The sequence below is a fragment of the Lampetra planeri genome, chromosome 11, assembly GCF_965212315.1.
Source record: "Lampetra planeri chromosome 11, kcLamPlan1.2.h2, whole genome shotgun sequence".
NCBI classification, from domain to species: domain Eukaryota; kingdom Metazoa; phylum Chordata; class Hyperoartia; order Petromyzontiformes; family Petromyzontidae; genus Lampetra; species Lampetra planeri.
The window spans coordinates 1,780,574-1,908,071 of record NC_136117.1 but is presented as its reverse complement, the minus strand read 5'-3'; the positions used below and the strand labels follow the sequence as shown (position 1 = coordinate 1,908,071).

Here is a 127,498-nt window from a genome sequence, read left to right as displayed (position 1 = left end):
GCACGCGCCCCGCACGCTTTCCCGTTAGTCGCTCCGCTCCTCCCCGCTCCGCACACCGCTGGCCGACGGTGTGCCGAAGCCCCATAAACCACGTGGCTAATGGCGCGGCGGCCACCCAACGTGGTCCCGCTTTTTCACTCCATCAACTGGCCCCGATCTCGTCCGGGCTCCCCTCTATATCGTCTTTCCCACGTGACCCTGACTCCTCCCCTTCCGGATCGTCAGATCCGGCCTTCCCATACTGCCCTGCTGGCTCCACCTCCATTTACCTCGCTTCCCATTGGAGCCGAGGTTAACGGCGGCCCCTCCCACACGCCCCCCATACCGGGCCGTGTGATTGGGCCAGAGCCCAGCAGCAACCCCATTTACGCTCGCATTACAATTGTACCAGTCCCCAAGAGCTCTAGAACTGGTCTCACTATTGACTTAGGTAGATGCTTATTTCGCCATGCTTCATTTATAACACTGGCTTGAGCTCCTGTGTCCCAGAGGGCAGATGTTGATACGTGGTCCAGTGAACACTTCACCATGCATCTTTTCCCAAATAACTTTAACAGTCTGTTGTTGCATTTATGCCTGAGAAAGCTAACCTTGCCCATATTTGGGTTCCTCCACTCTGGTGTCTTTTGACATTATGTTTTCTTCTGTAATGTGTTGATTGCTCTGCAGAGTACCTTGTGCTCTTGCCAGTGTTGTTTTTGGTAGGTATTCGAGCAGTACAGTACTGCGTGACAACCCTGGCACTTCTGCCGTCTTACAACATCATTCTTTTCACATAAACAGTAATGACACCCTTGGGACCCTGGCTTATAGGTTACTGCTGGTCCCCCTGCAGCAACCCTCTTCAGTTTCCCTGCTACTGTCGAGAGGCTCGACATCCACGGGCCAGGTGCCCCAGCTGGCCACATTTGAAACAATGGTTACATGTACCACCTGCTCCAGCCTCTTGCCACATCCTACAGCCTCTTGGTCGTATTTCTCTGTCTTGGGCTGGTTGTTTCCAGTGTCCTCGCTTGGTGTCTGGGGTGACATCATCCTGCCACCTCTTCTTGATCTCTGCAACTTCAACCCTTAACTCGCTTACCATCTTTTCAATCCCATCTCGAGATGGCCTTTCAGTTGCTGATGTTTTGTTGCCCTCTGTTTTGGTCCTGGCATTTCCGTTGTTGGATGGTGGTATTGGTGATGTAACCACTTTAAATGGTCCCTGTGAGTCCTGCTGACAGCCTTCCATACTCCCTTTCAACTCGGCTTGCAGTTCATTCATCCGAGTTATTTTGGGAGCCAAATTCTGTTTGAGCTTGTTTTGTCTCTCAAGTTCCAAGCTGGCTGCTTCATTTACTTTTTCTGTCAGCATCTCATCAGTAACAGTGATGTCATCCAGATGGGGCTTTATTTGGAATTTTATAGAGTCACTGAGCAATCCTGTACAAATCGATCTCAGGAACTTCCTGCGTACCATATCTGCATTGTACTGGTCATCAGCTCCCTCTTCTTTAGATGCAAATAATAGTCTGACCTTTAATTCGATAGCTCAGTACAGAAAGTTTTGTGCAGTTTCTCTTGGCTCATGAGATATGTTCATCAACTTCTGATAGAGATCAGATGTGCTTACTTCTCTATAGTGTCCCTTCAAAATGGTTTTTAACTTGTAAATAGTCAAATCAGTTATTATTTCTAGCATGTCCCTCATATTTAGACCAGGACTGCTCTGACAACTGCCTCAATGATGTCGGACTCAGCATATACCTTACGGGTTCATGTGTCGATCTGGTGCATCCGATTGGTGTAAGATAACTTGTCTTTCTGCCCTCTTTCACCAATCTGCCCGCAGATCCTGAATTCTTTCCGTATTGTGACTTCCGGCACATTTCCTAGTCTGGCCATTCGTACGGGATTCAATGCTGCTGTGGTTTTTGTTCCACCTTCACTTGAGGTTTTCTTTTCCTCAAGTGTTTTTTTGGATTTTTCTTGTGACTCTTGTATTTCACAATCCATATCTTCAGAAAGTTTTGATGGTGGCAGTGTTTGACCTTTTCCATTGCTGTCTGTCTTTCTGCTGTATTGTTTCAATGAAAGACAGCAGGTTTTGAACATATGCACAGGCCTCATCATCTTCTTCTTGGTATTCAACTTCATCAAGTACTCTTTCTGCCATACGAATCAAAGCCCGTCTGCTTTTATCTTCACCAGTCTCATCATCAATTAAACACTTCAAATATCTGCATGTTTCCATGAGCTGGGCTTTCTGCAGCTGATTCAAAGCAGTACTGGCCTTGTCCTGCAGCTTTTCCAGTGCCATGATGTGAAGACCGTCTTTAAAATTGCTTGCTCCGTCTCATTGGAAGAGTTGATCCCCATCAGTGAACTCTGGGAACTCTCCTGCCAGGCTCGCCAAAATATGTTGCACACTCGAAATGAAGGACGTGGGCAGGTGCTCCAAATCGAGGGCAAGCACATTTATTGTGGTTAATCTGTAATTTTGTGAAGAACAGCACCGTCACTCTGTAAAATGCAACAGCACGTGTGTCACAAACAGCATTTCTCCCGAGTCGCCATTAACCATGTGACTGGTATCCACGTCTGTTTAATCATTAACAGTTTTGTTTTAAACCCAATTCTACTACTGATAAACTATCTTTGTCTTTGACAATCACATTTGCACATCACTATTCGAATATTCCTTTATTCTTAAGCTGTAAGTCTATCTATACCATCCACTTATATCGGTATCTTACACCCATTATATGTACTGTATGTGTACAATATACGTACTATATATCACAATTGTACAGCTTACTACTTTACATGTGTTCTATTCTCAATAGCATTGCAAGTAGTCACACTCTGGGTACATGGGCATGGTTATAGACTAAACAGTATTAGAGTTAGAGAATTACAATGACAGTAGGTAATTACAGTGTGTCATCCTGACAATGCACAGTGCTAAAACGCCTCTAATTGCATATATCACAAACGAACAATTCAAAGCCAAGCTTAAAGTCTAGAACAAGTCTAGAACATGTCTAGAACATTTATATAACAATCAAAAACAACCTTTCGGTCCTTTCAGGGGCGGTTTCTTCATTAGGGCGATTGGGCGACGCACCACCAATGTCATTCAACCACAGAGTCACACTAGCCGTCACTGTCAGCCTCTGGATATAGTCCAATCAGCGTCATGTCACGTTCTGTGGAGTACCGCCTCTTTTTGGGCGATTTCACTACGGCTGAGAATCGCCCCGAGTGGCCCCATAGACTTACATTCAAAGATGTTTTTTTCGAACGGGGGCGCTGCAATGCATTCTCTATGGCTTCCGGGAGGGCATGCACTAACGTGCTTACGTCATCATACGTGCTAACGTCATCATACGTAAGCACGTTTCATCCAACAATATAATTTATCGCCACCTAGTGGAATCTTTAATAAAAAAAACTTGAGTGGTTTGTTTTAATAGTGAGTATATAAACAAACAAGATGTATTGTAAGAGTCACTTTATTTTTCATTAATATTAAAGAAGTGAAGTTGCCTTTACATGCTTAAGCTGTTAATTTATTCATTGCATGGGTGGACCTTATCCTTATCAATCATCCAGACATTTGCCCCCCCTGAGAGATTTTGCAGGAGCCGCCACTGGGTCCTTTACCTGTAAAATGCACCAGCACGTGTGTTACAGCAATTCTCCCGAGTCGCCATTAACCAAGTGACTGGTGTCCAAGTCCGGTTAATCATTAACCCTGCCAGCCACCTACAGGCTCAACTCAGTCATCACATGCTGCTGTACACACATGCATTGATGTACTGCACAGCACATCAGGACTTTCACAGAACCACACTTTACTCCCTTGCTGAACAAGGACATCTTTAAATGAGTGGTCTCTTCCTAACGTGCCACATTCAGCCCCACTTTCCTATATAACTTTTCCATTGGAAGTTATCTTGCCCGCATCATTTATCACGCACTGCCTTGGCGTCGTATCGTCTCTGCTGTTTGCTTTTCTTCTCTAACCTATAAAAGGCATGTTTTGTCTGTCTGTGTTCACGCTCTTGCTCGGGATTTGGCTCTCAAACGGTGGGGTTTCTGTTAAAACAAATTTGCCAGGTACCACACCGTAAGCCCCGTGCTTGCAAGCGCTATTCCTTTTTCACGTTCATCACCTTTAAATTTGTTAAATTAGCGATTCTGTGAGATTTTGATTTATTTATTTTTTCCACGACATCGATCGTACCAACTCACGCGCATTCTGTGATACGCATTCGTTAGGGCTGAGGGGGACATTTTCTTTTACGCGTTTAACATGCAATAAATATACACATAACGCTGTGGGTATGTCTTCACAGTGTGATGTCCTCTTCGCCCCCCCCCCCAACACGATGCGTGCAGTTAATACTACAGAATCCGCAGATAATTAACTTATAGTTCTTAGATAGCATTATTGTTGCACGGGCGGGGGGATGGTGGGGGGAGTGCGGGGGTAGCGACCCAGCCCCCAGCCTGGCAACATGCCACCTCCGCCGGCTCGGCAATTTAGGCCAGGACGGGGGCTCCGCACGGGACTAGGCCTCACCACGGCTATGGTCAGTACAATATCCTTGCTTCTTACGCTACAATCACCTACGTACAAAACTGTTATTTTATTCATCACCTTGGAAATATTCTATTTTTGTTTGTGTGCTCACAACTAATATTTTTTGTTTCTAATTTGCATTTACTTTCATCTTTATTATTGTGTTAACTCATGTTCAAATACACCTATTTTTGGAAATATCACCTTCCTATTACTACATTACTTATCTTCACTTACAGCTTTCCTGACTGCAGGATTTTATAATCTTTGCCTCTTTCTGTTACGTCACGTACCTACCAACATTTCAATAAAACTTGTATTCATCACAATGCCATACACCATACAAATCGCACAATACCATACACACAATACCATACACACCATGCTATTCACACAGTACCATACACAATACCATACACACCATGCAAAATACAATACCATACACACAATACCCGAGACACCATGCTAGACACAACATACCATATACAGAATACCATACACACCTAGCTATACACACACTACCATGCACAATACCACTAACACCATGCTAAATACAATACCATACACAATACCAGACACCATGCTATACACAACATACCATATACACAATACCATACACAAGATCTTATACACACGATGCTACCATCCTTCTCCACTTCCATGGTGAATTTGATGGATGGGTGTATGGAATTGATGTGGTTGAGAAATTGGTTCAATGCTGGAGAAGGATGGTAAGCTGCCATTCCTGGATGTTTTGCTTGAGAAGAGACCTGACGGCTCGTTGGGACACTCTGTCTACAGGAAAGCCACCCACACAGATTACTATCTGAAACCTGATTTCCACCACCATCCGGCACAGAAAAATTCCCTCATCAAAACACTACATCATAGGGCCCACTGCATTTTCGACCAACACCACCTCGCCAGTGAATTGGAACACGTACACCAGGCCCTCAAGATTAATGGGTACTCGGACCGCATTATTCTCAAAACTGTTTCTCCAACCATGGAGAAACAACCCCCTGAAAATCCGATCAAAACCATCACTTTACCATACATAGCAGGTGTTACTAAAAATATTTCCAAAATCTTAAACAAACACAAAATCCAGGTCCAATTGAATACAGTAGACAAAATCCGTGATCTAATCCCATCTGTGAAGGATGTCATTCTTGACATGCACTATCCTGGAGTCTACAAACTGAGTTGTACCTGCGGTGGCAGTTACATTGGGGAAACGAAACGACATGTTTCGGACCGTGTTTGCGAACACAAGGCAGATCTGAAACACAGCAGAACCAATACCTCTGTCGTGGCTGACCATTGTTATAACTCTGTGGGCTCGCATGATATTGTTTTTCCGAGACCAAGGTACAGTAAAACCTTGGATTGCGAGCATAATTCGTTCCAGAAACGTGTTTGTAATCAAAAGCACTCGCATATCAAAGCGAATTTCCCCATAAGAAATAATGGTAACTCAGATGATTCGTTCCACAACCTAAAAATATTCATATAAAAATGATTAATACAAAATACCTTTTTCTATTTTTATTATTTAAATTTAATATAAAGTAATCAAATTTATTAATTAAATTTAATCATGGCTGGTGTGAGGGAGGAGAGGAGGAGGAGGGTTATTGTGTAGGACGACTTTCACTGTCACTAACGGAATCACTTCCATCTGTTTGCTCACTGGAATCGTTTTCTTTTGTGCGACTTTAACAAGAAACCTATCCAATGACACTTGCTTTTGCCTCCTTTTCAACCTTTTTCTTCATGGGGGCCATTGTTGCAGTACAGTTACTAAAGAACAGTCACTACACTTTGACACAAAATTATTTACGCACACACACGTGGTCACAACACTATAGTAAACAGTATATGCTGGCACGGATATTGACTATACGAGTGAGGCACGCCGACTGAGACCGAGCATGGGAGATGATTACCCACAAGAGAGAGAAGAACCATCGGCTCAGTTGTGATCACGTGACGCTCGGCAGACAAAGCGGATACGTACTACTCGTATTGCAAGACCTCGCTCGTTTATCAAGTTACAATTTATTAACAAAAATGTGCCCGTCTTGCAAAACACTCGCAGACCAAGTTACTCGCAATCCAAGGTTTTACTGTTGTTAGAAATAAAATAAAATAAATCACGACGTTTCAATCGCAACACAAGCAGTCGTCATCAGGCAAAGGAGTCAGCCTCTATAGGCAAACTGTTTATAAGGGTTTGGGGATGGGAGTAGCCCAAGTGTAACAACACCAGAAGGCACGGGCGGTGCACGAGTGCCAATGCAGCAACAATGGCAATGCAGAAATAATGCCAAGGAAGCAACAATGCCAATGCAGCAACAATACCAAACGCTGGGGATGCGGGGGTAATTTACTCGGAAAAATAGACGAGTACCCGGCAGATATGATGGAACAACCATAAACAGTTAAGGTTGTACCTGGTTAATAACATCCTTCCAATGACTGCTCAATTTGTATCCATCTTCTCGATTGAAGTTATATCTATGTTTATATATCTGGATGGCTTCATGAACAAACCTTTCATAGTAGCCCAAAGGCTTGCAGAGTACAGTATGTGACTTTACCGAAAGAACCAAAGTGTACGGATTCCTGCAGCCACGAACGCTTCAAATCAACATGTTATGTATGCCGATGATCTGGTAATTGCTGCTCACTCAGACGAGGAGTTGGAGGTGCTGCTGCTGAACCTGGAGCTTGCCACTTAGAGGTGGGACCTTGTCATCAGCCCCACCAAAACTAAGCACCTGCCTGGGTATTTTGTACCATCGGACACTCCACCCCCACAAATCCCAATTGCTGATGGGGCGGTTGTGGAGAGAGTGGAGAGTTGCCCATACCTGTGCAGTGTGCTCATGACCGGCTCCGGTTTAACAGCAGAGGTCTCGCTCCGAATCAGTCGAGCGGCATTGTCTTTTCATCAGTTGCGTAACGCTGTGTGGAAGCTACCTGGTCTGTCGCTCCGCAGGAAGCTTCAGGTCTTCTCGGCCACAGTCATTCCCTCCCTTCTCTACGCTTGTGAACCGTGGACCCCCCTAATGGAACATCTTCGCCGGTTAGAAACATTTAGGCTGGCCTGCCTACGATCCATCCAGCAGGCTTGGCTGCGCCCTGCAGCCCGCATGCCCAGCCACCGCATGCCTTAACAGCTTTTGTTCGGCTGGATCGTGGAGGCTAAACGGGCGCGGCATGGGCTAGAGAAGAGATGGAGTGATATGGTACAGGATGATGTGGAGCTGAATGGACTTGCCGATAACTGCTACCAGTGCTGTCAAGATTGGCCTCTGTGGAGGAGGCTCGTGAAGGACGCTACTGGCCAGTTGGAGGTAGTCGTCCAACAACAACAGAGGGCGGAGGAGCGACACTCACAACAACAAGCGGAGCACCCGGTGGCTAAAGCACAGTAAGTTGGCACAGTAGGGGGCACATGTGGTGCATCAGCCAGTTGTCTGTCGACCTGTCGCATCTGAGTCTGCCCTGTCACCTGCCAGCGGGCGTTCGACACTTCACGTGGCCTCAAGGTGCGCATAGCCTGGCATAGCCTGGCACAAGCGTCGTGGTGACGTCACCGCCACTTAGTGCCGAATGACGGTTGTTATATGGTATTGTGATATTTTTTACACTTTTCTATCTACGTTACTTTACCGAAAGACACAATGAATGTAGATAACGAATGTTTGTTTACAGACAACTAATTTTTCTATTCCTTGCTTCTTTTGCTTAACTCATGTACACAGAAACCTGGTATTTAAAAATCACCTTGAAAATATTCACATTTTCGTTTGTGTGCTCACAACTAATAATTTATTTATACCTTGCTCTGCGTTGATATATTTGTTATTGTGTCAAATCACGTTGATAGAAACCTAGTTTTTAAATAATCACCTGGCAAATATTACAATCATTGTTTGTGTGCGGGCAAATAATATTTCTGTTCCTTGCTTCTTCCGCTAAACTCATGTACATTGAAAGTGTGTGTAAGTCGATGCGTGTCTGGTTTTTTTCACCCGGGCAACGCCGGGTACTTACCGCTAGTCTTATATAAAAAATGTTTTAGTGTTTTACCAAAACCAGCAAACTGGTTATTGCTTTAATAGACCTCTTTATTGCTTAAACGTTTGTAAATGGAATATTTTTCAGTGCAGTAAAACTCTGGCTGGCCGCACTAAAAGTGGGGAGCCCTCGTCCAGCGAGGTCAGCATTCCGGCTGGCCGAGATATCAATAAAATCTACATGGAAAAAAAACAATACGCAAAGATGTAAGTGAATTACATACATATATGCATATTTGCGCACCCGCTCGCTCACACCCGCCCGCTCGCTCGCACTCGCCCGCTCGCACCCGCCCGCTCGCACCCGCCCGGTCAAGAAATTTGAATTTCCACGCTTGTAGGACAGACCAGGGGGTACAAATGCACATCGATAAATTGCCTCAGACAATTTTTCTTTTTAATTGCAGGTATTTTATTTATAAAATAATGTTAAACAGTATTCTCATACACTAACCACACCCAATATTCTGCAAGATAAAAAAAAAGTATTAAAATAATTTTATTTCAATTCAATGCAAAAAAAAAATCTAATTTACCTTTTACATTGATGGAAATTCCAATGCAAGTGCATGAAGTTTGATTTGTAAGCTCTTAACAGCACCTGAATGACACCAGCTAGGAAGACATGGACATTTACAACCATTCAAAGAACTGCATAGTGCCTGTATTATACTCATGACTCGTGGGCTGGAAAACCACTGTGAATACACCGGGCATTCACATGACTCCAGTATCGTCTGAAGGTTAGGTGCTCAATGTATGATTGCATAATAGCTTCAATGGCAAAGCAAAGGAAGGCAATACATTCCATAGATATGGTCGATGGTGGTTGAAGGCCGAGGACCAAATCCATCACTAATCTCTAAAGCCGCCCGTGGTGGCTGAACACACCGGGTAAATCGCTCCTCTTCCGATTCCCACTCGTGGCCACGGCTGGTGCGTTAAACGCTGGAGATCATACACAGTTTCATCATTGACTTGGACTGTTTGTTATTTCAGCTGCCTTAACTACAGAACAATTAGACATCACCATGGCACTGCGCAGCTTGACCTAAGAGACGTTTGCAGAACGCTTTGTCGATGCACTGCGATATGATGCAGGTCTCCCCAAGCCTTTCGGTCACTAGATGATGGTCTCCCCAAGCCTTTCGGTCATGGGGGTTGTTTGATCACATGGACGTTAATATCCACTGGGGAGGCATGAATTTGTAATAGATGCGACTGGTTTATTAATTGCAACTTCTACTTTCCGATCACAAACAATACCTAACACGACGTGCACGTGGACATTAAAGTGCACAATCTTCACGATAGTTAGTCCAACAATTAGTCCCAGGAGGGGAAGATTATTCCAACACTCTAAACACTAATACATTTAACAAGACACTTAAATACAGTGATCTGAATATGTATATTTTTGCTGTGTGTCAAATTTACATAAAAGTTGACACTACTGTACACGCATTAATGCGTACATTCTACTCGCACTGAGAACACATTTTTACCAGGCTTACCAAAACGTCTCTCTGTATAGAACCACTCGCCCATTTTTGCCAAGTTCGAGCAGTGTCCCTTATGCGAATGATGTGAACAAATCCCACTAACGCACCCACATAAAACCATAATTCTCTAACAACAAACACATTTGCAACATTGCAATGTCACGTTTACATGTTAAAATATTCATGTTTAAGTGCAGGGATCCTCCTGTTTTGGCACCTTTTTCCTGTCATCTCTTTAATTCCCAAAAAGACTCAACACACATTCGTCATTAACACTGGCCTTGAAAGGAAGAATACATACCTATCAACGCCTTATTAGTGCCTACCTTATTACAGACCAATTCAGACCTTATTGGTCACCCGGTGCCTTTATAATTCTCAAGGTTCATCTTACAACGTCCCATCACAAGGGAGAAATACAAACAGACAAAAAAATGCCCATATTGAAATGGCTGTACACCATTTTGAACCTGAAAACTCAATTTTCCTGTACAAGAATACGGGTAAACTGTATGGATTGACAGGTATGATAATATACAATATTTGGCCCTTCATCATAGCACGGGCACCAATGTCCAAAACTAAGCCTGTGATATATTTGTTTTTACATTGTTATTAACGAATGTGTTGAGTTTTTTCTATTTTGCTTGTGAACCACTGCAAACACAGCAGAAGCAGCAGCAGCATCACCAAATAATTTCTCAACATTACCAGACACTTCTTCCGCCTTGCTGAACAGGTCAACAGAGCAGTCTGTACTGGGCAGACGTTCAAACGTTCACCCCTTTAGGCAGCGATTTAGGGACGAATGCTGCCAAGGCTGGGCACAAGGTAGAGTAGCTAAAAATATTCCAATCAATGAAGAATATTCCACGACAGTCTTTAAAATCATGATGCAATTGTATGCAAATATACTAAAATGTCAGGTGAAATACTGAGGCTGAATTAATAAGCTGCATGTTATTGCAATGGAAATCTCTACGATGATAACTACGACTCGAGTCTTTAATCAATCACGCTAAAAAAGGTACTAAACTGCTTTGAGTCCGTGAGCCCAGACCAGGTATTTCACTCGTCGGTGCCAACTAAGGTGGCATCGATTAAGTGGTTCCCATTTCTCTAGGTGGCCAATGGCAGTGAATTACGCGATGACCATTTTATATGAATGTGATTATGAATAAATGCACCTCTCGTATTGGCCATATAAACAAATGGGTACAATATACATTTTTTTTTCTACCTCGTGGAACCGATTTCTGCTCTGGCCCATGGGCTACATTTGCACACACAGCCTATTTGCGGAAAGTATGATGTTAAATTCAAGGAGTAAATATCACTCCCTTGGGAGGGTTGCCTATTAAGTTGGAAACACAACCGCAGAGATTGAGAAGTGTGTGCACATCGTCTCGGCAGATCATCATGTTTCCTATTGACCAACAACATTCCCATAATTATATATAAAAGCGTTCAATCCCATACAACATGAAAACAGTGTGTAGCCAATTACATTAAAATGGCAAATAATATCGACTTTGGAAGAAAATCCACAGTTTTTAAGTGCAAAACTTACGATGTGCGGGAGGCGGCAGTGGTACGTTTTAAATGATCAATAACCTACTAAAGGTCATCGGCACTCGCTGAACGTAATCGTGGGTGGCTATAGACTTGGCAAACACGAACCTCATGGAGTACCTGACTGGGAAGTCCCAGCCTTCTCTCTCCCACGACAACTACGGATATCGACACAACAGAGCTTGAGCGCAGCGTGGGTGATGCGAGTCCACCTTCTACAAACGGGCGATCACAGAATTGCTGTACTGTGACTGCGGTGAAGGCCAAACCGTCAAACACATCACCGACTAATGCGCCATCCACGTGCACCTGACCGTGGTCACTGCAATCCATGCAGCGTCTCACACCTCCTTAGATTGGTTGAAAAAAATTAGCATGCAACTATAATGTTTAAAAACGGTTCCTTTTCCCTCCTGCCATAGGAAATATAGAGAGACCTATTAAAAGTTTAGCATGAAGGTGCTAAAGAATTGAAGAGTCAGTGCTGCCAAAGTTTTGATAATACGATGAGGTAAGAGTCGGCATAACTTGGTTATGTGACTCGTGGCAGGTTAGTCAGTGGGTACGGGGGTAGATTGTGGACGATTGTCGAGTTTTATAATGTCCTGAGTTATAAATCAGGCGTTGTCACCCTCAGATACAAAATGTATTTCATTTTTAAAGAATACAACTTTTATGAAAACCAAAGGATTATTCTTACAGTTCCCATGACGTAGCTTCAGCTACTTTTCAAATGTAGCATCTGGGATGACATTGGTATTATAAGAGGCCAGCATTTGCATAGTAACAGTGCAGGAATCCAACTGTGGTTGTTGTAAGTGGACCAGTGGTTAGTGCACCATGCGTCAGGTTAATACACATTGCCTCTTGTAGACACTGGCTAGTGTGGGGTAGGTGTAGAAGGCGAGGACAGCGATACGGCGTATGTTCAGGTGGCGACGCGAACCCAGCTATAGCGCGTTGCTACACGTCCGCTGTTTCACGGTAGACGTTAAAGCTCCCCTGGTGTCATCGAGACGAGTAGGCATGGCGTCAAGGTCCAAATTTGGCCAATTCAAAATAATCGCCCCCTCCCCCCAAACACTAAAATGGGATATACAGAGAGATCATCACCACCCACCGGCACCGCAGACTAATTCTCGATTGGCAGGCCAGGTATGCGTAAAGCACTGTGAAATGGCCCCAGCATAAACGGCGGTCTACCAAAAAAAGGAATCGCGATCCTTGTCATTGTGTTGTGGGTGGTACAAACTGGTTGGTGTGATGCTAGTTAGAGTCGTGAGAACTGTCATCCTGCACGGCCATGGACGTCTCCTCCATGATGAGCCGGTTCTGCACATCCACATGGTTCGTGCACTTGAGATATTTTTCCGGGACGCCCTGCAGCTGGAAGTCCCTATACCCCATCTGTGCAGAAACAAATTTCACGAGCGACGTTGCATGAAAGTGTCTGCGAGCTCTTCATTGAAACTCCCATATCTTTTATTAAAATGGCTTGCTCTCTTTAGTATTTTCAAACATCTCACTTTTTATTGGTTGTTCCGCCTTTTCATGCATAGTGCCTTCAGAACGATTGTTTAAGGGTGCTTTATAAATTTAAATTATTATTAGATGGCTTTTCCTGTAGTTATTAGATATTTACTGACACTGTGAGTGTATTATCATTGTATTGTTATCGTAGTGTGTTCTTCATTCTATCTTGCAAATAAAGTCATGGCTGTTATCTTCAGCTTTTAATGTATTTCTGTTGTTTTTTATTTATACTTGTTAGTAGTTTATTTAATTCTTTATTTTTATATACAGTGCTTTGATATATTTTGATGCGAAAGAGGCGCTTTATAAAATAAAGTTCATAATTATTATTGTTGTAGAAACAAATTTACATAATAGTAATTCAATGGCATGTGTTTCATGATGGATTGATGCCGAATTCGCTGGACAGACACAAACCCCACAGTTAACGTGACCAAATGTACCACTTAAACAGGACATGTACCAACTTAAACAACGGCATTTACAAAAAATATATAATCTGCCAATTCTGAGTGGATATTTTACCCTATAATGCGGCAAACAGCTTTGTGCCAAGTGTTTTGGTAGAGCAGGCATAAGGTTGGGAGGTGAGCGGCAGTGGGGGGTCGCACAGATTTGTAAAACACTAAAAAGTCCGTGAGGTAGTCTGCAGATCGCAGTAGAGCAAGTGGATTCATCTATCGGTACCGACCTTTGTGTGTTATCCCCTCTATTGCAAGGGTTTTCTCTCGGTACTCTGGTTTTTATAACGTGAACATTTCCCTTATAAAAGGAATTATCTAAACATCTAAATGCAGTACCATTCCAAAAAACCTCATTGAGGCATCCTGGACGAGTCAATTACATTATTTATAGATTATTGTACACAAAACCTTGATATCACATTGAGTTAAATGGCCAACACACACCTGTGCCCGTTTGCCTGACGAACTTGTTTAGTACGCGTTACAGTGTAGAATAGAAGATGTATTTTAAAACTATTAGAATATGACAAAGTCTGAAATAACTTAGACGACACCTGATGCCTGAAAATGACGTTGACTTGGCTGCGAGTGGCCGAGTGGCCTATTTCCCCAACCCTGACTACTCTTCAGTACTATAATGGGCTTTCAGACTCATAACAAAGAGTGTAAATAGCACAAATAAATGATTCATACTTGACATTTAGGTTTGATACACGTCACGATCTTGCCAATTTTTGTGGGAAGACCCTCCACAACCTAACACGGCCAAACAAATTCAACCGTCGTGTTTAACAACGTGCCGATTATTATTATTTTTAGCTCAATTCTCACTGCCTCTGAGTCGAAGGACGTTATTAACCCGGTAAAGTCTTAACTGACTGTGATGTTTCCATCCTACCTGCCTATGTCAGCTGTTATTTCCGACTCTCTGTGTGCCTTTATATCTCTCTCTGTGCATCTCTCTCCGATCTCTACTCCAGTGACCCGGGTGCTGCTGCAGGGTCCGCTTCCTGCCCCACCTCCTCCCCCCTTCTCTCTCCCCCCCTACTGCTGAGGCCGATATAACCTCGTTCCACGACAGATCTCTCGACTACTTCAGCAGTTTTTTCTTGCTGTGGTTGTCCCACCTGATGACGATTTCTTGTGTTGCGATCGAAACGTCGTGATCTATTATTTTTCTACCTACGTGACTTTACCAAAAGAACCAAAGAGTATGGATTCCTGTAGTCACGAAAGCTTCAAATCAAGATTGAACGAGATTGCTAATTAGGGATGACTTTCTGCTTGAACCAGCATGAAGCATCTTCAGGTATTCATATTTTGGACATCTATATTTTGAGACGTTAGGAAATGTAGGTTTCACCATATCACTGCCTGCATACGCTTTTATTGCTATCTTTCAGACGGAGCGCTGTGGCGTTCGTGGAAATGTGAAGATTAGAGTACAAGCAGTAGCATCAGATTACAGGTAGAAGCAGTAGCATCAGATTATGGGTACAAACAATAGCATCAGATTACAGATAGAAGCAGTAGCATCAGATTATGGGTACAAACAGTGCATCAGATTACAGGTAGAAGCAGTAGCATCAGATTATGGGTAAAAACAGTGGCATCAGATTACAGGTAGAAGCAGTAGCATCAGATTATGGGTACAAACAGTGGCATCAGATTACAGGTAGAAGCAGAAGCATCAGATTACGGGTACAAACAGTGGCATGAGCAATGACCAGGCCCCCACCCCCCACCTCCTAATCTCCCCCCCCCCAACCCCCGTGGTGGGGAATATGGAGTAGACGAGTCATCACTCACCCTTGTCATGCTGTTCAGGATCTTTAGTTGATGAGGGTGGAGTTGCATGTCTTTTCTCTCCTTCAGCCACTGGTCTATTGCTCGAACATTGCTGATATACCAGTCCTGGCAATGGGCAAAACGAAACGTGCTTTCATTACTCTTTCACGCTGAAATGAAGCATTTTAGCGACTGTTTACATTCACGGTCAAGTTTCGTTTGTTTACCCAGGTTCGACCTTCAAGAGACCAGGATGAGTGACATAGCATTATGTACGCTTTGTTATCTGGACATGAAATATCAACAATTTAGAGTTAGGATAGTTTATCAAGTAAAGTGGTATGTTTACCCATTGTTTTGGCTTTTCAACAAACCGGTTACGTTGAAAAGGAAGCACAATTTTGGACAATTCTTCGACGTTGCACTGAAGATTACACCTGGCATCATCAGGTGTTAACAAGAGCTCAGCTCTCAACATTATACCTCCACGATCCAACCCCAAATAAACGATAAAGCTGAAACTGTACTTTGTTCTTTGTAGCAAGAATAAGTCGCAGATTTGTTGTCACACTTACCGTACATATCTGTTGAATGTAATCGTCTTCTATAAGCTTTTCACGAAAGATCTCCTGGTTCTGACGCACGAACGTGACGTAGGAGTCTGCCAAATCCATTCCCGGTTTCTGAAAATCATAAAAGGGACCGATTTTAAAGTTGAATGTCACACGGCTCGCTGTGAAGCAAGCAATGTAAGGTGTGCTGCACAGAATACTAAAGCATCTGCACCCGTTCGGGCTGGACATGACCACTGGGATGCGGATGTATGCCGGGAAATGCATTGTACGCCAGTGTGAAATTGATTACGCTGCTCTCGCGATGCAGTCAACCAAACTTGACGTTTTTTTACGTCAGTATAGTTGGTACGGAAATAATGATGAGTTTTTCGCGACCAATATTATCCATAAGAGCTTTTTGGGTTGGATCTCGTAAATTTATCATTAAACCCGCCACCACCCGACACAGCCAATTAGTAAGGAATTGTCACGTAAAGAAAACATGCCACATGTATACGTGACAAACCTTTTAATTCTTCACCTTGTAATGCGCACAATGGTTTTCACTCACTCTCCACAAGTGGAGGAACGCAGAGGCACAAGGAACCAGCAGACAAGGGGGAAGGCAGCGGCCAGGCAGTGAGCCGATGGTAGCAACTGCCCAAGCTCTGCCGTCCCATGGAAATCAAGATGTCAGCTTATTAATGATGAGTGTTTACATCAGAATCTTTATTTAGACTGTGGGAGGAATCCGATGAGCTATGAAGCTCTTTTTCACAGATGTCCAGTAGGGACATGGGGTCCGAAAGTTACAACAACCGGAGAAAATACAACAGGAGTGCAAAGTATAGGAAAGGTAAGCAAATTACTACAAAAACGTTTTCTTTTAAAAGGCAAGGCCCACTGAGCTATTAGCTGATTTTTCAGAAGCAACCTGGCCACAAATGATCACTAAACGAGCGATCATTCATTTCTAAACATTTTGAGCCACTTACATATTTTCAGCCAATAAACAAGTCTTTTTCACCTAATTAAAATCCATGCGAGCAAGGGTGCAACACTCTATCCCAATCAGACCGAACATGGTGAAGTTCACATTGTTGCTGTACTGCCTTCTCTTGGCGAGTCATAATATGAGCACCTCCTCGACGCCCACAATAAAGGAGTCTCACACTGTCTCTGCTCAATCCACCAACTCTTCCATCCACAGTGCTGAAAATGTCACTGATAACTCAATATAAACACGATGGGATAACAATAATAATGGTGATGTGGCACACACTGGGAAACCGCCAGGAAAAAAGGCTCAGTAATTTAGCAGATTTATTACAAATATGTAATGAGCGACTTCCGCGGCACGTCGTGTAGAGGGTACTTCATTTATTCTTACACGGGCACAACACAGGCCAACCTTATCTTTGTCACTCTGAGTACAACACTTAGATATTAGCATCTCTCCTGGCTACACACACATGGTGCGGTTCCACCGTCCAAACTCGGCTACACCACTGGCTGGCAGTGTGACGAGGATGATGGAATCCCACAGGAGATCTTCCATGTGGCCGGACGACGGAGAGAGATGACGGCGAGCAGCGACGCAGTCCGGACCCAAGAATCCACACACGGACCCCGAGCCCTGGTCCACCCCCGCTGCTTGTATCTCCCCAGGCGCGGCTAGGCTCCGCCTCTGGCCATACCCTATCGTGGAACCTTTGAGCAGCTTCCCGGAGCATCTCGGCCAACCCGCCTATTACCTTTACCCCAGATACCTCTCCTTTTCAGATTTAATGTTGTCTTAGCCGTGCCCGTACCCGTGCTTCCCTTTTCCAGCAAGCAGGTGTCATCATGTCATTACAAATATATAAGCTCCTTTTCACTGAGTTGATGGTTATGCTGTCTACCATGGCTACTGTTCCCATGAACTTCACTCATTGATTCATTCAGCCGTGTTGCAAGTCTACCAGACTGTTTCTTCTCATCAATGTTGTAATCAACCAACACACTCACTCCCTTACCTACTTACCCACCCACTCACCACACTGCAGATCACAATACGCTCACTCCCTTACCGACTCACTCAACCACCCACCCACTCACCACACTGTAGGTCACAGCAACACAACAACAACCGCCATTCGCCACCAAGTGGCGGTGACGTCACCACGACGCTTGTGCCAGGCCAAGTGCACCTTGAGGCCATGTGAAGTGTCGAACACCCGCTGACTGGAGGTCACGGGGCAGACCCAGGTGCCACGGGTCGACTGACCGAGATGACCGAGATGACTGGCTGATGCACCACCTGTGCCCCCTACTGTACCAACTTGCTGTGCTTTAGCCACCCGGCGCTCCGCTCGTTGTTGTGAGCGTCGCTCCTCCGCCCTCCGTTGTTGTTGGAGGGCGACTGCCTCCAACTGCCCAGTAGCGTCCTTCACGAGCCTCCTCCACAGAGGCCAATCTTGACACCGCTGGCACCAGTCATCGGCAAGTCCTCTCAGCTCCACGTCCTCCTGTACCACATCACTCCATCTCTTCTCTAGCCCGTGCCGCGCCCGTTTAGCCCCCTCGATCCGGCCGAACAAAAGCTGTTTAGGCATGCGGTGGCTGGGCATGCGGGCTACATGACCCAGCCAACGCAGCCTTGCCTGCCGGAGGAGCTCACCGATGGGACTTTGCCCAGATCTTTCAAGGATTTGTGAGCTCCTCACACAATCCAGCCTGGTTAAACCCAGGATGGATCGTAGGCAGGCCAACCTAAATGTTTCCAACCGGCGAAGATGCTCCATTAGGGGGGTCCACGTTTCGCAAGCGTAGAGAAGGGAGGGAATGACCGTGGCCGAGAAGACCTGAAGCTTCGTGCGGCGCGACAGACCAGGTAGCTTCCACACAGCGTTACGCAACCGATGAAAATATATTGCCGCTCGACTGATTCGGAGTGAGACCTCTGCTGATAAACTGGAGCCGGTTATAAGCACACTTCCCAGGTATGGGAAACTCTCCACTCTCTCCACAACTGCCCCATCACCGATTGGGAGTTGTGGGGGTGGAGTGTCGCACCCGGGCGTCGATCAGCCTCCCATTATATCTGTACCAAATGGAAATTCCCCCGGTACAGCTATTGAAGGCTTCACGAACTACGCAGTCGAAATAGATGTTAAATAATGTGGTAGCCAGAGGACATCCCTGTCGCACCCCAAGGTGTACAGGGTGTTGTATGTGTTGGGTTATGAAATTTTGATGAAAATAATAAAAATTAATAATTTTCCGAAAAATGTGCAAATCACATTAATTATGTTAATATGTGTATTAATATGCATAAATTATGATAATGTATGTAATTATATGCATAAATTATGATAATCACGGAGATAATCGTAGTAATTTATGCGAATGCTTGCGATTATGTTAATGTGAGCAGTTATGATAATTAGGCTTAGTGTCGTTTATCCAGAGTTGTATCAATCAGGATAACACGATTATCATTGATTAAACATTTACCGATTATCCTAGTGTGTGTTATGTTATTTGAGGTCTCCAGTTTCATATCTCATCACAGGCTACAGTTCTTATGAATAAGACAGTTTTGCATGGACTTGGAAAGAAGCACTCGAGACTTGGTGTTAAGCAATTTTAATTCTAAACAAACACATGACACTCTAGTATGCAAAAGCAAGTATACGTCAATAAATTCATGGGCAAGATTATGCAATTAACGAAAATGAATGACTAAAACATTCCTTATTCAAGTAACTCGACGGCAGCAACTGCTTTGCACGATCAGTTGATATTGAACGCACCACCTTGAATTGGCAACCCTTTTTGAAACGCACAGATAACTCTTTTTGAAAGTCTTATTCGTGTGCGTGCTGTGTGTGCGTTGTCCCCTCGTAATATTAATTAAATTTCTTAGAGCCGGGAGTTGTGTCGTTAGCTTGTGTGGTGTGGGAGGATACAACCCGCCGCCAGCGAAGTTCCCCTCTGGGTTGGGCGTGGCCGCAGCGAGCCGTGCTGCTCCCTCGCTCGGGCGTGTCTCTGCTTGTGCGCTCTCTCTCTCTCCACTGCTGGACGACGAGTTGGCATGACGCTCGCCGGCGTGGTGCGCGATGATTCCGTCGTCGCTGCGACGTCTTGTCTGTTCTCACTGGGTGTTGGTCGGTGTGGGTATCAAGCACACTGCGCATTCGATGGCGCTTTCTGTCTCTTGGTGGCAGCTCCAGGCTTCTCCACTGCTGGATGATTGTTGGGTCGGCACGACGCTCGGTGACGCCCGGGTCGTGCTGCAGCTGTCGCTCTCTTCTTGATCGCTGCCAACTTCACACGGACACTCGCCCTTACTTCAGGCTGTGTTGGCTTAGGCTCTGGACGATGCAGCTGTGCGCGCTCACCGGCTTGGAGCGCTCTGGCGATGAACGATGTCTTTTGTTGCTCATCCGCTGCTGCTCGTCCTTTTCGATGCTCGGTTGGTCGACGCTTGGCGATTTCCGCCCTTTTACAGGTTGATTGCTTGTCGTCACTCGTCACTCTCTTTTCTCCGTGCTTCCTTTGTTCGCGCAGCTGCCAGCATCACTCGCACTAAACTTCGTTCTGCGAGAAGCGACACCTGCTATCGGCATCGGTGTTTGCTCCCTCACGACGCTCCGCCAGCCGGAGCACGGCTGAAACCCAGCCTCGACCCAGGTTGAACTCAGACTTCTGCGACTCGAACGACCCCTCCTCGTTCCATCTCTCCTCGAGGCACGATCTGCCCCAGCTCTCTTGCGAGCCCCGTTGCAACGCTGCGTCGCAAGCCGAGTTGCGAGACTGAGCGCGACTCGAACCAGACTGCACTCAGGCTGTCACCTTAACGATGTCTCGTCGTCCCATCTCTCCTCGAGGCACGACTGCCACAGCTCCCTTGCGAGCCCCGTCGCAACGCCGCGTCGCAAGCCGAGTTGCAAGACTGAGCACGACTCAAACCAGACTGCTCTCAGGCTGTCACCTTAACGATGTCTCGTCGTCCCATCTCTCTTCGAGGCACGATCTGCCCCAGCTCCCTTGCGAGCCCCGTCGCAACGCCGCGTCGCAAGCCGAGTTGCGAGCCTGAGCGCAACTTGGACAGACTGCTCATTCGCTATGTGTGCTTGTGCTTAAACTAAAAAACGTGACTCCCCTCTCTGCGCATCCCTTGCGAGAGGGAAACAAAACACAAACAGAGCGAGAAGAACCAGACACCCCCGCGACCCCTCCTCGCGACCTTTCCTAACCCCCCAAGCATACATGGGCCATCTGATTGTGCCAGACTGTTGGAGACAAAGGTGGCTGAGGAGATTTTTGCAATACATTTATGTGGTCCTGTGTGTTACATTTATTCTTGAGTTATATTTTAATGTCCTGAGGTTAAGTGCAACTAAGTTTCCACTTACGCTTCCTTAACTGTTGGAATTCGTAATTATTTTTTTTTTGGTCAGGTAGATAGAAACATACAATACAAAATAATATATATATACGGTGAATACGAGTAATACAAGGGAATTACTAATTAAAAGCCCCTATTGTTTGTTGGTTAATTCTTTTTGTTAAGTTTCTACTTTTCGGTACGGAAAACGTTTAAGGAAAACGCGAGTTGCAAAAGTTGTTTTTCTCTGCTCTGCACCCCCTCCGTGCATCTCAAGATGTCTTGGGAGGTCAGGCCATCGATCTTTGTCCATCTGGATGTCTCTGACCTCTCTATGACCGAATTCTTATCGTTTTAATGGCCCTCCATGTTTCATAGATTCCTGGTATAGCCGGTGGAGAAGTGGGTTGTTTTCATTATTTAATTAAAAAATATGTATATATATAATAAAAAAAATATATATAATTTTTTTTTTATTGTTCTTAATAAAAAAAAGGGTATAGACACAACAAGGGAAAGGCTCCGACTCCCGGCCACGTAGTTTTACCCGGGCCCGCTCACCATTATGAAGGTCCTTAATGATCGTGAGCAGAGGGTCAGGGACTCCGAAAGCACTAAGAACAACCCAGAGCCCAGGCCTACTGATGGTATCATAGGCCTTGACCAGGTCAATAAAGCAGAAATGTAGGTCTTGTTACCCACACTCACTCACTGACCCACCCACTCACCACATTGGACTTCTTCTCTCACACTTTGGAATTCCCTCCCATCATCCATTTTCCCAAACTCTCATAACATTGCTCAATCAAAGAAATGTGTTAACCGTTATTTATTACAACGTTGATAGTGCTGTTTGACGCTGGATATTAGCTCACTAGACTAAACTCTGTTAGTAACAATGTTTATGACATAAATACAGAGAACTGTTCACAGGTGATCTGCCAGTGTAGGCTTCACACGTTTACTGACTGAAGCTGATCCATGCAGCTGGGTCACATACACAAACATATTTAAATGGCTGAAACACTGTCCGTGAAAAAAAACACGCTGAGGCGCACGCTTGGAATTATAGTGAGAGACAGAAAGAGGAACACATGGATACAAAATTAATAAACACAAAGCAGAGATGTGGAATTGGCTATGAAGGACAGTTCGTAGACTCATGGGGCAGGGCTCATCATCACGAGAAGGGACGATGATGGATGGATGACACTGGCGGCGAAAAGGCAGCCAAAGGAGAGAATGTAGCTATCGGGACAACGACGGTGAAGGTGGAGCGACGGGAGAAAGTTCACGTGCAAGACTGAGATGGATGGTGGCTTTGCGGGACCATCCGAGATGGTGATAGCATGCAGAACGCCTTCGTCCTGCAGCGGATAGCACTGGAGTTGCTCCCTACCGTGAGTGAGAGGAGCGTGCTCAGGAATGTCCCCTCGTCAAATCGCGCCAGCTTCTTCAGAACGCCTTTCAGAACGGCCACAAACTAGGAGCGGAAACAAAGACAAAGATCCCCCATATAGCATTAGCAGACTGTTGGGGAAAGTACTGTTTAGCGAGCTCCTATGATGGCAGGCACGGTACACGAGGGGGTGGGGTGGCCAGCACCATACCGGACCGCTATTTTCTCCCCATAGGCGATGATTTTACACACCGTACCAGATACTCATTTGAGGCTGAGTCAACCTAGCAGAGGCCCAGGACTGGTTCAGATAATCATCACTGGTGTTGGCTGTGAGTGGGAATCAAACTCAGATCGCCAGGTTCACAGCACAGCGCGTTAACTGCTTACACTACCGCGGAAACACACACGCTACACACAGACATACGCTACACACACATGCTACACATACACACAGCCGCTGTGGTGCCGCCATCACCACTGGGTAACGGCTCACGACTCTCACAGCCATGCGTCTGTAAACTACCATCCAAGTGCACCGCGTGACATCAGATAATTATTTTTCATTTCGCAGCTATATGCAAATGAAATGAACAGATCGACAATTTTATATGGTGTCAACGTTCGGTCACATACGCATGCCATAGCTCTCATAAAACTACGCATGAACAGCCTAGACAGGAAGCACTCGACCATGATAATAAACTGCTTGCTCAGAGGCTGAAGTGGTTGGTGAAACGCTGGAGGATACACCAGTGTCTGTACTTGAGCCATGAGGATTGTATTTAGATTGTAATTAACGGTCCCATCTCGCATTATTAATGATCCCATGTGACGTAATTCCATTGGAATGATTACCTGGATTTAAAGCAGTGTACACGTTCTTTTTAAATCAAAGTTTAATTAAGCACGTTTTCAAATTTGTTACTGATAATTATAAACACATACCTGTAAACCCATACGGTTTATCCATAATCGTGTACAGGGAAATTGAGTTTTCAGGTCCATACGGCGTACAGCCGTTTTAATACGGGCAACATTTTTTCGTCTATTTGTTTGTTTATCCTTTGTGATGAGACTTTGTAGGATGAACGTTGCGAATTATAAGGGCACGGGGTGACCAATAAGGTCTGTAATAATGTAGGCCCTGATTAGGGGTTGAAACGTCTACAATAATCACTATTCACAGGGGCATGTGGCTCGTCGGTCGAGCAAGTGGAGACTCCCGAGTCCACACCGTTCCTCTTGGGTCGGTGTAATAAGTACCAGAGGTCAACAGCTGCGTGTGCTGTCTCGTCTCGCCCCTGCCATAGCGACGTGGGGATTTTGTCAAAACTGACTCGGTGCTTCTTCTTGGTTCTTTCGGTAAAGTCACGTAGAAGGGAAGTAATAAAATAATAAAAATAAAACATAATAAAACAATTCTCACGACGTTTCGGCTACAACGCAAGCAGCCGTCTTCAGGTGAAGAATGAGACACTGCCAAGCTAGGAGCTTATATATAAGCTGAGTTGGAGGTGGAAGAAGAAGAGAGCCTTAACAAAAGAATGTGCATATCAATAGGAATTTAGCATATTCATGGGAAATGCGTAGGAGGTGGGCGGGGGGGTTTCAAAGTCATATTATGCCCATGCATTATGCAGGATCAGCAGCACCAAAGGGAGGGGGGGTAGCATTAACAAAGGGAGGGCATGTTAATAGTATGTAGAAGCAATGAACATGTGAATGGAAAAACGGTGGCAGGAGATCCGCAGCGGAGCAAATAATGCATTCCCTGTGGAGAACACAAGATACACAGTTAATGCCAGTGAGTGGACTGCAGTCTGAAAGTCACCATAAACGTGAACAACAATCAGTTAAGATCCGAAGTGGTTTATTACGTCCTTCCAATGATTGCTGAGCCAGAATCCATCTTCTCGGTTGAAATTGTCTGGCTACCATGAGAGATTCGTTCATGAGGCGATCCACATATACAAACACAGAGACAATTTCAACTGAGAAGATGGATTCTGGCTCAGCAATCATTGGAAGGACGTAATAAACCACTTCGGATCTTAACTGATTGTTGTTCACGTTTATGGTGACTTTCAGACCGCAGTCCACTCACTGGCATTAACTGTGTATCTTGTGTTCTCCACAGGGAATGCATTATTTGCTCCGCTGCGGATCTCCTGCCACCGTTTTCCCATTCACATGTGTCATTGCTTCTACATACTATTAACATGCCCTCCCTTTGTTAATGCTACCCCCCCCTCCCTTTGGTGCTGCTGATCCTGCATAATGCATGGGCATAATATGACTTTGAAACCCCCCCGCCCACCTCCTACGCATTTCCCATGAATATGCTAAATTCCTCTTGATATGCACATTCTTTTGTTAAGGCTCTCTTCTTCTTCCACCTCCAACTCAGCTTATATATAAGCTCCTAGCTTGGCAGTGTCTCATTCTTCACCTGAAGACGGCTGCTTGCGTTGTAGCCGAAACGTCGTGAGAATTGTTTTATTATGTTTTATTTTTATTATTTTATTACTTCCCTTCTACGTGACTTTACCGAAAGAACCAAGAAGATGAATCCCTGCAGTCACGAAAGCTTTACATCGAAATTTGACTCGGTGCTGTACATGTGCAATGAGTCCACCAAACGAAGATTGAGAAGACACAACTCCTCGTTATTTTCCGCACGAGCTCACGCCACGTGCAAACACTCCACTCCGAATCCCACCAGGAAGCGCCACAATCGCCCCGCCTCATCCGGTGATGTCACCACTTTCTACCTGGGCATTCTTTTTTCTTTCCTGACATCATCTTAACAGTAACCTGGGATCCAGTGGGTATTTCTACCCCCGAATTCCGTGAGTATTAACACTAAACATATGTAGTGACAGAGAAAGGTCACTACTGTGTCGGCCCGTACGAAGGCTGGGGGCCCCAAGGGGGTGCCTGGGGGGTCGCGTGGTGGAGGGATCCGGACCCTCCCAGAGGTGGGGGAAGTGAGGCGTGTCCTGGGAAGGGAGGCGTGGCCTGAAGAGAGCCAGCCACGCCGGGGCGGAGCCAGCCACGCGAAACCAAATATAAGCGTGGTGTGAACGCAGAGCGAGGCTGCTGTTGTACTGTACTCCAAAGTGAAGACATCATTGGTCGTCAAGTCCCGAGTCGTCGTCCTGGGCCAGGCAGGCCGTTGCCTGCCTGGTCCAGTCTGTGTTGTGTTCCAGAGTGTTAGTGAGTTGAGGAAGGTGGTCACCACCTTATGTACAGTGTTATATTACTTACCGTTTAATAAATAGTGTTGCCTCCAAGTTGCGTGTGTGTGCACCTAATTTGAACCTACTACATTTGGCGTCAGAAGTTGTGGAAATATAAATATTGCTAGGTGTTATCCTAGGGAAGTAAAATGGGCACACGAAAAACAAAGACAAAACTCATCTGGACGCCTTCGTACGACGGGGATGGTGTGACGACCATCCTTCGGACAGCCCCGGGGATGGCAGCCCCGGTGACAGAGGGAGAGAGATGGCGCTGCACGCGGAGCGGCGGGACTGTCATCGCACCGCTGCTTCGCCGCCATCGGGAACGGAGCGATGGAGCCGCGGGGAGAGGACACCGTCGTCTCTGCGGGGGCTGGCGGGGGGAGGCCCAGGCATGCGGGCCACGCGGTGGGGCCGCCAACTCGGTGGCTGATCGTGGCGCGGTTCCCGCCAAAACGCCGCTCCCGCCAACTCGAGGGCTGGTCGGGGCGCGGTTCCCGCCAAAACGCCGCTCCCGCCAACTCGAGGGCTGGTCGGGGCGCGGTTCCCGCCAACTCGAGGGCTGGTCGGGGCGCGGTTCCCGCCAACTCGAGGGCTGGTCGGGGCGCGGTTCCCGCCAAAACGCCGCTCCTGCTGCCGAAATGCCGCTCCCGCCGACATCAACGCCTGCAGAGGGGGAGTTCCAGCCTTCTGCTCGAGCGCGAGAGGTGGATGGGTTCGCAAGAGCAGGCCGTGTTCACCATGAAAGATTCTTCGGGCCGTTCCAGTGCTCCACCTTGCCGCCCTCCGCTATTCACAGTTTGCCAGGCGAGTCGTGACATGACAAGCACCCGGCCCCAAGAAAAATAATAATAATCTTCACCCATCTTACGTGCGCCGGGTTGCGATAGCGTGTGTTTTTTTAACTCGCTGGTTTGCGGAGCGTGTTCGTCCGGTTGTGTGCGTGATTAAGTGACGCGGCGACCATGCGGGTTTCTGCTTGTAACAAGTGTTGTTGTTAAATACGGCGTCGAGATCGGTATCTTCTGGGTGTAGTTAATGATTAATTCGTGTTGGTGTCCCGAGCTCCGTTGATATCCTGTATGTTGCCGTGTTAATGACTCGTGTTGTTACATCGTTTTGTTGCGAAATCGCCGTTGTTATTGTGTATACTGTATGGAGTTTCGCTCGTGATTGCCACGTGTAACTGTAAGAAACTTTGATCGTCATTGTTGCCAAGGTACAGACCGTATGGAGCTTTGCTTGGAATTGTTAACTGTATGGAATGTTGGGTACTTGCTTGTGATTATTTACTATGTACGGATTGTCTGGAGTATTGATTGTGTGTGTTGCCATGTGGGGACTGGATGGAGCATTGCGCCAAATGATTCACTGTACGAATTTCATATACTGCATATACTGTATTAATCAATTTGGCGATTCTTGGGGTTTGTGTATAGTTTTTTTGCTCTCAAAATTCGAATGCCCTGAGTCCCATGGTTAATGTTGAAGGGGATTTAGAAATGACAGGTTCGGTTTGTTTCAAACTCGCTGGTTGGTTCCTGTCCGTTGTTGCACAGATGATGTCTTTTGTGCGGGAATGCTCCTTGTGTTCTGTATGGATCGGGGGTGCGTTTCCGTTAATTGCCGTCAAATTGCGTTGCTCTCCACTCGGTTGGTACAGCTGCATGCTGCAATGCGAGTCTCGGAGATGATGTGTACGGATACGGGATGTGAGGTGTATTGTTGTGACCATTGAATATTCGGGATCGTCACAAATTGTGCGTACCTGTTCGGCATTGGATCAGTTCTGTGGGGGATCATTCAAATTGTATGTGTTGTGATGGTGTTAAATTGCGATGGTGACATGCTGCCAGGGATTTGGAATTGTGCTGCTGGTTGTCACCTATCTTGGGGCGCAGGTCCTGGACAGGATGGCCCAGTGAGTGTTGCGTGTCTAACATGAACGTTGTGGTCCCGTCATGCAATGGCTGACGGCTTGACCTGACAGCCCGGAGATTGAAACACTCCGTGGCATGTCTAGCCTAGTGGGCTGTGCGCTCACAGGGCTCGGAGAGTGTGGTCCCGTCATGCAATGGCTGACGGCTTGACCTGACAGCCCGGAGATTGAAACACTCCGTGGCATGTCTAGCCTAGTGGGCTGTGCGCTCACAGGGCTCGGAGAGTGTGGTCCCGTCATGCAATGGCTGACGGCTTGACCTGACAGCCCGGAGATTGAAACACTCCGTGGTATGTCTAGCCTAGTGGGCTGTGCGCTCACATGGCTCTGAGAGTGTGGTCCCGTCATGCAATGGCTGACGGCTTGACCTGACAGCCCGGAGATCGAGACACTCCGTGGCTTGTCTAGCCTAGTGGGCTGTGCGCTCACATGGCTCAGAGAGTGTGGTCCCGTCATGCTGTCTGACAGCTTGACCTGACAGCCCGGAGATCGAGACACTCCGTGGCTTGTCTAGCCAAGTGGGCTGTGCGCTCACATGGCTCAGAGAGTGTGGTCCCATCATGCTGTGTCTGATGGCTTGACCTGACGGCCCGGAGAGTGAGACACTCCGAGGTGCGTTGAAACAGTGGGCTGGAGATTCGTAAGGTTCAGGTGGAGTTGTCCTGTTACGTTGAGACTGTATCCCTCAGTTGTTAGGGTGCATGTTGTGCAGTGAGTGAACGATGGGTCGTCTCGGCTTGGTCGGTACAGCTATATGCTGCGATGCGAGTCTTGGAGAGAGACTGGGTTAAAATCCCACCGATATGGCCGACGCGTGCTGCTGGTTGTGACGCCGCGTCGGAAAGGCGGTGGGGTGGTAACATGGAAATTCCCCCCCCGATATGGCCGACGTGTGCTACTGGTTGTGACGCCGCGTCGGAAAGGCGGTGGGGTGGTAACATGGAAATTCCCCCCCCGATATGGCCGACGCGTGCTACTGGTTGTGACGCCGCGTCGGAAAGGCGGTGGGGTGGTAACATGGAAATTCCCCCCCCCGATATGGCCGACGTGTGCTACTGGTTGTGACGCCGCGTCGGAAAGGCGGTGGGGTGGTAACATGGAAATTCCCCCCCCCCGATATGGCCGACGCGTGCTACTGGTTGTGACGCCACGTCGGAAAGGCGGGGGGTGCTAACGGATGACTGTCATTGCATGCGTGATTCTAACGGGGGGGGGGCTGTGCTGGAGCGTAAGTGGGTTAGCCAGTTTTCATGTATATTTGTTGTTAATTCCCCGTTTTCTATGCAGTTCCCTTTTACCCTCGTTGATTCTGTATATATTACGTGATTGTATTTCTTATCGGTCGCCGGTCATTTATTGATGTTGTTGGTTCGGAGGCACACCTTTTCGATGTTTCACAGTTGTGTTACAGCCGGGGACGGCTGTGTGTTTATACAGGAGGGGGTGATGTAGTGACAGAGAAAGGTCACTACTGTGTCGGCCCGTACGAAGGCTGGGGGCCCCAAGGGGGTGCCTGGGGGGTCGCGTGGTGGAGGGATCCGGACCCTCCCAGAGGTGGGGGAAGTGAGGCGTGTCCTGGGAAGGGAGGCGTGGCCTGAAGAGAGCCAGCCACGCCGGGGCGGAGCCAGCCACGCGAAACCAAATATAAGCGTGGTGTGAACGCAGAGCGAGGCTGCTGTTGTACTGTACTCCAAAGTGAAGACATCATTGGTCGTCAAGTCCCGAGTCGTCGTCCTGGGCCAGGCAGGCCGTTGCCTGCCTGGTCCAGTCTGTGTTGTGTTCCAGAGTGTTAGTGAGTTGAGGAAGGTGGTCACCACCTTATGTACAGTGTTATATTACTTACCGTTTAATAAATAGTGTTGCCTCCAAGTTGCGTGTGTGTGCACCTAATTTGAACCTACTACACATATAAGATGAGCAGTGCCACGTGCTCATCTGAGCAGGGAATCGCTTTGGAAGGTCTTATTTGATTGCAGTACCTTATCAATGAGCAGGGCGCTGACTTCCTTCCGCGTTTTCCGAATCTCGATCTCAGCTTTGGAGTGGCCAGGCAGCTCCTGTTTGAGAAATGAGGGAACTCACCCATGGGCTCATCGCTCACAACAGACTGTAAGATACCAATACACCGCGTCACGCAGCTTATCAAAACCCAATGCACAATTTGACATTGTATGAATATGAAGCTAAAATGGAAAAAAAACCTCTCGCGACGTCACTCTTGTGATGTCACTCTCACTAGCGTGGAGTCAATCTCACTAGCATGGAGTCAATCTCACTAGCATGGAGTCACTCTCACTAGTGTGGAGTCACCCTCACTGGTGTGGAGTCACCCTCACTGGTGTAGGAGTCTCAGACACGACGTTACTCTAGAGACGTTACTCTAAAGGCGTCACTCTCGCGGACGCGGCGTCGCTCTAGGTGCCTCACCGTCGCGACACATTGATGCTCTCACGAACGCCACGTCACGTTCCCAAACCGTACGCGCAAAACTTTGTGAATGTCGCGGCCCCGCACTCGGGGGAAGCGGTGACACAGCCCCTGGTGCGTGGCCGAACCTCGACGTGGCAGCACAGCTTGGAGCTCTGCTGCGTCGTGTCGATGAGCACGTTGAGCATCGTGCAGAGCGCGTCGTTCACCCTGAGGTCCGTGGACGCGTTCAGTTTCTTCACGCGCACCTGAAACGCCTTGCTCGTTCTGATTCGGGGGGGAGAGGCGCAAGGACAATGGGGGGGGGGGGGACTCTGCTTAGAGCGCTCACGCGCTTCACAATCACTGAAGTTTCCAAACTTTCTGCAAGTGATGAGGAAACATAATGATACATAAAATCCATAATAAACCACATCCTCAATTTGTACAAATTGTAAATGTTGCAGCGGATTTACTCTCCACCACAGAGATGTGCCGAAATAGTAACTAACTGGCACGTTTTGTTCACGTGACAAACCTTCCTAATTGGATGTCAGGTGAGGACGGGTTAACAACTCATATTTACGCAATCTAACCCAAAACACCTTTATTATGGATAATATTGGTTGCGAAAGCCTACTACTACATGCAGGAAGGTATGACCCCCATTATGCCTTGCATGCCATGTGACCACCACATTGCAAAATGCTCTCAGCCTTGTCCAGACCTCCAACCCCAAGAGAGGTGAACATGCAGCCGTTTGATTGTGAAGACCACCAACTCAAAGTATTATTTTTTGGTTCTTTCGGTAAAGTCAAGTAGATAGGAAAATGATAACAAAAAAATAATAATAATACTTTAAAAAAACACGAATGTAAACTGTAGCCTGGTTCTTAATTAGAGTGAGTGTACTGGCAATCTATAATGTGGACTGTAGCCTGGTTATTAAGTTTGGTGTGTGTACTGGCAGCCTATAATGTAGACTGTAGCAATGGTTACAAAACTGAGCTCACTCAGCAATGGTTATTAAACTGAGCTCACTCAGTTTAATAATCATTGCTACAGTCTACATTATAGACTGTCAATATGCTCACCAGCTTAAAAACCAGGCTACAGTCTACATTATAGATTGCCAGTACACTCACTAAGGTTAAGAACCATGCTACAGTCTACATTATAGACTGCCAGTATGCTCACCGAGGTTAAGAACTAGGCTACAGTCTACATTATAGACTGCCAGTACACTCACCAAACTTAATAACCAGGCTACAGTCTACATTATAGACTGCCAGTACACTCAGTCCGATTAAGAACCAGGCTACAGTCTACATTTGTGTTTTTTTTGTTTTTTTATTTCAATTTGTATTCACTTTATTTGTTTCCTATCTACGTGACTTTACCGAAATAACCAAAGAACATAAATTCCTGCAGTCACGAAAGTTTTAGGTCAAAACCAACTCAAAGGGTTGATAATGTGTCTGTCCCATCAGGCAGCAGTGAAACAGGGGACAACTGTACACCAGTCTTGACCTCAGCACCCATTAGTAGAGTATAGCCGGCAACGTCCACTGCTGCCTTGTGCCTCTGGGAGCCCATAGATGGAGAGGGCTTTACCTTTACACCATGGGGGCCACCATTCGTACTCACCTACAGGCAACAGTCACTCTAAACTTAACGATTTTTATGTTATTTTCATTTTGCCAGGTAAGGCCCACTGAGCTATATAGCTCTCTTCAGAAGTGAGCTGGCAACAAATGATAGCCCCATGAAGTGGCTTATCATGTGGAAATTTATAGCAGCCAAATACATTCAACGCATGTTGATTCTAAATGTGGAGGGGAAAACTGGAGGACCCGGAGAAAAATCCACGAGACCATGGGGAGAACATGCAAACTAGAAATATACAGGCGTAAGTGTCGGGATCGAACCCACGACCTCCTGTATACCAACGAGATGTTTAGCATCTTGCCACCGCGGCACACTCAAATCCACCACTCTGTGTAAACGATGACATTGATTACTGTACTGTTTAGTACGTTTATTTTAACAAGGAGGAACCAGGAGACAGTGGGGTGATTTGCTACATGTACCATGCACCAGATCGAACCCACGACCTCCTGTATACCAACGAGATGTTTAGCATCTTGCCACCGCGGCACACTCAAATCCACCACTCTGTGTAAACGATGACATTGATTACTGTACTGTTTAGTACGTTTATTTTAACAAGGAGGAACCAGGAGACAGTGGGGTGATTTGCTACATGTACCATGCACCAGATATTTTGATGCGCGTTTAAAGGTATTTGATAATAAAGTAGCTCAGGTGCAAAGCTCACCAATTTGCACATCCCATGCCACCTCAAGCATGTTATTCGCAAACTAATGTTGGTTGCTGTTGACCTTCTCAGCACAATGAAATGTGATATATTTATTTTTAGAATGCAGACGATGTGGCGTTTGCTCATTTTATAGCATGACCGATGGACTCACCGACTGACACAGCAGCCAATCATTTCGTTAGCCATGAGCTTCAGCCGCTGGTCCATCTGGTAGGAGAACTGCACCTCTGGCCACTTCAGGTCCTGGATGAAGGCCTGCAGAGCATTCAGCTTCCACAGGAGTTCGTTGGAAGTTGCCGAGCCACCCCTGCAATGACACAAAACAACATTCACCAATGTAAAATTCCGTGGTAGTATCTAACAACATTTTGGTAACTTACTTTAAGACAATCTAGATTTGAAGATTTCGTGACTGCAGAAATCCATACTCTTTGGTTCTTTTGGTAAAGTCATGTAGGAATTGAGACAGATGCCATCCAGACATCCACCCTACGTCCTTCCTTGTGGACTAGATATGTGGATGACACGTTCGTCATCTGGCCACATTGGCCTACCAGCACTGAACCGATTTCTCGACCACATAAATTCCATACATCCGTCTATAAAATTCACCATGGAAGTGGAAAAGGATGTCAAGCTACTATTCCTCGATGTTTTGATCGAGAAGAGACCTGATGGCTCAGTAGGACATTCGGTCTACAGGAAAGCCACCCACAAAGATGCCTATCTAAAGCCTGACTCCCACCACCATCCAGCCCAGAATAATTCCTTCATAAAAACACTACACCATAGGGCCCGTTGCATCTCCGACCAGCACCACCTAGCCAGTGAGTTGGAGCACGTACACCAAGCCCTCAGGATGAACGGTACAATCCGCAAAACTATCTCCCCAGCCATGCAGAGATAACCTTCTGAAGATCCAACCAAAACCATCACTTTACCGTACATAGCAGGGGTTACCAAAAAGATTTCCAATATCTTAAACAAACACAAGATCCAGGTTCGTTTCAACACAGTACACAAAATCCGTGATTTAATCCCATTTGTAAAGGATGTGATTCCTGACATGCAATACCCCAGTGTCTACAAACTAAGCTATGTCTGCGGCAGTAGTTACATTAGGGAAACTAAGCGACATGTCTCGGACCGCGTTCATGAACACAAGGCAGATCTGAAACACGGTAGGACCAATACATCTGCCGTTGCTGATCACTGTTTTAATGTTGTGGGCTCACACGAAATAGATTTTTCCAAGACAGAGGTACTCTGCAAACCTACCGGGTAACTTCAGAGATTTGTTCCTTAAGCCATCCAGATATATAAACACAGACACAACTTCAACCGAGAGGATGGGTACAAACTGAGCAATCATTGGAAGGACGTTACTAACCAGGTAAAGTCTTAACTGACTGTGATGTTTCCATCCTACCTGCCTATGTCAGTTGTTATTTCTGACTCTCTGTGTGTCTCTCTCTCTCTATGTCTCTCATGCTCACATGTCCTTTGCATTGCACTCTCATGCCTTTGGATTGCACTCTCATGCTCACATGTCCTTTGGTTTGCACTCTCATACTCACATGCCCTTTGGATTGCACCCGTTGGGTTGCACTCATGCCTTTGGATTGCACCACTCTTCGATTTTACATTAACATGCTAATATCTCACATTAACATAGCCACTTCCGTGCCCTTATCTATGAGGCCACTTTGGATTGCACCACTCTTCCATTTCACATTAACATGCTAATCTCGCACATTAAAATAACCACTTCCATGCCATCATTGAGGAGGCCGCTCTCCCATCTTACAGTTCCATGCTAATTTCCCACATTAACATCATGCTAATCTCTCACATTAACATAGCCACTTCCGTGCACTCGTCGGTGGAGGCCGCTCTCCTCCTATCTTACAGTTAAATCGAAAGTTACATGCTAATTTCTCACATTAACATCACCAGCCCCGGCCACTTCTTTATGATCCTTGGGCTACACCCATTTCAAACCTTTTAAAACAGTCTGCCTCAGCAGCAGACAAAGCTTTCACACCTGATGACGGACGCTTGTGTTGCGCCCGAAACGTCGTGATTTATTTTATTTTATACCTACATGACTTTACCGAAAGAACCAAAGAGCATGGTTTACTTTAGTACAGTATACGGATATTTTATAAAAGTAATAACAACAATAGGTATGCTTGAATAATAATATATATAGCCTCTCCCCACCAAAGCAGTATAAATGGGTACACCTCAATTAATCAATCAGTAAGTTGTGTGAGGTGGGGTAAAGCGTGGCTACTCCAACCTCTCCCAAGACATCAGACCACCATGTAAAAGGAGGCCAAATACCCTCTAGTGTAGCTCTATAGAACTCCCTCTAGTGGAGGCCCTTCTGCCAGCAATTGCACCAGTAATAAATGGCAACCCTGCACTTTTATCTCCGGTCTTGAGAACCCTACGCACATTACTGTTGGCCCACTATCAAGCTTCGTCTGCAGAAGTGCAAATATCCCGATGATCGCTATCCCTTGGTCAGGAACGTCATGCCCATCATCCAGAGGCAGTGTCCTGAAGGACTGGGCGTCGTGTATTTTGACTGGAAGGACCACGGTCCTGGAACTCAAGGACTTTCTGTTCCCTCAAGCTTTTGGTGAAATGACGTGTGTCTAAAAAAGTAAAAATTGTATTACATAACTTATAAATACCACCTTGAGTCCACAAAACAAGAAACACCACAACAATGCTTTAGCAAACGCTGTAATGGTGTCATGATATAATGTTTGGTCAGCAACACAAATATAAAAGGCAGACAATACATCTCCTTCAATATCTGCCACTCCACATAAAAATGATATTTTACACATCCCCTCAACCACACGGCTTTCTGGGAGTGCATAATTTCAGCTGTATAGGTTCAATGCAATAAAACTTTGGACCGGTTTTGATTATTCAGCCATACAAACTTCATGAGCACTGGAGCATGGCACACCAGCTTGGTTGCCCTATGTGTCGGAGTTGCCGAGGTTGTGAGGAATGTGTTTTGGATACTTGTATAACCTGCGCAAACTGCTCTGCGCACAGATGTATATAGATTCGTGTCTCATGATTTTGCAAGCCTATCACAAGCCTATTTCCTGCACCTCTGATTAGCACGGTTGGCTACGTACGGTGCGAAAGATGTTCAACATACATTCACGGTGCATTGCATGAGTGGCTCGTCTAATGTACTGAGTATGTGCAAAGACAAAACAGAGATAAACAAAGACTATGAGGAAGAAACATAGAAAATGAGAGAGAGGGGTAATCAATCAACTTAAAAGAACATTGATTTATGGGTCAGATTGTATAAGTAATATGTGTGTCGTAAACCCTCCTACACCTGAACAATGTGGCAATGTATTACTGCTTCACGCGACAACTTTATTGACCTCATTAATTGGCTGTCGGGTGAAGGAGGGTTAACGACACACATTTTACTTACGGCGATCCGACCCAGAAATCAACTTGTGAATCATAACATTGGACGTCAAAAAAACCCTGCTACGTCTTAAATGACGAAGACAGATGAGATGTGCTCACTCGATGAAAAAAGCTCGAGGGGTGTAAAAGATAAACAGAATAAAGGGACGAATGGTGTGAGGTTGAGACACACAGAGCAGCGCAAGAGGTTTTCAAAAAAGCAGCAACACAGATGCACGGAGGTGGGGGGGCACTGGAAAGGGGAAGGGAGGCTCCCTCACTGGACGAGCGCCCACGTTTCCTGGGCGAAGCCGCTGTGCACGGACTGCGCGATGGAGGCCTCCATGAGGTCCACGTAGCGCACCACCATGGGGGAGAACTTGGCCTGCACATCCTCGTGGAACTTGCCGTTGTTGAGCGACGCTGCGGCACAACGCGTCAGTGTTCACGAGTCAGCGAGTTCCCCCAACAGCGCTGAGGGGGCCGATCCTCAATAACACTGCTAGAGGTGTGGATAGAAAACGTTTAGCGACATGTCTCTGAACGTCAAAAGAGCAAGGAGCATCCTAATAAGACTAGTTGTAATTACCGGTGAAACGTTGTTCTCGAATTGTAAATGCTGTGGGTTTACTCTCCAACACACACCGGTGTGCTGAATGAGTAACTAATTGGCACGTGCTGTTTACGCGACAAACCTTATTAATTGGCTGTGTCGGGTGGTGGCGTGTTTAACGACACATTTCTATTTACGCAATCTATTGGTCGCGAAAGCCTCCTCCTTCTACTACTACTCTGTGTTAAACAGAGCATGGAGCAGCAGGGTGCGGAGTTCACAGAAACGTCCACGATGGCTGCGAGGCGCGTCAAGCGATTTACGTGAATGTTGTCTCTCTCTATCTCACTACGTGCCACGTCCTTTCAGAACGACATCGGCGAATGTGGCCTCCTTACATTTTGCTCTCTCCAAGATTCTACACCAAGAACTTTGCATTAGACACCCCCAGTTGCATCCAATTGCTCAAATTGCTTATGTAACCTAATTCGAGGTCTTCCCCGGCTTGTGGTACCGATAATTATCCAAGTTAAAAACATTTATATTCAGTCTCTTGTTTTCTTATTACATGTCCAAGAAATGTAACTTGCCTTTCTCTAATTATTCTTATGAATGTTCTTGTTGTACCTGCTACCAATTATGTACGTTAAACTTCTTTTGCACCATGCTAATGTTTTAATGATGACCAAACACGGCAAAGTGAACCACATGGCTGGCTCATCAAATAGTCAATGTGTAGCTGCTGTGAGCGAAGAAGCGATGAGGTACATTGCATGACGACATGGCCAGGCAACACAGCGGCTCTGGCTGTGGAGACGCCCTCCTGGGCTGTCGTGAGTTTTTTTATTTTATTATGTTTTATTATTATTTTATTATTTCCCTTCTACGTGACTTTACCGAAAGAACCAAGAAGATAGATAAAAAACTTTCGAGTCTCTTTCAGGAGGAGTGAGTACTCAATTCAGAGAGCACAGCAACTACTAGAGCACCACGGCAGCGTGCCTGAAAGGCAATTTTAAGCCTTTTTAATTATCAATGACAAAGGTTAAAACTCAAATCGTACAACCATGAATGTGTCTACCAGATGAGTGTTCATGTCTCTGCTTTACATACGGGTTTGCCTGAGGTAGTCGTTAAGAAGCTGGAAGAGCAGCAGGGCATCCCAGTTGTCTTCTGGCTGCTTATCCAGCACATCATCCATGTCCACGGAAAACAGCTTCCAGAACATCTCGGCGTGTTCCTCAAACAGTTCACTCGCCAACGCAAAAGCCTGCACAGCAAGAGGGGAGTGAGTAACACTGAATGACCAAGTTAACTTCATGAGCATATTCCCCGCATCGCTATCCGCAAACCACAAACAGTTTTTTAAATCTGTAAATGAGAAAATCCCATTGCAACAGAAATTAGAGTGCAGGCTCGGAAATAAACCGTACGTTTCAAACAACATGCAAACGTGTAAAAAGCACACGTCCTTTGTGAATTATGCAAAAAACATCAGAGTTTCCTGAATAACTGCATTGTGGTCCTCTCATATTAGGGCACCATCCAAATAAATTTGAGCAAATGTGACCGACTGACGGGCATGTGGAAGTGGGGAGAAATTTGAGTGTGGATGTAGTAGAGACTGGGCGTGTGTGGTTCTCAGAAGCAGACTATGCAGCAGTGAGCATTGGTAATGATACTCAACTGGCAACCAGCCCACAGTTGTTTGACACTGCATTACTGCTGCTGTCAGTCGGTCACATTGGCTCACGTTTATTTTGATGGTGACCTAAGACAAGAGGACCACAACGCTGATGGCTTTTTCAATAATGTGCGTAATTGACAAAGGCTTTCTTTACAACCAGTTTATATTTCTGGAAAAACTTGTTCATGAAAGTCGTCGTCGTCATCGTCGTACCCCCCCCCCCAGTGCTGCTAGTTCTGTCCTTTTCGGTCATCCTCATCCTCGCAGCGGCTTTACGATACCCATCGAACAAAGACAGTCACTGCATCGCACACTTTCAGATGCGCTTATGTGGCCATCTGGAACACTCTAGGAAGTCACTGGAGCTATGCATTTTAAAATCTATATTAAAAACTAATTTCTTCCAAATGGCCTTTTGTGTTTAGTTTGTTGTCCTTCCCCCGCACCTCTGATTGACTACATACGGTGATGTGAAATAAGTTCAACATACATACATGCATGTGGAGTCGTCTCTTTGCTGAATGATGAGTCACATGGGCAGCTGCACCCAAGACATCCTTCCTTAAAAGCTCATCTCAAGTGTGGCATTTATATATCTATTCATCCCAGAGTAATTGAGTCAAAGTCAATATGGCCATCGTTAACAGTGAGATTAAACAACATCTGCAAGCCCCTTCAATTTGGTTAATTGTCTTTCTGTTATGACGCAGGAACACAGAATGGGCCAACATTTATCTGTTTACAATCGAGAGTTAGGGTAGCTACAAGTGTACAGATTTTTTGTTTGTTTGTGGGAGTACGGGTGCGGTGGGCAGGCTGTGGTTCCCACCTCCGCGTGGTAATCGTCGTTCTGCTGCAGCACGTCGATGCACAGCTCGGCCAGGTTGATGAGCCCCTCCAGCTTCTTGCTCGGAGTGTTTTCCTCCTCCCCTTCCTTCCCCTCCAGGGAGTCGACTGCAAGAGGCAAGACGCACGTTGCATTTTACAGCTTTGCTGGGTGAACCCAATGTTGCCCATGTCCAGTAAGGGGTAAAGGTGGAGCCCTGCGATTGTTTGCTCACGCCACTGCTGGCGGAAGAGCGGCCTGATAAGCAACGTTTATGATCCCCCATTCGGCCCTATGAACCGCAGGGGTGGTCAGTACTGTCACTGGGCCCATTGGTAGCGCGTTTGCCACATATTATTGCAGAGGTTCACCGTTACAATCAGACGGCCACCCTGGTTTTTTTTACTGCGGGTGTAATAATAACCATGAGACTACTACGCACCCAAGATTCCCCTGATGTAATTCGCAAGAGTAGGCTATCGTGTGCCGGCGTTAGGGTCCACATTTGCCAAATTCAAGGATTACACTGAAATTTTCTCAAGGAGTATACATGGCAACCGCCCTCTGCTGGCAGACTACGGCTCCAGGCCACTCTTGCAAATGAGGCTCATCCTGGTCTCCCGAGTTCCCACCTGGTTAAACAAAATAAATTTAACTAACTTAACCTATTGTATGTATGTTGAACTTCTTTCGCACTGTACGTAGTGAACTGTGCTAATTGGAGGTGTGGGGGAAGGACAATATACTAAACACAAAAAGCCGTTCGAAAGAAATGTGGTTTCAATCTAGATTTTAAATTGCCTACCTCCAGTGGCTTACTAATATCAGAAGGAAGAGAGTTCCAGACGGCCGCAGAAGAGCACACAAGGAAAATTGGTTTCGCTAGAACACAATTCACATTTGACTTTGTCTATCCAGTGCTGATAATCACACACAGCACCAGGTGATAAATTAAGGTTAGATAGGCCTAGGGGGATCAGCGAAAAGGTTTGGAATTTATTTGTCATGAATGCTATGCTTGGCCTGGACTCGCACTGAGTGAGCTGAGAATGTTCGATTATAAGTTAAACATTGCACCACCACCCTGCGCATACACACACAGGGTCAATTCGATAACACAGATCGTCTACATCCTCACTTGAAGACTGCATGACACGCACATCACTACAAACTAATGGTACTGGAGTTGTGGTCACAGACAGCTCAGGAGCATGGAAGAAGTTTTGTAGTTGGGGTGGGAGGCCACGTTGAGTAGCCTGGAAGGCCTAGGAAGGATACTAATTGAGGAAGGCACAACAATATGATTTCCCAGGCCAAAAATCTGTGACAGGGGGTGGGGCACCGCCCTTCTGAGCCCTATGGCCCCACACCCATATGAGAGCCGATCTGCCCAATGCTGTAACCGTCACGTACCCTTAGTTACATGACCCACGATCACGGAAAACAAAAACTAGTGATTCGTAGATGATTCTTGAGTTAGGCCACATAACAATCTCGCCACATTCGTATTCACCCTTTCCCTGTTATAAACACTTTCCCATTCCGATGACATACGTGTACATCAATATTTCTACCGACCCCGTTCCGATGACGTACACACGTACGTAGAATCGTAAGTAAAAGGCCATGCGGGAGGGCATGTGGCACAATTTGTTGCCAGCTATCACAGAGTGTGGTCGTGTCGCGACAGTTCTCTGCAGTGAGTACAATGTCTTTTAAAAACAGCAACGCCATGCCTCTGTAAATAACATAAACGCTAACCACTTGTATGTTCAGCAGTGAACGGGACCCCACCCTGTGACTTGCAGTCGTCTCAAAATGGGAAAGGGTGAAAACCCTCTACCACCCGACGAAGAAAAAAAATTGCCACCTGTAGAAGTGGCTAACCATCGAACAAAGAAGGTCACTGCATCGGGTGCTTTCAGACGAGCTTCTGTGGCCATCTGGAATGCTCTTCCCTCCAATATCTTGAAGCCACTAAAGCTATGCACTTTCAAATTTAGATTGAAGACTCGTTTATTTATAACTGATATTTCTGTTAAGTTTGTTGTCGTTCCCCCGCACCTCTGATTAGCACAATTGGCTACGTACTGTTGTATCCTAAGCCTTCTTCCAAACTTGATATTTTTATATATTATCTTTTTACTTGATATATAATGAATGAAAACACCCCAAAAAGCAGCAGGCTGCAAAAACCAGGTGTTGTTAAGTAATGAACTGGAGGAGGGCTAGGATGACAGAATTTGCAACCTTGCTTCAAGGAAGGAGGGGGCCTGATGAACGGGCATATGTCACCCGTGCAGGCGGCAGAGACAGTGGGAGAGTCAGCCAGACATAATTAAGGCAAAAAGCCAACCATCCTGCATGGTTTTAAGGAATTAAATTATTAAATCCAGGGTGAGTGGTCAAATGAAGTGGGTCAGCAACGCTGTGTGCACAGGGGAGGGAGCTGATTAACAACCCTGCGCGTCTGAACGTGAGGGGGCCTTTGACCTGAAATTAAGAATAACACTCCCAGAGCAGAAGGTTGGATGACCACAGTGAGACGAATAAGAGCGTTGTATATCAAGGATGCAGACTCAGCTGAATAACAAGGCTGCGGAGGTTACCAGGAGTTCGCGTTCGCCTAGTTAAGTCGAAAAGCTCAATTATTCTGTATTGCTCTTAAAGTAACATTAAAGTCAGAATTTAACAACAGGGTAGGCTAAAGTTATCGATATTCACACCCACTCCAATTAAACCAGGCCACAAGTTACGCCATCATTAAGTCAATATGAAATGTTATTTCCATACTTTAAAATACAACTCGACCCAAAGCATATGACAATCAGAACCTTCCTAAGTCAAAATTGAATCGCACCCAGACAGGAGCGAATAGTCGATATAAGATTGAAGAGGGAAGGAAATTAAGAGCACGGCGAACTGCAAACGTAAGCAAAAAGCCGGGAACAACACACCAAGCCCAGCAACAGCGAGTCGGGCTTCGACAGGCCATAAAAGTAGGAATGATAACTCCCGGGGTCAGGGGACATCAGAAAAAGCAAGCAGACAAAAACCAGAACTGACTCCAAGGTTCAACCGCCCTCACCTACAAGGAGTGACGGAAATTAATGAGGCCTTGAGTTAACGGCGTCAGCTGGACAGCAACAACAACGGCGAGCAGAGACAGAGTGAGGCAAAAACCTGCGAGGCTATGAAATGCAACTTCATGTCAGTGAAGCCTGACCAACAAGTTAAGTTAATGACATCACAATACATAATATCGTACATAACATCAATGTTAACGCTATTCACCGTCAACTATATTCCGCTTATATAACCATGCAGACACCAAGGAATACGAATTCCTAGGATCAAGAAACTTACCCCTTAACCTAAGATATCGGAAATAAATTAATAATAATAAGCCTATGCATGAAAGACAAAAGTAAAACTTATGAGAAGCCAGGATAGCGGGATAAATCACCACTAGGTCGAAATAAAATACATAATAAAAGAGCGATGTTAAACCCAGGGTCGGAGAGAAAGGGAGATCCCGGCCGTCTTTGTATCCCCGCAGCGCGGGATGGGAGTGTGTATGTGCTCGGGGAGGCACCTCCACTTGGGTCAAGCACCACGATGGGAAACGACACACCTTAGGCTACATACAGAATCATAACTGGGAAATGGTAAGGGACAAATGTTAATTTAAAACTTTTTAACCATGTCTGTGTGCGTCTGTGAGGGTCGGAGGGAGTGTGCCCCTCCCTCCAGGTCGTGCAACACGGACAGACCCGCCTGTGAGACGATTTGTAACGTCTGTGTTTTGGTTCATGAAGGAGGCCAGACAAGAGATAATATTGCACCCAGACAGAGAGACGACTTCGAGGCAATTTGTAACATCTGATTGTTTGCTCATGGATTTTATGGAGGGAGTATGACAACGGAAAATACCATGGGTGATGCACACAAGGACACACGGACGTACGGACACACACATGAACACACCTACACACGGACAGATCCTGACACAGTAAATCAAAAGAAAACCCCGCCTTGTGGGCAGGACCCAAAGGGATTTTTCGGCATAAAAGAAAGGACCCTGAGCATTGGAAACCAGTTGGACCAGGAGAGTCAACTCATCACGAGGGCGACCAACGGGTCGACTCATGAGCGAGCTCGACCGGAAGGGTCGGCTCGACTCATCAGCCGAGTTCGACCAGGAGTCAACTCATCACGAGTGCGACCAACAGGGTCGGCTCATGAGCGAGCTCGACCGGAAGGGTCGGCTCGACTCATCAGCCGAGTTCGACCAGGAGTCAACTCATCACGAGTGCGACCAACAGGGTCGGCTCATGAGCGAGCTCGACCGGAAGGGTCGGCTCGACTCATCTTGAGTTCGACCGAGCGGGTCGACTCAAGGGCGAGCTGTGACTAACGGGTCGGCTCGACTCTTCAGCTTCTGGGACTCAGCCGAGTTCAGCCGGCTCTCGGGGCTCGACTCGAGCGGCTCCCCGTCTCCTCTGCAGGCGGGCAAGACCCGCTTGACAGCTCAACCTGCCGCGTCAGAGGCCCCTGCTGGCAGCCAGGGTCGCGGTCTGGCGACGAGAGGACGACGGTGCGCTGCGAGCGAGCTGCGGGCACCACCTACCGACCGGGTTCCGAACTACGACAGCGTATCAACAGGCATCCAACCAATTCCCCACGGCGACAGAGGAGCGACTAATACGTATGACGCGCACCGCCCCCTCACCACACGACCACCAGGCGTTTGTTTGACATAAAGAACCGACTCCGAACACTGACTATTGAAGACAACTCTTACCACTCAAACCCACTCGAACCCATAAGCCATCCGTGGCTGTGAAGAAAAACTCGAGACCGAGTGATGGCCATCCGTCATTTATAAGAGTATTATCTTTAATATTTAGTGGACTGTACTCTTAATCGCATAAATTCCCAACAGATCCATCAATACGAATTGATTCTTGGCACCTCCTTCCGCCGAGCCACTCTGTTGTCAGATAACCTGCGATGTATCTGTTGAGATTGGTGCCTTTAAGAATAATAACTGTTTTGATTGTGTTTTATCGCCGTATAATCTTTCAAGCATCTTTCATTCATTAACGTTAAGGTTTTCTTAGCATAGTATTTGCATGTTTTAACGACTCTCTCTCTCACTAACAACCATCGCGTTACGCGGGATCCATGTGCCGTTGTCAAGTGAAATCAGACAATCATTGATGATACTGTATTGATGCCGTGTTGACGTTCCGGGATTGAGAGTTCGCATACTATATCATAGTTGAGGTTGAATTAGTAATAAATTGATTAATACAGAAGTGGTTGTGTGATTCTTTCCTGAAGTCTATGCATAAGATCTGCTTCTGCGTTGAGATCTGAACTTGGTGACCTTAATAAACACACTAACACATACTCAATAAATGTTAAAGCGATAACGGGGCGAACCGGGGACCTAAATAAGCGAGAATGAGACGAACCTAGACAACGAGGCCGAGTTAATCTAAGTTAATCTTGTATACTTACACCACACCTGCATAACTGCATACGATTAATTGCCTTATTCCGATCGATAACCCACCCTCGTCACCGAGGCGGGGTCTGGTTATCATAACGACTTGCATTATCATAATTACACCCACTCGCATAATTACTACAATTACCTCTCGAATTGGCATAATTAAATGTGCGTAATTACATGGATTAAAGTATTTCCGGATAATTACACATTTGGCCAAATTTCAATTGATTATTATTATTTTTCACTGAATATTCATAACCCACATATACAACATAATAATTTCACCCACGCACGCATACAACACATCAAAATTTTCACACCCAACATATACAACAGTACGGTGCAATTGAAGTTCATAATATGTACAAACCTAAGTTAAACAGTTGCCCTATGTTGGTAACCAAGACATTTCTGCTCATTGCTGTGCTCGGGCAGGTTAGAGGGTGACGGTTTGGGCACGTTACCAGTCGGGTCAGCTTGCTTATCCTCGATCTGCGCATACTCCGACAGGCGGGTGTAATTGACGAACGCCGCATTCTCCAGGCAGCTTCTCAGGGCGGCCTCCATCTCGGCAGGAGGAACCGTGGTGGCCATGTCCTTCATCAACACCTGCACGGAGCCGCAAGCACACCACATGCACACGCGCCCGCGGGGCATGCAGCTTCCAAAGGTAATAGCGCAACGCACGTGGCTGTAATTGGTTAATTCGGGCGGTGAACTCATAACCCTCGCATTACAATCATTTATAGTAATTGTATTACCTAACTTTCTTTCATTTATTTAAAGATGGCATCTTGTGACTGAAACTTGATGAGTCTCAAGGAGCCCACCTGTATTATCGCGCTGTGGAGAAAAGGACGGGCGCATCACTTACATTTTTGAACCTGTGAGGTGGTCAGGATATGGTAGTACAGCAAGTGGGTTCACGAGTCTGACTACCTTTCAAGGGTATTTCCCCCTTCACACAAGTGTGTTTTTGTCTGGGTACCCTGGTTTCTTCTCACACAGTAAACACTCCTTAGAAAATAATTGTCTACACAACCCAATGCAGGAACCTTCTGAAAATGAATCTCAAATCCAGGAGAGGTTTTCTTCAAACGAGATATAAAGGCTTTCACAACAAATATCATCCATAATATAGGTTTTTTGGGTTAGATCGCGTAAATATGTGTCGTTAAACCCACAACCACCCAAATTAGTAAGATTTGTCACGTACAGAACAAGCCAATTCGTTACTAGTACAGCACACTGGTGTGTTGAAAACTATTGTAAATGTTGTGGATTTGCTCTCCAACACACCGGTGTGCTGTACTAGTAACGAATTGGCTTGTTCTGTACATGACAAATCTGACTAATTTGCTATCGGGTGTTTGTGGGTTTAACGACACATTTATATTTACGCGATCTAACCCAAAATAACTATATTATGGAAATATAAAGGGTTATCATTGTAATTGTAACGGATGGACATTGATTGTCGTGATGGTTCGAACACCGTATTTGCAATGCAGAGGTCGCCTGTTCATTTCAATTTCCCGGCGCGGCAGTTGGATCAGTGGTGAGAGACTCCTAAATCCTTCAGCCTCTGTCCACCCAGCAATATAAATTGGTGCACCACCAGGGCTACCTGATTGGCAGGTCACGTGGTGGGGTTAATGGTGGGTACCCTTACCTCTTCCAACACTTCTGGTCAAATGCGCTTTAGAGGGGCTCGCTGTCAAGCACCCTCTCGTGAATTATAATGAGAAAAAAGTAATGGGAAAAAATAAGAGGTTTTACCATTTCTGGCACTAAGAGAGGTCCCATGGATATAAGGAGGTAATTGTAAGACTGCACCCTAATCTTTTACATTTGAACAATAAACATTCATCTCAGCCATTTAAGAATGAATATACAACTATCCTGTGCCACTTATATTGCCATTTTAATGTTGTACGTTTACTCTTGTAAGTTTGCAACGAGGGCTCACAGGCTTCTGGGGGACATATGACCATACTTCACCGCGCTGGTCACTGCGGATTGGTGAAGGCGGGATGCCTAAACAATGGAGCGTGGGACAGTACAACAACGGCATTTGATGCAATGCCCTCTCGGGACAACATAACACCCACAGCGCCCTTACTGTGCATGGTGGTAGCTACCCAGGCTCAAAAATACTTAGCTTCCGAAATGTGACAACAAAAGCGAGTACATTGCGGGTGACTCACAGAGTCAAATGACGTAACATTGCACTCGTCACAGCCCCGGCAATTACAATTCTTGCGGTCGCCTTGCCCACGATAGGCGGCAAACGAGTGAAGGAGATTTATCTGCGAGTGAGGAGCACGGCTTCAATAGTGGTCGCCCGAGACAAACACGTTGGCTGGCTGTGTGCTCCCGTGCACGAGCAGAGCGCAGTGCCCAACGTTGCTCCGATGGGTTCACGCTCTCACCCGCTCCAGCAGGGAGATGGTCGCCTTCAGAGCACCCTCCGGTCTTCCAAATGGGAAGCAGTACCTGTGTGCACAGCAGGAGTGCGCCCTAGAGACTGTCATCGCCGCTCCTTCTGAAAACATTTCGCCGGCCCAAAGTGTTCAAGCAGTGGTTCTGACTCCACTCGCAATGACTCCCCCAAAGTCCAGATTTCAACATCAACAAAATCATTCGTGGTAAGCAGCCCACGTTGGGGGGAAGCGGTGATGCGGTTGTCACCACGCAGCGCTATCAATCCGGTGACGAGTTGGATTGTAATCCCAGCGACCTGTGAAATCTGATCCGATCCTGGGCCCCTCGACCTTCACCACCCCACCACACTGAGAAGCATGGTGACATATGGTCAAACATCCGAACGTCATTGCAACAGATTGACAAAGTGTAAATATATACTTTTAGTTTGTTGTCCTTCCCCACACCTCCGATTAGCACAGGTGGCTATGTACGGTGCGAAAGAAGTAAAAAATACATACATAGCAGACTGTCCAACTGAACAATCCGATTTATCAACTGTACAGAGCCAAAACACAATCAAATACTACCTTGAGGACAATATGCAGTAGTAATTGGGCAGACTGGTGCCTGCCATAGAAATGTGGAATTTAGATAATTGGTTTAGGATTGCCAACAGAGCTTGACCAGGGTGTTTAAAGCTTATGTGAGCATGAACACAGCAACTCTTGTTAATACACTTGTACACGCCTATTAAACAACATCCACGAGGTAAAATGTATTTTACAATGTGTTTATGCATGAGTAATTCATATTATGATAATTGGGTTTTTACCCTTTTATCTGGCAACAAAACTGACACCTTTTTTTTACAAGGAGTCATGTTTGCATTGACCACAATACCTGCGGTCCGAATGCAAACAGAAACACAACTCTGATAATGTATGCACTGTCCTTGAAATTGATTGGTCCACACCCGAGACAGCTTTTCTTAGAGCCTAGTCTCACATGGTGTTGGACCAGATGACGCCAAAAGGCGCACAACTCAAAGACAATGCACCATCAGAGTATGAGAGCTCGGGGTAAGCATTTACACCATTGGAACCTCCTTTGCCAGTAGCTGTCTCGGGTGTGGACCAATCAATTTCAAGGACAGTGCATACATGATCAGAGTTGTGTTTTTTGTTTGCATTACGACCTCAGGTATTGTGGCCAATGCAAACATGACTCCTTGTTTAAAAAAAAAGGTGTCAGTTTTGTTGCCAGATAAAAGGGTCAAAAAACAATTATCATATTTTGCTACTGACAAAGGAGGTTCCAATGGTGTAAATGCTTACCCCGAGCACGTGCAGGAGCTGGCGCCTCCTGCGCGTGATCTCTCTCTTATTATCTCCATCTCCCGCCTCTCCGACGTCTACCCCGTGTTCCCACGCTCGCACCTGCCTGTGCCCAAATGCACCCACTTAATTACTGCTTCTCCCCCTAATTGCTGGCGCCTCTCTGGCGGCTACTCCATGTTTTGACGCTTGCACCTGCTCACCCTCAAATGCACCCGCTGTTTGCAACCCCCGTGCGTTACGCCACTACAGTTGTATTTGGGAGTATTTAATATTCCTTTGGTTTTCTTTTAGTCTCGTGCTGATCATTCGTCCTTTTTGTCCGACATAGTATTTGTCACAAGTGAAATTAATCCAGTACACACCTGTTGATAGCTTCGGTAATACATCTTCTGTACCAGATATTAATTTCTGTATTTTATGTACCGTGCCAAATCTGACTCGGGTGTTTGTTTTTCCAAACATATGGCTAGTTTATCAGTTACTCACGCAAAGTACGGTATTAGTTGCGCCCAGTTGCACTATATTTTGCGCGCAGTTGCAATTTACTTTGCTCAGATGGTGTTAGTTGCTAAGGTCGTGACGCTTTTCTTTTCTCATTCTTCTTGCTCCTTGCCCCCTGTACCATTCCCGTTCTGCTGTAATGTGTGCGGATGCCGAATTTATTGAGGGTGATATTGCCATGTAATATAAAGATCAATCGGTTGATTCGTATCGAGCAGCATTAAGAACATCACAGGGCTGCATAGTGGGAGTGTAGACCGTGTGTCAGGCGGTGCGAACCTGAAGTGAGCGATCTGGTTCTCCAGCAGACTTCTCAGCCGGTCTCTCAGTTCATTGTAACGCTCCATCTCATCCACAGTCACAGAAGAAAACCCGTCTGGCCTGCGGCACAACATATAAATGTATTATCAGCTTTACAAGTAACATCGTTTTTTCTAATATAAATCTTCCTCGATGTTATCCCAGTTGTGTTATCAGCATCATGTCGTGAGATGCAGCATCAATTTGAACAGTTCGCAGAGTAGGTAAACCCTTCCGTGGTATGATGGAGCAACATCCCTTCAAGCGGCCCCCTGTTCGACGCAGTAAGGGGGCAGCACTTTCCAGCACTTTCCTGTCCTGATACTAAAGGTCGTCGCACGGCAGTCCAACCTATATTTAAATTTTCAGAGCTGAAATTTATCAGAACCAAAGTTAATGTGATCGTCTTTTTGATTAGTCATTGGTGATAGGGCTGAGACCATCAACTTACTACACTTGAAAACACGGTTTAATCACAGGCAGTGGTTGAAGCCTTGATTCGAACCCAGGATTCAGAGGTGCCGGCTCAGTGTTCTGACCTCTAAGAAGCCCGGCCACATCTTGCAGCGATCGTTTTTCAATGACTAAATATTTTGTCCTGAAGTGCAAAACATATTTTTGTGCCATTTATATGAATCATCATTCACAAAATGCTTCAAGCTAAATGATTATTTTTTATACATCTGCATGTAAGTAGAAGAGTATTACACATCTTACACAGGATTGCATGGCACTGCATGTTCTTCCACGCTCATTGGCAAGAGTGTCAGTCATAGGTACAGCTGTGTTGGACTGAATCACCACCAGGGGTATCGTATTATATCGCATTGTCCTGTTTTACAATAACTTTTTCCACAATTGCCGTTTCACTATAATATATGGATTGATATTAGAATTCCGATTTGTAGTTTCCAGTCTCATTTGAAAACGTTTCATCTCGAGAAGCTTCACCTGGTTACAACAGACTATATGACTGGAAATCATATTTCTAGACGAACACAGATTTTCAAACATCTATTCTTTTGCCCTTTCGAGTATATTTCTCCTCCGGATATCAATTTTAAAATGCCTGCTATACTGTACACGCACGCAAAACCTGGGAAATTGTGCAGCCCTGCAATTGCCCAGTCGTGCCACTGCTGGCAGAAGGGCCTCCACCAGTGTGTGCTCTATAGGGCCTATATAGAGTATGTTGGCCTACTCTTCCACGCTGAACACACAGTCTAGGAAGAGGTGGGAGTAACCACACATTACCCCACCACACGTGACCTGCTGCATTAAACCCATTTGTACTGCTGGGGTGAACAGGGGGAAGAGTTCAGAAAACTTTCCCATTTGCTTCAAGTGTCACGCCGGGGGGTTCGGAGCGGCGACCTCTGTCTGGACTCACCATCACACCGCGTAACCTACTCAATTAACGAGAGCAATTCACTGAGCTGAGCTCAGGGGCTGATCTAGAAACTTCCCAACGGTGGGTGGGGGGCGGTTCTCAAAATATCAAGCTTTGTTATATAGGGCCCCGCATTAATAAACAAACATTCAGCATGTTTTCTACGGTCAATATCGATAAAACACCAAATTTTCAGATCCACCAGCTGCTGCTGACCGGACCTGTTGCCGAACACGTGAGAAGCACAGAAGGCGAAGCTGTAGTGAAGCAGCGTGGGGTCGATCATGGTGCCACTCTCGGCCTTCTCCAGCAGGTCGTTGAGGAAGCACAGGTGCCGGTGGCAGCCACGCACGCCGTAGCGGGCGCAGTACTCGTCCAGCACGAACACCTGCCCTGGGCTCAACCAGCCCTGCCATTCAACACGCACCTCCGATTTAGCACGGTGGGCTACGTACGGTGTGAAAGAAGTTCAATATACACATATACAACCACACACACCCTGCGTAGTGCATACACAGAGTCATTAATCAGACAAGTGACTACACAAGGGCAGCAGGGTGGCACAGTGGTAACACTCGTGTCTCACTACAGAATCTCCTGGGTTCGATTCCCGACTCAGGCGCCTTTCTGTGCGGAGTGTCCGCACCTTCAATTATCACAGTTGACTACGTATGGTGCGAAAGAAGTTGAACATACATACGCACATATACGAGAGTTAATGTCCTCTCCCTGTTCTGCATGGCTTTCCTCAGGGTTTTCGTTTCCTTCCATAGCTTTTAACAAAACATACAATATAAACGGTTTCGGCTAAACATCCTCCCCATAAAATGCACTTGCAAATTACTCAATTGAGATTACACCGAGCAATTCTCGCCCCTGACTGCAAAATACTTCACAGGACCCTCCTGTGAAGTTTTCATCCAGTGAAGTCTGTACTGAAGGGTTACATGTATATGTATGTTGAACTTCTTTTGCACCATACGTAGCCAACCACACTAATCGGAGGTGCGGGGGAAGGACAACAAGTGGAATAATAATGACAGAATTACACTGCACGATATACACTTAATAGACCTTTTGCCCCCCCAAAATGCCGGGGCAAATCAGAGTGCCTTACATATGATAAATTATTTAGGTCTCATGTTTTTAAACATTCGAATGGGCACCCCCAGTGGCAGCTGTCCCTGCTACGTGTATGAAGTTTTAAAACCTACCACTTGTAGCACAAGGTATCTCGGCACCTGGCCTGCAATCAGACAATAGTCTGCCAGTAGGGGGGCGACGCTGCTGTGTCGAATCCCAATTCAGTAATCTGCAGGTAATTTGCGAGTAATTTATAGAATTTGGCAAATTTCGACTGTGACGCTGGCCCACAATGCAAGACTCATTTCGAATATCATGGGATTTTAACAGCCACTGTGAAGCAGACGGCGCATAGTATTTTCTTATTTATACACTCGCAGGATTAACCAGGGCCTTCTGCCAAATTCGAAACCGCCAACCTCTGCAACAAGCAACCAACGTGCGACTGCTGGGCTGCTGCGTCACCGCCCCCCCAATTCACGCGCGCTTCACGCATTGCGACTTGCTAGGCAGGAGATGGAGTCGCTGAGCCGGTGTTCGAGGGTGCTTCGCTGGAGCTGCTCAAAGAAGGAGTCGTGGTCAAAGTCGCTGGGGTTGGCCCAGATCAGCTCTTCGATGCCGTACTTGGAGGCTCGATCAGCTGTGGGTGTACCAACACAAACCATCTGCATTTCAGTTTGGGTATCTGTGGGTGTGTGTGTACGGAAAAGTGCCAATGCACTGGGTTTATTTCTAGTCAGCATATAGCTCAGCTGGTAAACCGGCAAGCTCCCAATGATGAATTACTCACCTATGCCCAAATGTGCCAGAACTTGTCAGATCTAAACCGAGAGTGCCGAGTGTCATAGGGATTGGCTTTGAGGTGGGGAAGAGATGGCAGTAAAGTCATTATTTTACGAATCTATTTGTGCAGGTTTTTGTGTGTTGCCTCCTTATATGTGTTTGATTTGTCCAGGTACTCGGGTTTCCTTCAACATAGCATAATAAACCAAAACATGGAATTGGCCAATACTTCCCATTGAGGAATTCCTGAAATAAAAACAAGTCTTGATGCATAGTGAGGCTTCTCTGGGTACGTGGAGGGCAATATGTTGGGTTTAGCAGTTGCAATCAGAGTGTGTATGGCCTGGCAGCGGCCACAACACGAATGATCAGCTGTTTTCCCCGAGTTCCAGCCATGCAGGGACGCATCCTCACCGGCTGGTTCCACCTCCTCACGAATTACTCCTGATTAAGTTTTAAAAGCTACTACTTGTATCTAGACATGTTTTGCAATTTTGAAACAATATATCTCCCACCATTTAGAATGCATAGCAGTATATAATATATTATTGAATAGCACTCAAATCAAGTTCACGTAATTATTAGATTCCAGACAATTTAAACTCCTAAAGAGCACACCACAGTAATGACAGGACTCACTGACAGGGTGGGGCACCACAAGATTTTCAGCAAAGCAATAACATCCACTCATCCATTACGAGCCAATCACTGCAGTGCAAGGACTCTGTGTGATGAGAGATCTCTGTCAAAGCTTCACTGCACATGTGTCTATATACCGAGGCACAGTGCTGGTGAAGGACAATATTTGTACATCAGAGGCCACAGGCCCTCATCATAGAGAAGGAGCTCACTAGGATCAGTCCCACACTCCAGGTATTCCCAGGAATCCACAACAATGGACCTAGTCAGTGCCATGGTTCCCTGGAATTGGGCCAAAGGTACAATAAACTGAAATTTCAACACCAAGTCTAATTTCTGCATTGATCTTTCATTACGTTTGCGTGGAACAGCCCACATGAACCTATGTATATAATTCCTAATACCTATTACGATCAAGTAACTACGGTCTACACGTTTCCATTTACTGTAGAAGCACGTTGTGGTCGTTGCCCTATGGAGAGGGGGCACAACCACGGCCCCCCGAGACATCCCCACACCGGCTGGGGATTGTCCATGGCCCGTGCTCATTCGAGCAGCAAGAGACACTGGCTTCAACGTTTTATATCATGCCCATTATTTACAGCTAATTTGTGGAATATTAAACCTGTACTACAGTTAAATGGTCGAAGAGAAATTACCATGTCACTGCTTGGCTGCGTAGTTCCCACAGGGAACACGGGGGTACAAAGGGGGAACAATGGGGAAACAGGTATGTATCTGTCCACAAATATTTAAGTTCAAGTTTATTTTGTTTAAGCAGGTGAGAACTCAAGAGACGAGGACAGTCTCGCTTTTGAGAGTGGCCAGGGTGAGCTGGGCATCGCGTGGATTTTTATCCAGGTCCTCCGGTCTTTCCCCCTCCATATTTAAGAATCAACATGTGTTTCAAGTATTTGGCTGCTATGAATTACCACGTGATGATACGTCATTTCGTAGAGTTATCATTTGTAATGGCCAGGTCACTTCTGAAAAATAACTACATAGCTCATTGGGCCTTACCTGGTAACATAATTAAAATAGTTTATAGTTTATTCTACAGCGGGCGTGGTGACGGCGAGCGCCGTGTTAAGTTCACGTGCATTCTGACGGCAGCAGCGTCCCTCCGGGTGCGCTCAGCTTGCCGCCCTGGGATGGGTGTAGGGGCTTGTGAGACTGTCCGGTGGCACGGCAGAGCGCCTGCACCCACAGCACGCAGTCCTGATCGTCGTCACTCGCCAGGTGCAGGGAGTCACCCTCCTTCACGGCGCGGAAGAACGCACGCCCTCCAGTCACGTCTGCGGTGAACGTAAGGCGCGACGTACAAATTAAAATAAAATAAACACAGCAAGGTACTCAATAGGGATTGCACAACAGCAATCATTGCCCAGCTGACAGGCTGCTGGCTGCTGGCCGATAGCTACTGGCTGCTGGCTCCTGACTGATGGCTGCTGGCTCCTGGCCGCTGGCTCCTTGCTGCTGGCTGCTGACTGCTGGCTGCTGGCTACTGGCTCCTGACTGCTGGCTGCTGGCTGATGGCCGCTGGCTGCTGGCCGCTGGCTGCTGGCCGCTGGCTGCTGGCTGCTGCTACTCGGTGCAATGTGGTCGTGATTCCCCATGGCAGCCGTGGGGCTCCTCCACGGGGGCCGCACCGCAGTGGCGTTACCTGCAGGGGGCTCCGTGTAGTCCACGGTGAAGCCGTCCGTTAGCATCAGCTCCTGTGGCTCCGCCTTGCGCTCACGGTAGCTGCAGATGGCGAACGTGCATTGGCTGACCTGGAAGCAGTCAAAACGATGGAATGATGCACTTTCTCCCCTCTAGGGCTCATGGTGGCAGTCTTACGAAATCATTTCAAATACTGTGATTGTTACTTTTCTCGGGTCTCGTATCAAACCGCCTTATATCGCCAGCACACATCACTTGTGCATACGGCCCAGTTATCCAGATTGCCTTGTATCAGGCTTCATAGACTGGAATGTGGCTATGAGCACACTGCTTTGGCACCAGTTTTGGAACCAATTTTCGCACCAGTTTTGGAACCAATTCTGCCATCGGTTTTGGCACCAGTTTTGGCACCAGTTTTGGCATGGGTGCCACCCCTCCTGCGCACGACCGCGGAGCTGCACAACAATCGACCATGCGCATAATCGACGACTGCCCCTCAACGGCGGCGACAAGGGGCAGAAAGAGAGAGCGAGAGTTGATTCAAGTCCATGACATGAAAATCGAGCATTTGAGAGATGCTGATATTAAGAGTTTGAGAGATGCTGATAGTGAGCGTTTGAGAGATGCTGACAGCGAGAGTTTGAGAGATGCTGATTGCGAGCATTTGAGAGATGCTGATATTGATTATTTGAGAGATGCCGATATCGATCATTTGAGAGATGCTGATATTAAGAGTTTTAGAGATTCTGATATCGATCATTTGAAAGATGCTGATAGTGAGTACTTGAGAGATGCTAATATTGAGTGATTGAGAGATGCTGATATTGAGCATTTGAGAGATGCTGATATTAAGAGTTTTAGAGATTCTGATATCGAGCGTTTGAGAGATGCTGATATCGACCATTTGGGAGATGATGATATTGAGTGATTGAGAGATGCTGATATTGAGCATTTGAGAGATGCTGGTATTGAGTGATTGAGAGATACTGATATCCAGAGTTTGAGAGATACTGATATTGAGCGTTTGAGAGATTATGATATTGCGCGTTAGAGAGATGCTTTTTCGAGCGTTTGAGAAATATTGATATGCAGCCGTGATAGCGAACTCAAAAGGAAGACGAGTATGGAAAGAAACACTTCACCGCAGATGCTCCATCGGTATGAGGAACACAGCTTGCTACAGCGGGTAAGAGGGTTCTCTGCTGCATGCCGGCACGCTGAGCTGCTTGCATTGTCTCGACGAGGAACCCATTCATTTAGGTCAAACACAGTTAAGGAAATTCGCGTAAGTTCAGTACAAACTTAGCATCAACATGGATAGACATTCAAAATGCAGATGCACTGAGGCAAAAATAAACGGGAGAGCAGTCAGGTTTAACCTTAATACATCTCCGTTGTAAAAAAACAAAAACATTCACATGACCCTGTGTGCATTTACACGATCCTTACCTGCACCAGGACAAAATATCTTTTCTTCCATTTTTTCCAAACATTTTTCCCTTGGGCCCATAAATATCTACAAGCAGGAAAGCACAACAACAATTAGGCGCAATACAATGTGCAAAGTCCAACCTTACGGTAATCGTACACCCATGCGTGCATAAATGGTTAAGGACGACGGTAGCCATCAAACTGCATGCAATTGTAACTTTTGAGAACTATTTTATTGAATATCAACAATTTTTTAAATCCAGGAATATTAAATCACGCGGCATAAGTTTAGGAAAGAGACTACACTTGCGATAAGCATACTACAACTCACACTACCACACAGCAGCGTCCTTACAGTGTGCTCTGCGGGAGGTGCATGGAGCACAATAATAATAATACATCACACGCACAAAACACACGTGCAGTGCATATAAAGTCGGAAGAATGAATGATGAATGCATGACACTGAGTCGTTCAATTTCACCTGATCATGAGTACATGGAACAAAATACAGAAGCAGACAATACACCTTCAAATATCTGACTCTCCACGTTAAACAGCAAAGTATTTTCTTGACACATCCCACGAGTCACACATGGCCTTCTAGGAGTGAATAATATCAGCGTTGGTTCAACACAAGCACCACTGGACCAATTTCGATACACACAGTGTCTCATCAGCAGAATCAGGATTGCTAACACCAATTTCGGTGAACAGAAAGATGTTTATCGGCAACAGCCTCTCCGTTAGATATGGGTCCTAATTCGCCGGAAAATTACATTTATAACACAGAATAATCACTCACGTCATTGACTGCTTATTATTTTGTTACTTATATTCTCCATAATGATGCTAATTATTAAGTACGTGGAGTTGTCAATGTATTATAAGTTTTACGAGTGATTGGGATGGCTAATGAATATGTAGCTGGGAACACAGTGCCTTGTGGTCAGTCGTGAGGAGGGCTCATGCATGAGTGTGAATGTGAATGGGGATCGATTAATAAGTCCATTCCTACTCTTAACCCTGCCCTCTGATTGGCTTATCAGGAAGTTTCTACATTCCATGCGTTCCTACCTGAACCTTGAGAACAGCACGGTGACGAGATGTTAACTACCTCACCTGGCATACAGGAGTGTGTAGGTACAATCCCTACCTTGCCGCCTCTATATTTGGAGTTTGCATGTTCTCCTTGTGGTCACGTGGATTTGATCTCTGTCCTCCGGTTTTTCCCTCCACATTTAGAAACATCCCTTTAAGAGTATTTAGCTGCTATAGATTTCCACAATATTTTTTCCTGCCTCAACAGTCCACCTGCTGTATTTTTTCACCTGAAGACGATTGCTTGTGTTGCGATCGAAATGACGTGATTTTTATTTTTATTTTTATATCTACATGACTTTACCGAAAGACCCAAAGAGTATGAATTCCTGCATTCACGAAAGCTTTAAGTCAAGATTTATTTCCAGAAGATAAGCCACTTTATTGGGCTATCATTTGTAACTAGCTCAGTGGGCCTTACCTGGTAAAAATAAAAGTTTAGTCTTCATAGAAATAGGTCGCACATTGTACAATAGGGGATCAGTGTTGTACAATGTTTCAACAATTGCAATCACTGTGCAAATTAATGCAGGTTACACGTGTTACCCCTGCGCCACCCGGCTGCCCTAACTGATGATCATATCAGTGGAATTACGTGAATGGTGATCAAAAAACCTTGGTCTGGTGATCAGGGTGTGCACGTCGTTTGAAATGCGTAAAGCACAGCACGCTGGAAACTTTCCAACCAGCAACCATCCAATCAAGGATGATGTCATTTTAAATCTATATTAAAAACGAATTTCTTTAGAACTGCTTTTTGTTTCGATTTAAAGCTTTCGTGACTGCAGGGATTCATCTTCTTGGTTCTTTCGGTAAAGTCACGTAGAAGGGAAGTAATAAAATAATAAAAATAAAACATAATAAAACAATTCTCACGACGTTTCGGCCACAACGCAAGCAGCCGTCCTCAGGTGAAAACCAGGTCTGTCGAGGCTACAGCGTCTGAATGAAACAGCACACGTGCTTGGAGCATATATAAGCTAGGTTGGAAGGGGGGCAAAGAGCGCCTTGACAAAATAATATGCATATCAAGAGGAATTTAGCATATTTATGGGAAATGCAGGTATGTGATTAGTACTACTCATGCCCGTGCATTATGCAGGATTAGCAGCATCAAAGGGAAGGGATATGGGAAATGCAGGTATGTGATTAGTACTACTTATGCCTGTGCATTATGCAGGATTAGCAACATCAAAGGGAGGGGATATGGGAAATGCAGGTATGTGAATAGTACTACTTATGCCCGTGCATTATGCAGGATTAGCAGCATCAAAGGGAAGGGATATGGGAAATGCAGGTATGTGATTAGTACTACTTATGCCTGTGCATTATGCAGGATTAGCAACATCAAAGGGAGGGGATATGGGAAATGCAGGTATGTGAATAGTACTACTTATGCCCGTGCATTATGCAGGATTAGCAGCATCAAAGGGAGGGGATAGGGGTAGCATTAATAAAGGGAAGGAGTGTTAATAGTATGTAGCTGCAGTAACTAAAACCACCACGTAAACAACTAAAGTATAAACTACATAGTATCATCAGTATACTAAATATACTCTACAATAAGCTGAGTTACTAACAGTAAGTAATATATTACAATTCTACGTCGTAAAAAAAATATATAATATGCTTCCATCTAAACTTTATTCTCTTACATACACGAGTCTACACCGTACTATATACTGCCATAGACAAACCCAACATTAAATTATATACTGTATTGCTATAAACCACCCTATACCTTATACATTGTAATATTGCACTATGTATTATTCTACCCACCCTAATGTATATCACACTGCTGTATATTGACTATACAATTACGATACTATATATTACTTTGTACATTGTATTAAGCATATAAATGTTATAATATTTGTTATTATACACTGTACCATTGACCGTCGTGTGAAAGATACTAAGAGGAAGCAACGAAATATGTCAATGGGTGAGTAGTGAAGGAAAACTTGCAGCGGAGCAAAGAATCCATTCCCTGCAGAGAATACAATGCCAGTGAGTGGAACGCGGTCTGAAAGTCACCGTAAACGTGAACACAATCAGTTAAGATCCAAAATGGTTTATTACGTCCTTCCAATGATTGCTAAGCCAGAATCCATCTTCTCGGTTGAAATTATCTCTGTGTTTGTATATGTGGATCGCCTCATGAACGAATCTCTCATGGTAGCCAGCAGAGAACCTCTGTCTTGGAGAAGTCAATATCATGTGAGCCCACTGAATTGTAACAGTGATCTGCCACGGCTGAGGTGTTTGTCCTACCGTGTTTCTTACAAACTGGCTCGTTTTTTGTTTGAAATCCTACGGCCTTTCACTGGAAAAACCACCTCTGCGGTACTAAACTCTACTGACCTGGTATCGACAATCAAGGGGATTTCCCTGTCCCCAGACGACCTGCTTGTCAGTTTTGATGTGGTTTCCTTATTCACCAAAGTTCCTGTACTTGACACCATCGCAATCATTGAAGACTTGGTTCATCAAGGACTGAACGCTGGGGTATCCCCCCTGGTGAGACACTGCTTAACCAATACATACTTCACCTGGAATGGAACTTTCTACAAGCAAACTGAGGGCACCCCAATGGGCTCCCCCCTATCTCCGGTTGTAGCCAACGTGTTCATGGAGAAATTTGAGACTGACGCCATCCAGACTGCCACTCTACGCCCGACCTTATGGAAGAGGTACGTAGATGACACTTTTGTCATCTGGCCACATGGCCGGCCTGCTCTAGACCAATTTCTCGACCACATCAATTCCATACACCCAGCCATCAGATTCACCATGGAAGTCGAAAAAGATGGCAAGCTACCCTTTTTGGATGTCCTAATTAAAAGGAGACCTGATGGTTCAATGAGCCACTCTGTCTACAGGAAAGCCACCCATATGGATGCTTACCTAAAACCGGATTCCCACCACCATCCATCCCAGAAGAATTCCCTCATCAAGACTCTATATCATAGAGCCCAATGCATATCCGACCATGAACACATTGCCAGTGAACTCAAACACGTACGCTAAGCTCTTAAGGCTAATGGTTACTCCGACTACACAATCCGCAAAGCCATCACTCCAACCATCAAGAAGGATCCTGTTGAGGAGCCTTTAAAGACCATCACCTTACCCTACATTGCTGGGGTCACAAAAAAGATCTCCAAAATCCTGATAAAACACAAGATCCAGGTCCGATTCAACACAGTACATAAATCTTCTTGGTTCTTTCGGTAAAGTCACGTAGAAGGGAAGTAATAAAATAATAAAAATAAAACAAAATAAAATAATTCTCACGACGTTTCGGCCACAACGCAAGCAGCCGTCCTCAGGTGGAGAACAGGTCCGTCAAGTAGACAGTCTGAATGGCACGCTCCAGGCTTGGAGCGACTATTTATGCTGGGATGCAGGAGCGAAGAGCGTCTTGACAAAATAATTTCCATATCAAGAGGAATATTCTTAGGTTTTTTCGGTAAAGTCACGTAGGTAAAACATCAAAATTAATGAAAATAAAATAAAATAAAACAAAAATCACGACGTTTCGGAGGCAGCACAAGTCTCCGTCATCAGGTGGGACCGTCACAGCCGAATTAGCTGCATCAAGTGAGGCAATGATTCAAGATGTAATCCCTTATAAGCAAGTTGAAGGGGGGAGGAGAGGGGGGGGGGGAGCTCATCAGAATGTGGTAGCCAATGAATTGAACGTATCGGGAGGGAGGGGGGCGGGGCTCAAAGACAGCACGGAGTCCTAAGTACAACGCATCGGGAGGGGGAGGGGGGGGGGCCAAAAAAAAAGAACGACGGCTTGGACGCGGTTGCTGCTGCACACGTCAACACAATGGACAGAGAGGGGGAGGGGAGGCCTGATACACATGATAGACAAAAGAACGAAAATGCCCATGTTCATACCAATGCTGGCTGAACAATGAAGAGAGTACTGTTAAACAACTGGGGATGTTAACACTCGGTAAAGTAAAGTAAAATAGTGCCTGTCAGATAAGATGGTCCAAAAAAGTGTAATTAAGTCTTTTTTGCGTGGTTGATAACATCTTTCCAATGATTACTAAGTTTGTACCCATCATCACGGTTGAAATTATGTCTGTGTTTGTATATTTGTATGGCTTCGTGTACAAACCTTTGATGGTAGCCGGGAGGTTTGCAGAGAACCTTGGTCTCGGAAAAGACAATTTCATGAGAGCCCACCGAGTTGTAGCAATGATCGGCAACGGCAGAAGAATCAGTTCTGCCGTGTTTCAGATCTGACTTGTGCTCGCGGACGCGATCAGAAACATGACGTTTCGTTTCTCCAATGTAGCAATCACCACAAATGCAACTCAATTTGTAGACTCCGGGATACTGTAAGTCAGGAACGACATCCTTCACAGATGGAATCAGATCACGGATTTTATGCACTGTACTGAATCGGACTTGGATCTTATGTTTGTTTAGAATTTTGGAGATCTTTTTGGTCACGCCTGCTATGTATGGTAAGGTGATGGTTTTGGTCGGAGTTTCATGTGGCTGTTTCTGTGTGGTGGGAGAGACAGCTTGGCGGATAGTACGGTCAGAGTATCCGTTCATCCTCAGGGCCCGATGTACATGTCTTAATTCACCGGTCAGGTGGTGTTTGTCAGAAATGCCATGGGCTCTGTGGTATAGCGTTTTGATGAGAGAATTCTTTTGAGATGGGTGGTGGTGGGAATCCGGTTTCAAGTAGGAATCTGTGTGGGTGGCTTTCCTGTAGACACGTTACCATACATAGCAGGCGTGACCAAAAAGATCTCCAAAATTCTAAACAAACATAAGATCCAAGTCCGATTCAGTACAGTGCATAAAATCCGTGATCTGATTCCATCTGTGAAGGATGTCGTTCCTGACTTACAGTATCCTGGAGTCTACAAATTGAGTTGCATTTGTGGTGATTGCTACATTGGAGAAACAAAACGTCATGTTGCTGATCGTGTCCGCGAGCACAAGTCAGATCTGAAACACGGCAGAACTGATTCTTCGGCCGTTGCTGATCATTGCTACAACTCGGCGGGCTCTCATGAAATTGTCTTTTCCGAGACCAAGGTTCTCTGCAAACCTCCGGGCTACCATCAAAGGTTTGTACACGAAGCCATACAAATATACAAACACAGACATAATTTCAACCGTGATGATGGGTACAAACTCAGTAATCACTGGAAAGATGTTATTAACCACGCAAAAAAGACTTAATTACACTTTTTGGACCATCTTATCTGACAGGCACTATTTTAATTTACTTCACCGAGTGTTAACATCCACAGTGTTTAACAGTAATCTCTTCATTGTTCTTTGATCACCGCTCGCCACGTTTCCATTCATTGTGTTGAGCACTACGTGATGTCTTTGATCACCGCTCGCCCTCCGTCCCGGCGCGTCTCCATTCATTGTGTTGAGCACTGCGTGCAGTCTTTGATCGCCGCTCGCCCTCCGTCCCGACACGTCTCCATTCATTGTGTTGAGCACTGCGTGCAGTCTTTGATCACCGCTCCTCCTCCCTCCCGATACGTTTCCATTCATTGGCTACCACAGCCTGATAAGCTCTCCCCCCCCCTCTCCACCTCCCTTCAACTTGCTTATAAGGGATTACATCTTGAATCATTGCTTCACTTGATGCAGCTAATTCGGCTGTGACGGACCCACCTGATGACGGAGACTTGTGTTGCCTCCGAAACGTCGTGAATTTTATTTTTGTTTTGTTTTATTTTACTTTCATTAATTTTAATGTTTTTACCTACGTGACTTTACCGAAAAAACCTGAGAATATCAAGCAGTGTGATATACATTAGGGTGGGTAGAATAATACATAGTGCAATATTACAATGTATAAGGTATAGGGTGGTTTATAGCAATACAGTATATAATTTAATGTTGGGTTTGTCTATGGCAGTATATAGTACGGTGTAGACTCGTGTATGTAAGAGAATAAAGTTTAGATGGAAGCATATTATATATTTTTTTTTACGACGTAGAATTGTAATATATTACTTACTGTTAGTAACTCAGCTTATTGTAGAATATATTTAGTATACTGATGATACTATGTAGTTTATACTTTAGTTGTTTACGTGGTGGTTTTAGTTACTGCAGCTACATACTATTAACACTCCTTCCCTTTATTAATGCTACCCCTATCCCCTCCCTTTGATGCTGCTAATCCTGCATAATGCACGGGCATAAGTAGTACTATTCACATACCTGCATTTCCCATATCCCCTCCCTTTGATGTTGCTAATCCTGCATAATGCACAGGCATAAGTAGTACTAATCACATACCTGCATTTCCCATATCCCTTCCCTTTGATGCTGCTAATCCTGCATAATGCACGGGCATGAGTAGTACTAATCACATACCTGCATTTCCCATAAATATGCTAAATTCCTCTTGATATGCATATTCTTTTGTCAAGGCGCTCTTTTCCCCCCTTCCAACCTAGCTTATATATGCTCCAAGCACGTGTGCTGTTTCATTCAGACGCTGTCGCCTCGACAGACCTGGTTTTCACCTGAGGACGGCTGCTTGCGTTGTGGCCGAAACGTCGTGAGAATTGTTTTATTATGTTTTATTTTTATTATTTTATTACTTCCCTTCTACGTGACTTTAGCGAAAGAACCAAGAAGATGAACTGCTTTTTGTGTTTAGTTTGTTGTCTTTTCCCCCGCACCTCCGGTTAGCACGGTTGGCTATGTGCGGTGGTGCGAATGAAGTTCAACATGCATACGTCACCATTTCATCTGATATTGCAGCGGCAACAGCAACTCGCTCAAGAGAAATTCAGCGAGGCTAGAGATGGAAAGACTCTCCTCACCCACTGTGCTTCATGTTCTGCGGCTTGTCCATGCGCAGGCCCAGTTTAATCTTCATCCCCTGGTCCACGCTGTTCTTGGGCACCGCCAGAGCATGCAGCTCGTTGACGCGAGTGGCTGTGGCCATGGGCTGAAGGATCACCTGCCAGTGGTAAACACAGCCTGGTTAGGACTTGCGCCGAACGTATCGGTGGCCCTCTTCAACGTGGGAAGATAAACTCCAGCGGAAAGTTAAACATTCACCAATGTTTTACTGCGACTGATTAAACACCATAAAGGAATATTACATCATAAGTTTAACACTACACCGCATGACTAAACAAAACCTTTAAAAAGCCGGAAGTTGTCATGGATCAATGCTACTGATGCTAATGCTCCTGCCAAAGCTTCCCTTTCTTATGTTAGATCCGACAGCTGTTGCATAGTCAACATCGACCTTCGATGCTTGTTATTACAATGTGTCCCGCCATCTGAACTTAAGTCTTGATCACATCGGTTGTGACTTCCTTTTCCTTATTACATCATCATTGCTTTCCATATTTCGTTTCAACCGTCCCTGTTGTGGTTTAAACGATATGTCCATCTTTTGGAGTACAACACGCTCCAGGAACAGAAAGTCACAATACCATCTTGGAAGTGAGTTATTCGGACTTCCTGGATCTTGTCCTGAAGATACTTGGCATAGTTTCAAATGAAACGTCGCGGATCTAATTACTGAATATGGTTGTGATAATTGGACTTCCACTCAACAGTGAGTGAGCTGATACAATAATAAATGGCACATTAAATGCTTGGTCTCGTGATAATTTAATTTAGTGGCTATGTTAGGTGAAAGAGGGTCTTACGATAGACATTTTACCAGATCATGAGGTGACCTAATAAAAAAAAACATCGATCATGAATCACAAAAACTTGCTGCAAAAACGTATATGTTAAATGTACAATGTTACCCCGCACTAACACAAAACCTGATCTGAGATTAAACCATCATGAGAGCTTGACCCTACTGATGCTACATCGTTACAATCGTAATATACACATGTTATTTATCATAAAAAGTATTCTGCGTGATCCAAACACGAATTAGTATTTGATGGCAAGAAATATATTGTCTGATAATCTACCAGGATCCGAGTTCGAAACTGGCATTCATGAATGTAATGCCACATGCAGGAATGGAACTGCTTTGCAGTCTGAATGCCAGACTCACCCGTCCCAGCTCCTTGTCCTCCAGGGCCAACTTTCTACTGTTCACTGCAAACAACTTCACCTTCACCAGGGGCAGAGGGACATTGATCCTGAAATCCCCCTGCGTGTCCCACCTGCAGCCACACCACAGCCACGACAGGTGAACACCCGGACACTGCCGTGCACACCTTGACACGTTAGGTGCGATGTGTGAGAGTGTGTACATAGCCAACCGCGCTAATTGGAGGTGCAGGGAAGGACAACGGTGAGTATTTGTGTGATAAGTATGGACATTTGACATTACAGCAAATACAATTATATCTGTGTAACATTTAGAAACATAACTACGATTGATAACTCCTGTCAATTTAAATTCCTCTTTAAATGTGGAATGGTAACGAATGCGGAATTTTTGATGAGAGCGATGTCTTTCGGATTTAATTTTTTCAGATATAGTGTCCTGGAATGTTTAGGCCCAATTTCATATTTATTTTGTATTTCCAGATTTAAATGTGTTAAGTTAAAATAACTTTCATTGTTTCAACACTACATTTTATCCCCTTAAGAATTGTAAAGATCGATAATTGAATGTAAAGTGTGAACATATAGTTCCATCAGTTACACAATTTTACATTTGAATTATGCAAGTGAAAGTGACGTTAAATATATTGTCAAAATAGAATCACGTGATGGCACTGTGGCAGGAAAGGCAAAGGAGCGACGCCACGGGACATCACATTTCGGATTATTCCAAAACTACTTTTGATCATCCGAATTTCAATTGTTAGGCCAGATTTTTGGACAACCTGGAAATCGAAAATATGTAACAAAATTTTGTACGCATAAGGCACTGTGCATGAAAAGGGCAAAGATAAGTAAATACACAATGCTAGAGCCAACGAGGATCAAAATTGATGTGGAAAATCTTTTTTCAAAAGATGGGTGTTTAGTGGGGACTTAAGAGATATCAAACTCCCTTGTATGTCAATATCTGCACATAGGAGCGCAGTGATGCAGTAGTTAGTGTGCTGTGCCATGAACCTGAGTTTGATTCCCTGCCCCGGGTAACATCAGTGGTGAGTGATCTCCAAACCAGTCCTAAACACCCACTTCCCCAACCTGCCCTGACCAGCGTGATGAAGTACGGTCAAACAACCCTCCCATGACCAATAACAGCATGGAAAGACCTTCATTCAGCAGTGGATTTACAAGGACTGTGTTATGATTATTATTATATTAGCTCACAACAGAATACATTATAAACAAAGACAATTATTCATGTCTAATGATTATTAATACCAAAATAATAGATAATTGTACGAATGTGAAAACTGTAATGTTTACATTTCATGGAAAAAAATAACAGTCAACTCACATTCTGCACTACAGGGACTCCTCTACTTACAAACATTCGACTTACTAACTTTCAGAGATACGAACAAACCTGTCCGTATGTCCAGTTGCCTGTTCGGACCGAGAGTCGTAAGTTCAACCACTGCGCAATAGATGGTGGTGGTGGCATCTACATCTGCAGAACATGAAAACCAGTGGCATCTATTCTAGATTTGAAGTTGCTTATAACCCCCCCACGGCCCATCCTGGCTCCTCCCCCCTCCCCTTAACCAATATATAAGGTCGTGTCTCTTAGAGCTCTCTTCACTTGATACAGTAATTTTGCTGTGACGGTTCCACCTGAAGACGGAAGCTTGTGTTTCCTCCGAAACGTCGTGATTTAATGTATTTGTTTTCTTTCTTAACCTACGTGACTTTACCGAAAAAAACCAAAAAGTACAGTGGCATCTACATCTACTAGTCCTTGGGCCAGACCAGCTATCGGTACCGCCAAAGGTAGAAAAACTTCAATGGTGCCATTTTATTTGTTACACCAACAGAAGTAAAATAATACATGATAATCTTTCCAAATGAGCAGCTGTTTAATTTTTCTCACAGGAAACCTGTTTTTGCACCTATTGCAATCACACTTAATTGCCCGGACGTTACAAATAAAACATTCCAACACCTCTGCTGTTAATTAAGACAATAAAACAGGACCTTGCGGGGTGGGCTGGTAGGAACGAATAACCAAAGAATATAAACATAATGTATTATTACACTTGTTTAGCCAGGAAAGCCCCACTGAGTCTAAAGGTGTTTCTAGGGTCCTGCCAAGTGTTTGCAGTAGGGGGCGAATGTTGCTACACCTAATCGGACGATACAAAGGGAGAGTTTGAGGCCTAGTTCTAGGCTTTAGGCCTAGCTGTAGGCTTTAGGCCGCTGTGAGTTAATTTTTAATTTAAATGTTTTAATTATTTATGTAAAAGCTTTAAATGTAAATGTTTATATTTAAAAACATCAGGGAATGTAACATTGTTAAACATTAACTCCCTTTCACACACGCGGGGGTACGATACGAAGGGAGAGTTTGAGGCCTACTTCTAGGCTTTAGGCCTAGCTGTAGGCTTTAGGCCGCCGTGAGTTAATTTTTAATTTAAATGTTTTTATTATTTATGTAGAAGCTTTAAATTTAAATGTTTCTATTTAAAAGCATCAGGAAATGTAACATTGTTAAACATTAACTCCCTTGCACACACACGGGGGTACGATACGAAGGGAGAGTTTGAGGCCCATGTCTAGGCTTTAGGCCTAGCTGTAGGCTTTAGGACGCTGTGAGTTAAATTTTAATTTAAAAGTTTTAATTAAAAGCTATCTCAGGGAATTATGAGGGAATGTTACACTTGTTTAGCCAGGAAAGCCTCATTAATTTAAATATTTTAATTAAAAGCTATCTGAGGGAATTATAAGGGAATGTTACACTTGTTTAGCCAGGAAAGCCTCACTGAGTCTAAAGGTTTTTGTAGGGTCATGCCAAGTGTTTGCAGTAGGGGGCGATGTTGCTACACGGACGGACGGACGGACAAACGGACGGACGATATAATCTATTGTAGGCTGGTCCACTTCGTTCCTACCAGTATAATTTACAAATAGATGTTTGTTACCAAGGCATGCATTTCTTACATATTATTGCATTTATTCACGCTTGTTCTTCAATTTCAGTGACTTAGTTAAGTCTGGAATAGATTGGCGCTATCCGTTTTCCTTCTGTTTCTAGCAGCTTGTTTGCTGATGATAATTTCCTGGCAGGTGAGGAAAGTACTGGTGGTTCTGTATTATTTCTGTTCAGTAAAGATATCTCAAGTGCTAACTTTACCCTCAATGTATTGTTAATGTACCTGTTAAGATTATTAGTTAAGGCCAGGTACTACAGGCAAAAAATAATTATTTTTGTTCAGTTTGTAATTTATTTATTTATTTTGCTTCTATAAATTGTGAACTTTCATAACATGCACACAATTATTACCAATAACTTGATTATTAAAATCAGAAAAACTAACTATTTACAACTTAGAAATAGTTAGTTTTAACGATTTTATACAAACTTCGCCAAGTAAACAAAGCCTTAAATTAGCGTTTTTTAGCATATTTCATCGCAAAATGTCTCCGCATTTTAAGAAATAACTTAGTTGAATTGCATATCATTGAAAAGCTTATTCTCTGGAGCAGATGTCTCGCTTAGTCATATATGGCTATTTACCTTGCTTTCATGGAAATACGAAGGAGAACACAAGTAGAACTCTCAAATCTTATTGCTACGAGAATCACAATTCCAGAACTGGCATTGCGATATTCTCAAAATGACATTTTGCATGCCGAGTTTGACAACTCATGTTTCCTAATAGGTAAAGCCACATCATTCTACATACTGCTTCCTACTTGGAATAGCTAGAAATGTTCAGACGGATTTTTTGATATCTTTTGTCATTTTCATTTTATGTGGTATTATATCTTTTAAAAAATTGGCGAAAATCTTGTTTTCTAACATGTGTCAAGTGTATTTTAACATCATTATCTGAAAGAACAATATTTTGACAAAAGCCTCTGTAGATTACCAACCGATAAGGTATTGATCACATTAAAACAAACCAAAAAGATCTGACTTCATCTACTAAGTCAATATTGTGTTTTATATAATATGCAAATTTTTGCATATTTAATGAGATAACACCTAATATGCATAAATGAATGGGGGGAAAGTCACAATACAAAAAAAACCTTAAATTTGGGTGTATATTCATATGGTCATTTTTCATTCTGATAAAAGGACAAGAATTTTTGTTTGCCTATTCACCTGTAGTACCTCCCCTTAATTTAGTTAAGATTAGTTAAAATTAATTTTACCCTTTATCAATGTTAGTTTTGCTTTTGGGTTGTAACTCTCTGCTTCCGTCAATGTGTAACCAAAGTACTGACAGATTAATTCAGGTTTTGCACCAAAGTAATGATGATTTCTGATTGTACTGTATGGTGCAGGTGAAAATTGACTGAATATGGCCACCGGTGAAACAAGCAAGTAACAACCCACTACCAAAGCGACCATGGTTGGAGTGCATCATCAACTGTTCTGATGATACAGATAAGCTGGTGTCACCACAAATTGTTGACTCCTGGAGAACTCTGCTCAGGGCAGCTCAGATACGAAATCATGCACCAGTTTTGGAACTGGCAAAAGACATTCCTGACGGACAGATTCCAGAAATCTACTACCACAGAAAGTGTCGCAGTATCTTCACTATGAAGAAAGTTCTTGATGGCATCCTTGCAAAAGAAAAGCAAAGTGCCAGTGGCTCTGCTGAAGAGAAATAAACTAAGAGAACAGCTCGACATGCCCCAAATACGTCTAGGACTTATGACGCAGAGTGAATATTTTGTCAGAAAACCAACAAATATGCCAAGAGAGACAATACGAGCAAAGATCGGGAGTGCAGCCACAAATAAAACGAACAGCAGAATCCTTGCCATTGAGTAGAGACCTTGTAGCAGCTGAAGGGCACTACCACAGGCCATGCTCTCCACTGCACACCAAAGATGAGGTTTCCAAAGAAGAGGTTGCCAGCAATGAAGATAATGATGCTGCAGCCCAGTACGAAGCTGCTGTGAATCAGTCATATAATGAGCTGTTCCTCTTCATCAGGGTGGAGCTTTTTGGCAATCCTCAAGTGATGATAATGACTGATCTCACTTCTAGACTGGTTTCTTCAATGAACTCCCTAGGCATTGTCCAAGTCAAGGAATCAACCAAGAAGCACATAAGGCAAAAGCTGGGGAGTGCGTTTGCTGGAGCCTTGCACATCTTCCCTAATGGGAAAGGAAAACTCCTCCTCTATCCAGATAGCCTGTCTATGAGGGAACGCTTTTTTTATGCCCAACTTTATAAATTTCAATTACATTCTGTGGAGCCATTCCAATGATTGTAAGAAGTCTCTGGTAAGTATAAAGCAAAATTCAAAATCACACTTACTATGGATTTGAGAAATCCTCACAGAAATTACTAATTAATTCCCCTGCCAATTTAACAGTACATCTATGCATATAATACTATTAATTAAATTATTGTAGTGGAGCAGTGTCAATGATTAATGTGGTGAGATCGTTTTTGATATGAAAAAGAGGAATTTGCTCATAAAAATAACAATAAGAGTAGTCTGTCCAGGAAATTAAGCATTTTCAGAGGTCCCTGCTTGCGCTGAGATTTTCCTTGCCGAGAGCTGCAACATGAGCTACAGTGCAGGGGGACACGGATGCAAGGAATCGTGTGGTTAGATTCAAGAAAGGAGAGCACATTTATCTTACTTTGGTGTGGAAGCTTCGGCCTGCTCAGTCTGCAGCTTCTCCCCTCCCTCTACCTCCATGGTGCAGTACACGGTGCGGTTGGCTGTGAGCGACCGCAAGCCCAGAACCTCCATCACCACCACCTTGCACAGCAGAGGCACACACCGTCCAAGTACAGCTTCGCAAATCCTTGAGACACCGCGCCAGGAGTGAACGGGCCATCACCCATGGTAGTCGGAACAACTCTCGGCATCCCTTCCGCAGTGAACGTCCCGGGCCCACTAACGCGGCGGTTTCCCATAGCAATCCAGATACTTCACGTGCAAAGTTGAAGGTAATTTGTTTATAACTAAATTCCACCTTATTTTATTACATTTTGCACCATGTTTTTATAATAGCATTGAGTTTGCATTTGTTAGTGCAATGGTAACAATCTGCCTTTTCATGAAACCTACTGTGAGTGAACAGCAGAAGCCAAGCATGAGCGGCATTACTTTGTTGTATGGATATACAACCCAACGCCCGCATTCCTGTTTGCTCAAAGTGAAAGTGTTTTGTGATAAGTAATTCGTGCTGCTGTGCTTTGCTCCGGTTTGAAAAAGACTCTCATCAGCTGTTGACCCAGGTCACCCTTAAAAACGAGACTTTTTGTTATCTCCATTGGTCCTCACCTGGTGAAATGAAGTCTATTGTTCATTATCACCCCTGGGATTACATCATAACATTTCAGAATATATCTTTATACTGGAGGAATCTGATGAGCTACAACGCTCTTTTTCACAGACGTCTAGTACATTGAAAGCAGCGTAGAAAAATAAATCGTTCTACGAAACTATGCTCTCACCATCTATGCATTCCTGCTTCACCAACCAGCGTGGTGAAGTATGGTCAAATATAACACCATGACCGCAGTGGCGGCTCCTGCAAAATCTCTCAGGGGGAGCAAATGTCTGGATGATTGATAAGGATAAGGTCCACCCATGCAATGGATAAATTAACAGCTTAAGCATATAAAGGCAACTTCACTTCTTTAATATTAATGAAAAATAAAGTGACTCTTACAATACATCTTGTTTGTTTCTATACTCACTATTAAAACAAACCACTCAAGTTTCTTTTATTAAAGATTCCACTAGGTGGCGACAAATTTTATTGTTGGATGAAACGTGCTTACGTATGATGACGTAAGCACGTATGATGACGTAAGCACGTTAGGGCGAGCCCTCCCGGAAGCCATAGAGAATGCATTGCAGCGCCCCCGTTCGAAAAAAAAACATCTTTGAATGTAAGTCTATGGGACCACTCGGGGCGATTCTCAGCTGGAGGGAAATCGCCCAAAAAGAGGCGGTACTCCACAGAACGTAGCATGACGCTGATTGGACTATATCCAGAGGCATGTTGGACGACGACGCGCTCGCGGCCTTCGGGTCCGCATCGAGATCGGCCCGCTCCACGCTCAAGGCTGCGCTGGGCCTCATGGCCAAAGTTTACGGACCACCTTCGGCCTGCCGCCACCTATTTTACGGCCGACGGAAGGCAGACACGGAGACCGCGCTCGCCTACCGCACGGCGTCGCTGGCCCTCGCCGATGCCGCGTTCCCTCGTATGGACGAGGAGGGGCAGGACGCTATGGTTTTGGAACAACTGCTCAAGTTGGCACAGGACCTGGGGGTCCCCATCAACACAGCCGACGAAGTGGATATATGTTCGTTGCGTTTAGCAACGAGTATTCAAGCGCACGAGGTCCTGCAGCGGAAACAAGTGGTCGTCTGCACTGCTGCCGGGGTCTCAGCTCCGGGCCCGGTGGTCACCGAGCCCCAGGTCGTTCGCCCACGGGAGGAGGCGTTCGCGGCTGCACGACCGGGGGATTGGAGGTCGGGGGGTCGCTCGCCTCTGCGATCGACCCGCAAGCTGGAGCAACCGAGACCTCCGACGTCCCTCATCACGTGCTACAACTGCGGCCTTCGGGGCCACGTGGCGTCCGGGTGCCGTGCTCCACGTCAGCGCGCCACGGGACCTCGGCTGGACGACGACCATGGCCCCAAGTCGTCCCAACTACCCCCGGCAAGTCGCGGCACTTCATATGCTCGGCCTACATACACGACACACATGGGCCGTCGCTTTGCGGCGGAGGATGGGCGATTGGGGGTCGGGGAATCGGTTCGGAGAGGGGGGTTCGTACGGGGCGGGGGGGGACATTGAATGGTCCGAGTTGGGCCACAGAATTGTGGCCGCGGCGGCCGGTTCGTCGGTCGTTACGGGTTTCATAGACGGGGTCGAGGTCAGGGTGTTGGTGGACACGGGAGCGTCGGCCACTATAATTTCAGACCTCATTTATAACATTCTCCCCGTCCAATGTCGACCTCTGCTTCCGGTGGACGTGCCATTTTACGCGGCAAATGGGGGCTCATTGGGTATTATCGGTCAGATTCGGGCGTCCATTTCCATAGGTGATATTAAATTGGCGGGACCTATTTTCGTCTCCTCTTCCCTAGCAGTTCCTTGTCTGTTGGGCACAGATTTTTTGGCTAAGATGCCCATTAAAATCCTCGTGGATCAACGTTGTATTGAGCTGCCATCGGGTCGCCGTATTTCTTTTTTGTCTAACCCTACTGAAATACGGACGGCATGCGCGACGATCCAAGCGCTAGCGACACAGACGGTGCACGTGCCCCCGGGTTCGCAGATGTTGATACCCCTCCGGTTGCGGAAGCCATTGGGTGGGGAGACTGCGGGACAAGGCGTGCTTTTGGGTCCATCGAATAGAGCTGTCGGGGGTCTGGATTTGGCGGTGGCTCAAACGTTGGTTCGGGCTGACGGGGACCCGTTCGTTATGGTGTTAAACGCGGGTTCTAGGCCGGCCATTATTCCGCAGGGCACTGTGCTTGCTCACGCGGCACGGGTCCCTGCGGAAGAGCGCCTTGTTGCACATGTTGATCCCGTCCCGGCGCAGAAAATTGCATCGGGTGATGACCTTGAATGGGTCGATTCGCTGTGTGCGGACTCGAGTGATTTGTCAAGGGTGCAATTGGGTGCGCTGCGCGCTCTGCTGATCTAATTTTCCGATGTGTTCAGCACGCACAAATATATTGGGTGCACGGACCTGTTACGCCACCACATTGAAACAGGCGATGCAGCACCAGTCCGGCAGAATCCCTTCCGGCTGAGTCCTGCCGAGAAGGAACACGTTCAATCGGCCGTCAATGACATGCTGACGGCCGACATTATTTCGCCCTCATCCAGTCTGTGGGGAGCACCTATCGTTCTGGTTAAAAAGCAAGACGGCTCCTTGCGATTTTGTGTGGATTTCCGTCGCCTGAATAAAATCTCCGTGGCCGACGCGTATCCGCTCCCCAGGATGGACGAGTCCCTGGACGCATTGTCCGGGGCGCAGTATTTTTCTACGCTTGACTTACTGTCGGGATTCTGGCAGCTGCCACTCGACAATGAGTCTAAACCTAAGACAGCATTCCGGACCCCAGGGGGCCTGTTCCAGTTTAATCGGTTGCCCATGGGACTCCACTCCGCTCCCGCGACGTTTCAGCGCCTTATGGAATTGGTTTTGTCGGGTTTGCAATGGGATACTTGCTTAATTTATCTTGACGATGTCATTGTTTTCAGTAAAACCTTTGAGGAACACCTCCAGCGATTAAGAGGGGTGTTCTTGCGGATGCGTTCGGATAAGTTAAAGTTCAAACCGGCGAAATGCCACCTTCTGCGAAAATCCGTAAGGTACTTGGGCCACATTGTCGATTCTTCAGGGATCTCCACCGATCCCGCGAAGACAAACTGTGTCAGTTCATGGCAAACGCCCACGTCGGTTTCTGAGGTCCGCAGCTTCCTTGGTTTTGCGTCATACTACCGCCGATTCGTGGAGCATTTCGCCACCATTGCCAAACCCTTGCACGCTCTAACAGCCAAAGGAGTCAGGTTTCGATGGGGGCCAGAGGAGGAGGCCGTGTTCTGCTCCCTTCGGGACGCCTTGGTGGGTGCCCCGCCCTTACGTTACCCTGACTTTACGAGTCCCTTCTTGCTGGATACTGATGCTAGTAACACGGGCATTGGGGTGGTGCTCTCACAGGTCGTTGGGGGAGTTGAACGGGTGGTCGCCTATGGTAGCAGGGTTTTGTCGCCTGCGGAACAGCGCTACTGCGTCACCCGTCGCGAGTTGCTGGCTATTGTTTTTTTTGTGCAGCAATTTCGGCCTTATCTCTATGGCCGTCATTTTACGGTCCGGACGGACCACGCGGCGCTTCAGTATTCATTGAGGGTCGCCCAGCCCTCGGGCCAATTGTCACGGTGGTTGGAAGTCCTCCAGGACTATCAATTTACGACCACTTACCGTAAGGGGTTGCGCCACACCAACGCGGATGCCCTGTCGCGGTTGTCGCCTAGTCCTGAATGTGCGTGCTTGATGGGGTCGGCGCGCTGTAAACCGCCAGGTGCTGTGCCCGAGAGTGAGTTGGTCGCGGCCATGAATGCGCCGATGGTTGACGTTCCCGCTAACCCTGCGGGCGGGGACTCGCTACTCTCACTGTCTCTCGTTGAGTGGGCCCGACTCCAGATGGCTGACAGCTCCCTGCTCGCGTTGCGTCGTAGGGCGGGGGGTCCCGAGGAGGGTCGAACACGGGCTGGCTCCTGGCTGCTCAAGCATGGCCTGCTAATGAGGTGGGACAATATGTCCTGGCGGCACGCACTCGTCGTGCCTTACGCTATGCGGGGCAAAGTTGTTTTGGCTGCACACAAACGCCTCTTACATCTGGGGGTAAACAAAACGCTTGCCCTGATCCAGCGGGACTATTATTGGCCGGGGATGGGGAGCGATGTGATCAATATACTGAAGGGGTGTGTGGATTGCGCCAAACGGAAACCACCGCCCGTTGCGCCGAATCCACCGCTGCAGTCTATTCAGGTCTCGCGCACCAACGAGCTCGTTGCGCTGGATATTTTGGGGCCTTTTCCTGTCACGCCTAGGGGTAACAAGTACCTGTTGGTTGGTGTGGAATACTTTACCCGATGGCCTATGGCGTGGCCACTTGCCAACCAGTCAGCGGCGGCCGTGGCGGATGCTTTTGTCCAAGGCTACGTCTTGGACAAGGGGGCTCCCGAACGCTTGCTGACCGACCAGGGAAATAATTTTTCGAGTAAATTGCTGCAGGAGGTGTGCGACCTTTTGGGTACTGAAAAGGTGCGCACCTCCCCGTACCACCCACAGACTGACGGGATGGTGGAGCGACTCCACAGGACTTTAACCTCCATGTTGTGCCAGCAGGTGTGCGAGGCACAGGTTGACTGGGACTTGCAGGTCCCGGGGGTCCTCGCCGCGTATAGAATGGCCCCCCACGCAGCTACGGGGTTTTCCCCATTTTATCTGATGTATGGTCGGGAGGCTGATCCGCCCATGGAGACTCAGCTGGGACTTTCCGCGCCACGGCCCAATTCCAAATTGGCCGACCATATTAAATTTAACATTGCAAAACTCGCCGAGGCACGGGAGGCCGCACGGCTTAATTCAAGATCTCGGCAAGTCGCCAACGAGCGATTGCGTGCACGGAAGGTGTCCGTGCACGATTGGAAACCGGGCGATAAGACCTGGCTGCACTGCCCTCATGCACCTTTGGCTACGTCACCTAAATTGTTGAGGCCATGGCGGGGACCCGTGGAGGTCGTGCGGGTTGCACGCCCCCAGTGTGTTCAGATAAAATGGGGAAAGCACCGGTGGTACGTTCACCCCTCCCGGCTAAAACCGTTCTTGCCACCATATGGCCTTCCTTTGTGTCGTGATGACCGAGCAGGTGATGTGACCGACGACCCGGGGAGGGGGATTTCTTCGCCTGATCCCCACATGTTTTCGCCTGATCCGCTCCCAGGTGTCCGGGAACTGACGGCTGCCGACCACCGGCGACCGGATCCCCGGGGCACGGCCGGTTCTTCCAGGCCCGAACCGTGCCTTCCTGGGCTGCCGGTGCCACCGGATGGTCGAGAGTGTCTCGTCCCGTACGACGGACCGGCCAGGCGGACTTGCGCTAGGTCGCGCAACTTTTCCTGACCGAAAAAATGGGGTGGGGATGCGGGCCGACGCGGCCGGAGCGTCTCGTCACTACGTTCCCTGTCCGCTCGACCACTTTATCACCCGTTCAAGGAGCGTGCGGAAGGGGGATCGGTAGTCAAGGAGACACTGGACACGTTTTTTTTTTGGAATAACTTTATTGTGTTGCTCGTCGGTTTGTACATAGGTTGTTGTTGTATTGTGTTGTTGTGTTGTCTTGTTGTGTTGTTGTGTTGTCTTGTTGTGTTGTGTTGTTGTTTTGCATTGTTGTGTTACGGGGCACACTTCGGGAGTGGGGTTTTTTTTTGTTGGTTTGTTGTTGTTTGGCAGCCGGGCCGGCTGCGAGCTATGTGGGGGGGGGGTGATGTAGTGGTGATACGCGCTGGTAGTAAGAATCGTGGGGTAGCGCGTGGTGATTGCCTGTGTGTTGGTGACGCGCGCTGACGGTGAGGGATCGTAGGTCAGCGCGGGGTCATGGGTTATGTGATGGTGATTGGCTGTGTGTTGGTGACGCGCGCTGACAGTGATGGATCGTGTGGCAGCGCGTGGGGATTGGTTATGTGCGCTGGCACAAGAAGGGATCGTGTGGCAGCGCGTGATGATTGGTCGGTTAGGGTGGGTGCTCGCATCGCGGTCCGCATAGCGGAGGGCTATATAAGGCGGTGCGCGCGGGCGCTCGAGGAGAAGTTGGTGACCAGTGAAGACGGAAGACGGAGGAGGAAGAGATAGGGCCCTGAGACACCTAGTCCCGCTGTCCTTGTAAGGACCGGGGCCCTGTGTGGCTCAGAGGCGGGACCTTGGGACCCGGGGACCGGACGTCCGTGTGAGGACCGGGCCACGGGACCCAGTGGTCGTGATCCGTACCCAAGCTGGGGTGGGTCTAGAGGTTCCCCCGGATGCTACGGGGCTGGAATGCCCGTGTGTGTGTAGCTGGGTAGAACGTGTAGCGTGAGCAGTAGTTACCACCCGTGTCAGGTGGAACGTGTAGCGTGAGCAGTAGTTACCACCCGTGTCAGGTGGAACGTGTAGCGTGAGCTGTAGTGACAACACGTGTTATTATGACAACCCAAGTGTGAATAAAGTGTGCTACCCGTCAAGTGGTTTCCCGCCGTAGTTTACTATACTTCATATGTATGTATGTTAAACTTCTTTCAAACCGCACGTAGCCAACCACTCTAATATTATGTTGTTGTAGCAACAAGCAGATAGACTAACACTTAGTAATTCTGTTATGCTAAAAAGACAAATTTATAGACATTATAGCTGTGAACAAGTTAAAAATAATAATTAATAGTTTAGTGAATTTGGTATTCATGCAAATATTATAGCGTGAGGCTATCATGAACAAAGATGCTACTCTATGTGGAACATAGTCCACAATAGTTTCACACTAGGGGGCAATGTTGCGATGTGTCATCCCAACTGAGTAAACGGTGGTGCAATTTTTTCAAATTTGGATCATGAAACCGGCACACAATGGCCGACTCGTTTTTTAATAATGTCAGGGGATCCTTGACGTCACGGCGAAAACCATGCAAACCGCAAGTGCACAATGGCTGGGCCACGTCACCGCACCAAAGATCTGTCACTTTCTACCTTCGCTGACTTGGCGGTAATTAGCACCGCCCCCCACTGATTAGCACACAGTTGGCTACATCCGGCACAAAAAAGTTCAACATGCACACGTGTCGTGGTTCAGCGCGCGCATATTCGGGAACGACTACATGTCCGCGCTGGGTGGCCAGAAGAGGCAGTTGGTGAGCATCATTGGGGGGATGTAAGAGCAGCTAAGGTCAGGACGACCGTTGGGGTAATTCTGTTGGGATAAACAAGGGGGAAGGTGGACCGGGATTTGATAAGATCAGTATCCACCAATCATAGAGGGTCCTCTAGAGAATATTCTGGAAGGGGTCGCGAGGAATATATAAGACGGGCAAAACGAGCCTGGGAGTTGAGTTGATGAAGACAGAAGATGACAGAAGCTGAAGCCGGACCCGCCAAGCTAGTTAGGCTGAGAGTAGTCCTGTGTGGACCTGGGCAGGATAGGATAGGGTCGCTAGGGGTAAGCGCAGTCCGTACGTCGGCACGCTTGACCCCCTGGGCTGCCGTGGTGTCAATCCGCTGAGACAGCGAGACACGGCAGCCGGGAGGGGTGAAATGGGGCGAGTAGAGAATAGGATAGGGAAGGAGAGTCGAGAATAGGATAGGGAAGGAGAGTAGGGAATAGGATAGGGAAGGAGAGTAGGAAATAGGATAAGGACGCGGCGAGTGAGGGAGCGAACAAGCGACGGGCGGCGAATCCTCGGCTTAGCTAACAAGTGTTATATAACGAACTGTAATAAAGTGGCCCGGACAGAAGGCAAGAAATCGTCCGCCTATATTTACAACACTACATGTCTTGCCTCACGGCAGATGTGGAGCGTACATTCACAGGAAGTTCCTGTTTTTTTATGCTAATTTTGGTTACATGACCAGGAAGTTACGATTTTAGATTTCCACTGTACCACGCGGGCGTCGGCCATTACACAGATAAGTCAAGATGGCGGCACGCATCGCATCTCAGTGAGACCACAGCCGCACTTGTCCATTGTGGGAGCTTAAGAAGCATTGTCTGTAAGTTGTTTATATTCCTATAATATTGGCAATGCTGTTGTAATGTTGGAATGACCATTATAGTGATGTAAATGCCTTTATGGTGCCGTTAAGTTGTTGTAGTACATACGAGGCCTAGTTAGTAACGAAGCCTGCGACTTTCCTTATTGTGGATGTTACTTGTGATTTAGGAGGTCGAGTCAGACTTGTGCCTATGTTGCGATCCTGAGAGTAAAGATGACGAAGTATCTCATCCACAGTTTAGTGTTATGTGTAATGCTGTACATTTGGGGTGCAGTGGGATGAATACACGATGTGCCTGTATGCAACGCACCAGCTTGTGCTTTGTCTAGTTGTTCAGTGGTAATTTAGGGGCCTGGTCCGTCCAGGATCTATTGTTATCTAAGACAATGTTCTGATGCTGTGGTGTTCATTGTGTTGGTGTTTCCGGATTATAACAGATGCTGTATCTGTGTTTTCTCACCAGTTTTACCTTATTACAATCAATAAATGACGATTGGAGTTGGACGTTCATCCTGGCTCCGAGGGTTTATTGAATGCAAGGTTATCTACTCGACTAGCGGTGCAACGCAGCGCACAGCGAGGCCGAGATACTACACATGTACCTACGTACCTCGAGGGTGAATGACAGTGCAATCTCGGACTTGAGGAGGGCGCTGCGCGAGTCCTCCCCGGGGTCCAGCAGGGATGAGGGGTAGTAGCGCTTGAGCGGCTTCTGCAGGCGGCCCGTGTCACCATGGCCGCGCGACACGGGCAGGCTCTCCAGGTTGGACACCAGGAGGTTGATGCTAGAGCGCTGCTCGCCCACGTACGTGCTGCTCGAATCGGCGCGGACGAAGGCGGGGAAGTCTCTCCGCTGCTTTCACAAAGGCCACACATGTGGCACGGTGTAGCGGTGTCACAACAGGGTTTCCATACTGACAAGACAATTTGGCGCCAGAAACTGGCACAACACAGAGCATCAGTGTCGTACAACCCTGGCTCCAGTTTTTGGTGCAAGTCCTTATTGTGCGCAAACTTTTAGGGGGCAAGGTCACAAATAAGAAATTGTGTTGATAAAAGGGATTTCCATCGATTGGCTTGAATGATGTGTAGGTCATGTTATCAGAACTCAGTGGTAAAAAATTATGGGGTGTTCTCTAAATAATGTGAGTGGATATAACGCATTCCGCAGTTAGTAACGGTGTTTCTTGGGGAACTGCAATTGCAGGGGAAACTAAAACATTGCACTTCCAATGTTGAAAACTTGAACAGCGTGCAAAGCAACGGTGACTTTTTATCTACTCTGAATAAGCGAGGAATTGCACAACCACAGTATACATTGGACATTTGCAATGCAACGGGATGGCTAAAAACACTGCATCTACATAAACCCCTTGCTTCATGCCTTGCGAGTTTGGGGGGGGGGGTGAGAAAAGTAGTGCGGCGCAAAGTTGCATCCACGTTGAGTGAAGTGAGACGCGGAAGAGTCAGTGAAACAAATAGCGGTGACTTGGCGGCCCAGGAGTAACGATGCCCAGTGGTAGCGTGGTCCAATGATAGCATAGCCAGGCGCTTGGCCCGGCCCAGCGGTGATGCGGCTCAGTACTGGCACAGCCCAGCGCTAGCACAGGTGATGCGTCCCAGCGCTAGCACGGCCGAGCAGCGATGCGGCCCAGCGCTAGCACGGCCGAGCGGTGATGTGGCCCAGCACTAGCGTGGCCCAACGGTGGTGTGGCCCAATGCTAGCACGGCCCCGTGGCAGCACGGCCCAGCGGTGACGTGGACCAGCGGTGATGCAGCCCAGTGCTAGCACGGCCCAGCGGTGATGTGGCCCAACGCTAGCATGGCCCAGTGGTAGCACGGCACAGCGATAGCATGGGCCCAGCGCTAGCGCATACGCTGCTTGTTGCAAAGGGTTCGTGGTGTAAATGCAGCAGGCCACCCTGGTTATTACTGCAGGTGTATTAACCGCAGACACACTACGCGCTGTCTGCTTCGCAGTGGACAATAAAGATATCCTGGTGTCATTCGAAATGAGTGGGCCATTGTGTGCTGCCGTCACGCTCCAAATTGGTCAAATTTGATCAATGACAATTGGAATTACACACAACAACATCGCCCCCTACTGGCAGACTATGTCCTTCTATGAAACACAGCACCTTCCTTCGTGATTGTCCTCCACTGTAAGAATGGTACGAATACCAAATAGATTGAACTATTATTATTGCTATGAATGAAATACAGCTGCGTAAGGGGCAGCCCGGGGGCAAGTGCCTGGCAGAGCTCCAAGGTATGAGGCGGAAATATAGAGAGAGTGGCCAATACGTGAGCGACACAGGGGGAGGAGGCGATGGGTGGTGGGCCGCGTGCGTGCCGCCACGCTCGACCGCACAGGACGAGTGGTAACCGCGTCCATTGATCCTGCTGTTTGATGTTTACCTCTATGTTGTTGTGATGCGTAAGCCACAAAGACGCACACGACAAAGATCCCCAGTATAGCCTTAACAGACTATAGGAGCAAGTGCTGTTAGTAAGCACCTATGAAGGCTGGCACAGCACACGAGGGGGTGGCGGGTGGCCAGCACCAAGCCCGGCCACCTTTGCCTCCCGAGTGCCGATGTTTACACACCGCACCAGGTACTAATTTGAGGCTGAGTCGACCTAGGGGAGGCCCAGGGCCGGTTAAAAAAATCGTCACTGGTGGTGGCCGCGGCATACATCTAACTCAGGTTACTGGGTTCGTAGCGCTGTGCACTAACTGCGACACTACCGCTCCCCAAAGACGAACACGCACACACCCTCACCATGACCTTTCACGTGTGGATGCATGCATATTTTTCTTTTAAAGTAAAATAAGGTTTAGTAGCAAAGGGTATTCCCCATCATCAGCAGCTACCATCAATCCACTGCTGCATGGAGGCCTTGAAAAGCCGCCACCATCTCTCTCACAATGCTTCAATGCTAACAATCCACCCAGCACCTGCACACGTAACGAGTGCATCGCTCCGCACCCCTGCTGGATGTGTTCATGGTCAAGTCCCATTCCTTGGCTGCCACTCCGTCACTGTTCTTGAACCTAGGCCATCACATGATTGCTCCAGAATAAATACATATTTTTACTCTTTGGTTCTTTCGGTAAAGTCAAGTAGAAAGAGAAAATAATAATTAAATGATAGCATACGACGTTTCGAACGCAACACAAGCAATCATCATCAGGTACAAATGAATACAAATGAAAGAGAAAACAAACCTAGTAAACTTATAAATATAATATAATACAACACAGATAGTCGGATAACATAACAGTCAACAGGTTTGAAATGGGTGTGGCCTAAGGGTCATAAAGAAGTGGCTGGGTCTAGTGATGTTAATTTAACATTATAAATCGAATGCAATACAACACAGCTAACATAACAGTCAATTTAAGAGAGAGACAGAACCGGAGACACATAGACATACACATAAGCAGAGAGAGATAACACAGAGACACAGAGAGACACACATAGGCACACAGAGAAACAACGCCTCTGTGTCGAGGCCTTAAATAGAGAGAGAGGGGGGCAAATAGAGAGGGAGGGGGGTAGAGAAATGTCAATGAGAGACTTGGCGTAACTGCAGGAAATAAGAGCAACAAAACGAGGGGAGACAGAGAGAGAGAGAAACCACACTAAATCAAACAAACTTAGTAAAATTTGGAAATGTAATGCAATGCAACACAGACTCGGTCAACACACAATTAACGCATGGCCTAGTTGGTTACGTTCTTCCAAGGATTGCTAAATTAGAAGTTAAGTATAAAATTTGAGAGAGAGACAAGACACAGACACAGATACACAAAGACAGACACACAGGCAGAGAGAGACAACAGAGACACAGAGAGAGAGAAAACAAACTTAAAACCTCCACGTAGAGGTGGTTCAAACTTGATTTGGCTTTCTCTGTGTGTCTATGTGTGTGTCTCTGTGTGTGTCTGTGTTATATCTCTCTGCTTATGTGGCTGTCTATGTGTCTCCGGTTCTGTATTTTATCTCTCCCTTAAATTGACTATTATGTTAGCCGACTATCTGTGTTGTATTGCATTATATTTCTAAGTTTACTATGTTTGTTTTCTCTTTCATTCGTACCTGATGACGATTGCTTGTGTTGCAATCGAAACGTCGTATGCTATTATTAAATTTATTATTTTCTCTTTCTACATGACTTTACCGAAAGAACCAAAGAGTAATTCCGGCAGTCACGAAAGCGCCAAATCAAATTCTAATTTTGATTCTGATCTCTCCCAGCGACGTGTCCCTGCCAAGCCCACTTACTTTTCTTCACAGTTACAATATGAATCCTGCAGTCACGAAAGCTTTAAATCAAAAAGTTACAATGGTGTCTTTCACCTGCAATACATTATCTTATTCACTTCTCTCGATTTCATTTCCAACACCCATCTCTCTACGCTTCCTTGCACACTTTTTCATTTTTGTTACATCCTCTTTGTTACTGCTCAATGAAGTGACTTATGTGGAAATATATAGCAGCCAAATACTCTAAATGCATATTTCTAAATATGGATGGAAAAATCGGAGGACCCGGAGAAAAATCCACGTGACCACGGGGAGAGAGACAAGCAAACTCTAAAGGATCGAACCCACGACCACCCCCATACCAAGCGATGTAGTTAACATTTCACCACCATGGTGCCCAAGATGGGTGACCTAAATGTATAAGGAATACCAGGTACAAAATAAAATGTAAAATAATTATGATAGAAATGCAAAGGTATATATTTTGGATATGTAATGAAAAAGCAAAACTGAATTTAATGTTTTGACTGGTCCCACAAGAAGGCAGAATAGAAAATTCAGTGCATAACACACATCGAGAGAGAAGCAATGTAAACAGAACTTGTATTACTACACTGGGAGGACATAAAGTGAACACACAACAGCAGTTTAAATCACCTCCGCACATTATTGTCTAGCAAAGGAGAGGAGGGAATGAGGGCTGATGTTTCACACAGACACACGTGTGTGTGTGTGTGCACCAGCGGCGACCACACGCCAGCAGCCTATGGAATGTGGCCAGGTGGACTCGCCTCGGTTGTCCTGCCAACACAGTCCGGTACGAAGAGCGAAATGTCACACCTACCTCCCAGACATTCACGGCACACAGAAGGAGCCTGCTACTATTATTAGTAGTTTCCAGAACACGATGAGAATTCTCGAGATATGTGACACGCAAACACATTCCTGCGGAGGGAGCTGGTAGGAACGTTGGGTTGCTCGGTCAATGGCCAGGGTCAACGGCGGCGTGGTGTATTCCGCAAATATGCACACTGTGAGGGCGGGCACAAGCCGGCGTGACCAGCCCCTCCCCACCCAGCCCCACCCCTCCCAACCCCCACCCAGCCCCTCCCCACCAGAGGTCGCAATCGGGTACCCGATACCTCCCTCCCCACCCAGCCCCTCCTGGTGCGGCCGGGTACGGGTACGGTAGGCCGTGAGTCACTGGTGAGTAACCGTTTGTAACTCATTTTCCAACGTCTTGTCTCTTCTCACAACTCAAGTTCCTAGAATCAACCCACCCGCGCCTGCAACATGGCTTCATCCCAGAGGTCGCAATCGGGTACCCGATACCCGTACCCTACCCGATACCCGGCTACCCGTACCCGGCCTCCCGTACCCGGCCGGGTATCAGGTACGGGTACTGGTACCCGTACGTACCCGTACGGGTACTGGTACCCGTACCCTACACGGCCGGGTACGGGTACCTATTTGCGACCCTGGTGCGGCTGGGTACGGGTAAGGAATCAAAACTCGTTTGCGACCTCTGCTCCCCACCCACATCCCCTCCCAGCCCCTCCCCACCCTCCCCACCCAGCCCCTCCCCACCCAGCCCCTCCCCACCCCACCCAGCCCCTCCCTCCCCACCCAGCCCCTCCCCACCCTCTCCTCTCCACCCAGCCCCACCCCTCCCATTTTTGGATGCACGACGGACGGACACAATAATCCCCTGTGGGCTGGTGTAACCAGGAGGTTCCTACCAGTACGAAAACATTTAAATATTGTGCTCCTGATCAATTAAAATGTCTGTCTTATTTGGCAAGTTTGCAAGATAAATATTTGGCCACTGGCAATTGTGCAACATCAGAGACTTGGACAGGTTTTCATCATCGTAAGCACTCAAGTATTTAACCTGTGATTTAATAACCAAAACATTTCAACACATTTACAATATTGTATAACTGGCTCTTACCACCACCATCAATCAGTAATAATGATTCAATAATAACACCGCCTCTTCTTTTCTTTGGGACAGAAGGGGATGATTAATCGTTGTATTTAAGTGGTAGAACAGCGTTATTGAAGTTGGTGACGATGCATTTTCAGCTGATGCCTATCCAGATAAACATAAGCTCTCAACGTAAATTGAAATGTTTCCCACAGGTAGCGTTGATCATTGCTGTCTCCCATTGATTCCGTTCTGGAGACACAGGAGGGCATTTGTGTGAAATAGTTTCTGGATATAGTTGCAGCAGTCTGAATAAGAATGTTACATGTGAAACAGGAAAAATTCCAACTTCCAAAGTCAAATATTTAGTTATTTATTATTAACTAGTGGGAAGTACTCGGCATTGCCCAGGGGAAAAATATATTTCAAAACTTCTGTTAAAATCATACCAGATACTTACACAAATACTAAGCTATTGTGAAAACCCGGCGTGCTGTTTGTCTGTCCATTTGCCCACCAGTAAAATTATAAGAGGCTTGCAGAAGTCCAAAAAGATATAGAAAGTGGGCGGTAAAAAGTTGATCTAAAAGGTTTTCGAAAATTATATTTTTACCCCCGTGTAGGCATATATACCTACACAGCCTAAATACAATACAGCGAGTAGTATCTAGTGACTCTATAGTAGTGTAGTGTCTTGTAGAATCACTCAGACTGACACGTTGTAACAGGTCACCTGCTTACACTTCATTAGCCTATTCTTGCACCAGTTGTAGGCACTCCTATCACTGTCGCTACGATCACTTCTGTTTACCAATTCCCACTCTTATCTACGCTACACCTCACTAACCTGCACACAGCAATCTCTCGCTCTCGGCAGCTCCACACTCAAGGCTCCGCACACAGCAGCGCTCACACAGAGACTTGCACGCAGCTTCGCTCACACAGAAGCTTCCACACAGCTTCACTCACACAGAGGCTTCCACGCAGCAGCGCTCACACAGAGGATTGCATACGGCAGCGCTCACACAGCCTACACGTTCCCTCAGACCCACTCACTCGTCTGACTCAGGCGGGGGGATCAACCATCACCCACCCGGCGACTTGTGAGGATTGAGGTCCGTTCCTGGCTCGAGCGGCAGCGGCGAGACGTCTTCTCTCTCTTGTCCCCAGCAACACGAACTCCCGCTCCGCTCTCACGCACCTCCATATATCCCCCTCCCAATTGTCCAGCTCCTCCCTTGTGTCTCTTTAGGGCCACACAGGCTGGCGCCTGTCAGGCCATCAATCACCCCTTACCGCAGTCTCCCTGGCAACAACTCTGGTGTCAGCTTGCAACCCCCGCCAATCCCGTCTGCACCAGATTCTCCCCTTAATGAAGTGGAGGTTTGCTCGTGCAACCACACGCGCACCTGCCTGCCCATGGTTGCCCTCGGCCAACAGTGCACACCGCGTATTTTACCACACTACAGTAGTATCTGGCTCTACAGTCGCATCTACTTACTCTATAGTAGTATCTACTGACTCGATAGTAGTATCTGCTGACTCTGTAGTTGTACAGTGAGGGAAAAAAGTATTTGATCCCCTGCTGATTTTGTACGTTTGCCCACTGACAAAGAAATGATCAGTCTATAATTTTAATGGTAGGTTTATTTGAACAGTGAGAGACATAATAACTACAAAAAAATCCAGAAAAACGCATGTCAAAAATGTTATAAATTGATTTGCATTTTAATGAGAGAAATAAGTATTTGACCCCTCTGCAAAACATGACTTAGTACTTGGTGGCAAAACCCTTGTTGGCAATCACAGAGGTCAGACGTTTCTTGTAGTTGGCCACCAGGTTTGCACACATCTCAGGAGGGATTTTGTCCCACTCCTCTTTGCAGATCTTCTCCAAGTCATTAAGGCTTCGAGGCTGACGTTTGGCAACTCGAACCTTCAGCTCCCTCCACAGATTTCCTATGGGATTAAGGTCCTTAATGTGCTTCTTCTTGAGCCACTGCTTTGTTGTCTTGGCCGTGTGTTTTGGGTCATTGTCATGCTGGAATACCCATCCACGACCCATTTTCAATGCCCTGGCTGAGGGAAGGAGGTTCTCACCCAAGATTTGACGGTACATGGCCCCGTCCATCGTCCCTTTGATGCGGTGAAGTTGTCCTATCCCCTTAGCAGAAAAACACCCCCAAAGAATAATGTTTCCACCTCCATGTTTGACGGTGGGGATGGTGTTCTTGGGGTCATAGGCAGCATTCCTCCTCCTCCAAACACGGCGAGTTGAGTTGATGCCATAGAGCTCCATTTTGGTCTCATCTGACCACAACACTTTCACCCAGTTGTCCTCTGAATTATTCAGATGTTCATTGGCAAACGTCAGACGTGCTTTCTTGAGCAGGGGGACCTTGCGGGCGCTGCAGGATTTCAGTCCTTCACGGCGTAGTGTGTTACGAACTGTTTTCTTGGTGACTATGGTCCCAGCTGCCTTGAGATCATTGACAAGATCCTCCCGTGTAGTTCTGGGCTGATTCCTCACCGTTCTCATGATCATTGCAACTCCACGAGGTGAGATCTTGCATGGAGCCCCAGGCCGAGGGAGATTGACAGTTCTTTTGTGTTTCTTCCATTTGTGAATAATCGCACCAACTGTTGTCACCTTCTCACCAAGCTGCTTGGTAATGGTCTTGTCGCCCATTCCAGCCTTGTGTAGGTCTACAATCTTGTCCCTGACATCCTTGGAGAGCTCTTTGGTCTTGGCCATGGTTGAGAGTTTGGAATCTGATTGATTGATTGCTTCTGTGAACAGGTGTCTTTTATACAGGTGTAGAGGAGTAGAGGAGAGTGGTGGCATCGTGTGCGCTGTCCGGTGCGGAGACATCACGGGACGTGGGGTCGCACACCCTGGGGGATCCACCCCCAATTCCGGAGCGGCCGGCTGATGATGTATCCGGCGTGCCTGCTCGTTGACGGAGATGACGTCCGACCTGTGTGTGTGCCCCCAGGCCCCTCCCGAGTGAGGCTGACAGAGACCCCCCGGTCACCGGAGGCCACGGCGGTGGGCCTGTTGCCCGCTGACGGGCCACCTGCACGGGTGGCGGACACCGTACGGGGGAGCGGGCCAGCAGCGCATACCCGCTCGAGAGGGATGCGGCTCCGGTGACGGCCCTGATGGCCGTTCAGCGGGCCCAGCCCCTGGCGCCCGTTCGTCGCTATCCGGCGGATGAGGCCTTCGGGCTCTATTTGTTTTGTTTTGTTGTTGTTGTGGTTGTTGTTGCTGTTCTGCTTGAGGGGCCGTGCTGCCCTAAGGTTTAGTTTTCTAGCAGCCGGTTATACCTTCAGGCACACGAACTCGTGAATATTCGGTCTTCGGTCCGGTGTGGGGCCCCCGCTTGCGGGGTGATTGCAGCCGGGTCGGCTGTTTTTTTGTCACGGGGGGGGGGGGGGGTGATGTAGAGGAGTAGAGGAGAGTGGTGGCGTCGTGTGCGCTGTCCGGTGCGGAGACATCACGGGACGTGGGGTCGCACGCGCTGGGCAATGCACGTGACGTCACCCCTCCTAGGGTATTTAAGGGAGACCCCGTGACGTAAGCGGGGTCACTGGAGGAACGGGGATAGTAGAAGGGGTAAAGAGGGAACCAGGGATAGTGATATGTGTTAATAAACCCTGGCTGAAGCCCCTAACTCACCTCCGTCTCCGAGTACCTCCATCTACTACTCAACAACTGGTGTCAGAAGTTTACACCGTCGCCAACATTTATAAAGCGGGCACACGGTGTAAGAACCCACCGGCACATGACTTGGAGGGTGCCGAAGGCGGAGAGGAGGCTCCAGCAGTGACCCCGGAGCCCGGGACCCCGGTGACGGTCCCCATGGAGACGAGCGGGCCGGAGCGGGAGGAGTCAGCTGCGGGGAGTGCCAGCTCACCGCCGCCGCCAGAGACGGAGAGCGTCCCCGCAGCTCTGCTGCAGCAGCTCCTGCAGGCGGTGGGGCAGCTGACCGTCAGGTTGGCCGAGGTGGAGGCACGGACGCAGCCAACCGGCCCGCACCGTCAACTGCCAACGTTGAAACCGCCGCCGTTTTCCCAGCGACCGCTCCACCGGAAATGGCCGCCATGTTGGCTGCGACGCAATCCGCGGCGGCCATGTTGGCTCGGGAGCCGTATGCGGCCGCTGCTATGGCTGCGACGCGGCGGCCGGCGGACATTGCTGCTGCGACGCCGCAAGTCGGCGCCATGGCTGCCATGGCGACCGCGACGCCGCGTCTCTCCACCGACGCGGCCGGGGTTTCTCGGCACGCCGCTCCTGCGGGACCAGCCGCCGGCGACGACGCGGCTCTACATCAAGCTGCGCCCGCCGGGGGGGCCCCGGGTAAGTACGCGCGTGCCGTCCTCGCCGGGCCGCCGGGGTGGGCAGCGGCGACTGCCGCTGCCCCGTACATCGCCGTGCCGCCGGAATGGGCCGCGGGTGCTGCCGCGGCTCATCCTGTCGCCGCGCTTATGGGGCCGGCCACCGGCGATGCCGCGGCTCTGCACCTCGCCGTGCCTGCGTCCCTTGTCATGGATGACACCGCGGCTCCGTGTTATACCGCCGCATCTTCGGCGTGGCCCATGGAGGCTGCAACGCCGTGGTGCCTCGCCGCGTCGCGAGAGGTTGCCGCGGCTGCGGCCGCTGTCCCACACCTCGCTGCGCCGGTGGGGTGGGCCGCGGGGGGCCGCCGCGGCTCCGTGTTATACCGCCGCGTCTTCGGCGTGGCCCGGGGAGGCCGCAACGCCATGGTGCCTCGCCGCGTCGCGAGAGGTTGCCGCGGCTACGGCCGCTGTCCCGCACCTCGCTGCGCCGACGGGGTGGGCCGCGGGGGCCGCTGCAGGCCCGAATTATACCGCCGCGTCTTCAGCGTGGCCCGTTGAGGCTGCAACGCCGTGGTCCCTCGCCGCGTCGCGGGACGACGCCGTGGCTTCGTACGCCGCTGCTGACAGGTGGGTCGCGAAAGCGCAGGCGCCTTCACACCTCGCTGCATCTACGGCGTGGCCCATGGGGGCCGCAACTCAGCCGCACTTCGCTGCGTCTACGGCATGGCCCATGGGGGCCGCAACTCAGCCACACTTCGCTGCGCCTACGGCGTGGCCCATGGGGGCCGCAACTCAGCCACACTTCGCTGCGCCTACGGCGTGGCCCATGGGGGCCGCAGCACCACCGCACCTTTCCGCGTCTTCGGCGTGGCCCGCGGGAGCCGCAATGCTGCCACCGCCGCACCACGTCGCGTCCGCCAGGTGGCCCGCAGGTGCCGCTTGGCTTCCACACCTCGCGGCACCGCGCGGCCAATGGCAGCGCCGGTTACCCGACGTTGCGCCGTTTGTCGCGCAAGGGGGTGACTGGTCGGCCTTCCAGGACCGGTTCGACGCGGCATACATGTCGGTCGGCTGGTCCATGGAGGAGGCCTTGCCGGCGCTTCCGACCTGCTTGGACGAAAGGGCTCTGCAGGCCTTCAAGTCCATCCATCCGGCCAATCGGACTACACTCCCGGCGGCCTATATCCAAATGGCCAACGTTTTTGAGCCGCCATCCACCGCGCAGCTAAAGTTTTCATTGCGGCGGCGGGAGGAGGGGGAACTTCCGCTGGCCTTCCGCTGCTCGCTCCTGGCCCTGGCGCAGGCTGCATACCCTGACCTGTACGGCAGGGCACTTGATTCTATGGCCTTGGGGAAGCTGCTTGACCTGGCAAGGGAGCTAGGAATTGCTCTGTCGATCAACAATGATCGGCAGATCACATCCTTGGCGGTCGCCGAAAACATTCAGGCGCACCTCTCCCTCCGCCAACGGCCTCAGATGGCGGCGTGTGCGGGGGGTCCCGGCGCCGGACGGGGGGGCCACCTCTCAGGGGGTGGACACCCTCGCGGCCCTGGCGATGCCCGATCGTCGAGGAAGGGGGGCGGGTGGTCGCCGTCCGGAGCAGCGGGGGCGGCCGGGACCTTCCCGCCCACAGGAGGCGGACACGGTGGCCTGCTTCCGCTGTGGTCAGCGGGGCCACATTGAGCGGGGCTGCCGGAATGCCCCGGGGGCCTTTGGAAAAGGGACTCCACCTTCTCCCAGACCCTCCTTGGCATCGGGTCTGGGGCCCCAGGCGAGTCGCGACACATCATCTGCGCGGCCGCTCCCTTCACCTCATGCATCTAGCGGGGCTAGGGCCCATCGTCATGGGGTTGTCCTCGAAGGGTCGGGTGCACCATCGTCATCACCCCCTCAATGGCCCAGACAGACCCGCCACTGGGATGCGCTTGCGCATAGGATGGTGGCAGCAGCTGCCGGCTCCTCAGCGTGGCAGGATATGTGCAAGGGGTGCACGTTCGCCTCCTGGTGGATACGGGGGCATCGGCCACCATTATTTCTGAGGCCATTTTTGGGCTGCTACCCCCGCAGCGTGGGTCCGTTAAGGCCGGTTCGCGGGGCTTGTGTCGCCGCGAACGGCGGCAGTTTGGGCATCTTGGGCCACGTTGTAGCGTCGGTTCGGGTTGACGAGATTGAGTTGGCCGGGCCGATTTTGGTCTCCAGGACCTTGGCAGTGCCATGCCTCTTGGGGACCGACTTTTTGTCTAGGATGCCCATCCGAATTCTCGTTGACCAGGGCTGTGTGGAAATGCCATCAGGGAGGCGGCTGCAATTCCTACAATCGCCTACCGTCCTGTCTCCCTTGGTCGCCGGTGTACGGGCCTTGAATAAAGTGCCGGTGACCGTACCACCGGCGTCACAAATCCTGATACCCCTTAGGTTGCGCAAACCGCTCGAAATGGGCTCCACGGAGACGGGTATCCTCCTGTCCCCGTCAAGCTACTTTTCAAGGACGAAGGGGTTGGTGGGCGCCTTGACAGCCGTGTCGGGGGGCCAGGACCTTTTTTTGCAGGTCCTCAATTCGGGACCCTTGCCGGTCGTAGTCCCGGCCGGCGCCGTCCTGGCACACGCGACCCCGGCTCCTCCACCCGAGAGCGCTGCCCCGGATGGAGGGGTCGTGGCGGGCGTGATGCGCACGGGGGACCCCAACGCATCATGGATCGCCACGTTGTGCGACGAAAATGCCTCGTTGTCCTCCGGGGAACGTCGGCAACTCCGCGACCTCATCGAGCGGTTCACCGATGTGTTCAGCCAAAGTAAGTTTGATCTGGGTCGCACTACTATTTTGGACCACCACATAGACACGGGCGACGCGGCCCCTATTCGACTTAATTCCCACCGCTTTAGCCCAGCGGAAAAAGATCATGTCCGCTTGGCTGTTGAGGAAATGTTGGCGGCGGACATCATCTCCCCATCTACTAGCCCTTGGGGTGCCCCCATTGTGCTAGTCAAGAAACGGGACGGGAGTCTCCGGTTCTGCGTCAGACGGGATGGTAGAGCGCTTGAACCACACCCTAACGTCCATGCTGTGCCACCAGGTGAACACGTCCCAGTCAGACTGGGACCTGTTCGTCCCGGGGGTCTTGGCGGCGTATCGGTTGGCCCCTCATGCCTCCACGGGATTTTCGCCTTTTTATTTGATGTACGGTAGGGAACCGGAGCCCCCGGTGCACGTCCAGATGGACGTTGGCTCCTCCAAGAAGGGGTCGGCGGTGCCGATCCCTTTGAAGGTCGCGCTTGACCGGCTGCGCGAGGCGCGACAGGCCGCTGCCGAGAATTCCGCAAGCCGGCAGGCGGCTAATGAGCGGCTGCCCAAACACCAGGCAGCTGGCCTCCTGTGGGTAGCGGGTCAAAAAGCGTGGCTGCATTGTCCCCAGGTCCCCGTTGGCACATCGGCCAAATTGCATCGCCCTTGGCAGGGACCCGTGGAGGTTGTGGAGGTCCGCCGGCCGCAATGCGTCCGGATTCGGTTCGGTCGCCGGCAGTGGATAGTGCACCCGTCCCGGCTCAAACGTTATGTTCCATCTACCCTGGGGGATCCACCCCCAATTCCGGAGCGGCCGGCTGATGATGTATCCGGCGTGCCTGCTCGTTGACGGAGATGACGTCCAAACTGTGTGTGTGCCCCCAGGCCCCTCCCGAGTGAGGCCGACAGAGACCCCCCGGTCACCGGAGGCCACGGCGGTGGGCCTGTTGCCCGCTGACGGGCCACCTGCATGGGTGGCGGACACCGTACGGGGGAGCGGGCCAGCAGCGCATACCCGCTCGAGGGGGATGCGGCTTCGGTGACGGCCCTGATGGCCGTTCAGCGGGCCCAGCCCCTGGCGCCCGTTCGGCGCTATCCGGCGGATGAGGCCTTCGGGCTCTATTTGTTTTGTTTTTTTGTTGTTGTGGTTGTTGTTGCTGTTCTGCTTGAGGGGCCGTGCTGCCCTAAGGTTTAGTTTTCTAGCAGCCGGTTATACCTTCAGGCACACGAACTCGTGAATATTCGGTCTTCGGTCCGGTGTGGGGCCCCGCTTGCAGGGTGATTGCAGCCGGGTCGGCTGTTTTTTTTTCACGGGGGGGGGGTGATGTAGAGGAGTAGAGGAGAGTGGTGGCGTCGTGTGCGCTGTCCGGTGCGGAGACATCACGGGACGTGGGGTCGCACGCGCTGGGCAATGCACGTGACGTCACCCCTCCTAGGGTATTTAAGGGAGACCCCGTGACGTAAGCGGGGTCACTGGAGGAACGGGGATAGTAGAAGGGGTAAAGAGGGAACCAGGGATAGTGATATGTGTTAATAAACCCTGGCGGAAGCCCATAACTCACCTCCGTCTCCGAGTACCTCCGTCTACTACTCAACACAGGTAACAAGCTGAGATTAGGATCACTCCCTTTAAGAGTGTGCTCCTAATCTCAGCTCGTTACCTGTATAAAAGACACCTGGGAGCCAGAAATCTTTCTGATTGAGAGGGGGTCAAATACTTATTTCCCTCATTAAAATGAAAATCAATTTATAACATTTTTGACATGCGTTTTTCTGGATTTTGTTGTTATTCTGTCTCTCACTGTTCAAATAAACCTAACATTTAAATTATAGACTGATCATTTCTTTGTCAGTGGGCAAACGTACAAAATCAGCAGGGGATCAAATACTTTTTCCCTCACTGTAGCTACTGACTGTACAGTAGTATATACTGAGTCCAGTAGTAGCTACTGGCTGTATATTAGTATCTACTTACTGTAGTAGTAACTACTGACCGTAGAAGTATCTACTGACGCTACAGTAGTAACTAACTCTATCATAGTAACTTCTGACTCTATAGCAGTATCTACTGCCTCTATAGTCGTATCTACTGACTATGTAGCAGTATATACTGACCATAGTGGTATCGACAAACTGTCGTATATATACCGACTCTATAGTAGTATCTACCGACTATAGTAGTAACTACTGACCTTACAGTAGTATCTACTGAATCTATAGTAGTATGCATTTACTCTATAGTAGTATCTACTGATTATAGTCGTAAAACCAAACGGTTTTCCTTAAAACCTTCTGCTGATAGACCACCCAGACTATATGGCTTACCAAAAATCCATGAAGAAGGTACACCCCTTCGTCCCATCATCCCATCGTCTCCACCATTGGTTCACTCACCTATAAACTGGCCCGATATCTGTCTGAGACCTTGCAGCCATTCACTGGTAAGACCGCCTCTTCTGTTCTTAACTCAGCTCACCTGGAATCGCCAATTAAATACATCTCACTGTCCCCAGGTGATTTACTCGTTGGTTTCAATGTAATTTCTATGTTCACCAAAGTTCCTGTGCCCGATACCATTGCAATAATTGAAGATTTGGTCCAACAAGGACTGAATACTGATGTACCAGCCCTGGTGAGACACTGCCTCACCATTACATACTTCACATAGAATGGAATATTCGACAAACGAACTGAAGGCAACCCAATGGGTTTTCCATTATCTCCAGTTGTGGCCAACATTTTCATGGAAAAATTTGAGACGGACGCCATCCAGCATCCACTCTACGTCCGTTCTTGTGGAAGAGATACGTGGATGACACGTTTGTCATCTGGCCACAACCACATCAATTCCATACACCCAGCAATAAAATCCACCATGGAGGTAGAAAAGGATGTCATGCTACCTTTCTTGGATGCCTTAATCAAAAAGAGACCAGATGGCTCATTGAGCCACTCTGTCTAAGGAAAGTAACCCATATTGATGCCTACCAAAAACCTGATTCCCACCACCATCTATCCCAGAAGAATTCCCTCATCAAAACGCTACACCATTAGAGCTTCGACCATGAACACCTGACCAGTGAACTCAAACACGTACACCAGGCTCTCAAGGCGAATGGATATTCTGGCTACACAACCCACAAAGCCATCACCCCAACTGTGAGGAAGGAGCCATCTGAAGATCCAATCAAAACCATCACCTTGCCTTACATCGCAGGGATAACCAAAAAGATTTCCAAAATCTTGAACAACATCCAGGTCCGATTTAAAACAGTGCATAAAATTCGTGATCTGATCCCATCTGTGAAGGACAAGATTCCTGACATGCAATATCCCGGCGTCTACAAACTAAGCTATATCTGCGGCAGCAGTTACATTGGGGAAACTAAATGACATGTCTCGGACTGTGTTCGTGAGCATAAGGCAGATCTGAAACACGGCAGGATCAATACTTCTGCCGTGGCTGATCATTACTTTAATGCGGCTGGTTCACATGAAATTGATTTCTCTAAGACGATGGTACTTTGCAAGCCGACTGGCTATCACCAAAGATCAATTCGCGAAGCCATCCATTTCTACAGACACACACAATTTCAACCGAGATGACGGTTAAAAACTCAGCAATCATTGGAAACATATCATCAACCACTTTGGGTCATAACTTGATTTGTGTTTTCTTGTCAACCTCTACTGTCAGCAGTCTGGATGTGTGTAGTGAGGTGCAATAACCCCCCCCATCTCTACTCCCCTCCTCTCTCACCCTATCTCTAACCCCCTCCCTCTCTCTCCCCCTATCTCGACCCCCTTCCTCCCCCCATTGTCTACTCCTACATTAGCACTTGCTGACTTACGCCACGCAGCTTTCCTTCTCCCAGCTCTCATCCCCGCCCACTCACTTTGGAAACCCTTATAAGCAGTTGCATTTGGAGGCTTTCCCCCTCTTTTCTCTCCGCCTGATAAAGACCGCTTGTGTTGCGATCCAAACGTCGTGGGTTTTTTGCTTTTATTATTTTTAAAAAAATCATAATTTTTTTATTTTCTATCTTTGTGATTTTATCTATAGTAGTATGCATTTACTCTATAGTAGTATCTACTGATTATAGTCGTAAAACCAAACGGTTTTCCTTAAAACCTTCTGCTGATAGACCACCCAGACTATATGGCTTACCAAAAATCCATGAAGAAGGTACACCCCTTCGTCCCATCATCCCATCGTCTCCACCATTGGTTCACTCACCTATAAACTGGCCCGATATCTGTCTGAGACCTTGCAGCCATTCACTGGTAAGACCGCCTCTTCTGTTCTTAACTCAGCTCACCTGGAATCGCCAATTAAATACATCTCACTGTCCCCAGGTGATTTACTCGTTGGTTTCAATGTAATTTCTATGTTCACCAAAGTTCCTGTGCCCGATACCATTGCAATAATTGAAGATTTGGTCCAACAAGGACTGAATACTGATGTACCAGCCCTGGTGAGACACTGCCTCACCATTACATACTTCACATAGAATGGAATATTCGACAAACGAACTGAAGGCAACCCAATGGGTTTTCCATTATCTCCAGTTGTGGCCAACATTTTCATGGAAAAATTTGAGACGGACGCCATCCAGCATCCACTCTACGTCCGTTCTTGTGGAAGAGATACGTGGATGACACGTTTGTCATCTGGCCACAACCACATCAATTCCATACACCCAGCAATAAAATCCACCATGGAGGTAGAAAAGGATGTCATGCTACCTTTCTTGGATGCCTTAATCAAAAAGAGACCAGATGGCTCATTGAGCCACTCTGTCTAAGGAAAGTAACCCATATTGATGCCTACCAAAAACCTGATTCCCACCACCATCTATCCCAGAAGAATTCCCTCATCAAAACGCTACACCATTAGAGCTTCGACCATGAACACCTGACCAGTGAACTCAAACACGTACACCAGGCTCTCAAGGCGAATGGATATTCTGGCTACACAACCCACAAAGCCATCACCCCAACTGTGAGAAAGGAGCCATCTGAAGATCCAATCAAAACCATCACCTTGCCTTACATCGCAGGGATAACCAAAAAGATTTCCAAAATCTTGAACAACATCCAGGTCCGATTTAAAACAGTGCATAAAATTCGTGATCTGATCCCATCTGTGAAGGACAAGATTCCTGACATGCAATATCCCGGCGTCTACAAACTAAGCTATATCTGCGGCAGCAGTTACATTGGGGAAACTAAATGACATGTCTCGGACTGTGTTCGTGAGCATAAGGCAGATCTGAAACACGGCAGGATCAATACTTCTGCCGTGGCTGATCATTACTTTAATGCGGCTGGTTCACATGAAATTGATTTCTCTAAGACGATGGTACTTTGCAAGCCGACTGGCTATCACCAAAGATCAATTCGCGAAGCCATCCATTTCTACAGACACACACAATTTCAACCGAGATGACGGTTAAAAACTCAGCAATCATTGGAAACATATCATCAACCACTTTGGGTCATAACTTGATTTGTGTTTTCTTGTCAACCTCTACTGTCAGCAGTCTGGATGTGTGTAGTGAGGTGCAATAACCCCCCCCATCTCTACTCCCCCCCTCTCTCACCCTATCTCTAACCCCCTCCCTCTCTCTCCCCCTATCTCGACCCCCTTCCTCCCCCCATTGTCTACTCCTACATTAGCACTTGCTGACTTACGCCACGCAGCTTTCCTTCTCCCAGCTCTCATCCCCGCCCACTCACTTTGGAAACCCTTATAAGCAGTTGCATTTGGAGGCTTGCCCCCTCTTTTCTCTCCGCCTGATAAAGACCGCTTGTGTTGCGATCCAAACGTCGTGGGTTTTTTGCTTTTATTATTTTTAAAAAAATCATAATTTTTTTATTTTCTATCTTTGTGATTTTATCTATAGTAGTATGCATTTACTCTATAGTAGTATCTACTGATTATAGTCGTAAAACCAAACGGTTTTCCTTAAAACCTTCTGCTGATAGACCACCCAGACTATATGGCTTACCAAAAATCCATGAAGAAGGTACACCCCTTCGTCCCATCATCCCATCGTCTCCACCATTGGTTCACTCACCTATAAACTGGCCCGATATCTGTCTGAGACCTTGCAGCCATTCACTGGTAAGACCGCCTCTTCTGTTCTTAACTCAGCTCACCTGGAATCGCCAATTAAATACATCTCACTGTCCCCAGGTGATTTACTCGTTGGTTTCAATGTAATTTCTATGTTCACCAAAGTTCCTGTGCCCGATACCATTGCAATAATTGAAGATTTGGTCCAACAAGGACTGAATACTGATGTACCAGCCCTGGTGAGACACTGCCTCACCATTACATACTTCACATAGAATGGAATATTCGACAAACGAACTGAAGGCAACCCAATGGGTTTTCCATTATCTCCAGTTGTGGCCAACATTTTCATGGAAAAATTTGAGACGGACGCCATCCAGCATCCACTCTACGTCCGTTCTTGTGGAAGAGATACGTGGATGACACGTTTGTCATCTGGCCACAACCACATCAATTCCATACACCCAGCAATAAAATCCACCATGGAGGTAGAAAAGGATGTCATGCTACCTTTCTTGGATGCCTTAATCAAAAAGAGACCAGATGGCTCATTGAGCCACTCTGTCTAAGGAAAGTAACCCATATTGATGCCTACCAAAAACCTGATTCCCACCACCATCTATCCCAGAAGAATTCCCTCATCAAAACGCTACACCATTAGAGCTTCGACCATGAACACCTGACCAGTGAACTCAAACACGTACACCAGGCTCTCAAGGCGAATGGATATTCTGGCTACACAACCCACAAAGCCATCACCCCAACTGTGAGGAAGGAGCCATCTGAAGATCCAATCAAAACCATCACCTTGCCTTACATCGCAGGGATAACCAAAAAGATTTCCAAAATCTTGAACAACATCCAGGTCCGATTTAAAACAGTGCATAAAATTCGTGATCTGATCCCATCTGTGAAGGACAAGATTCCTGACATGCAATATCCCGGCGTCTACAAACTAAGCTATATCTGCGGCAGCAGTTACATTGGGGAAACTAAATGACATGTCTCGGACTGTGTTCGTGAGCATAAGGCAGATCTGAAACACGGCAGGATCAATACTTCTGCCGTGGCTGATCATTACTTTAATGCGGCTGGTTCACATGAAATTGATTTCTCTAAGACGATGGTACTTTGCAAGCCGACTGGCTATCACCAAAGATCAATTCGCGAAGCCATCCATTTCTACAGACACACACAATTTCAACCGAGATGACGGTTAAAAACTCAGCAATCATTGGAAACATATCATCAACCACTTTGGGTCATAACTTGATTTGTGTTTTCTTGTCAACCTCTACTGTCAGCAGTCTGGATGTGTGTAGTGAGGTGCAATAACCCCCCCCCATCTCTACTCCCCCCCTCTCTCACCCTATCTCTAACCCCCTCCCTCTCTCTCCCCCTATCTCGACCCCCTTCCTCCCCCCATTGTCTACTCCTACATTAGCACTTGCTGACTTACGCCACACAGCTTTCCTTCTCCCAGCTCTCATCCCCGCCCACTCACTTTGGAAACCCTTATAAGCAGTTGCATTTGGAGGCTTGCCCCCTCTTTTCTCTCCGCCTGATAAAGACCGCTTGTGTTGCGATCCAAACGTCGTGGGTTTTTTGCTTTTATTATTTTTAAAAAAATCATAATTTTTTTATTTTCTATCTTTGTGATTTTATCTATAGTAGTATGCATTTACTCTATAGTAGTATCTACTGATTATAGTCGTAAAACCAAACGGTTTTCCTTAAAACCTTCTGCTGATAGACCACCCAGACTATATGGCTTACCAAAAATCCATGAAGAAGGTACACCCCTTCGTCCCATCATCCCATCGTCTCCACCATTGGTTCACTCACCTATAAACTGGCCCGATATCTGTCTGAGACCTTGCAGCCATTCACTGGTAAGACCGCCTCTTCTGTTCTTAACTCAGCTCACCTGGAATCGCCAATTAAATACATCTCACTGTCCCCAGGTGATTTACTCGTTGGTTTCAATGTAATTTCTATGTTCACCAAAGTTCCTGTGCCCGATACCATTGCAATAATTGAAGATTTGGTCCAACAAGGACTGAATACTGATGTACCAGCCCTGGTGAGACACTGCCTCACCATTACATACTTCACATAGAATGGAATATTCGACAAACGAACTGAAGGCAACCCAATGGGTTTTCCATTATCTCCAGTTGTGGCCAACATTTTCATGGAAAAATTTGAGACGGACGCCATCCAGCATCCACTCTACGTCCGTTCTTGTGGAAGAGATACGTGGATGACACGTTTGTCATCTGGCCACAACCACATCAATTCCATACACCCAGCAATAAAATCCACCATGGAGGTAGAAAAGGATGTCATGCTACCTTTCTTGGATGCCTTAATCAAAAAGAGACCAGATGGCTCATTGAGCCACTCTGTCTAAGGAAAGTAACCCATATTGATGCCTACCAAAAACCTGATTCCCACCACCATCTATCCCAGAAGAATTCCCTCATCAAAACGCTACACCATTAGAGCTTCGACCATGAACACCTGACCAGTGAACTCAAACACGTACACCAGGCTCTCAAGGCGAATGGATATTCTGGCTACACAACCCACAAAGCCATCACCCCAACTGTGAGGAAGGAGCCATCTGAAGATCCAATCAAAACCATCACCTTGCCTTACATCGCAGGGATAACCAAAAAGATTTCCAAAATCTTGAACAACATCCAGGTCCGATTTAAAACAGTGCATAAAATTCGTGATCTGATCCCATCTGTGAAAGACAAGATTCCTGACATGCAATATCCCGGCGTCTACAAACTAAGCTATATCTGCGGCAGCAGTTACATTGGGGAAACTAAATGACATGTCTCGGACTGTGTTCGTGAGCATAAGGCAGATCTGAAACACGGCAGGATCAATACTTCTGCCGTGGCTGATCATTACTTTAATGCGGCTGGTTCACATGAAATTGATTTCTCTAAGACGATGGTACTTTGCAAGCCGACTGGCTATCACCAAAGATCAATTCGCGAAGCCATCCATTTCTACAGACACACACAATTTCAACCGAGATGACGGTTAAAAACTCAGCAATCATTGGAAACATATCATCAACCACTTTGGGTCATAACTTGATTTGTGTTTTCTTGTCAACCTCTACTGTCAGCAGTCTGGATGTGTGTAGTGAGGTGCAATAACCCCCCCCCATCTCTACTCCCCCCCTCTCTCACCCTATCTCTAACCCCCTCCCTCTCTCTCCCCCTATCTCGACCCCCTTCCTCCCCCCATTGTCTACTCCTACATTAGCACTTGCTGACTTACGCCACGCAGCTTTCCTTCTCCCAGCTCTCATCCCCGCCCACTCACTTTGGAAACCCTTATAAGCAGTTGCATTTGGAGGCTTGCCCCCTCTTTTCTCTCCGCCTGATAAAGACCGCTTGTGTTGCGATCCAAACGTCGTGGGTTTTTTGCTTTTATTATTTTTAAAAAAATCATAATTTTTTTATTTTCTATCTTTGTGATTTTATCTATAGTAGTATGCATTTACTCTATAGTAGTATCTACTGATTATAGTCGTAAAACCAAACGGTTTTCCTTAAAACCTTCTGCTGATAGACCACCCAGACTATATGGCTTACCAAAAATCCATGAAGAAGGTACACCCCTTCGTCCCATCATCCCATCGTCTCCACCATTGGTTCACTCACCTATAAACTGGCCCGATATCTGTCTGAGACCTTGCAGCCATTCACTGGTAAGACCGCCTCTTCTGTTCTTAACTCAGCTCACCTGGAATCGCCAATTAAATACATCTCACTGTCCCCAGGTGATTTACTCGTTGGTTTCAATGTAATTTCTATGTTCACCAAAGTTCCTGTGCCCGATACCATTGCAATAATTGAAGATTTGGTCCAACAAGGACTGAATACTGATGTACCAGCCCTGGTGAGACACTGCCTCACCATTACATACTTCACATAGAATGGAATATTCGACAAACGAACTGAAGGCAACCCAATGGGTTTTCCATTATCTCCAGTTGTGGCCAACATTTTCATGGAAAAATTTGAGACGGACGCCATCCAGCATCCACTCTACGTCCGTTCTTGTGGAAGAGATACGTGGATGACACGTTTGTCATCTGGCCACAACCACATCAATTCCATACACCCAGCAATAAAATCCACCATGGAGGTAGAAAAGGATGTCATGCTACCTTTCTTGGATGCCTTAATCAAAAAGAGACCAGATGGCTCATTGAGCCACTCTGTCTAAGGAAAGTAACCCATATTGATGCCTACCAAAAACCTGATTCCCACCACCATCTATCCCAGAAGAATTCCCTCATCAAAACGCTACACCATTAGAGCTTCGACCATGAACACCTGACCAGTGAACTCAAACACGTACACCAGGCTCTCAAGGCGAATGGATATTCTGGCTACACAACCCACAAAGCCATCACCCCAACTGTGAGGAAGGAGCCATCTGAAGATCCAATCAAAACCATCACCTTGCCTTACATCGCAGGGATAACCAAAAAGATTTCCAAAATCTTGAACAACATCCAGGTCCGATTTAAAACAGTGCATAAAATTCGTGATCTGATCCCATCTGTGAAGGACAAGATTCCTGACATGCAATATCCCGGCGTCTACAAACTAAGCTATATCTGCGGCAGCAGTTACATTGGGGAAACTAAATGACATGTCTCGGACTGTGTTCGTGAGCATAAGGCAGATCTGAAACACGGCAGGATCAATACTTCTGCCGTGGCTGATCATTACTTTAATGCGGCTGGTTCACATGAAATTGATTTCTCTAAGACGATGGTACTTTGCAAGCCGACTGGCTATCACCAAAGATCAATTCGCGAAGCCATCCATTTCTACAGACACACACAATTTCAACCGAGATGACGGTTAAAAACTCAGCAATCATTGGAAACATATCATCAACCACTTTGGGTCATAACTTGATTTGTGTTTTCTTGTCAACCTCTACTGTCAGCAGTCTGGATGTGTGTAGTGAGGTGCAGTAACCCCCCCCATCTCTACTCCCCCCCTCTCTCACCCTATCTCTAACCCCCTCCCTCTCTCTCCCCCTATCTCGACCCCCTTCCTCCCCCCATTGTCTACTCCTACATTAGCACTTGCTGACTTACGCCACGCAGCTTTCCTTCTCCCAGCTCTCATCCCCGCCCACTCACTTTGGAAACCCTTATAAGCAGTTGCATTTGGAGGCTTGCCCCCTCTTTTCTCTCCGCCTGATAAAGACCGCTTGTGTTGCGATCCAAACGTCGTGGGTTTTTTGCTTTTATTATTTTTAAAAAAATCATAATTTTTTTATTTTCTATCTTTGTGATTTTATCTATAGTAGTATGCATTTACTCTATAGTAGTATCTACTGATTATAGTCGTAAAACCAAACGGTTTTCCTTAAAACCTTCTGCTGATAGACCACCCAGACTATATGGCTTACCAAAAATCCATGAAGAAGGTACACCCCTTCGTCCCATCATCCCATCGTCTCCACCATTGGTTCACTCACCTATAAACTGGCCCGATATCTGTCTGAGACCTTGCAGCCATTCACTGGTAAGACCGCCTCTTCTGTTCTTAACTCAGCTCACCTGGAATCGCCAATTAAATACATCTCACTGTCCCCAGGTGATTTACTCGTTGGTTTCAATGTAATTTCTATGTTCACCAAAGTTCCTGTGCCCGATACCATTGCAATAATTGAAGATTTGGTCCAACAAGGACTGAATACTGATGTACCAGCCCTGGTGAGACACTGCCTCACCATTACATACTTCACATAGAATGGAATATTCGACAAACGAACTGAAGGCAACCCAATGGGTTTTCCATTATCTCCAGTTGTGGCCAACATTTTCATGGAAAAATTTGAGACGGACGCCATCCAGCATCCACTCTACGTCCGTTCTTGTGGAAGAGATACGTGGATGACACGTTTGTCATCTGGCCACAACCACATCAATTCCATACACCCAGCAATAAAATCCACCATGGAGGTAGAAAAGGATGTCATGCTACCTTTCTTGGATGCCTTAATCAAAAAGAGACCAGATGGCTCATTGAGCCACTCTGTCTAAGGAAAGTAACCCATATTGATGCCTACCAAAAACCTGATTCCCACCACCATCTATCCCAGAAGAATTCCCTCATCAAAACGCTACACCATTAGAGCTTCGACCATGAACACCTGACCAGTGAACTCAAACACGTACACCAGGCTCTCAAGGCGAATGGATATTCTGGCTACACAACCCACAAAGCCATCACCCCAACTGTGAGGAAGGAGCCATCTGAAGATCCAATCAAAACCATCACCTTGCCTTACATCGCAGGGATAACCAAAAAGATTTCCAAAATCTTGAACAACATCCAGGTCCGATTTAAAACAGTGCATAAAATTCGTGATCTGATCCCATCTGTGAAGGACAAGATTCCTGACATGCAATATCCCGGCGTCTACAAACTAAGCTATATCTGCGGCAGCAGTTACATTGGGGAAACTAAATGACATGTCTCGGACTGTGTTCGTGAGCATAAGGCAGATCTGAAACACGGCAGGATCAATACTTCTGCCGTGGCTGATCATTACTTTAATGCGGCTGGTTCACATGAAATTGATTTCTCTAAGACGATGGTACTTTGCAAGCCGACTGGCTATCACCAAAGATCAATTCGCGAAGCCATCCATTTCTACAGACACACACAATTTCAACCGAGATGACGGTTAAAAACTCAGCAATCATTGGAAACATATCATCAACCACTTTGGGTCATAACTTGATTTGTGTTTTCTTGTCAACCTCTACTGTCAGCAGTCTGGATGTGTGTAGTGAGGTGCAATAACCCCCCCCATCTCTACTCCCCCCCTCTCTCACCCTATCTCTAACCCCCTCCCTCTCTCTCCCCCTATCTCGACCCCCTTCCTCCCCCCATTGTCTACTCCTACATTAGCACTTGCTGACTTACGCCACGCAGCTTTCCTTCTCCCAGCTCTCATCCCCGCCCACTCACTTTGGAAACCCTTATAAGCAGTTGCATTTGGAGGCTTGCCCCCTCTTTTCTCTCCGCCTGATAAAGACCGCTTGTGTTGCGATCCAAACGTCGTGGGTTTTTTGCTTTTATTATTTTTAAAAAAATCATAATTTTTTTATTTTCTATCTTTGTGATTTTACTGAAAGAACCAAGAATATCTAAAGTAGTATCTGCTGATTCTATAGCAGTATGTGTTTACTCTATAGTAGTATCTGTTTACTCTACAGCAGTATCTATAAAACTACAATAGTATCTACAGACTCTATAGTCGTATATACCAACTCTATAATAATATCTATCGACTCTATAGCAGTTAGCTACTAACTTCACAGAGTGCCGTGGTGAGGCCTAGTCCCATGCAAAGACCCCGGCCTCGCCTAGATTGCCCAACCGGCTGAGGTGTCACTTTCGCAGGCATAGCATCTAAGGACTATAATAGTAGTATCTACCGACCCTATAGTAGTAAGTGCACACATTGGGGAGAAGAGGCCATTACACTGTGAAGAATTTACCTCAGCGTTGTGTATTTTTTATTGTATTTTTTACGCGAATGAGAATTCCCCCCCACTGATCACGTGTGTGCGTTGCTAGGGCAACCACCACGCAGAGCCAGCTTTCTCGTGCATGCGCAGATGCATGCTCTGGTGCCACCCTGTGCTTATAAAAGGGAATACATTGTTAATTTAACTAATTTAAACTTGACAGATGTGAAATACGAATAGCGCGTTTTCGTCCCGGGGCATACGGCGTGGTATCCATGTACTTTTCCGATACGTAAACCCCACAGTCTGTCAGTTTAAAACGTCTCCAAGGTACCCGCGCAGACAGACGGACAGACACACACACACAGTCAGACAAAAAAATACTTATATAGGTAAGATAATAGTTATTTAGCCGGGAATACTTTACTGAGTCTCAACTCTTTTTTAAGCGGGTCTTGCCAAGTTTTCTCAGTAGGGGGCGATGTTGTTGGGCAATTATTGTTATACTTTACTTTTTTTTACAGCTATGGGAGGAAACCGACGAAACTCGGAGGAAACCCATGCAGAATTGGGGGAGAAAATACAAACTCCACACAGGAAGGCATCCAAGTCGGGAATTGAACCCAGGTCCTTCTTGCTGTCAGGCACGAGTGTTACCACTGCGCCACCACCCTGCCGCGTTTCCACACTTCACTGAGGCTCCACGAAATGGTCAAAAGCATGAAACACATGCTTTTAGAAAAGCATGTGTTTCATGCTTGTGTTTCATGCTTTTGACCATTTCATTCCAAATCGTAATTACAAGTGGGAATTCCCAGAATTCATTAACAAAACTGTGATTTGTCACCTGGATTTTTGAGAAAACTAAATGTCAGACCTTCATTGAGTTGCACCATTAATAGGGAAGCAGAAGATGAGAATTTATGAAGATGACGCAATCAGCTCTCTCCCATTTGGCAACAGTGACTAGAACATTGAACTCCGTTTTTGGGTCCAAATTATGAGATAAGTCCTGCCCATAGCATCACGCTACCTATCTTATCCTGTTAGACTGATGAGATTCTGCGAAGTCCACTATGGCTGTCAGTAACCTGGTACCAGGGCATTGCAATTTTATTTCGGTGATTAATACAATATTTTAACTACTTGTTTATTTTTTGGCAATTTATTTTTAATACAATAATTTATCGATATAGAAGTTTGCTATCTTCTTCATGCACAAATTATCTACACGTAAAAGGTTTATATCAAATGGTAGTCCTGATGTCTGGGTGACACGTGGACATCACATCAAACCACGAGCACACGTTGTTGTTGTTGTTGTTGTTTAAAACAAAATCACGATTTAAAAATCCCCATTTTACACACTCGCCGGTTGCAAAATAAGCCACAGTGCCCCTCCATTAACACTGCCACATCACAACCTCCCCATCACCATCCTCACGGCCAGCGATCCCCACATCACAACCTCCCCATCACCATGCTCATATCCAGCGATTCCCACCTCACAACCTCCCCATCACCATCTTCACAGATAGTGATCCCAACCTCACAACCTCCCCATCACCATCCACACCCCTAAAGCCAGTGATCCCCACAGATTGTTACACTTAGTGACCGGTGGCTCGATGGTAAATGATTCACTCCACCAATCTCACCATTCAGGGTCGCAATTTTATCCAGAACAGATTCTTGTTTGCTTTGGTACTACCTTTTCGATTGTATGGTTTGCAGTGTGGTCAGTATTTGGTTGTGCGGTTTGGCTTTGAGTGGATAAGAATTGTTGATGATGATGATAATAATGATGCACACAGACACGCATCACAATGAAGCTCTGGTAGGTGGGTGGGGGGGGGGAAGGGGTCACCAACCTTAGCGATCAGCTCCACCACCTTCTGACGCTGGTCCATCTCGCGGCGGATCTGGGCTGCCTGCTCGTCTGGGTGATCCAACTGCACAGAGAGAGGAGACCAGCAGACAGGAGGCCTCGGTGGTAAGCAGTGGGGTAACACCCCCTAAGTGGGTGACAGTGCAACTGAATTATCTGGGGACAAGAAAACAAATTGGCAGCAGTGATTCCTGCTCAAAGGAGCATTGAAGCATTGGTGCCATTCTCATGCTTGGAGACCTGCTAAGCCAGTGGTGGAAATTCCACAGGAGTTTGTCTATCGTTTAAAAAAATCTGTTGGGAGTCCCCACAAACTGGAACCAACTTTATCGACCCCGAAGTGATGATGGGCTGAGTCAACCCCCAATCAGCAGCTCACTCTACCGTCGAGCCAGCCGTACACGTGGAGCAACGTGCCAAGTCAGGTGTTGTGCAGTGACCGTACAATACAGCTTAAGGAATACAGCACACATGGCAAACGTTCAACATTTATTTCCAACCTCTGAAGAAGAACAACTACTCCTTCCTTATTCAATCAGAAACTCCTACTCACCTGGCTGGCATTAAAGATGAGCTGGTGCTCCAGCTTCTTGATTCCCAAGATGTGCTGGAACATCTCATACAGCTGATCCTTGCTGAGGATGAGATCCGAGAAGCTGCTGGCTGTTATCCGTGTCGACGGCCTCAGTGCCTCATCACCCATGAAGATCTTGTCAAACTTTGTCATCCAGGAGCTCAGCACGGTCTCCTTGGTCAGTCCCGCAATCTCGGGCATCTGACGAACGCGCTTCTCAATGTAGTTCTTGAAGACTTCCCTGAAGTCGTTGGCGGACCAGCCACCGCTCTGCACGATGCGCGCCACGCGGTCGCTCTTCAAGTAGTCCTGAAGTGGCAGGTCACAGTAGCAGGGGGGGTCAACCTCAGCTGGTAAAGTCCCCACAAGGTCACGCAAAAAGCAAGCCAACATCAACACACTCACGTGCTTCACCAGTGAATGTACAAGGATCATAAATGTTTTGCAGATAACCACGTAAATATAGACAATTAGTAAGGTTTGTCACGTAAACAAAACATGGCAATTAGTTACTACCGTATTTTCCTGCATATAGCCCACATACGCATATAACCCACAGGCGCATATACCCTGCTAAAATAGCGTTTTGTGTAAAACAAATTTCAGATAGTCCGCATCGTCATATACCCCGCATGCATTCATATCTTTAAGGTCGTTACTGCAGCTTAATTCCATCATATTACTACAAAGTTTACATTTGTAATACATTGCACTATCAATTGTTAACATTAAAATCATAACGTGCACAAAGAAAACAAACTAACCGGAAACGAGTGAACTTAAAACAGTAAATAAGTAACAAAAGTAAATATCCAAGAAATAAGTAACACATAACTGGTAGATAAGTAAGCGTACTGTTAGGCTTACCAGCATTCGACCTCATCATATTACAGCTACTGGGACCGGTAGTTACCCCTGTACAGTTTTAGCACTGGTAGATTGCGCACTGCGCAGACAACAGCGGCACTACGGTAACACCATTGCCTCCTGGCAACAAAGCCATTGGAAGTTTGAAACAAAGCTCAGCTAATAGCAGCGGCCTATGCTGTTTACAGGCCATTACGTTTGGTTACTGCTCTATTCATATTCATATCTAGGGTTTGGCCGCCATATGTTTAGTTTATGGGCAAATGTAAACATTGTACAAAAAATTCTAATAATTTAAAACGTGATAACACGTGCAATTTTTGTGTTAGTGGTTAATTCAGCAATGCTTTAGTCAAAGGTAAGTGTTGCATAGTGGATAGTCCTACCATGACATGTCACACGTGAAAAATATTTTTGGAATAGCCCGCACCTCCATATGCCCTGCAGGGTCTTGTTTTGTTTGTAAAAAGTGGTCTACCCCGCGGGTTATATGTGGGAAAATACGGTAGTTTAGCACACCGGTGTGTTGAAGAGTAAACCTACTACAACATTTACAATTCGAATTCCGTGAAATTTCGCCAATAATTCCAACCAGCCTCATCAGGCGACAGCCAGAGTTGTGGAGAAATCCTCCTCCTGTTTTGGTCTTAAACAGAGGAGTAAATGTGATGTCGTCACTTGTGAGCCAATCAGGTGTGAAGACCAGACCGGGGGGGGGAGGGGATTAATATATGTGTAGGACTTGAGTTATAGCGCGCCACGCATTCTCTTCCACTGTTGCTATGCGAGCGAGCAGAGTACAGTGGGGTGTATGTGAGGACATGGTTGTTGTTGTGGCATTAGGTGAGAGGGTCGTTAAGTGTTGAGACAGGTGTTCGGGGTAGCCGGGGGGACACAGGCCAGCGATTGGCTAAGAGGGTAATTGGTTGTTAGCTGGCGTCGCTCTGGCAGCAATAACAAGGTCACGTGAGACCGGGGGCCAGAGGGCGAGTGATAAGCGGGGGGTTGAGAAAATTAATGGGGATTAATTGGTGTGGGGATATAAGCCACAGCGCGTCGGAGAGAGGGTCTTCTTGTCTTGGTCGGCGTCTTGGATGGAGCTGCAGCGACGGTGCCCAGGGAATCGCAGAGCAGGCGGTGACGGTAGTAGAGCAGAGATAGAGTGGGTTAGTGGCGACAGACGGAGTAGAGTATAGAGAGACAGTGATAGCGAGAACGTAGTGTGCGAACAGGGGTAGCCATGCATCTGAAGGATGCAGTGTAGAATAGCAGGGGAGTCGACAGACCTAAAGAGAGAGAGAGACGCGGAGGAGACGCGGCGTGGCAAGAGAGAGAGACGCGGAGTGACGCGGAGTGGAGTGAGGGCACGGAGAGATGCGGAGCGGTGGCGCTGCAGAGAGAGACGCGGAGCGGAGTGAGGCCGCGCCGAGATGCGGAGCGGTGCCGCGGCGGAGGTGGACTGTTGAGCGGAAAATAAAGAGAACAGAAAGAAAGCCGAGTACGAGTCCTACATATGCATATAAATTACAATGGATATCCATTACCGGTTGTGTTATTCATAGGGTAAGCAACATACACCATGAATGCACACCATTCATGCATATCCTGCCCTTTTTAGGTGCAAGAAATCACAATACCCTCTATTGGCTGCTCACAGTTAATCACGATCGACATATGGTGGCCTGTATAGGCATGCAGTTAAACAGTGTATTACTTGATAATTCGCTTCCAAGCACCACTAAGCCTGTAGCTATTTGAATGGTTAAAATTATTTTATTTCTCTCAATTTCGATAGATTCTCTAATTAGTCTTGGCTAGTAGTAGCTAGTTTTGCACGGAACTTCAACATTATCAAAATAAATTGAGTGTCCTTGTTGGCACGAGTGTTCTGCCATTGTGGACAGGTGTGTTTGGGAGTATTTAATATACCTTTGGTGTTCTTTTAGCCTGATGCTGATCATTTGCTACAGGAGCGGACACACCTTCTGCTGATAACTTCAGTAATATATTTATCCCTTTCTTTAAGACAAAATCAGGAGGATTTCTCCGCAACTCTGGCTGTCGCCTGATGAGGCTAGTTGTAATTACTGGTTAACCGGCTTACTTGAATTGTAAATGTTGTCGTAGATTTGCTCTCCACACCGGTATGCTGTATTCGTAACTAATTGGCATGTTTTGTTTACGTGACAAACCTTACTAATTGTCTATGTCGGGTGGTGGTGGGTTTAATTATGCATTTATATTAATGTGATATAACACAAAAACCTCTATTATGGATAATATTGGTCGTGAAAGTCTACATGTTAAACTGGTAGAAACCTATTCTTGGTTCTTTCGGTAAAGTCACGTAGAAGGGAAATAATAAAATAATAAAAATAAAACAATACAAATTCTCACGACGTTTCGATTGCAACACAAGCAATCATCAGGTGTGAAAACTACAGCAATAATTTTTTTGGCTGAAGTGGGAGAGATGCTGTGAGAAGGGGTTTTATAAGTTAGAGAGGGGGGAGGAGCAAGAAAGGGGGGAGTAGGGAGAGGGTAGCGTTACGTGGAATGCTAATGGTAGGGGGGGAAAGTGGGCGGGGCTAGAAAGGAGCAGAAAACAAATGCCACTGCAGCAAAGCCAATGAAAGACACGAAAGCAACAGTAGCAGACGTTGGAGAAGTGCAAAAAAGCCAACACCACGACAGTAAAGCCAATGAAAGAAAACAAAGCAACAGTAGCAGTACTGCCAAACGCTGGGGATGCAATTAACTCGGCAGATTAGATTAGTGCTCGGTACATATGATGGAACAACCATAGACAGTTAACGTTTTTACCTGGTTAATAACATCCTTCCAATGATTGCTTAATTTGTATCCATCTTCTTGGTGAAGTTATGTCTATGTTTATGTATCTGGATGGCTTCATGGACAAACCTTTGATAGTAGCCAGAAGGTTTGCAGAGCACCTTAGTCTCATTACACTATTATACTATTTATTATTATACAGTCTACTATACACCATACCATTGACCGTCACGTGAAAGGTACTAAGAGGAAGCAAAGAAATATGTCAATGGGAGAGCGGTAACAGGAAACTTGTAGCGGAGCAAAGACTCCGATCCGTGAAGAGAATACAAAAGCTATATAGTCAATGCCAGCGAATGGAATGCGGTCTGTACAAATAATAAATAGTATAATAGCGTAATGAGACTAAGGTGCTCTGCAAACCTTCTGGCTACTATCAAAGGTTTGTCCATGAAGCCATCCAGATACATAAACATAGACATAACTTCAACCAAGAAGATGGATAGAAATTGAGCAATCATTGGAAGGATATTATTAACCAGGTAAAAACGTTAACTGTCTATGGTTGTTCCATCATATTTACCGAGCACTAATCTAACCTTACTAATTGGCTGTCGGGTGGTGGCGGGTTTAACGACACTTTTTTAAAATAACGCAATTTAACCAAAAAAACCCGGTATTATGGATGATATTTGTCCTAAAATGTTTGTCAGGCAGAATATGGTTTCATTGATGTGTGGGAGGTGTAGTTTAGCGGTTAGCATGCTGCGCTACAAACCTGGTGACCCCGAGTTCTCTTCCCGCTCACGGCCAACACCAATGACAATTATTAAATTGGTCCTGGGCTTCCCATGGTCGTTTCAGCCTCTAATGAGTACCTGGTGCGGTGTGGAAACATCGCCACTGGGAAAACAAAGGTGGCCATGCCTGCATTCATGGGTGATTCCTAACAGCACTTACCCCAACAGTCTGTTAAAGCTCTTTGTCTTTTTGGTTTCCCTCTTCAATACTAGGACCTGGGCCATGACAGCGCCACAATTTATATTTTTTAAAGATTCGACAAAAAATGCTAAAATGCTCTTTTAATCATAGCTATCCTGTGCTAACTCATTATTATCTGTGGGGTGCAGCTGATAAACACATTGTTCCCCAGAGAGCGGCTTCTCCTATAAAAGTGCATATTTACGGAGAACATACCTCGTAGTAAAACTTGACAACGCTGACAAATGCTTCGTCGGTCACGATCTGGGAATCTCCTTGCAGGAAGATGGTAAAGCGCTCCTTGATGGACATGAGCTGCTGCTTGTTCACCTGCAATATTAATGCGCCACACACTGCTGCCATCACATCACAGCCATCGCACCTCCGATCAGCACAGTTAGCTACGTACGGTGCGAAATAAGTTTAACGTAGATATATACTGCGATGCGAAATTCACAGACCGAGAGCCGCGACTAAGACTTCATTCAGGTGTGAGCATAAACTGTTTCCACCCAATTCAGTGAGAGAGTGGCCAAACCAGCAGGAAATAGCAATCGGCAGTTATTATTACACTTTCAGGAGGGTCTTAATGCTGTTTTAGGAGGGTCCTGGTAAATTTTCAAAGGAGGGGGTAAGGATTGCTTTGTGTGTTTCCCAATTAAGTAATTTACAACTGATTTTTTTGTGTGGCAAATTTGGACGATGATGCCAGCACACAATGGCCTAATCTTCCACGATTTACATCGTGGGATCTTTTACGTCCACTGTCAAGCAGACGGAGCAAAGTATTCTATAGTCATTAGACCCACAGTATTAACCAGATGCGAACCGTGAACCTCTGCAACAATCACATCATCGTCATGAAGTGTCACGACCAGATTATTCTGCCAACACAAGGATTATGAGCAGCACCTATTTTTTTTCCAAAACTCAGTTCTCCTGCAGCGCTGACGACGGTCACACATTCTCACATCTGTACCGTGGCACACCTTTCGGAATAAGCTATGGATGGACATGTTTACCTCTGAGATTAAATTACATTCCCAGTATATGTTTACAGGGTGCAGCCATGGAGCAGTGATGGGAGGCCCTGTGCTGTGAACGAGCGAGTGGTATCTGAACCGGGCGAGGGTTCACATGAGCAGTATCTTAACCAGGCCGGGGTTCACGTGAGCGGTATCTGAACCGGCCAGGGTTCACGTGAGCGGTATCTGTACTGGCCCAGGGTTCACATGAGTGGTATCTGAACCGGCCAGGGTTCACGTGAGCAGTATCTTTGAGTTGTGCGCCTTTTGGCGTCATCTGGTCCAACCCATGTGAGTCTAGGCTCTAAGGAAAGCTGTCTCTGGTGTGGACCAATCAACTTCAAGGACAGTGCACATTATCAGAGTTATGTCTTTTGTTTGTATTATGACTGCAGGTATTGCGGTCTATGCAAACATGACTCCTTGTAAAAAGGTGTCAGTTTTGTTGCCAGATGGAAGGGTAAAAAACCAATTATCATATTTTTACTGGCAAATCAGGTTCCCATAGTGTAGATGCTTGCCCCGAGCTCTCATACTCTGATGGTGCATTGTCTTTGAGTTGTGCGCCTTTTGGCGTCATCTGGTCCAACCCATGTGAGACTAGGCTCTAAGGAAAGCTGTCTCGGGTGTGGACCAATCAACTCCAAGGACAGTGCACATTATCAGAGTTATGTCTTTTGTTTGTATTATGACTGCAGGTATTGCGGTCTATGCAAACATGACTCCTTGTAAAAAGGTGTCAGTTTTGTTGCCAGATGGAAGGGTAAAAAAACAATTATCATATTTTTACTGGCAAATGAGGTTCCCATAGTGAGTATCTTAACCAGGCTGGGGTTCACGTGAGCGGTATCTTAACCAGGCCAGGGTTCACGTGAGAGGTATCTGAACCAGGCAAGGGTTCACGTGAGCGGTATCTGAACCAGGCAAGGGTTCATGTGAGCGGTATCTTAACCAGGTCAGGGTTCACGTGAGTGGTATCTTAACCAGGACAGGGTTCACATGAGTGGTATCTTAACTAGGACAGTGTTCAAATGAGTGGTATCTTAACCAGGTCAGGGTTCACGTGAGCAGTGTCTGAACCAGGCAAGGGTTCACGTGAGTGGTATCTGACCCAGGCAAGGGTTCACGTGAGTGGTATTGAACCGGCCCAGCGTTCATGTGAGCGGTATCTGAACCAGGCCAGGACTTCGGCTTTACCAATCCCCACGAATCAGCGTGCAGTTTGGTCAATAACATTTACGATTGACATGGCCTTCACGGAGAGGTCTCCATTCAGCAGTGCATTGACAAAGGCATGAGTCTGTCGAAATTTTTGAAGGTTTAAAGCTCGACTCGAAGCGTGTTCAGATACCTATGTTTCTTCAACTTCAGCCAATTCAGCAAATGGCTTTCAGCATTTTCTTTAATGTATTATTTTGACATGTCTTAGTTTAGTTTCATGAGTTATTGAGTTAATTAATGAAGAGTGCTTGATAAAAATAATTATAATTAAATCAATATTTATTTGTAAAACCACGTATGAATTACTCTCGATGAAGGTTTTTTTTAGACATACAAACAATATCTACATAAATGGATTATGAGTACACTGGTACACAGGAGTCAGCCATGCAAACTCTGACAAATACTTCGTCGGTCACGATCTGGTGAAGTCTGAGGGTGAGATAGCCCCAGTGAGTGCATTGCCTCACATTTGCAAGATAAAGTGCAGAGTGTCCCATATCCACAGGTGTGACTGCAAGATAAAGTGCAGAGTGTCCCATATCCACAGGTGTGACTGCAAGATAAAGTGCAGAGTGTCCCATATCCACAGGTGTGACTGCAAGCTAAAGTGCAGAGTGTCCCATATCCACAGGTGTGACTGCAAGATAAAGCACAGAGTGTCCCATATCCACAGGTGTGACTGAAATAGCATGCATCATGACATTATACACAAATGTAATAATAAAAACCTATCCCTATTGACACACCTGTCGACCCATACGGTTTACCCATATTCTTGTGCAGGGAAATTGAGTTCAGGTCCATATGGCATACATCCATTTCAATACAGGATAAAAAAAAAAATATTTGTTTGTGTTTCTCCCTTGGGGTTGATAGGTAAGTATTGCATATAAATGGTTGTAGCACATTGGCCTATGGGGCTGATACATGAAGGACGATTTTCACCTCTGTGTAAAGTTCCATGGGCGGTACCTTTATGAAAAACTCGTTACATGCTATTCATGACCTCAGCTTGCATTGAATTTGCCTGGAGGAAATGGAGAGGCGCCATTTCATTCTATGAATGACAGCTGATTCCAGGTTCACAGTCGGGCTCGAGGGTTCTGCCGCGACACCACGACCCCATCCCTGCTCTTGAACAAAAGCCAACCACAATCAGGCCTCAATCTGTCTTACACACACATACGAAGACAAAGATCCCCTGTATAGCCTGAATAGACTGTTGAGGCAAGTGCTGTTAGCTAGCACCAATGAAGGCCGGTACGGCACACAAGGGGGTGGCCAACACCACGCCCGGCCGCCTTTGTCTCCCCAGTGGCGATGTTTTTAGGCACCCATCAGGTACTCATTTGAGGCTGAGTCAACCTCGGGAAGGCCCAGGACCAGTTCAGATAATTGTCATTGATGTTGGCCGTGAGCGGGAATCGAATTCGGTTCACTCACACACAAACACACGTGTGGTATGGGCTTTGCCTTCTGTTGGGCCATTTCACAAAGGCAGAGGCATTGAGTAAAGCACTGAAGGGCTTCCCACGCTGGTGAACCCGCTGTGCAACGTGCGGAAGGGCTTGAACGGGAAGGAGCAGTGGGAAGGCTCTCATATAACAAGGTCAAGATGTTATCATCATGGCCAGAGCCAATGATACTACCACACTCAGACCATTATTTCCTTCACTGTGCAAGGCTACGCAACTGCTGCACTAACTGCACCGTACCTCCCAGGTCTATCCTAACAGTATCCCACTATTGGGCTTCAAGTCCTGCCCTTATCTCAGTAGCCTTCTTCACCCCATTCTGCTCATATCGCCCATCAATTGCAAACCTCCACTTCCCAATGACGTCCACAAAGCTTGCTTGCCACGCTCCTTTTAGATGCCATGCGGTGACCACCATCTTCTGCAATGCATTACACTCTTGAGATAAGAAGCTTTTGTATTTTAGTCATTATTTTGTTAAAGTACAATTGTGACATCAAAGCAGTAACAGAGACGTTGCTTCTCTCTCTATTGCCCATCGCTAAAAGCTGACATTGTCCTCTCTACTCTTCCAACGCAGTTCATGCAGACTTGACCGACATTAATGCATTTCAAGAATATAATAAATAGACCCATTTGTGACGGACCTCACTGTGGGAAGATTTAAATGCAATAATTTGGTGGCAGATTTCCGACCCACGAGCAGGTGCACTAGATGGGGGTGTGTGGGAACACACTCGGGTCGACGCACAAAAGCAGTGAGGAAGTTGGTCCCATCATCGACTCGACATCTCACCAGGAGGTCACGGCCACGGTACGGTACGGTGCTGCCACTGCAATTTCAGACTACGCTTTTACAAAATATACAAAGTATATAGACACAGGTCACAACATTGGGAACCGAACGTGAGTCTCACACTAAATGCGTTTAACACTTGACAGCTCTGTCCATAACGTCCATGAAAACAGCCTCTCTATGAATTCACTGAAAGCCATCAACTAGCACATACGTGTGCTGCAATTTGTGGCTCCTGCATTGAGCACGAGGATTATATTTCTGTTCCAGGAGTAGTATATATTTTTGTTAACTTACTGCTATAGGGTGTGTACACAGATTGACAATTTTTCAATTTGGTGGCTACAGGAATAGAAAAAAAATCATTTAATTTTACTTTGTATGGCACGGTGAAATATCCGACATGATGTGTGTATACTGTGGGTCTGCGGAGGCTTGGGGGATTGCGGGGGATATTGATGGCAAATCGGCGGTGCGGGCAGTGCCAGATCATGTGATTGATGGTTTAATTCTAGTTGTGACCGCAGCAGTCACTGTGGGGACTGTTCTTCAATTGCCATCGATGAAGGACGTGATGGCATCTGCCGTGCAATGTTCTGCAGCAATTTAGGGCTGACCACTTTTTGTCCAGCAAAAGACATAGACCACAATCGCTAGAGTATTCTTCTGAACTGAAAACCACCAAATCCCAACAGAAAACACATCACAGGAAGTAATTTCAACATATGATAGTCATCCCCCATCGCTTTTCTAGGCTTACTTGGGATATCCTGGGACCCATTGAAGGGCCACAGCCTCGGACAACCGAGAATGCCCTGGGACACAAGTGGAATCCACAACGCAGGTGTCACCTGCCACACTGGTGGCACCTGTCATACATGTGTAGTGGAATAACGCGCGCGGGGGTTTGTAAGCAGTGTGCACGCATGTGCGGGTTATGGACAGTGAGGTCGCATCGGGATGAACAGGCGCGGCGAGAGGGAGCAACGGAGAGGAGACGGCCAATTAAGATGCATAGCAGGGATTGGCTGGCTGCAAATGCAGGCGAGGAACAGGCGCCAGGCTGACAGGAGATCGAGGTGATAACGGCGGAAGCCTCTGGCGTGAGGAGACGGGAGGTCGCCAGCTTAATTAATGAGGAGTTAATGAGGAGGGGGATATGTAGGGGCACGTGGGAGAGAGAGAGAGGGGTTGAGTTGTTCGGAGTGAAGGCAAGAGGAGAGACGAGAGAAGTCCAAGGCCCTGCTCTCCACACCTCGCCCTCTCCAGCGGTGATGGCTAAACCCCCACTGGATGCAAGGGCGAGGTTGGAGAGGTGAGGGTAGAAAGGTTAGCAGTAGAGAAGCTAGCAGAATCCTAAGTGTGAGTGTGAGAAGGCTAGCAGTGGAGGAGCTAGCAGAGTATATAGCGGTAGGTTAGCAGTAGAGAAGCTAGCAGAAGATATAGTGAGAGGCTAGCAGTGGAGAAGCTACCAGAGTGTATAGTAATAGGCTAGCAGTGGAGAGGCTAGCAGAGTGTACGGTGGGAAGCTATGAGTGTGTAGTGGTAGGACCAGCAGCAGAGAGAGCGAATTCAGCAGAGCATGGCAGACAGGTTAGCAGTGGAGAGGCTAGGAGAGTGAGAGAGAGAACAGGCTAGCAGTGGAGAGGCTAGGAGAGTGAGAGAGAACAGACTAGCAGTGGAGAGGCTAGGAGAGTGAGAGACACAACAGGCTAGCAGTGGAGAGGCTAGGAGTGTGAGAGAGAGAGAAGGCAAGCAGTGGAGAGGCTGAGAGAGAGAGGGGGAGCGGAGCGAAGCAGGTGAGCAGCGCAAGCGGGAAAATCACGACGGAGCTACGGGGTGTCGAACATGAGGAGTTTTGTTCAATAAAAAGTGACACAGGAGAAAAAGTAGAAGTTGTCCGCGTGAAATAAAAACACTACACATGTGACACCAAGCACACGGGTGACACATGTAACACAGGTGACCCCTAGCACACAGGCGACATGCAGCCGATGACCATGGCTCACCTTGGGCTGGCGCCGGGCCATGTCGGTCACCTGCTTAGCGTTGAAGGGATACGCCACGCAACGTGACACGAACACATAGAGCTGCATGCGGCGCCTCCTGTCCTCATCACCGTCGTCGCGGAAGCAGCAGCTGCTGCTCACCGAGGGGCTGGGGCTGCTGGAGCGCAGGCTGCTGGAGCGGCTCACCGACGCCGAGGGCAGCTGGGGAAGGCGGCTCGGGGCCGGGCTCGCCGAGCGGACGGGGCCCCCCAGTGACGCGCAGTCGCTCGAGCAGCCCGCATCCCCCGCCTCATCCAGGTCGACCCTCACGAAGTCTGAGAGCTCCGATGACTCCTCATCGCTTGACGACGGCTCCAGCATGGTGACGGACGGCTGTGGCAAAGGTTAAGGGCACCATTGAGCGGTGGTGGTGGTGGATGATGAGTGGTATTATTAGTGCACAGTCTGTTCTCCTATTAGATGTGTTTTCATAACGCGAATCGGATATATAATGCGATTAATGTATTAGCGAACACATTTTTTAGAAAGTGGATACGAATTGAATGTTACGCGATTCAGTAAACAGAACTACGTCGCACGAGTAGGTATAAGTGGGTGTACGGCTGCCTCGGCATAGCATCACACAAGGCAGGATGCTGCTGGATGCTTTGAGATGCTACCCACGTGCCTCAGTCTTTGTTGAGCCTGTATACGCAGCTTACGTGTTATCGCGGGCTGTGCTTTACCCTATTTTATATATTTGTAGTGACTGTTAATGTCACTGTGTGGTGCTGGCCTTGCGAGGCCACGGCGGATAATATGTTGTCATTATGTGCAGCCCGGTTACTGGGCGTAGTACCAGCCCCAGCGGGGCTTGGGCGAGCGCTGGTTAGTGCAGAGGCACCACGTACAGTGGCACCACGTACAGTGTGCAGTGCGGGCTCCCGGTGAGGGAGCGAGAGAGAGTGTCAGCCAGCCAGGGTTATGTTGGGGCATGATACGCTGGTTGACCTGCCGACACGTGACCGGATGATATTGGAGCGGGGCCACCGGTGGATGGGGGCTGCTGGGTGGTCACGTGGTATAGAGGAGCTCTCGGGAGCCTTCGGAAAGAGCTCGAGAGATCTAGAAGGTGGGCGGGGCGAGAGGCGGAGCCAGCCCCAGCCCGGGCCGATATAACAGGGCCCCGTGTGGGGCTCGGGGTTCTTGACTGTTGGGTAAGTGAAGATCCACGTCGGGTTGAAGAAGCCTCTAGCCACGTGGTCCGGGACCCAGCTCGTGGGCCGGACCGGGAGAGTGGGACCGTGTCTAGTTCTACCGTAGCATGGTTAGATGGGCGTTCAACACCCGAGTGTAGGTTACGTTCTGTTGTGTTGAGTTGATGCAATAAATTGTGTTGCTCCCAAGACAACGTCTGCGACTCAGTTGGACTCACTACATATTTATTAAAATGCAATATTTCCATAATGCGGTGTTCTTCAACAACGCAACTAACGCGTTATAGGAGAACAGACTGTATTAGTACTCAGTACGCTTGTCAAACCAAGGAAGCCACACTGCTAAATTGTCGCCGGAGGGGGAGATATTGCTGCTGTGTGCACATATTTTTTTGTGCATTGGGATGTTTGGCTAACACCAATCACGTTGCATTTGCTCCGGGCTGCTCAACAAATAAATTACTGATTTCGTCAAGGAGAATAGGCCATCGCACTAACTCCGGTCATCCTCGCAGCGGCTTTTTAAACCATCCACCGAATGTAGACAGTCATGGCATGGTATGCATTTATCTGTGCCATTGCAACTGTCAGGAACACTCTTCCTTTTTACAATCGAAGCCCACTACAACAGTGCACTTTCAAGTATAAATTAAAAACAAATTTATTTAGGACTGTTTTATTCGTATAGTCCAGGGGTCTGCAACCTTTAAGACATAAAGAGCCACTTGGACCCGTTTCCGAAGGAAAAAATAAACTGGGAGCCGCAAAACCATTGCAACTATTAAAACAAATATAACACTGCATATATTGTTTCTTACCTTATTGCTATATACAGGATCGTGCAGTCAGCTGTCAATCTGAATAAAAAAATGACTTTTTCACTTAACAATGTAAAATATATTTTTGCAAATTAATAGCTAAATTACCTGGTTAATGGGATTTTTGCTCCTGAACCTCAGTGCACAGTGTCTGCACATCAGGGCTGTAAGACGTCACCTTCATTTTCACACAGGCTTGCAAGCTGTCATCTGTGAGGCGTGATCGATGTTTGTTTTTAATATAGTTCATGTTGGAGAAGACCTGCTCACATACATATGTGGAGCCGAAGATCGACAGGACTCCAAATGCATACTTTTTCATGTTTATATAAGTGTTGGGGATGGCATTCCATGTTTCGAATACAAGTTTGTCCTGTTTGGGAAGGTTTTCAATATCACTCCATTTATGATTCTGAGCCAGAATGGCCTTCTGACGGGCAACATCCTCAAGAGTAGCGGTCAAGCATTTGAACTTGGACACCCATATATCTTTGTCGGCTATATCGGCCAGTTCCATCTCAAGATCAGGTTGACTTACACCTGCAAATGCAGTCATATTCAATAGGGATGGATCGATCGCCAGGGGAGTGACAGGGAAGGATAATGTCGTTTTTTCCTCTCTGAACTCACAGAATCGTTTCCCAAACGAACTTTGCATTGTGGTGATTGCAGACTTGAAATATTCCAAATTTATCGTATCATGACTTTGTTTGAACTCTCTCAAAGAGGGAAAGTGAGACAGTGTACCTCTCTGTATATCTTTGACAAACACTGTCAACTTGCTCTCGAATGCCAAAACCTCCTCCAGCATGTGCAGGGCTGTGCCTCCTTTCCCCTGAAGGGTTGTATTTAGCGTGTTTAGATGTGCTGTCATGTCTACCATAAAATGTAATTTTTCCAGCCACTCTGGCTGTTCCAGCTCAGCAAAGGTGAGCTCTTTGCTGCCCAGGAAGGTTTTTACTTCTTCCAAACATGTGACAAAGCAACCGCAACGTTATTGCCTGTCACCGGGCGGGCAGTGTGGAGCGGAGCGGCGACCTGTCAGCAGCGGCAACGCCAGAGCAGGTGTCACAGTGCGCCTCCTCCCCTCGCTAGCATCCGCCCCGGAGCCGCGGTCAAGGTTCAAAAGAGCCGCATGCGGCTCCGGAGCCGCAGGTTGCCGACCCCTGGTATAGTCTGTTGTCCTTCCCCCTCACCTCTGATTAGTGTGGCTGGCTAAGCACAGTGCGAAAGAAGTTCAACATACATACATGTCTTCAGGTTTGGGAGAAAACCCAAGAAACTGTAAGAAACCCATGCAGCATAGGGGGAGAATATATATACTCCACACAGAAAGGTCCCCTAATGGGGAATCAAACCTAGGGCCTCCTTGCCGAGACACAAATGGTACCACTGTGCCACCCTAGCACCTGAACTATTTTAAACCTTTTTTTCTTCATCAGGTAAGGCCCACTGAGCTATACAGCTCTTTTCATAAGCAATATGGCCACAAATGATAGCTCAAGCGGCTTATCTCGTGGAAATTTTAGCATCCAAATACTGGGAGAGAGACATGCAAACTCCAAATATACAGTAAGAGTCCGGCTCATGATCGAACCCACGAACGCCTGCATATCATGCAAGGTAGTTAACATATTGGCGCCCTGTTATTGATGATGACTACATCTCATCAAATTCCCCAGATGTTATCAGAACCTGATATCTGATGAGTGATGGGCTTTGTGTCTCACTGTCGCGACCACCGGTGCGGTGGTTCTCTTGCGTGGACGCACTTGCCTCACAGCGCAGTTGGCAGCGCGCAGCTTGTTACAATCTCCCTGCCTAATCTCCCATTAACATCGTGCTAATCTCCCATGAACACTGCTGTATGCGGGGACGATACTCTTATATGGCGACGGAAGCTCATTTCATGCTAATCTCTCTCCCTAATCTCTCTCTCTCCTTAATCTCTCTCTCCCTAATCTCCTCCATTAACACAATTGACGTGCTTGCGTCCAGGGATGGAATTCCTTTCCAGCTCAGGCCCGCACGCTTGCCCATCGCCACATAAATAACCTCTTGTTGTAACAGCTCTCTCGCTGGTTCAGCAGTTCTACTGCTGGATTATTTTTTCTGCCTGAGGACGACCGATTGTGTTGCGATCGAAACGTCGTGATATATTATTTTTTATTTTATTTTTGTACCTACGTGACTTTACCTAAAGGACTAAAGAGTATGGATTCATGCAGTCACAAACGCTTCAAATCAAGATGGTACAAAGACTATGCAAGTATCAAAACACTTATAGCTCGGGTTGAGCAGTCATCTATGGGGCTTTTTGCCAGTTTCGAAAATGATAAAAACTAAGAATAGATTTTACCCTTTCTGGCACTAAAACAGATGTTAATATGTTCAATCACCAAATAGATACCTTTTGCAAGGCATAAAGTCTGCATTAATCACACATACTTGTGGCAACACATGCAAATATGCTCTGATAATATATGCAGTGCCGGATTATCTTAGTGGCAAAAGTAGAATCTGCTACGGGCCCCACACTTTCAAGGAACCCGCGCTAAATGCTTTCAAGCAATCAATTCCGGTTCAGTGATTCGGCACTTGCTCTATTACTATTGTACTATACTGCCTTCAACTTTTATGAACGACTGGGTGTTTAAGGTTAGCGATTTGTCGTAGTATCTGCCTGTATAGCAAATTAAATTACTTTACTATGCAAGTAAAAAGTTTGTGTTTTAATATTTACTTGTTTTTTTAGGGCCTACACTACCACATGCTACAGGCCCCGCACTAGCTTAATCCGGCACTTAATATATGCATTGTCTTTGGAAACAAATTGGTCTACACCAGAGACAGCATTCTTCATGGCTTTGTCTCACCTTTGTTAGACTAGAGAACAACGCCAAAAGGCGAACAGCACACAAAGGCGATGCAAATATCAAAGCGTTAATCGATAGACCCCGATACTGGCAAAAAGCCTACTCATTCTACCTACGTGACTTTACCGAAAGAACCAAAGAGTATGGATTCCTGCAGTCACGAAAGCTTCAAATCAAGATAGGATCCTGTAGATTTAACTCCTCGACCTGAGCTATTAATGCTTCGATATTTCCTTTTATATCTGAAATTGTATTTGCTCTGTTCGCCTTCTGGTGTGGTTAATCCATACTTTGACGATGCCTTCTTATAATGGGTGTCTATTTGGTGTTTGAACGTAGTAACACTTCCTGTATTCTTACCCGGAAAAGCTAAAAACCATAATGTGTTTTTTTCTCATCATCTTGATTCTGACAAAAACAGGTTCCGTGGACAGTAATAATGATTGATAATTAATAAAAGCGGTAGAGATGCTAGATGATGGTGGTGGTTGTTGATGATGACCGTGGGCGGTGGTTACGGTGGCTGCTCTGGTTAATGGATGTGGATTTTAACTGCGGGGTGTGAGCCACTCGCACCGCATGTCCGCTCAACGTTTAAAGCGACTTCTTGTGACCATGTGCTTCTTGCTCTGTACAGATGCCGTCTCTGCCACTGGTACACAGCATTGCTTATCGATTAGTAAAACGAATCTATTTTTATTTTACCAGGTAAGGCCCACTTACCTGACCACAAATGAGAGCCCAATCAAGTGGCTTATCACCTGGTAAAATTATAGCAGCCAAAGACTCTAAACCTGTGTTTCTAAATGTGGAGGGAAAAAATAGACGAGGAGAAAATTCACGAGACAACGGTGGAGACACGCAAACTCCAAAATATACAGCAGCAGGTGTCAGGGTCGGGATCGAACCCACGACCTCCTGTAAACCCGACGAGGTAGTTAACATCTCCGAGCCACCGTGATGATGATGTCACCATTGACCTCTTAGGGGGGGGGGGGGGGCTCTTAAGGAGGAGCGGTGGTGGTGGTGCAGTGGTTTGCTGCGCCATGAACTTGGTTACCCGAGTTCTATTCCCGGCCAACATCAGCGGCGTCCTGGGGGGGAAGAGGGCGAGGTGGAGGGAGAATAGCCCCCCGGCCCTTTCACCGACCCGCACTGACAGGCGTGCTGAAGTATGGTCAAACAATCCTCACGTGGCGGCGTTGGGGGAAGGCCGCCATCCAGCAGTGGATTGACAAAGGGCTACAGGTTGGATGACAAAGTCTCGGTAGCAGAGGTCTCGTGACCCTCAATAAATTGACCCATAACATTGTTTATCTCCTTTGCACATTCGTTTTCAAATACAACCTTACTGACAAAAATTAAAGTTTTCCACCTAATTAATTGGGGGGGGGGGGGGGGTCACAAGACATCTGGACCCAGTCTGTACAATGGTCATGATTATGAGATTGCGTGAGTGGCTGCTGTCGGCCCGGGAACCACTGTGCGCACCTGGCTCAGCTGCTGCTGCTTGTGCCGTTGTTGTAGTCGCTGTTGTTATTGTAGTCGCTGTTGTTGTTGGTGTAGTCGCTGTTGTTGTTGGTGTTGTTCAATGGTCGCGCTCCCCGTCCCGCGCGCGTCGTTGCCGCTCACCTGTTCCGCGTGACGTCACCGCGACGCGGCCAGGTGAGGCGAGGGCGGGGCGGGGGCGGGGCGAGGGCGGGGGCGGGGCGCTCCCCCTCGCCCTCTCCCACAAAGACAAAGATCCCCCGTGTAGCCTGTAACAGACTGTTAGGTCAAGTGCTGTTAGCGAACAGCACCTATGAAGGCCGGCACGGCGCACGAGGGGGTGAGTCATGTTTTGCAGAGGGGTCAAATACTTATTTCCCTCATTAAAATGTAAATCAATTTATAACATTTTTGACATGCGTTTTTCTGGATTTTGTTGTTATTCTGTCTCACTGTTCAAATAAACCGACCATTAAAAGTATAGCCTGATCATTTCGTTGTCAGTGGGCAAACGTACAAAATCAGCAGGGGATCAAATACTTGTTTCCCTCACTGTAACCCTCCCTATCACCCATTATCCTCCTCTCAACTCACCCCATCCATGTCAACCCTCCCCCCTCTCACCTCACTCATCTACCCCTCCTCTCTCTCACCCCCCCCACTCAACCTCCCTCTTTCCCTCAACTCCGATCTCCCACTCACCCCTCATCCTCCTCCTCACACC

The 127,498-nt window shown here is 47.0% G+C and overlaps 1 protein-coding gene across 1 annotated transcript; it reads right to left on the bottom strand.

The window, feature by feature from the left end:
- Positions 1-9,046: 9,046 nt before the first annotated feature.
- LOC144721195 (calcium-dependent secretion activator 1-like) lies at positions 9,047-126,942 on the bottom strand. Its single transcript, XM_078598600.1, has 27 exons — positions 126,778-126,942; positions 120,397-120,768; positions 114,084-114,197; positions 109,206-109,535; positions 108,636-108,716; positions 80,437-80,679; positions 71,183-71,304; positions 65,517-65,628; positions 64,309-64,448; positions 56,387-56,453; positions 54,939-55,047; positions 54,376-54,570; positions 52,360-52,493; positions 50,992-51,179; positions 49,360-49,461; positions 47,248-47,311; positions 45,280-45,424; positions 39,298-39,422; positions 37,895-38,051; positions 36,510-36,651; positions 32,924-33,079; positions 30,581-30,719; positions 30,005-30,082; positions 22,842-22,925; positions 16,093-16,200; positions 15,539-15,643; positions 9,047-13,139 (listed from the first exon to the last, which is right to left on the bottom strand). The coding sequence occupies exons 2-27, from the start codon at positions 120,754-120,756 to the stop codon at positions 12,999-13,001; spliced, it is 3,741 nt and encodes a 1,246-aa protein (XP_078454726.1). The 5' UTR covers positions 120,757-120,768; positions 126,778-126,942; the 3' UTR covers positions 9,047-12,998.
- Positions 126,943-127,498: the final 556 nt, after the last annotated feature.

Bases quoted from the DNA above. Each gene is read 5' to 3' on its own strand.
- LOC144721195 (XM_078598600.1), bottom strand. From the start codon at position 120,756: ATGCTGGAGCCGTCGTCAAGCGATGAGGAGTCATCGGAGCTCTCAGAC. The intron at 108,717-109,205 runs GTGAGTAGGAGT...CTCTCTGTGCAG, and splicing joins TCATCTTTAATGCCAGCCAG to TTGGATCACCCAGACGAGCA. The intron at 45,425-47,247 runs GTGAGAGCGTGA...GGCTCCGTGCAG, and splicing joins CCATCTCCCTGCTGGAGCGG to GTGTTGATGAAGGACATGGC.